This window comes from Topomyia yanbarensis, chromosome 1, assembly GCF_030247195.1.
Source record: "Topomyia yanbarensis strain Yona2022 chromosome 1, ASM3024719v1, whole genome shotgun sequence".
NCBI lineage: Eukaryota > Metazoa > Arthropoda > Insecta > Diptera > Culicidae > Topomyia > Topomyia yanbarensis.
Genome location: NC_080670.1, coordinates 7,200,439 through 7,344,617, shown reverse-complemented (window position 1 = coordinate 7,344,617; position 144,179 = coordinate 7,200,439). Strand labels below are relative to the sequence as shown.

General features: G+C 39.1%; 3 protein-coding genes and 1 pseudogene across 3 annotated transcripts in view; 1 reads left to right on the top strand and 3 right to left on the bottom strand.

Annotated features, from left to right (window-relative positions):
- Positions 1-7,675: 7,675 nt before the first annotated feature.
- On the bottom strand, positions 7,676-14,359 carry LOC131693423 (uncharacterized). The gene is made up of 2 exons (XM_058981226.1): positions 14,180-14,359; positions 7,676-14,121 (listed from the first exon to the last, which is right to left on the bottom strand). Exon 2 carries the CDS (start codon positions 14,045-14,047, stop codon positions 7,676-7,678), a length of 6,372 nt encoding a protein of 2,123 aa, XP_058837209.1. The 5' UTR covers positions 14,048-14,121; positions 14,180-14,359.
- Positions 14,360-41,601: 27,242 nt separating this feature from the next.
- On the bottom strand, positions 41,602-140,202 carry LOC131676754 (uncharacterized). Its single transcript, XM_058956045.1, has 7 exons — positions 139,709-140,202; positions 120,688-122,201; positions 81,457-81,556; positions 73,452-73,631; positions 43,610-43,872; positions 43,446-43,538; positions 41,602-42,501 (listed from the first exon to the last, which is right to left on the bottom strand). Exons 2-7 carry the CDS (start codon positions 121,369-121,371, stop codon positions 42,394-42,396), a joined length of 1,428 nt encoding a protein of 475 aa, XP_058812028.1. The 5' UTR covers positions 121,372-122,201; positions 139,709-140,202; the 3' UTR covers positions 41,602-42,393.
- On the bottom strand, positions 135,241-135,373 carry LOC131678107 (U4 spliceosomal RNA; annotated as a pseudogene).
- A 3,780-nt stretch (positions 140,203-143,982) lies between the features above and the next one.
- LOC131693418 (uncharacterized) overlaps positions 143,983-144,179 on the top strand; it is a 1,458-nt gene continuing 1,261 nt past the window's right edge. The window contains exon 1 of the mRNA XM_058981213.1: positions 143,983-144,179. This exon is cut by the window's right edge and continues 991 nt beyond it. Within this exon, the coding sequence (XP_058837196.1) occupies positions 143,983-144,179 (197 nt within the window).

The window sequence follows — 144,179 nt, the reverse complement described above, 5'->3', positions numbered from 1 at the left end:
AATGTTTCCAAGTATATACTTTTTTGTGTACGTAACATTGGCATGAATTATTTATGATTTTTAAACGAGATTACAGTAAAAAACCGATTTAATCTACCTATCAGTGAGATGAGACATTTCTTACACATATCACTGTTGTATTATTCATTAGCTTGCCGATCACACGCTAAATTTACAAGCAACTAGATGTGAGATGTGCACGAATAACGCTTCGAATTAACTGAATAAATTAAAGAAAAATAATAAAACAAAACAAAATTTAAAATAAAAAAGTTATTCATAAAATGGATAGAATGATTAACATAAGTCAAAAGAATAAAATAAATAAATAAAATTAGCTCAAATTAAAATAAGACGATATTAAAACGTAATGAAATTAAGAGAGTAAATTAAATTGTTTCAGGATAACAAGCTATCATACAATAGCATAAAGGACTGGCTAAACCGAATTGATAAAATTAAGAAACCGATTTAATCCACCTTGCAGTGAGATGAGACATTTTTCACACATTTCACTATTGGATTAGTTTGCAGAACTCACGAGAAGTAGGCACCCAACTAGAGGTGGGATGAAAACAGTTTCTAGTCTTGCACGAATAAAATCTCGAATAAACTGAATAAATTATAGAAATCAACAAAACGAACGAAATAAAAAAGTAAAGCAAAAAATGAAATAATAGGTTTTTAAATTCATGAAATGAGTAGAAAAATTAATGTAAACCAAAATTATAATATACACGAATCAAATTAGATTAGGTTATTAAATAAAAATTAAGATTATATTTAGAAATAGTTATAAGATTAATAGAATAAATTGACTCATACTAACAAATTGAATGAAATAAAACGAATAACTGAACATGAAATGCATAAAATTAAAGATATGAATCAAATGAATCAAATGAAACAAATGATTCAAATGATTCAAATGAATCAAATGAATCAAACGAATCAAATGAATCAAATGAATTAAATGAATCAAATGAAACATATGAATCATATGAATCATATGAATCAAATGAATCACACGAATCAAATAAATCAAATGAATCAAGTGAATCAAATGAATCAAATGAATTAAATGAATCAAATGAATTAAATGAATCAAATGACTCAAATGAATCAAATGAATTAAATGAATCGCATGAATCACAAGAATCAAATGAATCAAATTAATCAAATGAATTAAATTGATTTAATTCATCCAATGAATACAATGAATCAAATTAATGAAATGGATCAAATGAATAAAAAGAATGGATGAACAAAATGAATAAAGTAAAAAATAAATGAAATGCATAAATAAAACAAACGAATCAAATAAACAAAATGAGCTGAAGTGATAAAATGAATAAAAAGAAAAAAATTGGCAGAATTAAATGCATTGATTAAAATGAAAAATTGAACAATGGTAAAAGGTTATAAATTAATATAAAGAAATAAATTGAATCAAATAAATTATTTTGATGAAATGATTGAAACTGAAAAAGTAGTCAGATTATTAAAATGAAGAAACTGAACAAAATGAATAAACTGGAAAAAATGAATAAAATGCATACAATGAAAACAATGAATAAAATAAGTTAAATGAATGATATGAGTAAAATGCACAAAATGAATAAACTGATCAGAGTGAATCCAAAGAATGAAACGAATAAAATAAGTAAAATGAACGCAGATGAACAAAACGAATAAAAAGATGCGGAATGAAATAATTAAGTAAAATGAAACGGTCATATATTTGAAGCTAAAAACATTTTTGAATTAAGAAAATGAATAAACCGGATTGTACGAATTTGAGAACCATTGCATCAAAAAGTTTTAAAATGTTGTGAAAATCCCATCTTCTGAGAAAAGGCTAACAAATATGCAATGGACTTTCTAGGGCTTCCATCATTTTTGGTTTTATTCTTTTTGTTTTCATGCTTCTTTACTTGACGGCGTCGTTTTAAGATTATCTGGTGTTTCTACTTTATTGTTGGACCTTAATTATTTATCAGGAACCTGGAACGTTCAATTTGCTTTGGAATTCGAAGTTTACTTTTTGGTCACATATTCCCGAAAAAAAGATTTATGTACAGAATAGAATTTACTGGTCCAGTATTTTAACACGCAATTGAATATAGTAAAGTAAGACAAGGTCACATGTGCTTTCAAGCCCCTTGAACAGAGAACGACAGGGAGAATGCGATTCGTGAATGAGACAGGTAGATATTTCAAAATTTTTATTTGCATTGAAGTAAATAGTGTGAAATGTCTAGGCTATGTCGATAGCATAAAAGCCGTGCATTCAGTTGATTGCAATGCAGTCTCTTTCCATTCATCCTTATAGCTTTCATATTGTTTCGTTCGGAATTCTCGTGCAGAAAATATGGATAAATAAGTCCTATACAGACCAATATTGTGAAAAAGAAATGGTTCAAACTACTCAGTATATCCAGATATGGACGACGATAAGTTAGAAGACACATTGCAGTTGCATCCCCCATCGAGAGTAGGTACTTTGGGAGACTTCTTTTCCTGGATCTGATTTGTGGATATTTTTGGTCTTTGATCCATTTTTTTTCATGAAAGTTCGTACCAATACAACGAATGTGCAGCTGATATAACTCATGGTTCATTCGCCTGCGCAACGTTCCCTCTTCCATCTGCACGCCACCATAGATAGTACGCAACACCTTTCGTTCGAAAACTCCAAGGGCGCGTTGGTCCTCCACGAGCATAGTCCAGGTCTCGTGGCCGTAGAGGACCACCGATCTATATTGTTATGATATATTGATTCTTACATTCTTATTATAAATAATGTATGTAGTAATTTTTGCGCCATAACCAGTATAACCTAAATCTTGCAAAAGAGCAAAATTTTCGCTAGATTTTTGGGCTTCAAACATACAGTTGCTTTCGGTGACGCCACAAGTATAATCATATTAGAAATCTTTTATCTCACTACTAGGTGAATTACTTGTTGATCTGATGATGACCTCATGATTGAACGCAATGCCTAATCCAAGGAATAATTACTAGAACTCACTGTTTCTTTATCAACACATTATTTTGTCTTTGAAGTGAACTTATATATTGATTTTTGAGAAATAGTTCATTTATTATAAAGGTAATTCACACAATGTTCTCAACATCGAATTCCTTGAATCACGTAGATGTGTTTTCATACCCCGATATTCAAAATCGGTTTAGTTTTGCCCCTAAAACACCAGTGAAGCAATACTCTGCATGAAACAATCTCATTTTTAATTAGTGAAAATTGGTAAGCGAGGACTAAAAATACAAAATGTCTAATATCTCCGCCGCTCGTACACGGATTTAGACAGTCTATAGCTTGTTAGAAAGGTATTTTTACAAGCTTTCTATTAATGTGGAACATTATTGTATTGTTCGAAAGTTATTTGCAAAAAACCTGCTGCGCTTTGACAAAATCGCCCATATCTCAGAAAGTAAACAACATATCGAAAATCAAAAATAATAGTGTCAAATGGCAACGTTAGGCCTTTCATTTGAAACTAATTTCATTAAGATCGGTTCAGTCATTGCTGAGATAATTACATGACATTTTGTACATACATACATACACACATACACACACACATACATACAGACATTGTCTCAATTTGTCGAGCTGAGTCGATTGGTATATGAGACTCGGCCCTCCGGGCCTCGGAAAAAGTTGTCAAAGTTTGAGCGAATCCTGTACATTTCTTTTGCAAGAAATGTAAAAACCGTTTTAATCAACGTAGTGGCTCAGTTGTGCCTTTCTCATTTATCCAAACTACGATTCCACTACGAACTTGAGATGCTATGTGTCGACGCTGAAACAGTTGAAACCAGCGGCGGCTCTCGGAGGAGAGTTCGGGGGGTTTGGACCCCACCCAAAATTTTCGACTTGTTAAGAAATTTTAAATTAGTTTCTCAACTCAAAATCATTTCCAACCAAATTTTTCACTGGTTTTTCAGATCCACTAAGAACATTTATTCTGCAGAAACTAGAAAATTGTATTCGGGTAGGAGGGTACATGATGAGGGAAGGGTGGTGAGTGATGTAGGGGGTAGCCCTCACCGTATTCCCCTAACTACGCCCCTGCTAAAATATAGAAAACCTATGCAAGTTAAAAAAAATTACCCTCCGGATCGAGATTAAGTTGACGATGTTCAGAGTGATTCCATAACCTTTCTATAGGAGAAAAGCAAAAATGTGAATTTGCTGTGTGTCCGAACTCTTCAACCCGTAACTCCGGAACCGGAAGTCGGAATTTAATGAAATTCAATAGCAGCCTATGGGAACGTTGTACCTTTCATTTGAGGTTAAGTTTGATGAAATCGTTTCAGCCATCTCCGAGTAAGCGATGTGCGTTTGTTGGTCACATACATACATACAAATGCACACACACACATAGGCTCACACACAGACATTTGCCGAATTCGACGAACTAAGTCGAATGGTATATGACAGACGGCTCTCCGGACTGGGATTAAGTTGACGATGTTCAGAGTGATTGCATAACCTTTCTATAGGAGAAAGAAAAAAAAAACAAATTTCACTTTTTTCTTTAACGTCAAAAGAATTGGTTTATCTCATCAAAATTTATTGAAATTAGGTACAAGTCATAGTAAATCTATATATATATATATAAAAGTCAAAGTTTGTATGTATATGATTTATAGACTCCCAAACGGCTTAACCGATTTCCGTAAAAATTTGCACACAATAGGTATTTGGTATGGGGCGTGTTTGCGTGCTATTAGTTGGAGATTATCTGCCCGCCAGATGGCGCTTTGGAACAAATTGTATTTTCCTCCTATTTCGCAGAGTGTCGCAGCAACGTGCGATGGGTATTAGCTAGTTTTGTATATTTTAATAAATTATATTCATTTTTCGTTTCAGTTAACTACAGGAGGTTCTGCACTTGACAAAGTAAGACGATGCTTCCCGCGCAGAGGCCGATGAGATCCGCCATTTTGAATTTTCGTAAAAACATTATCATTTTCTAATTATCGATAAATACCGAATGAAAGATCAAAAGAAGTTTGTATGTCTTTTGGTTTTTCCGCAAAAAATTCTCAAACATTGCTTGATTTTCCGCCGAATCCAGGAGAAATAAAACGCAACGTGAAACATCCAACACACCGAACCTGAAGCACCTCTAGACACAGAAAAAAAATCGATCGATCTAGTAGCTGTTGATATAGTTAATTCGGTTGCTGTCTGACGACGGTGATGACGATACTGATTCGATTGGAATGCAAAATTGTAAACATTGCGTCAAGTACAAGTTAAATCGATCCTATCTTTACGATGACGTTCTGCCACCATACGATTGACGTAAGTTGTATTTGAATTTTGTATTTGAATTGTATTTGAATTGTAAAGGATGGTCATGCATGCGTAAAACTATTGACTAATCTACGTGGAGTTGTGTTAGTGCGAGATTGAGGTTAAATCGGGTAGTTTTTTTTGCCAAATGAGGTTAAATCAGATGGCGAATTGAAAACATAGCGTTATATGTATGTTGTCTATACACATTGCAACTGTGTTGGTGTCCTAGACGTCAAATAAGTCAATTCTCTGTGTGTGTGAAAGAGTGTGCGTGGTAATAAACAACGTCATTTCCAATAGAGCACTCTAGTTAGAGCGTGTCCACGTGGAAGAAGAAAACGTATGACGTTTCCAAACTGAGTATAAAATTTGACGCATTCACAATAAAAATACGTCAAACTTCATGCTCGTTTGGATACGTCATACTTTTTTCGATGACGTTATCATTGCCCGTTATTTGCTGTTTGCGTTCACCACACAACTAGAAATTTCCACGCTTGTTAAGACCTTGTTCTAGGACGGATTTTGACTGGGATGCTTTTACCCCTGTCAGGTTACCGAGTTAAGAGGGAAAGGATACGATAATGAATCGCTGCGTCACATCATTCGCCAGTTATGGGTGTAATTTCGCACCATGATCAGGAAGCGTTTTGGGGCGAATCGAAACTGACAGAACTCCTGTTGCAGGATGAAGATTTTGCGATAGATGATTTCGATTTTTAATGAATATATTTCATTTAACCCCACGGTCATTCGGGTTCACAACGACGCTATAGTGTAAATTGGTATTTAATTTCTATCGAAGCGAAGGTTTATATGCCCTAAATTAATTATCAATACTCATTAGTGTTTTTGCCTTTCTCATATAAAGAAAGGCTATGCAATCACTCCAAAAATCGATTTTCCAACCGAGGCCCGGAGGGCCGAGTGTCATATCCCACTCGATTCAGTTCGTTGAGATCGCAAAATGTCTGTGTGTGTATGTACGTGTGTATGTATGTGTGTGTCAAATAATGTCACTCAATTTTGAACGGTATAAGACGCTATTTAATTTTTAGTTGATCGGACTTTCGGTTCCGGATTTGCAGGCTGAAGAGTGCGGACACACTGCAAATTCCCATATAAACTGGTAACCCTATGATGTCCGAATGATGTAATACATATTCAAATACGTTCAACAGTACTTGATTTTGCGGATCTAGATCACTGATGGACAATCAAACTAGCTTTGACCACATTGGTCACCTATGACGCATCTCGATGCCCCCGGGGAACTCGTTAAGTTCTCGATCTAATGTCACACCTATTTTCCAGCAAACTCTTAATCGATTTTTACAAATTTAATTTAAGTGAAAGATATAATACTCCCAATGACTGCTATTGAATTTCATTCAGTTCTGACTTTTGGTTCCGGAGTTACAGGTTGGTTACTGTGGTCACATAGTAATTTCTCATATGAACCGGTACAATCGTAATACCTCAAAGGTTTAAATTCTATTCAAATGAACATCAAATTACTTCGATTCGCAGGCCTAGATCACTGATGGCGAATCAAAGATAATTGGAATATATTGTCCACTATCGATAATTCCGGACGTCCCAGGTTCCGGGTATATTTCAGATCTATAGCCACTTCGGTGATGACAGAACCAATTTTCACTAACCTACTCCCAAATGGATGGTATTATATGAAGTTCGGTATCGAACCCTCCATCTACTCCTCCACCTCCTACCTCTCAACCCCCCTTCCCCTTCTCTCATCCCCCCCCACACAGACCAACCTCCCTCCTGCATTCCCTTCATCCACCCCGTATACTAAAATAAGTTTGATGATTCCCGACGCATCCTCTCCCTTCCACTAATTATATCCCTTCCCTTCTCCACCATGAAGTTAACGTGAAGACAAAATTGAACTCACGCTGATTAAGCTTATTGTTGGGTGGATTGAATAAACGGCTTTTCAGCATGAATCAGCTAAAAGATCGGTCAATTATTGTATCTCGTTAATTCCCAATAATTACGGCTAGATTACAGGGCAATACGCAAGTCACGTATCACCTAACCTCAATCGTGCACAATTCGAACGGTTGAGTGCGTTTCTTGGCCTTCCGGCACGGAAATAAATGTTTGCTTATATCTTCACGAATTCAACGTTCTATTTACTTAAACTTCCAACAATTTCTATCTATTCTTTTTTCTTATATCTTTCTCTCATCTCTACGTGACGTCTATGTTTTTCTATCCTACCATTTCAAACGATCCTTTTTTTTCCTTTTTCTATCCTTCCATTTCAAACGGTCCTTCTTCCCTTTTCCTATCCTTCCATTTCAAATGGTCCTCACTACATCAAAATTGTCCACCGACAGGTGGTCCACCGTGGAGTTGGAAGGGGTCAGCGGGACATACCGTAACACTCCCCGACCCGTAAGGCTGGTTAGCTATCTCCGGTTCAGCTTTACCTTCTGCTGTTCCCGGCTGAAGCCCCACCTTTTCTATGTCGATCCGCGCCAGCTTTGCTACAGGTCGATGCACCATTCCGTCGGGAGTCTGCACCACGGCATCGCGAACTCGCCCATCTCGGCCCACCACGACCTTGGCTACACGTCCTCGAATCCATTCGTTGCGTATCTTCTCCTCCACGATGATCACCGAATCTCCTACCTCGATCGGTTTTGTCTCCTCAAACCACTTGGTACGACGTGCGATGGTAGGAAGATATTCCCGCACCCACCGGCGCCAAAACTGATCTACCATTGTACGGCATAGATTCCAGTCGCTCCTGCAGGCTTGTCTTGGATCCGTAAGCGTCTTCGGAGTCTGCGTTACGCCGCTCGAGCTCATTAGAAGAAAGTGGTTCGGTGTTAGAGCCTCCTGTTGCGCCGTCTCCAGAGGAATATATGTTAGCGGTCTCGAATTGACCACACTCTCAGCTTCCACTAGCAACGTTGCCAGCGTTTCTTCGTTCGGCGTTCGAGAAGACTCCATTGCAGCAAGAGCGGTTTTCACCGACCGCACTAGACGCTCCCAGGCGCCACCCATGTGAGGTGATCCAGGTGGGTTAAACACCCATTTCGTGTTCGCGTTGGTGAACGTTTCGGCAAGCTGGCGCTCGATTTTGCCCATCTCCTGCTTAAGTTCGTTGCTCGATCCCACGAAATTTGTGCCCCTGTCGCTGCGGATCTCCACAGGTGCTCCTCTGCGTCCGATGAAACGCCTGATCGCCATCTTGCAAGATTCCGTTGAAAGTGTGTGAGCGACTTCGAGATGGATTGCTCGTGTGGTCATACACGTGAACAGAGCTACCCATCGTTTTGCAATACTTCGGTTCACCCGCACGCCGATCGGCCCGAAATAGTCGACGCCTACGTAGGAAAATGGACGTACGTACGCCTGCAACCTGGCCGCCGGGAGTGGAGCCATTCGGGGTGTCGCCAGACTTGGCTTCTTGACTTTACACAAGGCGCACTCTTTAGCCACCTTACGCACGAACGGGCGCAGTTGCGATATGTGGAAACGCTGTCTCACTTCGTTCACGACAGTCTCGCCATTGGCGTGAAGAAATCGTTGGTGGTACCATTCAACCAGCAGTCTAGTCACTGGATGGGCTTTCGGCAATATTACTGGAAACTTAGTGTCAAACGCGGCGACGGTCGCAGCAGATATCCTTCCATCAGAACGAATAACACCTGCTTCGTCCAAGTACGGAGACAGTTTGTATATTTTGCTGGTTTTCTCTAGCCGCGCCTGTTGTCCTGGCTGCTTGTCCCGCATTACTGACAAAGTCGCCACCTCGTCCGGATACTGCTCACACTGCACCCAACGAAAGATTGTGGTTTCGGCTGTTGCTAATTCCTCTTGAGTGAGTGGTCCGTCCAGTCGAGTCTCTCGTTTTACCGTTCGCCGTAGATTTTGTACGTAGCGATGAACATGTGCTACCGATCGATACAAATGCGTCAGTTTCGAGAATCGCTCCCACCTCACAAGTTGTGGCGGTACGATAACCTCCTTGTGCACCAAACACGACCTCAGCTCTTCGTCGGTCGTCGCGCCGACTGAATCTGCATCTACGGTCCATTGATCTTCTGGCAAATATAAATCGTTGTCACCACGGAACCAACGGCCGCCTGAGGACAAACACGGCCCTTTTCCCCACTTTGTCGCATCGTCGGCGACGTTCTTTCTCGATGATATCCAACGCCATTGCTTCGCCTCCGACTTGGACAAAATCTCACCTACTCGGCAAGCTACGAACTGGCGATATCTTCGATGATCTGAATTTATCCAAGCCAGCACCGTCTTAGAGTCACACCATAACACTGTCTTCTCGACTACGAGCGAGTGCCCAGTGAGGATGGTCTTCATCAAGCGAACTCCGATTACCGCTGCCATCAACTCCAACCGTGGGATGGAGTGTGCCTTCAGTGGAGCCACCTTGGATTTCCCACCGACTAACGCAACAGAAATCCCACCCGGAAATACCGCCCGAAAGTAAGCGACACACGCATAAGCTTCTTCGCTAGCATCCACGTAGATATGCAGTTGCAGCGACAAGATATCTTTCACCGAACGTTGCGGAAAGTAGCAACGCGGAATGCTAATCTGGTCCAGATGTTTGAACAAACTCGTCCACCGCATCCACTTCCCAAGTAACTCCTCCGGAATTAGTTGATCCCATGTCGTTTTCGCCCTCCACAGCTCCTGGATTAGTACCTTGCCGTGTATGAGGAAAAAACACAACAATCCTGCCGGATCGAATGGGCTCATCACTACTCGCAGTGCCTGGCGCTTAGTTGGATGCTCCGCACCCACCGCTAGCGTCGTTGTAAACGTGAAGACATCGTCGACCGGCTTCCAGTACATCCCGAGCACGCGTTCGGTTGAACTGTTCTTGTCCAGCTGGAGACACTTTTCTGTGACTGGGTCTCTCTCCCCGACCCGTGCGAGAACCTCGGTGGAATTTGAAAGCCAGTTCCGCAGATGAAATTCGCCGAGAGAGTGGACCAGTTTGACTTCATGTGCCAGCTTCACCGCTTCGTCAACGTCGTCAGCGCTGTCCAAGTAGTCATCCACGTAGTGCTTCCGGATAATTGCGTCGGCTGCAACTGGATACTGTCTTGAATGCTCCTTAGCGTTCAAATTCTTCACGAATTGTGCCGAACACGGTGAACACGTTGCACCAAACGTTGCGACGTCCATCAAATACACATCGGGGGCTTGTGTAGGATCATCTCGCCAAAGCAGTCGTTGCGCATGTCGATCTTCTCGTCGAATCCAAATCTGGTGAAACATCTCCTTCAGATCCGCGCACAGAGCGACCCGTTTCTCCCGGAAACCGTATAGAACATTGAGCAACGTATTTAGCAGATCCGGCCCTTTCAACAGCATCGTGTTGAGTGCGACTCCATCCACTTTGGCCGCTGCATCGCAGAAGATACGAACCTTGGACGGCTTCTTGGGATTGATGACCACTCCTAAAGGTAAGTACCACGTACGCCGTGGATCTGAATCATCGAGCTCCTTCCGGGTCGCTTTGTGTATGTACCCTTTCGCTTGATACTCAGAAAGCTGTCTCCTCACACTTTCGCCGATGAGTAAATCCCTCTGCATACGCCTTTCCAAACACTGCAGTCGTCGAACCGCCATCTGGTAGCTGTCCGGGAACTCGAAGCTATCGTACTTCCAGAGAAGCCCAGTTTCGAATCGCTGTCCGACCCGCTTAGTAGTTTCCATCAGGATCCGATTTGCTCGTTGAGTTTCCGCGGACTCAGGATGGGCGACTTCCATTATACCCAGACTCTCGACTGAGAAAAACTTCTCCACGAGCTCATGTAGGGTCTGCTCGGCCTCCTGGCACTCGCATATGTGGAAACTATGAACGATATCCCCTGACTTGTCCTGGTTGGATCCGTAGACCGTCCATCCCAAACGTGATTTTGCTGCTATCGGCTCTCCCGGTCGGCCATCTCGTAGCTTGAGTGTCGATGTAACGTGAGCGTTGTCGTTTCCGATGAGGATGCGCGGTACCGCTTGATCGTAATCATCGATCGGTAGGCCCTTTAGGTACGGAAAGGTTTCTGCGAGTTCCGCGTACCGCAAGGATTGTCGTGGTAAGTCCAGCTTGCTTACGGTGCGCACGTCCGACAAAGAATGTTTGGATGCCCCTGACCGTCCTGCTATTTCCAATGCGACCCGTTGAGAATTAGCTTCTGACCTCTTCACGTTCGCCGTCCACTGCAAGCACAATGGTTGCGGATCTCCTACAACCCCAAGGTCCTTTACCAACTCTTCGTCAATCAGCGTTCTCTCCGAGCCGTCGTCCAAGAAAGCATACACGGACACAGATCGATTGTTCCCATACAAAGTCACTGGAATAATACGAAAAAGCGTAGTCTTTCCAGCGGAATGATGGTTGGTGACAGCTTTGGAACTACTTGGCTTAGCTTCATTCGATACTTGCCTGGACCCATTCTTCGCCGAATTTCCGTCGTTCCCAAACTTCTTACAGCCATTTCCTGGCGTCTTTCCGTTTTCCCTGGCCTGCTGGGCTTCATTTGTGTCCCGTTTGGAGTGCAGCAAAGGGTGGTGACGCCGTTGACACCCGTCGATATCGCATTGCTTGCGATTCTTGCAGGGGCGCCTTCCGTGTGCTCCAAGACAGAGCCGACACAAGCCGAGTTTCTGTATTGTCTCCCAGCGTTCATCGACCGTTTTCTTGTCGAACTCTGAGCAGTCTTTTACCCGATGCCCCGGGTTTTTGCAAATGAAACACGCTGGGCTTGATGGGCGCATCGTAACGCCAGATGCTTCTTTGTTCGTCGCCATCAAAGAAGAATCCTCCATTGAGTGAGTTCCGCAGAAGTTTTTGTCCTTTCCGTTCTTCTCCTTCACTATTCGCGGCTGCTGTACAGGTTGCGGCCTAGGATCGTAGTTCACGGTCACGTCGGATGCCGCTCGCACGAGCGTCTGCATATACTGCGAGAAAGAACGCAGGTTCACTTCCCCGCAGCGCTGCTTGTATAGCGACCAGTCCAGTTTCATATGTGCTGGAAGCTTCTCTACCAACTCGAACAGTAGCATCGGATTGTTGAGATGCGCTTCATGCCTCCCGGCTTCCAGATGATCACAAAAATTCTGCACCGCCATACCGAAACCGATTAGCGTATCTAGTCTTTCCTGTTTTGGCGCAGGTACCCCTCGGATCCTCTGCAACAACGCATGGATCAACAATTCCGGTCTACCATAAAGTGTCTCCAGCGTAGCTAAAACATTTGGGACGCTCGCCGGTAGCAACAGTCGACTCCGCACCGATTCAAGTGCGTGCCCCTTCAAACACCGTTGCAACCTCGCCAAATTTTCCTCGTTCGAAAACCCGCACGTCTGAGTAGAGTTAACGTACGAGCTAATGAATAGCGGCCAGTCCTCCGGATTACCAGAAAAGATTGGCAACTCCTTGTTCATCACGTGTCTTGCCGCCAATTGTCGTGGTGTCGGTCCCCAATACGCCTGCTCGTCATGCAACGGAGGTTGCTGCGCACCAGCCTGGAACTCCGCAAACCGTGGTTGCTCCTGCGGTCCCAATTGGATTCCTGGTGGCACCGTCTGCCTTCTCGAAAACCTTTGCTCAGTGGGGATCACAGACGGTAACGGTTGGCCGGCGTACGACTGGGAATACTCTCCTCCCAGTAATTCTTCCACTGTCACTGGACCTCTAATCGGGCCTGCACTATCTCTATTCACTGCGGTCGATTGCGCGGCGATTGCAAAATTCGGATTACCAACTCGCGGAATGATAAACGAATTGCCTGCTGGAGGAGGCTGGGTGAGAGGAAAGGGATAGTTTTGGAAAGCATGCTGCTTGGGGATTACATTTGCGATGCCTTTGCTAAGCCTGGCGAGCGCGGAGGTAACCGAGAAAATGTTAGCCTGACCTCTACCAACTATTGGCGCTGTTGTGCTTTCGGCTCGACCGATAATACCCCCTAACGTTGGCTCAAACCCTGACTGCCCTAACGAAATACCTGCCAACGCTGCTTCTAGAATACCCTCGTTAATGCTAGTTGGTTGCTGCATGCCGTCCTGCCTAGCTTGTATTCCAGTTGCGGTCGTCGCGTTACTCGTACCAATAGCTGGAGCCTTCTCCGTCGGGACAACCAACGTCGAATGGGCGGCCTTCCACTGCTGTACCTTGCTGAAGGAACTCTGCACTGAGGCGACACTCCGGTTGTCTTCATCGCCTTCCCCACCTAGGTCAATCACCTCTCTCAAACGGAATGACTCGTTCATTACCGCCTGCTCTAGCTGCAATTGCCTCCGCTCAAACTCTGCTTCCTTTTTCTGCTTCTCTTGCTCCATCTTCCGCTCGTGCTCCCGGCGCTCCAACTCTATACGCTTCATCGCCAAAGCCTTCTGGGCCTCAAGTCTCTCGAGCTGTAGGCGAGCCCTTATTGCTCCAGCACTACAGGTTGAAGTGCTCGTTCCTGCTTTGCTGTTAGCCTTGCTTCCGGGTGCATCAATCACCGGAATCTGTGCCGACGGTCTCTGACAGTTTGGGCATGTAAACGGTCGGTCTGTCGCATCAATGCTGTCGTTCACACCCACACAGGAAAAATGCCACCACGAATCACAGTGACAACAGCTTACCATCCGATCCGTGTCAGGTTCATTACACTGGTTACAGTGTGTTTCCACGGTGGGGGCACTTCCTGTACAATTCGGCATTGCTTCGTGGTTATCTTGGACGATCTTTTAGATTGTTGGGTGGATTGAATAAACGGCTTTTCAGCATGAATCAGCTAAAAGATCGGTCAATTATTGTATCTCGTTAATTCCCAATAATTACGGCTAGATTACAGGGCAATACGCAAGTCACGTATCACCTAACCTCAATCGTGCACAATTCGAACGGTTGAGTGCGTTTCTTGGCCTTCCGGCACGGAAATAAATGTTTGCTTATATCTTCACGAATTCAACGTTCTATTTACTTAAACTTCCAACAATTTCTATCTATTCTTTATTCTTATATCTTTCTCTCATCTCTACGTGACGTCTATGTTTTTCTATCCTACCATTTCAAACGATCCTTTTTTTTTCCTTTTTCTATCCTTCCATTTCAAACGGTCCTTCTTCCCTTTTCCTATCCTTCCATTTCAAATGGTCCTCACTACATCAAAATTGTCCACCGACAGGTGGTCCACCGTGGAGTTGGAAGGGGTCAGCGGGACATACCGTAACACTTATATATAAATATTATAGTTTTGTTTCAAGTATGTCAGTGTCAGTGTCGACATGTTGCTTCTCAGGTTCGTGACAGTCGTGCACTTATATATGCTTATCAAGTGTGAAGAATGTAATAGACATTTCCACAATGTTACACAGCAAAAAAAAAATCATGAGTGTGAGATGTTCGGCTTTTCCTAGGTCATTCAGTCTGAGTTTTACATCTAAAGAGTCACAATATAAAATTTTACATTTCATAGCATGTAAAATCCTATTATCGGACAGAAAAATACGTCGCTGCGTTGTTTACGTCAAATGTTATTTTCATTTTTTCTAAGAATGTATATTGAACGTAATGAGGCATTAAATCATAGTTTAGATAAATGAGAAAGGCATAATTGCACCACTAGGTGTGTGTGTGTGTGTGTGTTAACCATCCTATCTCCCACTAGCTGGTAGTGATTTACAGAAAAAAGATGTTTGCATGTATTTAAACATTCATGCCAATAACTTGGTTCACGGATTTAGGAAGGTGTTAGCTCAATTGACTTTCCGACTTACCATTTTTGCAGTTTCCTACCTTCATTTCTATCTCCCATTTATGTCTCCTTTGACTCTCATCCACATTTTTTTGAATTCCTGCTTATTTAAGAAAGAAAAGGAGAAATACTAAAAAGAACCGATAGACTCCGTGTTTTCCTCAGCGCTTTCGTTTCTCTTAGTCTGGTGTCACTGCCTGTTGGACTTGTGTAAGTTGTTCCATTGGAGATCTTCAAGGGGCTGTAATTGGAGGAAGATCCGACCTCTATTCAGAAGTATCAGTTTTTCACATTAATAGATTATATGTGTGCACTACAAAGCAATCCCGTGTATAATGCAACCATTTTTGAACATTTATATGTACATACAGGGTGTTTGGTTCATGGTTAAGAATCTCTCGGGGGGTGATAGACTGCCATATTTGGAGAAAAAATTGTTCTACATTTACCATCAAATCTCAACCGTTACAGAGTTGTTGAACTTTTTGTGTAAAAAACTTATTTGTCTTAAAATACCTGTAACTTTAAAAGTATACTTTGTATTTTAAATGTTTTAGTTCCATTCGAAAGGTGAGAAAATTTCGCATTGAGTGATGCCCTCACATGTTTCAGCTAATGAGTTTAAGTAGCCTTTTCAAAGTAATTTATTGAAAATTAAACAATTTTGAACGATTTTTCGTTCATTTCTTGAATATCCTAATAGTTAACCTCATCATTTTAATAATTCAGATTGTTAGTCTTGATGAGCTGCTTAATTCGTTCTTTGACATGATACACTTTGTAAGTAGGGGTTTGCCCACTACTCGGGTTCTTGTTTGCCCGGCGAACCCTTCTTTTCAGGGCGGCCTAGGTGCCTCTACAAAATTTCGGATTTTCGTAACAACAAAAAAACAAAAGTAAACAAACAAAATAAATTACTAAATTTACCGACTTTATTGCCCTCAAACTCTCCACTTCACTGCTGCTGCTGGTGGTTCACTGAGGCGGGCGGAAAGGCGGGCGGTTTCCTCCGACCGGCCGGGACAACAACGGCCGCGTTCTCCTTTGGTCGTTGGCTGCTCCGGCAGCGGTCCTTGGCGTTTAGCTAGGGAGGTGAGCTTGGCTCCTTTGTTGGAACCTCCCTAGCGACGTTGGCGACGAATCGCCGGATCGTCTACTCGCCGTAAACGATCCCGGAAGTTACCGCAGTAAACTTCCCAGGGGGAACCTTTGTCCGCCCTGCTTCGTTCTCCTTGGCTATTAGCTATAGAGGAGAGCTAGGCTCGTTCGACTTATCCTCTATAGCGAGAACGGTCGGTGCTAGGTTCCTTGGTTTTTAGCCGGGGACGCGAGAATGCTCTTTTACGGTTACCTGTCCCACTTCGGCGAACCAACACCACTTTTATATGTGCCCGAACCACGGGCCGGCACTCTTCGACGGATTAAACTGGCCGTCACACGCGCGCACTTCACTTTGCTGGCAATAGTGGCGGAAAACTGTCCCGAAAAAATAGCACTGTTTACGGACGTCTGTAATACGCCGTGGTTCGTCACTTTCTCCCCATCTCGATGGCCGACTTTTTCACTCCACCGAACAACCACCAAAAAACACACCGCCGCATAGCTGTCATTGCCATGGTACAGCATAGTTAGCAATCACTTTTACAGCGAGAGGAGAGCGGAGACCTACCTAAACCCTATGTTACTAATTCACAAACGTAAAACAAAAATTATCTAACCTATCTGTACGAATAAAACCGTTCACAAACGCGAAAATGAACAAAAATTTACAACTAAATGTGAACGGTACCGAACAGCGGTGAGCATAATTTTACGTAAACAATACACTCTACGGAGTGTATACGCAAAAAAAAGGGTATATTTCCACCCAGTGCAAAATTGTTACCCTGGCGGGTTACAACTTACCTTTTCTTATTTTCATGAGTTTGGGTTATTCAACTTGGATATTTTTATCTCATTTTCACTAGTACCAGCTCTAATTGAAAAAGTATGGCACTTATTGTACTTTTTTGCTTTTTATTCGAAAGCCAGGAAAATTTTACAGAGAAAAATGTAGTAATACCTTTCAGTTAGTATTCTTTTAAAAGTAAATTAGTTTAAAGTTAGTGCAATTATTAGCATTTTCGTTAATTTTCTTAAAATAGTAAATAATAAACATCACCATTATTATCATGGAAATAATGCATCTCAGCAAGTTCTACAGTTCTTTCTTTGACTCCATTCAATTATCTCTTTTGGTTTCGACGCAAAATCGTTTTTATCACATCGTTTCATATGCAAAAATAACGATTTCGAACCCACTACATTTGTGGCGAGGTCATGCTGTGTTAACTATTAAATAGCAGCAAAATGAAAAGAGATATAGACAAAGTGTCAAATAAAAAGTTGTAGAGAACATTAAAGGGGCATCAAATGAATAATAGTAACGATAAATTTTGTTGATTAATAATTAGAATAATTAAAAAACTCTCCAAAAAACACAAATTTTGAGTTATTTCGTTAGTAAAAAATCATTTAGTACACTTAACAAAAAGATATTTGTACATACATAATAGGACATTTTCTCAGATTTCCAATGAAATCTTGTAAATAACGATATAAAGCATATTTTTTAGATTTGTGTCTTTTAAGCACTTGCAAGTCGGTTACAGGAAAAGTATAGTAATGAAATTACAAAGAAATGAGAAGAGATAGAAATATGACGTCCAAGAACAAATTATGGATCGTCCTAAAACCCAACTTTTGGATAATGGATATTGCTATAATCATACTTTATTATTTCGAGAAAATAAGCAAAAACCTCCTCAAAAACACTAACTTTTAACTACTTTACAGCTAAAAGGTAATTAAAACTAATTACTTAAAAGATATGAGAACACCATTCAATAGGAAATTTTCTCACCTTTCGAATGGAACTGAAATATTTAAAAGACAAGGTATACTTTTAAAGTTAGAGGTATGTTAAGACAAATTAGTTTTTTACACAAAAAGTTCAATAACTCTGTAACGGTTGAGATTTGATGGTATGTGTAGAACAATTTTTTTCTCCAAATATGGCAGTCACCCCCCGAGAGATTCTTAACCATGAACCAAACACCCTGTATACACACATATACACATAGACACACCAAAAAATAATGAAATTCAAACGACATGTAATTCAATACGAATGTGAACATAGAAAGCTTGAATCAAAAATTTGATTGACAATTAAGTTGAATTCGATGCACTCAATGGGAGCATCAAAAAGCATATGATTTTACACTTTCGTTCGTATAATATTACATATCATTTATTTTACAACAATATTGTATTAAAAATACATTAAAGTGCATTGGCATCCCGTTTAATGCAACTGTAATCTTCAATCAACGTGTAAAACTATAATGAAATTCGTCGAAGAAAGCACGACAATTTATGTGTATTTGTGGTGGAATGCAATTTTACATTTATATTCACGCTCCAACAATGTGCATAAAAATAAATTCAAAATTTTTCCATTTTTTTTTCTGCATATATACATATATATATATATATATATATATATATATATATATATATATACACACATATGTATACATAAAAAATATACACATACATTCATTCACACATACACATACAAAAACCTACATACATCATTCATATACGCATTGTAATACATGTATACATACATTAGAGTGGCTCGCGGTTTTATGTGAAAACTTTAAAATGATTTAGACTAGCGAGCACAGCACTTTTTGAGTTCCTTTTGTGGTCCCAAATGCCAGTGCAAAATCTGGTAGCGATTGGTTGCTTCCCGGGTTTGCGCATTGCGTTCAAAGTTTGTATAGGATTTTATATGGAGAAATTAATTATTTTGCATTTACGTTAATAAAGATCGCTATTTCACTGAATATGAAAAACCAGCTTTATAAAACTATAGTTCAAACCTTGGTTAACAACTTTGTCGAAGACCGTAACTAGCTACGAGTTTTCAAAAAATAGTTATAACGATTTTAAAACTTATGGTTCAATCCAAATGCAGAAATTTATTATTTCTTCCAACACTGCCGGTGCAGCACCGACATCGACAGTTATGAATGAAATGTTCAGAATGAATTAATGAATATCGTAGACGTAGTCAGAAAATGAAAAGAAGAAGGGAGGGGGGGCATGTGTGCTCCCCAGTCCCTGTTTAGATTGTTTTGTATAAGACAAAGAATCATTACGTCCTTGTAAATGTCAACCACTGAGCTTTCTTAATATTTTGATAGACCCAAATATGAATCATACTACAATCTTTGTTGTGGGAAATAGCATTTACAATATTTAGAATTTACACCGTCTTCGACAAAGTCGTTAACCAAGGTTTGAATTATCGTTTTATAAAGCTGGTTTTTCATATCGAGTGAAATAGCGATCTTTATTAACGTAAATGCAAAATAATTGATTTCCCCATATAAAATCCCATACAAACTTTGAACGCAATGCGCAAACCCGGGAAGCAACCGACCGCTCCCAAACTTTGCACAGGCATTTGGGACCACAAAAGGAACTCAAAAAGTGCTGTGCTGAAAAATGTCATTTTCGAGCCACTCTAACATACATACACACATATACACAATTACATACATACAGTGCTGTGCAATCTCACGATGGTCTTTGAATTGTGACGGTAAATAGGAAGTGACCGTATCACCACAAAATGACCGTTATTTCATTCCCATTTTCCTCGGATACTGTTTCAGTTAACTATCTCTCACAGAAGCCGTACGAGAGAGAACGCATTGAAATGATAGACAGATTGAGTACCATTTATTTTGTATTGGTATGATAAACTAAATATTATCAGTGTATTGTATTCAGGCAGCATGCGGTGCTTTGTTGAGTTTTTCTCCACCTTTCAGTTTCTTTCATGCATAGCTATTTGTGTAAAACCGCCTGTTTGTTAATTCTAGCTCGTTGTTTGTAATAAGATGACCGTCATAACCGTATTTATATTGTTAATAAAAAGACGGTCAATTTTCTCTTCCTCTCAATAATGATTCAAATGAGTGAGAGATTCAGAAGAGAACCGTTTGACTGCTGTCAATTCATTGGCATGAGAACCGTAACTCAAGAAGCATCGCTTACTGCTTTAACTGCTAACCGTTTCATTCTCTTTTGTCTAGCAGGTTTGCCATCAGTACCGTGATGGAGCTCAGCACTGCATACATATACTCGAGTTGAAGGAGGACCCCAAGATTAACAGCTCAACTATACAAGAGATTATTACCACATCACTGGGTGAAAGGGCAGAAGTTAAAGCCTTAAGCCCGTAGACAGTGATTATGTGTAGAGACCAGGATGATATCAGGACTGTGAACGAGCTGAAAGGTGCACTGAAGCTGCTTTTTAACCTGGGCGAGTTGCAAATGACGATCCGGTTAACTAAGGAGACACGGTACCGTATCGAAATGGTAGGGTATAAACAATAGAGTTCTATGCAAATCATTTCACACACACTAATTGGAGGTTTGTTTTCCTCCAGGTGTCATATATAAAACTGTCAGCCAATTTAAACGTTTAGAATAGCTCTCGTAAAGTATTTATAATGGTGTTGAAATGCTCTATTTCGCCGTAAAACTTATTCGGGGGATGAACAATTCCGGTTGGTTATATGCCAACATGAAAATAATCCGACCGAAAAGTAATTTTCGATTTGTTGTCCTCCATCTATGACAGGTGGAGGAAAACAACCGTTGAACACACTAATACAGTTACAGATTGTCAAGTACTCTATACAATCCTATCAAGCAGCAAGTGTCACCCCGGCCAAGCAAGGGTCCAAAAAGCACCGCTATGTAACCTATCATCTACCACCTCATACACGAAATCAACCGACAAATGAGTACCGCAAAATATAGCCAACTGCGAGTGTGTTGATAAATGATCAACGAAAAGAAAAATTAAAGGGTTGTGTACAGGACACGACCACGGTGACATTAAAAATATAGCTTTTTTATTTATCACACATATCGACACACGTTCTTGTTCACTCGCCTGTTTTCATATGTTACAATTTGCTATATACCCTCCCCATTAAAACATAATTTATTGAAGGTCTTTTAACGGTACTCTATTAATTAATCAAGTATCTCACTAGGTGATTGGCATTATTTGGCTGATCCATCTAGTAAAAATAGGCTGGTCTGTCCAGAAAATATATTCAAAAGAAAAGTTCCATATTGAGAGCTGTGATGAGGAAACCCACGCCCTCCAGCGGAAATATACAGATTCTCCATAAAATATGAAATTTCATTTTCCATTTAAATTTTCAATAATGTACTAATGAACTTAAGTAAACAATCTTAAGTGTAAGTATTTCTTGATCGATTAGTGGTGGAAAAATGAAATTATTTGATAAATTACATTGTTATGCAACGTTCGCACTACCAGTTAAAACGGGTTTTTATGCTATCTTGGTGACATTTTTCTTGTTGCTAATTATTAAAACGTGTTATAACTCTGTAGTGTAAACGTTGTATTATTAAACCAATTCTGCAGCGTTTTATGTTATATAGGTGTTTTATGTGGTAATAGGACTGACATAATTATATCTTCAGTACAGCGGTTTGTTTCATAATTTAAAGCAGATTTATTTTAAAATTTAAATTAGTATACCCAACCGTATTTGTTGTATACCTTAAAACGCAATTAGAACTGTGTTTTAAATACATAGGGTAGGACAGATATTCTGACTGGTTAAACTGGGAAAACAATTTTAAGTCCAGTAACGCTTAAGACATGGCTTGAATTTGAATCGAAAAAGAACACCCGCTTCAACTGCTGCTGGGACGGTAAGTTCTGTTTTAAAATTTTCCGTTGTGTGCAGTACGAAACAAAAGTGTTTGAAATTAGAAAACAAAAAGTTCTGCTGGGAATGTGATTGTTTCCGATGCAATTACATTCAGATTTTTCACGCAGGGGATACAGGCCGTGTAAATGAAAACCGCGTAAATTTAAAAAAAACGCGTTAATGAAAACCGCGTAAATTTCAAAATCCGCGTAAAAAACCTGAGTGTACTCTCCTATATAAAATAATACGCTGCTGAACAGTGCAATAACTACAGAAGCACGTTGTCAGATGCCTTACTGATAAAAAACATATAACCGAAATATGAAACATGAAAACCAATTGGCTCTTTACCCTACGCAGCTACAAAGCGCCGTAAACATGGATTAACAAGTTACAACGCACACGCATGCATAAAAATAAATATATTTTTTTTCAAACACAACACTCCTAAGCAGCACACACCGTATTGAATTAAATCCAAACCACCCCGCCCACCCACTTTGCAAATCATTCTGTGACACCGTGCTGGTACCCGAAAAATCCGCACACGTCCACCGCTGCCGAAAACGCATAGCGTCTACCGCTTATTGTAGTGCCCAGACGCTGCAGCCATGATCTTACCCGTTCGACATAAGAATAAAAACTAATTCAAACGGGTACGCGTCACCTCTATTTATAAACTAACCGTATATGGTTTAGTCACTTAGGTGCGAGTGTGTGCAAATGCCAACGTTACCGAAAATCGATAGCGCTTATTGCATCGCCCGGAGACGACGTTGCTCGTGTGGGATAAGAGCAAAAACTGATATAAACGGACATGCGTTGCTTCTATTTATGACTTTTTGTGTTTCATTGAGCAACTAAGCTGCCCTCTTTTGACGGCTGTGTCTGAGAAATCTGCCTCACGAATGGTATTTTTCCCGTTTTTTGTGAACTTTTTAATTTTACCAATTTCCAAAAGTCTACTTTTATTGGGGAGATATTAAATTATTACCAATATTTAAGTTAGGTGTTTCTGAATCGGTTGGTGTATGAATGATTAAAATCCATCTAGTAATATCGGAGTTATAAGCGTGCAAACCTTACATAGTTTCGTTACATGGGAGATAGTTTAGATTTTAGAATGACACCTAGCCCCAGATAGTGGAGTAAGACATTTTTAATGTCAAAAGAAAAAAAAACTTCATATGCATCCCTTCGTTCTGTCACGCGCACAGACAATGCTTGTCAGACTCCAGTCAGCAATCAGCATTCCATGCCGAATGATTCGAAACGCACACATATACGAGCGAACCTGCACGGGAGAGTGAAAGAGACTCGCTCCCCAAGGCCGTCCGAGCACACATTCGACCCACACCAGTATTTGTGGGACATTGTCGATGGTTCTACATGCACGATTGAACGATATAACACATCATTTTCAAACACCAAACGTCGATGAGTAACAGTAAAATCCAACGGCAAGTGTGCCGATGATCGCCAAACACACAATCAACAAGAGTCCATCCATGCTCCCCACCCCCTTTAGCCACCACGGCTCAATCATCAAGCATTCAATCAAACATTCGCAACATGCACACACTGCCGAACAGCCAGCGGAAAAGAAAGTAAAAGAGAACCAGTCAACAAGTTGGGACCGAGGGTCTGCCCCAAAGGGAAAAAGAGCGTGTCCGGATAAGAATAAGAAGAGTGGCAGATTTGACAAACGCAAAACAGATTCAAGATAATCTGCATAAGGTGCATGCATGTGTGTACAATAATATTTTTGGTGGCAAACGCTTTGAGAGGCTGAAAGCACTAGTTTCTATATTCAAAACATTGTTTTAATTAATTTCGTTTTTATTAACCTCTTTATTCGGAAGTGAATCAGTATTTACGCAATGTCGATCTTGCCAATCGTAAAACCAAAACTTTCGCTTTACGTATGTCTATACCTTATCTGGTACCATCTTGGGTTTTCACGTCATTTGCAGTTTGACAAGACCAAAATTTGACAAGACCATAATGTGATGTTGGAACGGTCTATCCCTGAGAATGATCATAGGAAGGGCAATCCCTCGGTTGGGTCACGAAAGGGCTGGGTCTGGGAGGGAGAAACAGACTCAATAAATGTGAATGTCATAGCCAGCCAGAACGAAACTGTCACTCCGAGCCACAAAAAAGTGTTCATCGAGGAAATGAGAGTATTGTTATCATATGCTTGCTTGAAAATGTTTCCGAACGATGAATTTCCTTGATTTTTTGTCTAGATTGGGTGTAGCAGTAAATATTATTAAAGTTTTTTTGTGATTTTAATGCCTTTTTGAAATTAGCCAGATAGATTTTTCGGTAATCCGTGCTGCCACAATCAAATAAATTGTATTTCTATGTATTCAATGATGAATAAGAATTTAGATGCGTTCAAAAGTTTCGAGCATCGTTTTAAGACAATATTGCGATCTTGCTATAATGTAAAATAAACGCTAATTTTATATAAAAATTTCAAATAATATTTACATTTTAAGCTCAATGAACTACGCCTAAAATATATTTTATGCTTGTTATAAAACCAGTTATGGAAATGTGACGACGCTGTAAATGTTCTCTACTCCAAGAAATGGGAATATGGAATCAAAAAATATGCTGTGACGTGCACGTTTTTTTGGTAATTCAAAAATACTTTTTGGTTTAAAATAATTTATATCATCTTTCTATTTAAAACATGTCATAAAAGCTATTTTCATATCTATAGTAAAGACAAGTAATAATGGTGTAAATCGTGCGAAGAAAGTTTTAAAAATTTGTGACTGATTTAACAATTTCAGAATGAGTGAGTGAAAATCATCAACGGCTTAGATGCATGCTAATAAATATAAACAAAGTTTCGAAAAAAATTGGCAAGTTACTTCGACGTGAAGTTTGACATCGACATAATATTTTTAATGTTCGGGTGCTCATGCAGCTTAATCTGATGATCAGAATCATGAAAAAATTCCATTTCTATCTATTAGTTAAAATCTTACACTTCGAAAGTTATTTGCAAAATAACCTTGGCTAAATTTGACAGTTCGACGGTTAAAATTGTTTGATGATGTAAAAAGAAAGGTGGAAACAGTTTTCTGTACTTTATTTAGGATGGCAATATTTTTCAGTAGTAAATAAAGGGGAAATATAAAAACGAAAACATATTATATCAAACGTTTTTTCGTTTATTTCATTATATGGATATTTACGTTCCAAGGCTGCAGCCGTACCTATATATATATATATCTACCTATCAAATACCTATGCATTGGTCAACATTTCACAAATCAGATAAACATGCCTCTACCGGCGAGTTTCCTTATTCAAGGATTCTGTTAGTTAAATTTTTATAAAATTAAATTCTATTTTTCAGATTGAATTTAATGTTGTATCGGTTTTTAATATTCAGTTTAAGCAATTTTTTAGGAAACCGTGGTAGAATGAAGGAGAAGAACGGCACAAAAATCCTATTTTAAAAGTATAAGATTAGACACATCGTTCCGAAATTTGTCCCATTTCACTCGAGTACTGGAAGCAAACTGTCGTCTGACTTTATCTTCAAATCAATGTAAAGCACCCGGGAAAAAAACTTTCACTGATTTTATACTGTCCCAAGATCCTTTCCATCACACGATTGAAGTCATGTGCCGGTAACACGCTTGCATCAATGACACGCAAAAAGAAATTTGCTCATTTATGCGTCGCCCACCTTGATTGATTTTGGCTGTCGAAAGTTTTCTTGCTTCTTGACAAGTGCTATTATTTACACTTCGTGCGTAGTGTCTGTTTCTCCCTCCCAGGGCTGGGTGTGTGTGTGCCACCACACGACACGGAAGGACTGGATGACTCGAAAATGGGCGCTGCACACTGTCGCTGGTGTCACACACACTCGCATGCGCCACGTACATAAAAAACAACACGATACACACATTACTCCTAGCACTCACATTGATTGAGCCTTCTGTTGAAGTAACTCGCACTGATACGGTGCCGATATTGTTGATATGAGATGTATGTTAATATGAGAAATAAACGTGTACTTATCATTTTGCTGGTACTTAATGGAGCCAATTATCGCCGTTGATAAGGCCGAGAGACATCGGGTGTAAACACACAGCCTCATGTACGCCTATATATTTCGGATTTAGGAACACAAACCAAAATTTTCTAATAGGCGCCCCCACACAAATTTGCTGACGATACTATTTTGTCACTGTACACTTTCGACATTTCGGAAAATAATGGTTTTATGCCCCACACTGGAGTATTTCAATCAAACTCCAGTTTCAACATTCGCAGGGGTCTCCCTCCCACACAATAAAACACCACTTCGCGTTCGAAAGCCACGTTAACACTCGAAAAAACGGTTCAATTAACGAATACAAAAAACAAGCCAACTATCGCGCCGCCGTGCTGCCGGCCTCCCCCGGTACCATTCATAAATTACGTAACGCAAAAATTGCCCAAAATTGAGTCTCCCTTCCCCATGTAACAAATTTATCTATCCTCTCCTCACCTATTACATAACAAATTCTCTACTTTTTTTCTTCAGTAAAAACATGTTACGTAAGGTTCTAGTTTACTCCTCGTCCCCCATATGTCATAACATGACCATTTCTCGTATCACCTCCGCTAAAAGCATTACGTAATTTATTAATGGTCCCTTAGGTACCGATTTTTTTCAAATCAATCAAAGTTGAAGCAAACCCTTGAACAGACACTGCCCATAATCGCAAGTCAGTCCCATGCTCTTTGGAATTCTCTATCTACATGGGACTGACTTACGATTTTAGGCAAAACACTGCCTATAATCTCAAGTCAGTCTCATGTACATAGGGAATCGCATAGAACATGGGACTGACTTGCGATTATGGGCAGTACAGTCCCTTGGTAAAATTTTAGCCTTTAAAGTGTAGTACAAAAAAAGAGATATACTGAGTACACCCTAGTTTGATTGAGTACTAGCACCGACTATACTGCCCTTGCTCGCAAATCAGTCCCATAATGATAAAAAATCCCATAGAAAACGGGCCAAATATGCGATCATGGGCAGTATACCGGTGTAGTGCACTGGGAAAAACGAAAATACCATATGATTGCGCATTAAGACGCATGTGGTAGGAAGCACAAAAGAAAGACCGCTCGTTAAGGCTCAAGTTACCTTTTTTAAGCATGTGTTAGAATTGAACGCTTGGAAAAAATTTGTGGAAAAAATCGGAAGATACTGTGTGCCATGGTGTAATTATGTTTAATTACCACTTCATCATTCTTATCTTATATGTCTAACCTTTGTTGTGACAAAGCAGATTAGATCGAAACTATTTACGACTCAAATGACCTTTCAGTCTGTGGTTTGTTATAAAATTGTATTAAGAATACTGAAGATTTAATTTTTATGAAACTGATGTTAGAGTATAGATAGGCATCCCGACTAACGATACCCACATACCTGCTGCTTATAGCTGGCGCCACGATTCTGTAACAGCATCGGAATTGCTGCGGCCAATCCGATAGGAATACCTTGCAACAGGTATAGGAAAAACAGAATCGCTACGTTGCTCCAATCCCCTCGCAGGTCGCTGGATTCATGTTTGTCCTCATCATGGTCACCGGTGATGGCAAACACAGGCGTCAACAGCTGGACTTGATCCGGACGTTGGTCTTGTCTTTTGCGTACGCTCATCGCTCGCCGGATGAGATAAAACAATATTGCACGGTGATCACTCCGTCGGTTCAACTAACGCCAAATCTTTCACAAAAAAAAACGCGATTTTATGTATAAGTATGTCGTTTTACAGCTACATGCGAAAGTACACGTCACTTCCTATAAAAAGGGAATAATTAAAAAAAAACACTTGCTGGAATGTTTAACTACCCGTCGGTTGTTTTACAGCGTTATTTAAAATAAAGAAACTATTCTATCTTATATATATATATATATATATATATATATATATATATATATATATATATATATATATATATATATATATATATATATATATATATATATATATATATATATATATATATATATATATATATATATATATATATATATATATATATATATATATATATATATATATATATATATATATATATATATATATATATACAGGGTGTTTGGTTCATGGTTAAGAATCTCTCGGGGGATGATAGACTGCCATATTTGGAGAAAAAAATTGTTCTACACATATCATCAAATCTCAACCGTTACAGAGTTATTGAACTTTTTGTGTAAAAACTTATTTGTCTTAAAGTACCTCTAACTTTAAAAGTATACTTTGTATTTTAAATGTTTTAGTTCCATTCGAAAGGTGAGAAAATTTCGCATTGAGTGATGCCCTTACATGTTTCAGCTAATGAGTTTAAGTAGCCTTTTCAAAGTAATTTATTGAAAATTAAACAATTTTGAACGATTTTTCGTTCATTTCTTGAAAATCCTAATAGTTAACCTCATCATTTTAATAATTCAGATTGTTAGTCTTGATGAGCTGCTTAATTCGTTCTTTGACATGATACACTTACCTTTTCTTATTTTCATGAGTTTGGGTTATTCAACTTTGATATTTTTATCTCATTTTCACTAGTACCAGCTCTAATTGAAAAATTATGGCACTTATTGTACTGTTTTTCTTTTTATTCGAAAGCCAGGAAAATTTCACAGTGAAAAATGTAGTAATACCTTTCAGTTAAGTGAATTTAGTATTCTTTTAAAAGTAAATTAGTTTAAAGTTAGTTCTATTATTAGCATTTTCGTTAATTTTCTTAAAATAGTAAATAATAAACATCACCATTATTATCATGGAAATGCATGCATCTCAGCAAGTTCTACAGTTCTTTCTTTGACTCCATTCAATTATCTCTTTTGGTTTCGACGCAAAATCGTTTTTATCACATCGTTTCATATGCAAAAATAACGATTTCGAACCCACTACATTTGTGGCGAGCTCATGCTGTGTTAACTATTAAATAGCAGCAAAATGAAAAGAGATATAGACAAAGTGTCAAATAAAAAGTTATAGAGAATATTAAGGGGCATCAAATGAACAATAGTGACGATAAATTTAGTTGATTAATAATTAGAATAATAACAAAAATCACAAAAAAACGCAAATTTTGAGTTATTTTACTAGTAAAAAGTCATGTAGTACACTTAACTAAAAGATATCTGTACATACATCGAAAGGAAATTTTCTGAGCTTTCCAATGAAGTCCTGATAATAGCGATATAATGCATATTTTTTAAATTAGAGTCTTTTAAGCACTTGCAAGTCGGTTACAGGAAAAGTTTAGAAGTCAAATTACAAGGAAACGAGAAGAGATAGGAATATTATGTTTAAGAACAAATTATGAATCGTCCTCAAACCCAACTTTTGGATAATAGATATTGCTATAATCATAATTCATTATTTTGAGAAAATTAACAAAAACCTCATAAAAAACACTAACTTTTAACTACTTTACAACTAAAAGGTAATTAAAACTAATTATCTGAAAGATATGAGAACATTATTCAATAGAAAATTTTCTCACCTTTCCAATGGCAGTAAAAGATTTAGAATACGAGGTATACTTTTTGAGTTAGAGGTGTTTTAAGATAAACAAGTTTTTTACACAAAAAGTTCAATAACTCTGTAACGGTTGAGATTTGATGGTATGTGTAGAACAATTTTTTTCTCCAAATATGGCAATCTATCACCCCCGAGAGATTCTTACTCATGAACCAAACACCCTGTATATATATATATATATATATATATATATATATATATATATATATATATATATATATATATATATATATATATATATATATATATATATATATATATATATATATATATATATATATATATATATATATATATACAGGGTGTTTGGTTCATGGTTAAGAATCTCTCGGGGGGTGATAGACTGCCATATTTGGAGAAAAAAATTGTTCTACACATACCATCAAATCTCAACCGTTACAGAGTTATTGAACTTTTTGTGTAAAAACTTATTTGTCTTAAAATACCTCTAACTTTAAAAGTATACTTTGTATTTAAAATATTTTAGTTCCATTCGAAAGGTGAGAAAATTTCGCATTGAGTGATGCCCTTACAAGTTTCAGCTAATGAGTTTAAGTAGCCTTTTCAAAGTAATTTATTGAAAATTAAACAATTTTGAACGATTTTTCGTTCATTTCTTGAAAATCCTTATAGTTAACCTCGTCATTTTAATAATTCAGATTGTTAGTCTTGATGAGCTGCTTAATTCGTTCTTTGACATGATACACTTACCTTTTCTTATTTTCATGATTTTGGGTTATTCAACTTTGATATTTTTATCTCATTTTCACTAGTACCAGCTCTAATTGAAAAATTATGGCACTTATTGCACTGTTTTTCTTTTTATTCGAAAGCCAGGAAAATTTTACAGTGAAAAATGTAGTAATACCTTTCAGTTAGTATTCTTTTAAAAGTAAATTAGTTTAAAGTTAGTTCTATTATTAGCATTTTCGTTAATTTTCTTAAAATAGTAAATAATAAACATCACCATTATTATCATGGAAATAATGCATCTCAGCAAGTTCTACAGTTCTTTCTTTGACTCCATTCAATTATCTCTTTTGGTTTCGACGCAAAATCGTTTTTATCACATCGTTTCATATGGAAAAATAACGATTTCGAACCCACTACATTCGTGGCGAGCTCATGCTGTGTTAATTATTAAATAGCAGCAAAATGAAAAGAGATATAGACAAAGTGTCAAATAAAAACTTATAGAGAACATTAAGAGGCATCAAATGAACAATAGTAACGATAAATTTTGTTGATTAATAATTAGAATAATTAAAAAACTCTCCAAAAACACAAATTTTGAGTTATTTCGTTAGTAAAAAATCATTTAGTACACTTAACTAGAAGATATTTGTACATACACTGATAGGACATTTTCTCAGCTTTCCAATGAAATCTTGTAAATAACGATATAAAGCATATTTTTTAGATTAGAGTCTTTTAAGCACTTGCAAGTCGGTTACAGGAAAAGTATAGTAATGAAATTACAAAGAAATGAAAAGAGATAGAAATATGACGTCCAAGAACAAATTATGAATCGTCCTAAAACCCAACTTTTGGATAATGGATATTGCTATAATCATACTTCATTATTTCGAGAAAATTAGCAAAAACCTCCTCAAAATCACTAGCTTTTAACTACTTTACAGCTAAAAGGTAATTAAAACTAATTACTTAAAAGATATGAGAACACCATTCAATAGGAAATTTTCTCACCTTTCGAATGGAACTGAAATATTTAAAATACAAAGTATACTTTTAAAGTTAGATGTATTTTAAGACAAATATTTTTTTTACACAAAAAGTTCAATAACTCTGTAACGGTTGAGATTTAATGGTATGTATAGAACAATTTTTTTCTTCAAATATGGCCCCCCGAGAGATTCTTAACCATGAACCAAACACCCTGTATATATATATATATATATATATATATATATATATATATATATATATATATATATATATATATATATATATATATATATATATATATATATATATATATATATATATATATATATATATATATATATATATATATATATATATATATATATATATATATATATATATATATATATATATATATATATATATATATATATATATATATATATATATATATATATATATATATATATATATATATATATATATATATATATATATATATATATATATATATATATATATATATATGAAACCAACAGCCAGAAATTCCTGGCCGGACAGGCATAATTGCACCACTAGGTGGATTACAACAGGTTTTTAAATTAATAGAGCGGGAAATCATGGGCCCTATTCTCACAGTCACGTCACTTAGTAACTAGAATAAAATTTCCTTCTAGTCACTAGGTGACGGGACTGTGCAAATAAGGCCCCATTATTATATTTTTAAATATTCAACAATGCTGCTAAAAAAAAGCACACACATTACATAACTCCACGGGTACACTTTTAGATTTTCCGAAATAAATGAAAAAGACGCCTACGAACGATTGAGCAATAAATTGTTCCATTCGGTTCAACTCACAGCAGACTACTGCTGATTTTTTCCCTAATAATGCTCAGTATCGAATTTCACCGCCTATTGTGATGTGATTTCAAATGATAGAGATAAACCTCTTAACTTCTGTAAGCTTCCACAGCGAAAACGAAAAAAATCTCCAAGCAAATTTTAGTACTGCTATATGGTTCCAGATTTAAATCTCATTATTTATTTATTTATGTACTTCGTACATTTTAGCTTACTACAGCGACAATTGCGGGGGCTGCGCTACATTAATGAAATGAAAGACGGAACTTTTTACCCCACCCTCCTAACATAAACTCCTTCCCGTGGCAAACGTGGAGATGCGGAAGTATATGCGTTTGTCACACTAACATTCCTTTCCTTCCCCGATGACGTGGCTACTCCTAGGTTCCATTCGTTTAGTTTCTGTACAATTTTGCTTATTCTGATGAATCACGGAGTAGCAACTACGAATTGTACGGTCATTATGCTCGTGCGAATTAAAATTTGTTTTGAACTCTCCCTGACGTCAGTAAATGTGTGGTGGAAAAGTTCATTTTCCGACGATCATATTATTATTACAAATGAGATTTAAAACTCACTTTTTGTGGCAACCGGTAATGCAACACCCATTCGATGCACGCATTTGGTCTTTCTCCAAATTAAAACTTTCAAGCTTAAACGTTGTTCAACTAATCACTCATCCCCTTCCTATTTACATAGTTTGTTGAGTGGTTTTCCGAGAGCGGTGGAACTTAGCTGAAGGAAAAAGCGAAAACAAATGGCTCGGTAGTTGTCCGCGTTTCATTAGAAGTACATTAGTCTACGTGACTGGCTCTTAATTGGCGCTTCCGAGGGTTGTGAGCTTTAAACTCTCGCTTATAGGTATGTTGTTAAGATTAATAGCTGTGGCTATCGGTCCGGTACTTGAACAGAACACCCACCGCACATTTCCGTGGTATTGTAAATGAGTTTGCAAAAAAAAAAAAACGATTTAGCGAAAGGACATTAACATAAAGAATTTAACCATTTACAAAGTAGGTTCTCCGCCGCCATTTTGCTATGTCAAAGTTGTCACATTTAATGGCTTTTTCAATAGACGACCTTACGTTAACCCTTCGGAAGACGTTTTAATACCTACATTTAGGAGACTGTCTTATGGTTAAGGTAGAGAAAAAGTTCTTTCATTAAGACCCTTTGAGTTAGATTATGTAAACTACAGCAATTTGTTCAACACGAGGCTGAAAAAATATCACCAATGCCGTAATTTTTTTGTGATCAATATTTCCTCTCGCAACCGTAGGGATGCACCAACGCAGCAACCCGATAGGAATAACCAAGAACAAAACCTCATTCTCTGAAGATGCACGTAACCAAGCAACTAACAAACCAACCAACCAGCAACCTTGCCCCAGACCTGCCCGATGAGTTATGATGTTGGTTCCGGCCAAAGGTGCCACCCAGTTGTATACATTCAGGCTCATAACCACAACATGGCAAAGCAATAATCACATTCCGACCGGTTTCGAGAGCTGCAAATGCTATACCTGTACCATCCTATAGTGTGTAGACACCGCCTGCTGTGGTTGCTTTCAAGGAAACAAGACGAGTTCAGTCAGCCGTGCTAAAGTGGATTAAAGACGAAACATATGTGAGTGTGTTTGTGGTCCAGTCAGGCCAACCGTACCTACCTGTCAGATCAACCACACGCACAGGCCCTACCGTCGGCCACAAGAGATGGGCATCGCAGATCAGACTGAATTCAAGCCATCGCGGCAAGACGTTCTAAACTCACTGAAGCGGGAACTTAATCGGCCACCGAACCGGATGGCATTTACCAACGTCATTTGCACTTCAAGGGGCGTTACCGGATCCGATGAATGGACAAGATTAAGAGCCCCTGGTAGCTGGCAGAAGCGTTGAACTTACGGAGTTTATCACAAACCACCACCACCGTGGTTGCCATTCTGAAGCAAAGTTTCACTACTTATCGGCTACAATGCGACTTCCGGTGGCGAGATGTTTAGAAGAGCATATATTTTACCGACGAAATAAAAGCGGTCCACAATAATGGCATACATCTAGGGAATTGTCGTTGGATGTGCGATTACCTGTGCCTGCATGCATATGCGTGTGTGTGGTGAGAGAATGTGCTAAGAGTTTGGCGCAAATTGGAGGAAAACTCAAAGAACGATAGAATTTTTCAGCGGTTTAGCTTCAGGCGCAGAGCTTAAATGGAATTGGTCTTCGAAATGGCGGATAATAAACATAATCGAAATCAAAAGAGCAAGCTTATTTGGAACCGTAATTTGGACAGGAAGAATATTCAGTTGCGGACAGGAACCATGCCGCTACAGTGCCAATGACTGGAAAAATCCAGAGATGTGCTTAATTACAATAAAAATACAAAGAAACAAACGGAATTTATTTAGAGTATTTCGACAAAAAATTGTTTATCCTTAAAAAGGCAACGGGTCTCAGAGGCCCGGCTAATTTCCCGAGTTTTAATGAACTTTTAATTAGAAATAGAAATGTTCCAGCATTTTCAGACTTTTAATTCTCTAATAGAAAAAACGATGAAAAAATTGTCATTGGGGCAATTTTAATTTTAAGGGGTTAAAAAATACAATGAAAATTTCAATATCTTGTGAGTGATGTAATCAGAAAATAAGACGATTTCGAAAAATTGACAGCCATAAAAATACAGTGTATTTTCGAAAAAATGTCAGCGATAAAAAATACAGTTTCAACAATACACTCTGAACTACTTCTATCCAAATTTTCAAGAGAAAATATCCAATGGGTCATTTTCTACAGCGTTTTATCCGTGATGCAATTTGATGTTAGCGTTTTTCTCGAAACCACGATTTTTAAATTGGCGAACACGATAATTAAAAACTAATCAGCCAATAAACTCGATTTTTTTATGAGAATTCATAATATTTGTAGCCTGTCGATGAACCACAGAAAACTGAATAATTTTTTTTCTCCCTATTATTTTTAAGAAAAGGGAGCGAGTTTTACAGTAAAATTTGAGATATTTCGGAATTCATGAAGCCCTATTCCGAAGCTTGAACTTTTTTTTCTATTTTGTTGGTTCATCGAGCAACTACAAGCTTTTCAAATCTGATCGAATTTCATGTGTCAAACCATTTTATCTAGAGTTATCGTGTTCGCCGCGGCGCTCCTTGACGTGGAAATAAGGTAGGAGGTATAACAAAACAAACGTCATTGAAGAACAACGAGAGAAGCAACGGTTCTAGATTGCTCCTTTGAGGCACTCCCGACAAGTTAATGAAACTGTATGACTCGTTATTTCCTAATTTTACAGACAGAGAACGGACCTACGAGATATGTTTTAAGCCACCCTATAAAATTTTCCGAAGCGCCAACCGCTTCGTCTTTGCCAGTAGAAGAGAATGATCTACACGATCGAACGCAGCCTTGAGATCCGTGTATACAGTATCGACCTGAGATCCAACTTCAATATTTTTAATACAGAGCGAAGTGAATTGGGCTAGATTAGTAGTTGTCGATCTACCTGGAAAAAAGGCATGTTGGTCCTTCGATATATATGATCTGGTCTCACGAAACAGCACGTTTCCTACTAATATTTCAAATAACTTTGAGCCAGCGCAGAGTGAAGTTATGTCACTATAGTTCGCAACATTTTGCTTATCACCTTTTTTTAAAAACGGGTAACATAACTGATTTTTTCCAACATACGGGGAACGTTGATTGTGACAGCGATTGGTTAAAAATTAGTCTTAAAGGCGTACACAATGCGCTTGCGCATCTTTTCAGTATGATGGAAGGAATACCATCTGATCCTGCCGATGTTGAAGACTTTAGCTTTCTCATAGAAGTTAGAATATCTTCGTCAGTAAATTGAATAATACCTAAATTAATTACATCATGAGGGACATCCTAAAGACTATGGTCCATCTGATTGGAGTTGGCCGAGACTTTTTTAAACACGCTTGAGAAATGCTGCGCGAATAGGTCACAGATGCCGCTTGGGGTGCTTGATGTTTCATTTGCAAGGAACATACTGGAAGGAAGCCCATTTTCTTTACGTTTCCCGTTAACGAAATGCCAAAACTGCTTGGGATTTTGTTTCAGGTTTGATTGGGTTTGTGCGACGTGTCTTGAATAGAGAAAGCGATTATATATCTTGTAGCTGTTGCTGGCTTCAATAAACGCTCTTTTGTAATGGGGTTTCGTCGGCTGCTGTAATGCCGAAGTGCAGCTGCTCGCAGTCTTTCCAGTTTACGTAATTTACGATGGGACCATGCTGGTTTTGGTCGGGGACGTGGTGCGGGAACATGTAGTTTGAAAAGCTGTTTTAGGACCAGTGAAAGTTTTTCTACGGCAACATCTACATCGATCGCGGAATTCAGCAAAGTCTCCCAATCAATTGCCTGCAGTGAGGTTTGGAGCCTATTGAAATCAGTTTTCGAAAAATTGAACTCCCTGACATCTAGCATTTCGTCATAAACAACTAACTGGGGACAGATCTGCGTTACTAGAAGAGGAGGATGGTGTGCGTCACAAGCAACTAACGGCTCAAGGGCTTCTGAAACGGTACAGTTAATAGAAGCTTCTTCATTTAAAAAAAGGAAAAGGATGTCCAGGGTTCGATTTCGTCTGTTATTTACTGTACACATTTGCAGCATGTTCAATATAGACATTCCGTCCAGTAAGGCAATACTCGCTTTAGAGAAGGTTGATTCAGAAGGGTCTGGGAAGGCATAACCGGAGGAGGTACTTTTCCATAGAAGTCCAGGTTGATTATAATCACCAAATAGTAGATGAGCCGTGTTGGGTTGAATGGAAGTGGCGATGTCAAGTGCTGAGTCTATGTGCTTCTGAATAATATCTACATCACATGCGGAGTCGGCGGGAATATACACTACATCAACACAAATATTAGTATCGCGACCGCGAATATCTACCCATAGTTGTTCGAGATCGGCTCTAGCAGTTTTAGAGCCGGTTGGACACTGCTATAAGCACACCGCCACCGCGTTTTTTCCCTGTACCGTCTGGATCGCGATCGTTACGGTAAGCCATGTACTTTGAGCTGAATAACTAAGTCAATTTTGGTGCGTAGTCCTCTCACGTTCTGATAGTAGATATTAAGATGTTCCTGCAAGTAATGTCCTGACGGTAGAGCGGTAGAAAAATGAGCGACGATGGCGTCCACCTGTAATAGGGGTGGGTTTTCAGCGGGGGCTGCATCTGTATGTCCTACTTCGGAAGAACATATACATTCATTGCATTTACCTGACTGGGAATGGTCGCTACCATAACATAAAAGTTCTGTGGAGAGCAAAGCGTCGTTGATGGAATCTGGCTGATTGCACCCGTCGGCATGCTGCAATTGAGGATCTAGTTTAAGGTGCGCAGTATCTTGAGTAGCTTCGGGAGGACATATACCCTCCTTAGCTTTACCTGGCCGGAAAAGGCCGCTGCCATCACATGATGCTACTCACATACATTTTTTTAAATTGCTGCAGCTTTTAACCCAAGGTAAACTACGCCAACGTCCCGTAACAGGTACTGCTAAGTACCAACACATATGGCGTGAAGGAGTACTTCGCCAGCTGCACTAATGGGGTGTTAGCGGAAACCTTGGCTGCTTCCTCAAGCAGTACCTCAGTGGCCGAAGTTTCAGGGTGGGCATTGGAGGTAAGCAGTCGAACCTGTTTCGGGAAGCTAACGGGGTCCCCCAAGGGTCAGCCTTGGCAGTCACATTATTCATGGTCAGCATGAATTCCCTTTTTGTTACGCATCCGAAAGGTATTTACGTGTTTGTCTACGCCGACGATATAAGACTTGTAGCTATCGGAAAAACAATTGGTCGCACAAAACTGAAGCTACAAGCAGCCGTGAATGCTGTCACACTTCCTGGAAGCGTAATTCCTTTCCGGAAGGAGCCTAAAATTCTTGGTGTGGCTATTGACCGGATGATGACTTTTCTCCCGCACTTCCGACAGTTGAAAAAGGACCGCGAAAGTAGAAAACGGCCTATTCGCCCCATCAGCTCGCGTCACCCGAAGTGGAATAGGCGAACTGCACTCATTATCAGTCAGGCCCTCATCCATAGTCGCCTGTTCTACGGCCTCGAGATAACCAGTCACAATTGGGAGGGTTTAGTAGATATCTTATCACCGTTGTATCACGGAGCAATCAAACTGGCTTCGAATCTACTCCATTGAATCAGAGCTAGATTCCTCCAAATGGTTGAACGCAAATACCCTAATCATGTGCACATTTACACTGACGATTCGAAAGCGATGGCGTGGGGGCGGGTGTGATCGGAATTGGAGAGGGCCTCGTCCGTCGTCTACCCTCTGTTTGTTCAGTTTTCTCCGCAGAAGCAGCCGCCATCGCCATTGCTATCACCAAGAAACCTGAAGATACTCCGGCTGTGATTTTTTCCGATTTCCTCTCGGTCATCAAAGCACTGGAATCGGGGAAGTCCAAGCACACCTACGTCCAAGCTATCGAGCAATCCTGCGGTAACGAGGAGGCTGACCGGTAGAGCCCCTACTCTTAAACTGCCGGGAACTCGAAGACCTGCGGTGACTCCATAGCCTGCCCTCCTCGATTCGGGACACACTATCGAACAACTCAGCACAGCACAGCACTACTCGCATTCTTAAAGGATGCCAATATTTTTGAAGCCATCTAAGGCGAACCGCGAGCGTACTGGCCTCAAACACCCCACCTACCACCACCACATAGCGGGCCGCCCGCCTGACTCCGAACAGGCGCTGGGAAGGCTCTCCCGTGGCCCTATATCAGCCACAACATGCTAGGCCATCTACCACCATCAATTATCAGGTCCTCCGCCGCACCCGGACCGGGTGCTGGGGAGGTTGTTACGCGCCCTACCAGCGTATTGTCGCCACCGAGCGCAATATATAATCGAAGAACTCAATGACTTAGTAAAATGCAATGTAACGACTCCTTTTTTTCCAGGCGAATGACCCTTAGTGGTTAAAGCCTTAATAGATATAATAATAATAATAATAACTACACATAGAAAACGAGCTTTGAGTTCTATACCATCTCATTTAGATTTTTTATGAGCAATCGATCACAATCTCAATCGTGTAAGGAGATGGAAATGTTAGCTCTTAAGTGCAAAATAACGGAGCTATCTTCATGAGATCTTAGTGCTTCTTGGTTTCGCGGATGACATCAACATCATCGATCGCAGAGCAGTGGAAGAGGCTTTCGCGTCTTTTATAAAAGAAGTTATGAGAATCGGATTGAACTCTAATAAGACAAAACAATTCAAGCTTGTTGATAATTGGCCAATCCGAACGGTGCTGGCTTCAAGGTGGAAATGGATGAGATAAAGGGTATGAGGTAATCGACAAGTCTATATATCTTGGAACAAAATATAAAGGCGTAGGTAGCTGAAGATCCGTACCCTGCACACATGTACAAAACTTACTCTATACAAGTAGCTGATCTACCCTGTTGCTCTGATTGGTCGTTACGTTCTGAAGTAAAGATACACATTAAATATTTTGTTTATTTTTTTTTGTTCGTAACATGATAAATATTTTTTTTTTGAAAATTGAAATGAATAAGGCCATTCTTTCAATGTAACCTCGTTGACAGCTATCCAAGTCAAGTAAGACCGATAGTTTCGAACAAGGACGTGTTTACATTTCCGTATAAAATCAAAAACGTAAAAACGTTCTGAAGTTTAAGGGATTGGACCATTTACGCAAAAAAGAAGAATTTTTCCATCATTAAATGCCTCTATGCACGATGTCCGACGGCACAAATATTAGTATTCTTTCCCATAAACATTGTAAATTTCACGAACCACTTCCCAACCACCCTGCGCGGGTGCGATAAATGAGAGCCCGGAACAACTTTTCGTCCGACCAAAAGCAACCGGCTGCAAGTACTCGTGTATCGTTCCCATATCGGTCCCCAATCCACCTCCCTCCTAAAGTTATGTGATTTGTGGAACACCTCCGGCGCTTTGCTTTACACTGCTATTTATCTGACAGTTTGCTTCTATGTGCTCCACCATCGCGTCGTCGTCGTCCTCGTCGTTGTCACCGCGCTCAAAAAGGCATTCGATCGAAGTCAGCTCCCGGCGGAATTAGCACAACACGCGGAACAGAAGGAGACGGTGCAAAAACCGGGTCGCTAACTGTACTTTTGGGAGTTCTTTGCATTTCTTCCTCACGAACATTATTATCAGCAGCACTGCAGGAAGTAAGAAGTTTATGAAAGAAATTTGAGTAAGAAAAGCACACGGAAGCTGTTTGCTGCTGCAATGAAAACTTTTCTTTCGGTTAAAATTCGACGAGGACAAAACCTATACCGACACTATCAATGCATGAGAAACAAAGTAGCCTTTGGTTCGTCACATCGACCAACGTCATCCAGTCAAAACAGAAAATGGAATAGCATTAGAAAGAAATAAATTAATTACAGGTCCGTTGCAGCGCAGAATTTCGAACGACGCAATGAGAGCTACAAATCTGAGGACAACTAATTGTCATCGGGAGCTTTCCAGTTGGACCAGTGCACACTAAGTACAGTAATTATGAGCATCACACGCAAGCACTGGGGACCGGTACCATTTTGATTCTGGACCTGGCTCCTGAAAAGAGCTGGAATGAATTGGCATACCGTCCTAATCCCATAATTTACGAACGTCGTCGCAGTGCCGTTCTCTGTTAGCTTCAAACCAAACGACCCAGAGGTGTCGGTATAGCAAAATGGGAACGTATAGCTTTTCCGTCTGAAATGTTACCACCTTACAGCCGGTTCGGTCCAGCTCCGAACAGGACGGTCACGCATGCAAGCAAGTATGTCCGTCTATTTTCACATCGAACTTTTCGATGCCTGCCGGTGCAGAAAGGAGCAACTTTTATCATTCCATTCCAGTCAGACGGACATAATTTAATTTCTGATGCTGGAGAACTGGACCCGGATTTCCACGTCCAGTGCAACAGAGAACGGGGACCAGCTGTTTCGGACTGCTGTGTTCGGAAGAATGAAATTGTCGCAAATTTTCTGCCAATTTTGAAACACCCGGAGGATGGAAGCGGAGGAAGCTGAAGTGCCAATAACAAATTGAACCATGGGAGTAGTATGGTGACCGGTTGTGCCTTACGTTGCTGCTGCTGCTAGGCGCCCACGGGGAAACCCATTGATCTCTATTATTAACAATTTCGTTTTTGAACATACTGTCCGGTTCGGGTGCGACTGCGTTGCCTTTTTGAATGGGGAGGGTGGCCTAAAGCAATAATATTGTCATGGTGACGTGTGTGTGTGTGTGTGGCTGGTTTGCTGTGTTTGTGGCGGCTGTGCTACCAGTGAGTACTGCCGCAAACGTATTTTTATACGATCAAATGTAGAAATACGGCGTGGACGCAAACGGTACCAAGCTACTTCCATGTTTAGAATCAATTTTGATTGATTCACGAATGTGTTCTGAACTAATTTTCCGCCAAATCTCGAGGTGATAAGCTAATATTCATTATGCATGGGGAATATGCAACGATATTTCATAACTGGCAGCACTGTTTCTTTCATCTGTCCTATAACGAAGATTACCGATTATTTTGCCCTTCTAATGGAACGGTTCCAAGTACCCCGGAGAGCAGTGTTTTGTCCGAGAGTTGTAATGGGAAATGTTGTACATGGAGCTCGCTTCCCCAGAGCAGATCTGTTGGAAGCGACGACGATGGCAGGTTGCCATCAGTGCCCGGAATGAGGTTAGGCGAATAAATTACCCATCAGAATGCAACTCTATGTGAAGAGCAGACCCTTTTGCTCATGATTTGAAGAGGGCATTCATTCCCTACGTGTAATTGGAATTGGATTTTCTTTCAATGGGATAAATTTTCCGCTATATTTTCAGACAGCTTCCGTCTTTCCGACTATTGCAGGGTTGGCAAGACGCTCGAATGCTTTAGCGATATATTACAAACTTTTTCTTACAGGTTTAAGTTGTTCAAATACTTTTTGTTCTTATCGTACAACAACCATTAAAGCACTGTATAATTTATTGTAGTTTTCGAGCAAAAATATTCCTGAAATAAAGCGGAAGACTATGTTTTTCTTAAACTAAACTTTCTAGCCATGATCAGATACAAAGATAAACAAATAAAAGAGAATTTCGATTCAAAACGCTGTGATGTTTGAATAATTTCAACGTTGTTACTATCAACTAACTTCCTCTCAAATATATTACAAACTGCTCAAACATTCTCTACACTAAACATTAGAACTATTCTCGATAAAACACAAAAAAACAGTCTCGTAATCGATTCGCGTTTTTCATCTTGCCTTGAGGAGTTGGAGCATTCGAATCGCGTCCACATACACACACACACTTCCACATTTCCACCGTTCAACATTCAACAGGTCATGCAGAGCATCCGCTTCCAGAGCGGTCGTTTCCGGTCGAATTCTCGTGCCTGCAGCGCATCCCAGATGGCGGTATCGAACACCTCCTTGATCCGTTCCTGTGGGACGAGAAGAAAATATTGTTGAGTCATTAGGTCGATTCGTTTTTTTTGTGGTTCGTTCTTGGGCTTGAAAAACCTCCAACAAGTCATTGACATTTTTATTTGGAGCGGTCGCCGCAAAAAAAAAATCGACACGACATAACCTCCAAATCGTGACTAACGCCATTTACGCGTTATGGTAGTTTTTTTTTGTTTCGCCTGCTTTGATTGAGGTCGTGGCAAGAAATAAGACGTGATTTGCGGGTTTGTGAGACTGTTCGTTGCCTACCCACCCCTACACCATCGGCGTCTGCCTTGCGTTCACTTCGGATCGGAAGAACGCCATAAAATCATGGTCTCGGTTTTTTTTGACCGGCAAACAAGGCCAACCAATGGCTGGAAGAGTTCAAGTTCAATGATTTCAGGCCGACCGGTGGAAGTGAGAAAAAAAATTTAAGTTACTAATTGTTTACAGTAAAAATATCACCAAATTGGCGATCGGTATTTGATCAAACGATTAGCACAGTGAACCAAAAATAAATGATTCATGGCGTCTCGGGCTGCTTGACTATGACACCAGAAAATTACGCCAACTTATTAGTATTTGGCAACAAAAAGTAGATGTCTTGGGCGGTGTAACCAGCAAAACCACTAATCTTGCCGATGATGGCTGCTGCCGCGGTTGAGTGGCAGGATCGAAGCAGTCGGGTAGAAAACAAACTTTTCATGTCATTGAAAAAAATGACAACTGTCATAACGGTTGATGAAGTTTCGTTTATACATGTGCGTTGTGACATTCTTAACCCATTGTTCAATGCCCAGTTAACGTTTAAGGTTTCCAAAATCAGTATTGGTAAGTTAACCAGAATAATAACCGATTTTGAACTTACATTCTTCGGTGTTTTGGGGGTTATGCCGGAAAAGATTTTAGCTAATTTTTTGGACAACAAAACATTACTTACTTTTTTGTGCGAAGAGGTCTCAATATATTTCGCTCCAATTTTCCGGGCAAAGTCCCATGCCGCCGAAACCGGAACGGGTTTCTCTCCTTGAGCCTAAAACATAACAAAATGAAAAGCATTAATCATCCAACAAACTAATTAATCGATCGTTTCTCCTCCTCTACCTGCAGTCTGAGTATCGTGCTTCGGTCGTTGCGCAGATCGGACTGAGTTCCGACCAGTACCAGTGAGCAGCCCCGTAGCCGGGCCACTTCCGGTTCCCACTTGGTTGCGACCGAGCGGAACGAACCGGGCTGAACGACCGAAAAGCAGAGCAGGAACACATCGGAACAGGGATAGCACAGCTGCCGGAGCGGATCCAGGGCATCCTGGCCAGCGGTGTCGCACAGCGTCACACAGATCGGCCGGCCATCGACGCTGACGTCCACTGTGGAGTTGGAGCAAAAAAAGAAAGGGAGAAAAAGGTAAATAGTTGTTGATTTCGGTCGGAGTTAAACAAATGTTTGGAAGAAAATGAATGGGGACAAAGGGATACAGTAAGGCATCAATTCTGTCAGTATTCAATCATGTAAACTTTTTAATATAACAAACTATAAATATTCGCAACCACTTCGTCCATATTGACGATCAAATCGCTTAGTAGTTGCTGATCAAGTCGTGGGTCTTCTAGCAACGATGGGACTTCACGACGAGACAGTAAATGTCACGCACTAAAACACTGCTTCAGGCCACTTGCAGTGGACCGACTTTCCCGATCGCGTGGGAATGAGCGTTTGTTTGTTCGCATTTTTGTGTCTGCGAAATTTTGGGCGCAGTTGTGCTTGGATAATCGCGATTGCATGGTCACCTTTGTGTACATTCGCTAAGGTCTCGAGCGTTTGCATGTTAACGTGTTCAATCGCATGGGCGTTTGTATGTCGCGTGTGCTAGCGTGTATGTAACTTCGAGTGCACGAATTCGATTTTATAACCGTTTTTCATTTGCATATACGCCTGGATTTTTGAATATTCGCGTGGACTGTGAATCTGATACTTAATTTTCAGTGAACGGTTTAGAAGAGAGAGTTCCTCATTAGTATAGTTGATCAGTGTTATTTTTTCTTTTAGATTATGTCAACTGAAGGTCTGTACCTAGGCTGCTAGAGACCATGTTTATAAGTGCTAAAATAGTCACTTAATCACCGGAGTGTTTTCATGTTGCGAGGATGATTGCGAAGCTATCGAGCGATTGTATGGTAACGTGTTTGATCGCGCGAGCGTTTATATGTTATGTGTGCTAGTGTGCTCGGAAAAAATCCGTTCATAAATTCATGAACAAAAAATCACGATTTGGTGAACTTTTTGTTTTCAATCAAGTAGTTTGAGCCAAAAATATACATGAAATATACATAGCGTTGCATGCCATTTTTTGGTTGGGTTACTGTAGTTATTCCCGGGACATGTTTAGTTTTTGTTATGATTCTTTTTCATAATTTGGGGATACACTAGTTTGTAAAAAGTTTATCAATTAAAAGAACCGACAATGTTCATGATTTCAGCTTTGCTGAGACGCTCGTACTTTCTAATCAAGTTACTGTGATATTTTATTAATGAATATTCTATCGAATTTCTCCAGCGTGATTCATGTTCATGATTGCAGGGCTTAGTCACGATTTTCACAATTTGAATATAAATTCATATATATTCATAGGGTAAGGTGGGGCAAATCCGACCGTTGGGTAAACCCGACCCCCCCCCCCTCTGTTACCGAAAATCAGAAGCACTACGCGAACTAATGTTAATGTTGTCGTGTAAAGCTTCGAAAATAATCATAATGGTGGTATGACAACATTTCATTAGTCTACATTGAGATGCTCAAACGACAAAAAGTGTGTTTTTACAACTTTTGATTTGACTTTTGTGCATCATTGACTACAGGATATTTCTGATTGTTAATGTGATTGCATAATAAATGTAAGTGAATTTAAATTCTTTGCTTAAAGTCCTACAAAGTGCATAGAAGAATTTAATTCAACCTTTTTCATATTTTTTTTAATTGCATCGTAATGAAAAATGACGCGGTGGGGCAAATCCGACCACTAAATATTGGGGTAAATCCGACCGCTTTTTTGCTAAGAAAATTTTTATTTTTCAAATTGAAACATATTTTTATTGTTATTATTTATTATTTTTATGCAAAATGGCTCATAATTACAAACGAAAGACACAAAAACGTGATGATTATAGTATTGCTCCGATACAAATGGGAATGTCATAATGTGCTACTGCTCGTGATTTTAGCATTCCAAGATTGACATTGAACTCCATTTTCTGCATGTTACAATTCAATAACACAACATTCATTGATTTATCATTGAAAAACCATAAAATTTGGAAAATATCTGCACTAAATCAACCAAAAATATAGGGGATCGGGTTTACCCCACCATTTTTGAAAACAGCAAAAATTAACATTTTTGTAAAACGCTTATATCACAAGATATTCCCAAGAACCAAATAATATTCTATATACAGAAAGTTGCCCAGGAGTCTAACCTTTAATTTGGTATATAAAACGATTTGATCCGATGTAAAATGAGCATTTTACAGCCAAAACCATTTACTAGGTCGGATTTGCCCCACCTTACCCTATTTATAGTAATAAGTAGAGTTATTTGCGTTCATGATTGCTAGATCTTAGTTACGATTTTTGATATTTTAGTCACGAGTAGTGTGATTTATGTTCATGATTTCAGGATCTTAGTCACGATTTTCGTAAATTATTAGCACATTATCGTGATATTTTATTCTTAAGCTCAATTTCGAATTTGTCACGTGGAGTAATGTTACTCTTGTTCATGTTTAAATTTGTGGATCTATAATATATATTTGGTGCCCAGCGCAGTTTTCGTTTTCTGTCCGGACATCACATTGAACCTTACCAAATGAATAACAATGATCGAGGTCCTAATAATTTTAATATATCTGCCACCTATTACCAGTCGCTAGAAGCTATGATATTTTATGAAAAAATTAAAATATTGCGAAATAGTTCACGTGAAAAATTCATGACCATGTCTAGAGTTGCATGAAATTGAACATGATTGTGGATATGTTCTAAAAATCACAAACACTCAGGATAGATCGTGAGTCTCGCACTAGGAATCATGAACCAGTTCACGAATCTATGAATAATTGTTTATGATTTTGTGAACTATTTCACGGGCACACATAATCATGCGTGACTATTATACTAGGAATCATGAATCGGTTCACGTTCCCATGTATTTCGTTAGGAATCATGCATCAGTTCACGTATACATGAATAGTATTTTTCGATTTTGTGAACTATTTCATGAGTACGAATGGTCAGTCGTGACTATAATACTAGGAATCATGAATTAATTCACAAGTATATGAACATTAATTTACGATCTTGTGAACTATTTCACGAACACGAACAGTGAGTCATGACTAATTTGTGAGAATTCATGAATCAGATCACGTATACATGAATAATATTTTATAATTTTGTGAACTATTTCACGAGCACGGTTATTGGACTAATATATTGGGAATCATGAACTAGTTCACGATGATTGCAAGGATTCATGAATAATATTGCGAGTTTCGTTAAATAGTTCATGAGAAAATATGTTTTGATTTTGTGAATAACAACCACGAAAAGCAGATTATTTAATTTTTTTGTATTCATGAATCAGTTTACGTCGTATCGTCGGACTCTGAATAGTGTTCCTACATCCATGAATAAAATCAGGAGTTAACCTTTGGTTTTATGAATAATGTTCATGAAGCTGTGAACTAATTCTTGTACAGAAAATCGAGTTCATAAAAGCGTTATATAGGCGTTACTGCAGGGAATTCGAATTTCCTGATGTGAAAACGATTTTGGGAACAATTTTTTAAGTTGAATTTTGAGTCTACTGCTGAGATGTTAGCATTGAAGGGTACTAGGACCATGAGTGGGGGCTTCCGGATATGACCGATTCATAATCGCACTTGAGACCGCGTTTCTAAATTGTAGATGTTAAAACGTTTGTTTGCCAGATAGCGGGCTTAGTCCTACATTATCGCGCAGGACTCGAGCGTTTGTATGTTAACGGATTGAGTCACGTGGGCTTGTGTGACGCGTGTATGCGACCGAGGCTTTTCTATATATACGAGATCGCGGGTTTTGGTGTGCGCAGATGATCGCGATCACATGATCGCATGCGTGACCAGATTTGTATTATCGTTATGGAACGAGCGTTTCTATGTCAACGTGTTTGATCCTGTGGACGTTTTTATGTTGAGTATGCTAGTGTGCCTATAACTTGTAATTCGTTTATATAACGTTGTATTCATTTGCATATTTGTGTAGGCCTTTGAATGTTCGCTCGGGTCGTCATACTGATGTTTAATTTTGAGTGTACGGTTCGTATGAAGGAATACAGAGCTCCCCCATCTCACTGAAATCTTCAACTATGGCGTCCTGAAACCAGTCCAGTGAATAATATTGACTAGATAACAGGTGTCAGGGCGCCATAGTTGGAGACTCATTGCATGAGTTCCGTATTTCACTGTGGGAGCTGTATTATGGTGAAGGGCACGACTGTTTCGTTTGGATTTTTACATGAATCCGAACATTAATGAGTTTTCCATTATCAAAACGTATTTCAAATATAAGAAAAATAATAAAATTCCTCGAATAGTGGTCAAAGGATAAAAACACTGTAATGTTTGTTCAAATTCTTAAAAGCTTTGTCGAAACTATTCAAGAGCAATTTCTAAAAAAATACTTGCAACCTTAAATTGATTACAAAGTGAAATAAAACATACTGTTTTGATCATGTAATAAAATTTCCAAGACCGAGCTCACTATCCAAAAAACCAGATCACAGCAACTTAGAAACATACCCCCTTGCGGTTCCGATTCTCGTCAATTTTCCGCACAACCTCTCAAACTCAGACCCCAGGAGCCACACTGTCTGGTGAACCGCACAACCAACAACAGCAAATTTGCCGGATTTCTTCAACCCCTTAGGTTCGGTGTCAAATCACGCAACAAGAACCCGTTTCTGAGACTTTATTGAACCGAAACGTTTGCAACCGATTGGCGGCAATATTTATGAGTTCACGCTGCACAATACAGCAAACCGTAAACCGCCGGCCGTTTGTGTGGGTGTGGGTGTGGCCCAGAGCTAAAACGTGAGAGTTATAACTTGTTTAGAGATACGGCTGCACCAGCTGATATCTTAATTATGGAAATTTTCCAAGCTATTATCGCCTGACTGGAACCGGTCTGGCCTTGCCCTGAGTGAGTGTCGTTCCGCTGCTATGCATATGCTAGTATCTCTGCCGAACGGCACCGTCCCCCGGGAGGACGAAGTTAGGAGGTAACGTGCACCGGTTCAATCGGTATCCAATCCACACCAAACAACCGCAACCATCCAAGCAGGCTAACCTAGCAACAAAACGACGGACGATTGGGAAAATCGTTTTTAATGGTAATCATATGCTTGCTTCGATGACCTTTTCCGATGGTCGTGGTGTGATCATCATCATCTCGATTAGGTCCAAGAGTTGCCCTCTGCATCCAACGAGCGACTCTTTCGTCGCACGTTTGATCCCCCTTTTGCTCATGCATATGCATGGCTTTAATGAAGTTCATCGATTTGAACAAAGACCGCCCCGTCCTCGGGGCACTTGTCTAATCGTGCACTTGGATTGGGGTGCAAGAGTCAATTAATTTCGATGGACACTATCTGGATGAAGTCAGGGATGAGAGGATGTGTTCCAGGGCTGGCGAGAAGATGCGAGTAATTATCGTCTGAACTGTTATGTTGACATAAAGAGCTTTGTATAGAGAACAAGGGTGCTTTTTTGAGACTGCGACAAATGAATCGAAGAAAGAGAAAGCTTTCCAACGCGAGTATCATCTTCGCTAGGTAGCTAAATCTTTGTTCAAGCGTTTTAAAATGAGCTGTCATCTTCATTTGTTATGCAAACTTTCTCCCGACAGCCAGCTGTCCAAAGAATCTCTATTGAATCGTTCCAACCGATATCTACCAGAATGTAGCGTTCGAAATTAGACTTACTCGATTGCCCTCGATAATCAAATCAATTCAGACCGATGCCAATTCCGTCCAATTAGTGGATGAACTCGTTGCAAAAGTCATGCTACCATAGCAACCGCCACCGTGCCGACAGCCAGCGGTTGCTTTGGTTTCGCTCGACAGCCGAAAGGAGTTGCAAAATTGACCAAATCAGTCCCCCTTCATTTCTAGGACAGGGGGCAGTGTTTGGTCCAATGCGAGCTAGTGCTTGCATTTCCAAACGATTTCGCTTTTGGCAACGAAATTGTTAACCCGAAACTGGAGGGCCTACCACACTTATGCAAATTATTGGACAAGTAATTATAGATGCATTCGACATCGATTTGATGCACGTGTACAAATTGGTTAATTGAGCAGCCCGTGAATTTTTTGTAAGGGGTCGGGGGACAGCTATTGATTGATTTCCCCACGGAGTAGTCAAGTACCCCTCGTTCAGCCCGATTGGTAGTCTATCGGTTTAACGCACCAATCCAAGGTCTGTCGAAACGAGGTCAAACCAATATAACCGAGTGTTCATATTGTAGCTCGCTCTGATCATGGCGGACAGGAAATACATATCGACAGAGCCGCGTGGTAGTTTCTCGTTGTTTTCGGTTCTCCTCCACACATTCGATTCAGCTGCTGCCGGCCATATGTGTGTAATGTAGTGTGAGCAAATATAAAAAAGCACAACATGATCATATTTTGCGTCCGTATAGGTACCCCCTCTATCCCCTCGTTGATCCGAATCCCAATCCGAATCGGAAGCTTTACACGAATGTGCCGTTTTTTTTCGTTTCGTTCTCCATCGAACATCATTTTATTACAACCAGTTTGTTAATTTGCTTCCTCCGCTCGCGGTACCCCCATTGTTGATTCCAGTTTTTTTTCGGTTGTCGTAACTTATGAAAATATTTAAAAAGCGTATTTATTGAGGTAGAAATATGGATTGTTACTGTGTTGTTTGTCGTGTTACGATCGATTTTTCGGTTGGGTCACGGATTGACAGTAGCCAATTTGACCAAGAACGGAAATTCGAAATTCAGGTCACCATAATATGAAAAGGCGGTAAATTAGTTATGGAATTCTCGATGGGTTTCAACTTATTTATATCAGAATTGGATACTAACTTTGAGCCGGACTAAGCTAGCGTCGGGAGCACGATCAGTGCTCCTGAGCAAACACCTATTCGAGCGTGATGTCCCGCAAGATAAGGCCCATCACGTGCTATTTGGACCGATTGTATCTCGCATATGATCGAGAAAATTTCTGCTTGGAGTACAGTACAGTATCCACCTAGCGAGTGAAACTGTTCCAATCTTGTTTCACGACAGTAGATACCAGCACGTCCTTCCATCAGAGAGCCCGTTGCGTTTGTTGTTGTCTCTCCGTATAGCTAAAGGCCACTCCTCTCGAAAAGGAATCTTCACATGTTATATCCTACATGTGAGTGGGTATCCGGCCATTAAGTCGAATGGACATTAGGCCGAAGGTCACTAGACCAAAGGACATTCGTCCGAATGGACATTAGCCCGAATGGACGTTAGCCTGAATGGACTTTAGCCCGAATGGACGTTAGTCCGAATGGACATTAGCCCGAATGGATGTTAGCCCGAATGGGCGTTAGCCCGAATGGACGTTAGCCCGAATGGACGTTAGCCCGAATGGACGTTAGCCCGAATGGACGTTAGCCCGAATGGACGTTGGCCCGAATGGACGTTAGCCCGAATGGACGTTAGCCCGAATAGGCGTTAGCCTGAATGGACGTTAGCCCGAATGGACGTTAGTCCGAATGGACGTTAGTCCGAATGGACGTTAGCCCGAATGGACGTTAGCCCGAATGGACGTTAGCCCGAATGGACGTTAGCCCGAATGGACGTTAGCCCGAATGGACGTTAGCCCGAATGGACATTAGCCCGAATGGACATTAGCCCGAATGGACGTTAGCCCGAATGGACGTTAGCCCGAATGGACGTTAGCCCGAATGGACGTTAGCCCGAATGGACGTTAGCCCGAATGGACGTTAGCCCGAATGGACGTTAGCCCGAATGGACGTTAGCCCGAATGGACGTTAGCCCGAATGGACGTTAGCCCGAATGGACGTTAGCCCGAATGGACGTTAGCCCGAATGGACGTTAGCCTGAATGGACGTTAGCCCGAATGGACGTTAGCCTGAATGGACGTTAGCCCGAATGGACGTTAGTCCGAATGGACGTTAGTCCGAATGGACGTTAGCCCGAATGGACGTTAGCCCGAATGGACGTTAGCCCGAATGGACGTTAGCCCGAATGGACGTTAGCCCGAATGGACGTTAGCCCGAATGGTCGTTAGCCCGAATGGACGTTGGCCCGAATGGATGTTAGCCCGAATGGACGTTAGCCTGAATGGACGTTAGCCCGAATGGACGTTAGCCCGAATAGACGTTGGCCCGAATGGACGTTAGCTCGAATGGACGTTAGCCCGAATGGACGTTAGCTCGAATGGACGTTAGCCCCAATGGACGTTAGCCCGAATGGACGTTAGCCCGAATGGATATTAGACCGAATGGTCATTCATCTGAGAGCAATCTCAGGTTGGAAATCTATGCTAATTGAGTTTCCTCAGCAGTCCGTTGCTAACCAGGATCCATAGCAAAGCAGACAATTTTTTTCTATGTTTTATGAGTGGCGCAGAAGTAAATAACTTCAGAATACCAAATGCAGGTATATTGTACTCAATACTTGAACACCACAATAAGGCATTGAGGAGCCTTGCATACTACGAAAAACTAATTGATAATGAAACGAGTTATTATAATACCTGAATAATAACAAAACCTTTTCAACCTTCCAATAACAAAATTCACTGTATGAAGGTATTCAATAAGGTATTGATTTCGTATTTGCAAAAATCACTGAATTACATAATACTAAAATAAAGTATTATACCTCATTGAGAAATTAAGCAGGTAATGAAGAATGTTTCTTCGTGTGCCTAATACCTCAATGACGTATTAATAATCAATTAATACCAGATTTTGGGATGATACCAGAAAATAGTATGCTTAGGTTTTTGGCAAGTTATTTTCTCCTGGTCGGGTATACAACGATCATAAAAACTCATTTGTTACAAGGGAGAACGCCATCCCAAGGACAGCTGCAAATACTCAACTTCCTGATCTCTGCGTGTCTCAGTGACTAACCTCCTCCGTGCTAGAATCCGCTCCAATAAACAGTAAAAGTGAAAAAAGAAAGTCCCAGAGTCCTCACCGACAAACCATACAGACGCTTTGATGTGCGAAAACATTTTTTTCTATGTTTTATGAGTGGCTATATACAACGATCATATAACCTCAATTGTTACTACGGAGAACGCCATCCCAAGGACAGCTGCAAATACTCAACTTCCGAGTCTGAGTAACAAGCAAAGAATGCGATTACTAAGCATTGCGTTTATCCAACCCGAGTTACACCGCACGACCGCTTCCAGAACTGTCAGTAGCTCCAGCTAGCACCGAAATTAGATAAATATGCACGAGCCTGCTGCAAGATTCAAACATTTATGGATGAAGCTAACAGAGTATAGCTGCTGGCTTTCTACTTTTCTTTGGCATTCTCTACATGATTATGGATGGAAGACACACACACTCTCCGACACGTCAGAGCACGGTTAAAATTGAAGTCATCTGGGTGGCGAAGATATCCGTTTTCTATGGTGGGATCAAGACAAAATGCTACATCTGGATTTTATATCGCCACAGGTTCGGCCGCAGATCAATGTGCCAATCATTGTGTGGAATATTTTCGATGAGGATTACATAAACCGCCTGCTTTATTCGTAGGAAAACGCTATGAGTTTGATAGAGCTGAATGACGGCAAATAAAAAAAAATCGCTAGCATGGCGCCAACCATAATCGCTATAGTGATAGGTTTATCCGTTTTTGATTAGATGGTGGAAGCGAGGACTGGAAAATTCTATACTCATTAACAGCAACTCAGAAAACATTTTCCATTTAAGGGAAAAACAGATAAGGATGTAAGACCCCCTCGCTTTGACACCAACCATTTCTCAGAAGACGACCAACACACAATCCGTTACTCCATTGGCTCCGATTGCTTTTCATCCAATGCTGCAAAATAACAACCACATAAAGACTGTGAATGAAAGCCTCCCTTTTGATCCAGTTTGTTGGGATCGTCTTTTGTCAGCTGTTGACGGCAGCTCTCTTACGGTCCTTTGCCCTTTAACGATTAGGAGGGCGAAAGAAAAACAACCAACAGGTTTGACCCGGATCTCTCTCAGCTCCAGGAAACCTGTTTTCCACGTACCGCCACTCCCGATTGGTCTTGAGAGTAGCGATTCGCTATATATTTCTTTTTCCAATTTTATTTATCAATACTGCGAACGTTTTGATTCGACTGCTTCGAGCTACCCGGTCAAACCATTCGGAATTTGATTCGGAATCCTGAATGGAGTCGGTATGGATTCCAAATCAAATGCAACAACCGATTCTGAGTCGGAATCGGTTGTTGCATTTGATTTTGAATCCATAATGACTTCATTCAGAAATCCGAACCGGTTCCGGAATGAGTTTAACTGGGTATGGACACAATGAAGTTTGAAAACCATGAAATGAGTCCAAGAACTAATGCCTATTGACTTACTCCTTGATCATTCTCTAAGTATTTCCAGTAAGGTTCAGCCGGAATATTGGCCGGTACTAGTTAGTATTCCGGCTCGAGTGACACAACCGATTCTAGTTAGAATCGGTTGTTTAACTAGAGCTGGAATGCTAACTAGAGCCAGCCAGAATTCTGGCTTATATTTCGGATGAACTCAGCTGGGGTTGTTGAGTGCAATTATATTGTAATCCATGAGACGTTACTGATCATCAGCTGATTATTTCCTGTTATTTCTATCACTGAGCCAAAAAATCACATACGTTTCATGTGAAAAAACACCTAAATTTTAAAAATGATTATGCACATCAGATTCATATGCATCAAATAAAACTTATACAATCACCGATGAATTTCAAATATAAAATGAATAACTTTCAATCGTGCCCCACATACATTTTATGTGACTATCACATACTCGTAGGGTTATGTGTAAAGCACATAACTATTACAGGAACATACGATGTGAAAAAATCAAACACATTCAACATGGCGTCAAGGAACAGCACGGCGGAGAATACATTGCTCCCCGACTTGTGATTTTACTAATTAAATGTGAAGACGTTAGAAATATATATCCGCTATCTCTGCTCCAGGTTGAAGATTCCAAGATGGTGTAGAATGTATTTCAAATCAATGATCAACACAGCCCAGTAAGTCCAGCCGAAAAATGCGCCAAAGTTCTGGATGGCTCTAGTTAGTGACCAGTTCCAGTGACACGATTGTTTTGTCACTGGAACCGGATATTAACTAGAGTCAGTTAGAATATCGGCTCAATAATCGGCTGGACTTTACAAGGATACTCCGCACCTTTATTCAACCAGGTTCATTACCTATCAAAGCATTTGAATGCTATTATATAGGCAACTAACAATCACATGAATATCAGATAAACCCTCTTCACGTAACACGATTGCTATTATACATTTAGTTAACGATCATCTGAATATCAGATAAAAGGTACATAGGTTTCAAATAGAAAATATATGGCATTCCGATAGAAAGTAACTGAACATCACGTAACATATATCTGTAGTCAATACTGGTTTTTATAAGACGGAAGAGAGAAAAGATTATGTGTGAAAATAATAACATTCATGTGAAAAGTATTATGGAAAATATTTACATGTTTTTGCATATAAAAGGTAAGTGATATTTTGGTTGAGTGTATGTTTATTTCTTGTGACGTTACGTCGATTCGATGTAACATCAAACGAATCGGACCAACGAACGATGTTCGTCGGGCGGGTTTTTTCTGTTCGCATGGAACAGAGCAAAACTACCCACTGAGACGTCCAAAAAATTGTTTCAAAATCGTTCAACACGGGTCCAACTATGGACGCTTGTTGAACGGTTATTTGGACGTTGTCTAAATTGGTCCAACGAACGTCCTTCATTGGACAATTTTGAAACCAACCGTTCTTAGAGGGTAATGTAGTTGGCAACAAACCACCGCTGAATTGTCAAACCAAAGTGAATTTCTCGAGCAAACCGAGTAGTAGGCTGGGGAAAAACCTAATAATTCGTGTTTACCATTTTCGCTAAGTCAACGATTTTGCTTCGTGGTTCATGGTTTCATTTGTGCGAAACAGCGATTCAAACAGTCGAAAGAATTTATAAGTGAGTTTAAAATCTGAATCTAGTCAATAAAATAGTGCATTAAGTTAATTTACTGTGTGAAAGAAGTGTTCAGAATTACCAGTGGAATATTGTTCGGGTTTTTAACAGTAACTGCAGAATGGAAACTAACTCTGAAGTACACTTTACTGAATTCGATTTGCGGAACATAGTTGGAAAATGATTGTTCTAACAGGTAAATTAAAATAAACAAAAACTTCGTTTACTATTACCGAATACTCGACAGAAGTTTCCAAAGTATCCGGAATTTGAATCAAATCGGTACCTTCTAACCGACTCCCAATCTATTTTCGGGAACCTGGTCAGCTGTTTCAATCTCTCCTCCAAGGACCGTTCGTTAGCAAGTTTCAAATCTTCAACTAACAATAGCGATGCGGAGGTTAAGTCATTATCGCGATCTTGGAATTCAAAAGACCCCTCTTTTTTATTTTATTCCTCCATCAGATTGTTTTAGATAATGGTTTGCTTTTGAACTTTTCTCAGACTTCCCACTCCGGCACCACCGCATCGCAGGTGTCTGTTATGGGTGATTTTCGCACGATGACGGTCGTTTTTGCGCTTTTTAAAAGCTCTTTGAATAGAAGACGGGGCCAGGGGTGGGACAGGATGGGATCCGCTGGAGGCATTGATTCGTTTTTCATTTTAACAAAGTTTTTCCTTTCAACAGATGTCTTTGTCTGCTGTTAAGGTTGCACAGAGAATGCGTAAAATTCGCAAACGAAAAAAGCAGTTTTTTTCCACACCGTATGTCAGATCTTCATAAAAATCAATCAGAAGGACAGTAACAACATTCTACATACGCTGATTGATTTTTATGAAGATCTGACATACGGTGTGGAAAAAAACTGCTTTTTTCGTTTGCGAATTTTACGCATTCTCTGTGCAACCTTAAGTTTTCCTCACCATTCCCCGGTTTTCATTGATAAAACTAGATTTCCAACTTTAACAATTTTCGGTTCGTAAAATCGCCGTTTGTGCGTACGGGGCTCTAAGCTAAAAGCAGTTTAGCTAGATGGGACGAAGGACATTAGATTCTATCAAGCTTTAGTGTACGATTCAACATTTCAACCACATGGAAAAAATATCCCTAAAAATGTGAATAAAGTGCCATGAATTGTGGAAAAGAAAACAGGACCATAAACTTGAACCATTTACTATGCCATTTTTCACCTAAGTAAAAACTGTTTTCCTCCACTAAGAAGAAAATGTTTTTTAAACCACAATGCGAATTATCGTTGAATTACCTCAGTCTCTCAACCGCCTCGGAGCTATTTGAGGTGGTGCTATTTTAGACTGTGAAAAACGTTTGATCAACACGGATTCATGCCAGAGAGTTTTAACAAATTTGTTGAGTCTCGTTTTCCATAAGGAAGTAATTTGGGACCTGTTGATGTTGCACAAAGTTTAAAGTCCATCAATGTCCAGTTGAAGCAGTTTACAATTCTCAAAGGATTTTATCAACCGATAGAATTTCAAATTATCAGCAAACATAAATTTTAGAGATTTCAAAACTGCGCCAAGATCGTTTATAGACAAAATAAAGAGCAATGGTCGAAGATGACTACCCTGTGGCACAGTAGAACATACATCAAATGGTGCAGAAAGTATTTTGCTTATATAGCCCTACGTCCTGTGATTAACGTATTCGTTAACATGTTTTTAATTCCCAGCCACGACATCATTTAAATTATATTCGTGCATTCGTGAAAAAGGTACCTAATATAATATAATAGTCACGATTGACCATTAGTGTTCGCGAAAGAGTTCGCGAAATCATAAAATATTATTCATGGATTCGTGAACTGGTTCATGATTCCTAGCCATAACTACATAACTACTTGTTCATGATTTCTAGCTACAATTGACCAGTCGTGCTCGTGAAATAGTCCACAAAATCAAAAAATATTAATGCATTCGTGAATTGGTTCATGCCACAGCTGACCATTCGTATTCGTAAAATAGTTCACGAAATCATTTATGATTCATATATTCGTCAACTGGCTCATGATTCCTAGCCACGACTAACCGTTCCTTCTCGTGAAATAGTATATGAAATCAAAACAAAAATATTCATGGATTCGTGAACTGGTTCATGGTTCCTAGTAAAATAGCTACGACTGACCATTCGTGCTCGTGAAATAGTTCACAACATTGTAAAATATTCATGGAATACTGAGCTGGTTTATAATTCCTGGCTGCGACTACAATTCGTGCTCGTGAAATAGTTCACGAAACCAGAATATTCATTGATTCGTGAACTGATTCATGATTTCTAGTGAAATAGCCACGACAACAATTCGTGCTCGTGAAATAGTTCACAAAATCGTAGAATATCATTCATGGATGCGTGAACTGGTTCATCACTCCTAGCTACTACCAACCATTCGTGCTCGTGAAATAGTTCCAGAAGTCGTATAATTTTCATGGATTTATGTGAGCCGGTTCCTGACTCCTAGCCACGACTGACCATTCGTGCACGTCAAATAGTTAACGAAGTCATAAAATAATATTCATGCATTCGTGAACCGGTTCATGATTCCTAACCACCACTGACCGTTCATGCTCGTAAAATAGTTCACGAGATCATGAAATATTCTTCATGGATTCGTGATTCCTAGTGCATGCTTCACGATCAATCTTGCATTCTTGGGATATTTAGAAGATATTCCTAATCATTTTTCATTCCGTGCAACTCTGCACATGGCGTCAACCATTTCATATTTGACATTTTTCATGAAAAAAAAAGTTCTACGATCTTTCAAAATTTCGTTCCTTATTGAAAAATATCGAATCGTTCCTTATTGAAAAATATTAAACGAAGACATGGTTGGTATGACTGGCAGATGGTTTTTGTTTAGGTAGAGCATTTAACCTGGATTTCGGGTTTGTTTCAGCAGGTTTTGCCGCAAGCAAGCTGAAGCAATTGGTAAATTTTGCTTTTGCTGGCTTTGTTGAGAAGATAATTTATAATAGCACTATACTGCCCATAACAGCATAAGAGTCCCATGTTGAAAAACAGCAAGCCGAGAAAAACGCTGTTCAAGATTGTCCCATCCATTGAGCCAAATGGATGGGACAACCATGTTTTGGTATTTTTTTTTTTTTATATTTTCTTAACAAACCCGATAATCTTATTTGTGCAGTGTGATTCAGTGGTGATACAGAATACAATCCAACGTATAACTCATTTTCGACAAAAATCCACATGGGATTCTTATGCGTTTATGGGCAGTATATCACTCGCTCGTAGGTTAAAATTCAGTGTTTCTCAACCTTCTTAGTATCACGGATCCCTTCGAAATCATCCTGGGTTGTTGCGGACCCCCACACCCACACAAAGTTACGGCGAACAGGAGGGTCTTGTGGATGTAGTTTGCTGCTGCGTGTTGAGAACCCTTTTCATCGCGCTAATTCACTAGCTGTTTTCATGTCTTCGAAGTTCTTATTTGTTTCTTGCTCTTACAGGTCGCTGTCGTAAATGCGTGTTGATTGGCATTTATTGTGCTGGTTGTTCGTTTGGAGAAACTAGACCAATCGTTATTATTTCGTTGTCGGTACAGGAAGCTAGTTTTGATATACAAAGCGCACCAGTTAGTTATTGGCTGATTGATTGTGTTTTATCAACATCTGTTGTAGACTGTTTTTGGTGTTGGTTGTAGCAGGTTGATTTTTCTTAGAGATTTCGAAGCATTGTTTTCCGCAATGGGCCGTCTGGTTACTGGGTGGGTGCACAGCGTTATTTGCCAGCTGCAACAACACGAACACCGTTGGGAATGACACTGAAATTTTTCCTCAGGAAACGGATTTACTTCTCCGTATTTTGACATAAACTTTTTAATGTGTTCCGGTCTAATGCGCGGCGCTAGGTCGTGTAGGCGCACCTCAATTTTATCTGCATCTGTATATTCAGGATCTTTTTATAACGTTGTTATATTCGATACCGTGTTGCATGTTGTTCCTCGCAATGAAATTAAACGTTATCTTTACACATTTTCTCATGTGGTGTAACTGTATATATGTCACTTCCTTGGGATTAAGATCCGTTTTCCCTTTTAGTAACAATTAAACAGTGCATGGCTGTAGGTCAAAGAGATTTTTTTTTGGTAAACCGAAATGATATTTTCCCGAATCCCGCTTTACAGGAGCTATTATTTTTTGGGGTTATTTATGCGATATGATACTGTTTGTAGAGATCGATTTAATTTGATATCAATATCAATATATCTGTTTCTTGCGAAAATTTTGAATTTTAACATACAACAAGAAAATACATCCATCTTCGCGGACCCCCATAAATCTTTTCACGGCCTCTAGGGGTCCGCGGACCCCAGGTTGAGAATCACTGGGTTAGATTATATAACATAAAACAAGGAATGTTTTGAAAGAAAGTATAAAAAACCAGTGTACCCTACAACAACAGTTCAATCGAAGAATATCTTAAAACGAAAAGTAAGTGTTCAGTTTTGGAGGATGAGTTCGCGTCTTGGAAAATCACCAATGAATTGTACGATTGTGAAACGGAAAAAAATCGTTGCCGCGACAAACTGCATAAATCAAATGATCCCGGAAGCCGAGCAAGCCATCGCAGGAGCATCGAGACTTACAGATATAGGTATGTTATTGAAAAGATCACGTGATTCTTTTTTAAATTTCAATTAATTTCTTAGAACTACTAACATTGTTTTATTTTTATTTTTTTAGAGTTCTTCGAATAGTTACATTTTCTCACCAAGGTGAATAATAAAAAAGAGCTTATTTTATATAATTTTTCTGATGATTAATCATTTTCAGAGTCGTTGGAAGCACCCAGTTCTGAATCGATTGTTACTACTTACAACGCATCTTTGTCGGACGGCAATGAAATTCTTACACAACTTAAGCATAAATATAAATAAACAAGAGAAAACAATGAGTAATACAATAATTTAATCACACTTCCCAAAAGTTGGTCTACCTATTGAATTATGCAGGAGTACAATGTTTTTCAATATTTGGACAACAAAGCAAAAGGATTTTGTATTTTTGGGTTTTTTGTAGTTAATCTTATGAAGAACTGTTATGCAAAGAATGGACCAAAAATATCATAATTCCACCTCTAGTACCACCGTACTAGATATTGATTGTTTTTGTTCCAACTGCGGTAATCCTTACTTCAACAGTCAGAAACTTCAAACTGATCGGTCAGTATTTCTATCTTCAACCGGTCGTTTGAAACAGATTCCCTATTCCAGAGAACACGACAACAAAAATGTTCGCACTGGCAATCCTCAAAAGCTTCAACTGAGCATTCATGCGAATAACCAAACACTCCTAGCTTGCCTTCCGGACGCCACCAACGCAGCACTTAGCTAACGAAAGCTTTTCCACACCGCGTCTTCCCGAAACGCACACAGAGAAAACTCAGGTTCCACTCAGGCGACAGCAGTTGGAGGGGATAAAACACCATTGTCGTCAGCGAACATCATTTTTCACTCGCTGTCTTCCGCTTGAATTCCACCACTACACTCGTGCCACCGGTAGACCCTGTGACAGGCTGAAATGTATTTCACACGACCGAATTGAGGATCCGAATCGGTTTGATGTGTCTATAAACTGACAGTTGCGTCTGTGTCAACTAGTGCTTTTCGGGGCTGTCTGTTTACACACTGCTGAGGTAGAAGGTGTGGGAAAACCGATTGCTTGAGGACTCCCATCCCGGGGTTTTCGATTGCCTACGGTCGGATGAAAATGATTCTAAAGTGGTTCCCTCGTCAACTATGTCGTGGGCAAATGTCATCCTTTACCATTAGAGTGATGGATTTTTGTTAGGGGTTTGGTTTGTGTTTTCGGAGAATGAGAATTAGATCTGGTATAGGCGAATGTTATGCGTGTGTGTCACAGCGCTGAGTAATACTTCACTTGTGAGACAGTTGCTCGAGGATTTCGTGATTCTAAAAATTACTATCGGCTCCGCATGGTAGCCACTTGACACCTCTGATGTGAAGGTTTGCGTTTTGTTAATGTTGATGTGAATGGTCCGTTAAATGTGCGATGACTGCTAGCTAGAAAAACGTCAATGTTTTGCAACAGTATTACAAACAGGGATTTGTTGAATAAAAAATCTCTTCCGAATCTTCTCTTCCCATAAAAGCATCGGAAAATTTACCGCTAGCGTCAGCCCGTCAGCATTTCCCAATTTGCACCAAATTCAATTAATTTTGCTCACCACACTTCAATCACCGATCACCGATAGGAGATCACAGAACCATAAAATCATCAATTCCGATTTGACAGGGTTTCAAACAAAAGCGATGCACAGCATGAAAAAAACCTACCCCCCGTCGGACTGACGTTCATCATAGGAAAAAAATCAGGGCATGCTATGCTCGTGAAAGGACCGCCCGAGCAGCTTACATTCATAATTATACACCCGTGGATAGGCGTTTTTTATGACAAAATGAACTTTGGTCTATACATACATATATGCAATTTCTAGGATCTAGGGTGGTATTGTGGGGGGAATACCACTTGAGAACTGGTTGTTGGTGTATGAATATTCAATGACAACAATGCTCCATGCACTCCATGAAAAAAGAGGTGATTGCTGAACACACTCACATAGACACCAGTGCACCCGTACAAGTGTCACTTGATGGCAGTTGAATGAATATTTATCGCCATGTTTACGTTCAACGATCGCCTACTAGCAGCGGTGGCGATACTGGCAACAGCAGCGGTGACACTTGCCAAACAGTTTGCCACCGCCGCCACCGCCCCGCGCCATCACCATCATCACCAATCGAGACAGCATGGCGCGCCGCAAACCAGGCAACGACCTTCCACAACAAATGCCTCCTGGGCGCGCATGGCCTGCTACGTAGAACTTTCAGTTGCTGCTGCTGCTACTGCTGTTGGTTGGATGGGGGAACGGTTATGAACGGGTGGCTTGTGTTTATGGCGAAAAAAGTTAATCATTAAAAATATGCAGCAATGGTGGTTGTTGAATCGCGACTGTTTTTGCGCCAGCTCAACGGTGGCCGTGTGGGAGCTGCAAAGCCCCATCGTCAACAGAAGTGCTTTGAAAATAGCGAAAAACTGTTGTAGAATCGAGAAAGAAAAAAAAACTCACGGCTTGAGTAATAAAATTTATGATCAGCCTCCTGGTTCAGACGGTATTGTTTGTTGTTGTTGAGTGAACATAAACATACGGCTACAAAAGGGCGCATGTGTTATTTGACAATTAGTTGAAAGGATAACCGTTTGAACTATTCCAATCCAGTCGATTTTTTTTCAGAGTACAAATTTGACCCGCCAACCTTATCGATTCAGACGATATGCGATTCAAATTACACCAGGTGTCACATTGGGTTATGATCATTTTGTGTCCATTTATTTTATTTTGGCGTAAGTCAATGTCTTTTTCTCGTTTCTTAAGAGTGTTCAAATTATTAATTCTTAGCAATCCTCGAAATTTTTTGAGCCTATTTGAACCCTCAAAACCTCCGTTAAACACAAAAACTAATTATAAGCTACGGCGAAATCAAAAACGACTGACGTTTAAATGAGTTGTGCCACTCATAATCATAATAGATTCGAGTATTATTATTATTTCAATATTCTTGTGGTTTATGCCGTGTGTAGAGAATTTGTTTGCCTTCAGAGCCACGAGAAGAAAAATCCGAAAAATAACGATACATCAAACGAAAAACGGTCAAAAATGACAACGAAAAATTATTTCCAAATTGTGTCCGTATCGTGTGAATCGAATGGATGTAGATCATTCAGTTGTTGAGTGGCAATGTTCGTGGTATTCGGCCGAAAGCCGTTAGGTCGAATGTTACTAGACCGAAGATCATTCGACCGAATGGACATTAGATGCAATGGAAATTAGGCCAAATAGGCGCCAGTCCGAATTGACATTAGGCCAAATGGGTACTAAACCGAAGGTCAAGAAGCCAATCTTTTGACAGAGAGTGAGATGAAACCGAAGCTTATCCTAAGAATATTTTTTCTGTTCTTTCGAATTTATGCTGCGCGTGTTGTTTTCATAGCAATACATATATTATCTAAATTGCGACGCAAAGCCGCTGAAGGTCCACCGAGCGACGTAGCCTCCAACCTACCGTCTGAAGCGGTGGCCCCTCGCAACTCCACTCGTTTGCTCGGGTTACTCAAATATAGTTTAAGTCGGTCTAATGATCAATTCGGTCTAATGATCAATTCGGTCTAATGACCAATTCGGTCTAATGACCAAGTCGGTCTAATGACAAATTCGGTAAATTCGGTGTAATGACCAATTCGGTGTAATAACCAATTCGGTCTACTGACCAATTCGGTCTACTGACCAATTCGGTCTACTGACCAATTCGGTCTACTGACCAATTCGGTCTACTGACCAATTCGGTCTACTGACCAATTCGGTCTGCTGACCAATTCGGTCTACTGACCAATTCGGTCTACTGACCAATTCGGTCTACTGACCAATTCGGTCTACTGACCAATTCGGTCTACTGACCAATTCGGTCTACTGACCAATTCAGTCTACTGACCAATTCGGTCTACTGACCAATTCGGTCTACTGACCAATTCGGTCTACTGACCAATTCGGTCTACTGACCAATTCGGTCTACTGACCAATTCAGTCTACTGACCAATTCGGTCTACTGACCAATTCGGTCTACTGACCAATTCGGTCTACTGACCAATTCGGTGTACTGACCAATTCGGTCTGCTGACCAATTCGGTCTACTGACCAATTCGGTCTACTGACCAATTCGGTCTACTGACCAATTCGGTCTACTGACCAATTCGGTCTACTGACCAATTCGGTCTACTGACCAATTCGGTCTACTGACCAATTCGGTCTACTGACCAATTCGGTCTACTGACCAATTCGGTCTACTGACCAATTCGGTCTACTGACCAATTCGGTCTACTGACCAATTCGGTCTACTGACCAATTCGGTCTACTGACCAATTCGGTCTACTGACCAATTCGGTCTACTGACCAATTCGGTCTACTGACCAATTTGGTGTACTGACCAATTCGGTGTACTGACCAATTCGGTGTACTGACCAATTCGGTGTACTGACCAATTCGGTGTACTGACCAATTCGGTGTACTGACCAATTCGGTGTACTGACCAATTCAGTGTACTGACCAATTCGGTGTACTGACCAATTCGGTGTACTGACCAATTCGGTGTACTGACCAATTCGGTGTACTGACCAATTCGGTGTACTGACCAATTCGGTGTACTGACCAATTCGGTGTACTGACCAATTCGGTGTACTGACCAATTCGGTGTACTGACCAATTCGGTGTACTGACCAATTCGGTGTACTGACCAATTCGGTGTACTGACCAATTCGGTGTACTGACCAATTCGGTGTACTGACCAATTCGGTGTACTGACCAATTCGGTGTACTGACCAATTCGGTGTACTGACCAATTCGGTGTACTGACCAATTCGGTGTACTGACCAATTCGGTGTACTGACCAATTCGGTGTACTGACCAATTCGGTGTACTGACCAATTCGGTGTACTGACCAATTCGGTGTACTGACCAATTCGGTGTACTGACCAATTCGGTGTACTGACCAATTCGGTGTACTGACCAATTCGGTGTACTGACCAATTCGGTGTACTGACCAATTCGGTGTACTGACCAATTCGGTGTACTGACCAATTCGGTGTACTGACCAATTCGGTGTACTGACCAATTCGGTGTACTGACCAATTCGGTGTACTGACCAATTCGGTGTACTGACCAATTCGGTGTACTGACCAATTCGGTGTACTGACCAATTCGGTGTACTGACCAATTCGGTGTACTGACCAATTCGGTGTACTGACCAATTCGGTGTACTGACCAATTCGGTGTACTGACCAATTCGGTCTACTGACCAATTCGGTCTACTGACCAATTCGGTCTACTGACCAATTCGGTCTACTGACCAATTCGGTCTACTGACCAATTCGGTCTACTGACCAATTCGGTCTACTGACCAATTCGGTCTACTGACCAATTCGGTCTACTGACCAATTCGGTCTACTGACCAATTCGGTCTACTGACCAATTCGGTCTACTGACCAATTCGGTCTACTGACCAATTCGGTCTACTGACCAATTCGGTCTACTGACCAATTCGGTCTACTGACCAATTCGGTCTACTGACCAATTCGGTCTACTGACCAATTCGGTCTACTGACCAATTCGGTCTACTGACCAATTCGGTCTACTGACCAATTCGGTCTACTGACCAATTCGGTCTACTGACCAATTCGGTCTACTGACCAATTCGGTCTACTGACCAATTCGGTCTACTGACCAATTCGGTCTACTGACCAATTCGGTCTACTGACCAATTCGGTCTACTGACCAATTCGGTCTACTAAACAATACGGTCTACTGACCAATTCGGTCTATTGACCAATTCGGTCTACTGACCAATTCGGTCTACTGACCAATTCGGTCTACTGACCAATTCGGTCTACTGACCAATTCGGTCTACTGACCAATTCGGTCTACTGACCAATTCGGTCTACTGACCAATTCGGTCTACTGACCAATTCGGTCTACTGACCAAATCGGTCTACTGACAAATTCGGTCTACTGACAAATTCGGTCCAATGACAAATTCGGTCTAATGACAAATTCGGTCTAATGACAAATTCGGTCTAATGACCAATTCGGTCTAATGACAAATTCGGTCTAATGACCAATTCGGTTTAATGACCAATTCGGTGTAATGACCAATTCGGTGTAATGACTAATTCGGTGTAATGACTAATTCGGTCTACTAACCAATTCGGTCTGCTGACTAATTCGGTCTACTGACCAATTCGGTCTACTGACCAATTCGGTCTACTGACCAATTCGGTCTACTGACCAATTCGGTCTACTGACCAATTCGGTCTACTGACCAATTCGGTCTACTGACCAATTCGGTCTACTGACCAATTCGGTCTACTGACCAATTCGGTCTACTGACCAATTCGGTCTACTGACCAATTCGGTCTACTGACCAATTCGGTCTACTGACCAATTCGGTCTACTGACTAATTCGGTCTGCTGACCAATTCGGTCTAGTGACTCTGCATCACGTTGACTTTTACGACACAAGAGTATTTGAAAAAAAATTAAAGCCTTCAATAGTTACTTAGAGAAATATGTGGACAACTACTGTGCTGTTACCAGCTGTTTCAATCTCTCCGACCGAGGCGTCGCAAGCAATCTTGGAGTGTCATCTTACTTACATCTTGGCTTACAAGAAGGTGGTGACTCCAAACGATAAGCGAAAGAAGTCGGCCAAAGAACGATCGCGGAAGCTGTACTGGAAGATGTTGACGAAGTTTGATTCGCAAAGAAATATCTCGTATGGCAAGCCATCTGTACCTGTGGCTTAAAGAGCGACATTTACATCGCAGCCGGCACCATCAACCGGGAAATTTATGTGCAGGAGTGCCTTTGCCTTTCCTCAGGCAACATAATTGCTCCGTTCTATTTTGGCCGGATTTGGCATCTTACCAATACGGGAAAAAGGCCATGAACTCTCCCAACACGTCAGAGCCGTCCGCCCAATAGACAAAGTGGGTTATCGTAAAGCGGAACCTCAAGAAGAAGCGAAAGTCAAATGTCATCGCGATGCAGTTGAGGAAAGTAACCAAGGAGGCTGTGCAAAACTTGATGGAAGGAGGCAAACGAAAGGCCAGGCAACTCGCATTCGCTAAAAAGCAAGCTTAAGTGAATATATTTTCTTTGTTTTGTATGAATTGAACTTACAAAAGAAATGATGTGATTTTTTAATAGAAAGTTTCACAACTCCTAAACTTCATTGAAGCTAAAACCAAACAATGCTAACCGAAATTTTGGTTACTTGGGAAGGGATCCCTGTTCTTATCGCGGATTGGAAGATAAACTTCTATTTAAACTATTTTTAATTACGAAGAGTATTATTCAACATCCACATCCCATTGTCTATTCCGAGCGAAAGAGGCTGCATGAAGGTAAAGGTACTAGGAACAACCCATTCCCAACGAAGAACAGCTTCTTGTTTTTCTTACCACTTTTGGAATGTAAATACTAAAATATTAAGAGTACTTGTACAACGCATACATAACTACATACCCGGTACTGAAACTTAATTTGCATCGCACCAAGTTCATTCAGACTCACAGCAGTAAAATTGGTGAAGATTTATGACTGCATATTTTACACGGGACTCTCTCTCTCTCTCTATCATTCACCCCGCACATACTTTATCTTTCTTCTTTTTTCGCAAACACGAACATTACAACGATGTGACGATGTGAGTTCCGTTAGGTAGGGTCAGGGGTGCCGACCGGCTTTGCAACTGACGACGAGATTGAATTGAAAGAGAAGCGAGTGAAAATGTGATTATGTTAATAAATTTAATTTGCAGCTAGTAGTGTTGCTATCACGAACAAGAGTCCTAGGTCTTAAAATGAATATGTCGGAGTTTTTTTTTACTCTAGCGTTCGTTCTCCTTCGGCCGGATGCAAATCTGATAGTTCGTCGCTGTTGTACTATCTTATGACAAACACCATTTTGGGGTAAACTGAGTTAGATATGCCACATTACTTGTTTGAAAAATGTCTACAAAGTGGCGTTTTCAGAATTTTTAAATTCTACTTGGTTACTTAGATATAGCTAGAAAGATGATGAGAAATTGTGAGTTTTTTGCTTCAAATCACTATATCTAGGGATTGGCTTAAGTTATATTGAAGTTTTAGACGGTTTTATTTGTGAAAATGTCTGAGGAACACAATGGCATAAACATTTTCGAAAGAAAATTATATGAGTTGTGAGAAAAACACAGTTTTAGTTTTGAACTGGAAATAAAATATTTTTGGCAACACTGTAATTAAGAATAACCATTTTTTCTAGATTCCCTGACTCATTTCCGTTAAAATGCATTTCACCGAATTTTTATAGACCATATGAACCCAAAGATATGAATAAAAGTTAAAAAGTGATGATTTTTTTTTTATGGAAAATTTTCCATGCACGATTATGACACGTCATACAAATTTTGTCATCAATGCACGCCTATGACACGTGTGAGTGCGAATTTTGTTTACATTCATAGTAAAAACTCGCAACATAGTCAACCGATCTTCGTAATATTTGAGAGATTAATGCAGAATAGATAGAAGCATCAATTGTTTTCTTTGGATTGTTTATACCATTTATAAGTTTCAAGATATTCAATCTCAAACTTTAAAAAGTTTTTCTCGAAATGTGCAAAATGGCGCTTGTCATAAGATAGCATAATAGCGACGAGTTAGGATTGCATGAAACGATGAGTGATGTGTTGTAACAGTGTGTTTAAAATTGTATCGATAGGATGGTGGAAAATATTATTTTGACAATGAAAGTACATTTGTTTCTTGCACAGTAATTTGCACAGCGTATAACAAACAACGAATTTTCCTGCAACAAACATTTAATGAACACTTCTATAGGCTACGAAGAACAGTTCATGTGGTAAAGAAGGAAAGATACAATTAGACATAAAATGCAAAATGTACTCTTTAATTGAATGTATAGTGAATTATTGTCCATTTATGTATGGCGATGTTTGTCGGAGCTGTATTACGGTGTTTGTACTTCCTTTTGGGTTTTAAACTGGACCTTCTATTTGAATAAGTTTCAAAAACAATTTTTAGCATACATATATGAAAAATTCAGTAACGGTAGAATCATTATACTATTACATTTTATCACAATTAGAATCACGGTCCGCTGCAATTGGCCTTAAGTAGTGTTTTAGTGGGTGACATTTCCCGTATCGTCTGCCATTATAGTGGGTGATTCTGACGGGGTCATTCGATCGTACCGCGTTCGCAACGTTTTGCGTAGGTATTGTTGAAGTCGATTCAACGAGTTCATCTTAGGCTTATGAGAGCATTTAAGGATTACTTGTGAGAAACCCCAGTAGCAATTGAGGTTTTATGGCGCTCTTGGAGACTTTCTTAAAACTTAGAATGCACTTGTACTGTGCTAAAAAACCCAAAATTGTTACTTGAGATATGATTCATTTGTAAACTTAGATTTTTGGAAATATCCGACGAAATAACAGATAGAAATATAAAAATGAATTGTGTAATGTAACATCTTGGGAGCAAACATCATATGAAATTGTTCAGGATTCCACTTTTGGAGTCGAGAGATCTGGCAAACCAAATAAATTTAAAATCATTGACAATTTTCATGTCAGAAAAAGTAAAATGGTCTCAGAAACCCATAAATATACCAAAATATGCGTTTTATATGGGATTTTCTGAACCATCGATGGTGATGGTTTTTTTATGGGTTGAACCCATTTCAAACACCTCCGAAACACTATGCAGTGGGGACTAACTTGGCTATGAGCATGGGGAAATTATGGGCTTTTCGTTTGCTCGAATCTGCAGAATATGGAAAACACTGCTCTATTTTACCTTGTAGAAAGATATAAAAGAAATGTATAGAAAGAACAACTCATGTTAAAAAGAAGGAAAATATTCACAAAATGTTTGGAGCAATAACAACAGATATAATAAGCAGTTTTCAATTTAAGACAAATCACATTCTTTACTAACTAGGTCGCATCTATGTAATTTTCTACTACAGTTATTTAGTGAAATCAAATTTTTGTAAGTGCTGGTTTTGCCCAAATAACTCTTGGACCAAAACCAATCGGCCGAATGACATTCGAGAAAATGACCTTCGGTCAAACGATCATTTAACCAAACGGTTGTCCTAGCTTCGGCTAGACATCTACTAGAATTGGACCGATACTGCGAAAGGATGCTACGCAAAATTGTGGGTCGTCAAACGATGAGATAAAGTGATTCTTTAATGTCTACTATCTCGTGGCTCAAAGTCTATTGATGAGTTTTCTACAGATAATGCGAACTGATCTAATTGTGAAAATACTACCATACCGTTACAATCCAACTTTTAACTGATTAGTATCGACGATAACGGGTTGACAGGTACGTAAGATTTCAAGATAATTCCCACAATTGTTAACAATCCCGTGCATTGGGTCATCAATTCCTTGTATTTCCCATCGATGGCCGTTATTATCGCTCATATTCGGGTATTCTACAAGCAATCATAGTTATTAAATTTGGTGACCTAACAAATATACGCAATCTCGAATCAATTAAACTGAAATGTTACCACTCTCGATGGCCAGCTATCCGGAGTTCAAGGTGAGTCTGGCGAAATTTTGTCAAGATATTCGAATATCCAAAGCCTAAATATGTTAAATAGAACTGAATATATTTATTTCGATCATATATCTTTATTGTATACGATCAGTAAATTGTTCAGACATCTGTAAATACATAAATTCAAAACACAAAATTATATTCTTAGACGCATTGCTTGCTCGAAGTAAATCCTAACTAGTTAAGGGAGTGTCAATGAGCCGGGGTCTTCCGTTAAGTAAGTACCGCATCATTACTTCCTTTCTAATATCCCAAGTTACGGAAAAGATGGTCTGGTTGTTCTCAGGTCAAGTTCTCGCTTGGACTTGGACAATTGTTAATCGCATTGTTTCTCAAGTGGTCTGTGTGGGAATGAGAGTTACCAGTCTGCAATCTAAAACGTTGCGCAACGCAAACGGTATTAGACGAAACGACATTCGGCCAAACGGCATTCGATCACACGGTATTCGGCCCTACGGCATTCGGCCAAACGGTTTTCGGCCAAATGGCATTCGAACAAACTGCATTCGACCAAACGGCATTCGCCCAAGCGGCATTCGGTCAAACGGCATTCGTCCGAAAGGAATTCGTCCAAATGGCATTTGTCCATACAACATTCGTCCAAACGGCATTCGTCCAAACGGCATTCGTCCAAGCGGTATTCGGTCAAACGGCATTCGTCCGAAAGGAATTCGTCCAAACGGCATTTGTCCATACAACATTCGTCCAAACGGCATTCGTCCAAGCGGCATTCGATCAAACGGCATTCGAACACACGACATTTGTTCGAGCGGCATTCGGACACAAGGCAGGCCGAAACGTTCAAGCAACATTCGTCCGAACAGTATTCGCCCAAAAGGCATTCGGCCAATCGGCATTCGGTCAAAGGGCATTCGACCAAACGACATTCGTTCGAGCGGCATTTGGCCAAACTGCAGGCCGAAACGTCCAAGCAACATTCGTCCGAACAATATGCGGCCAAAAAGCATTGGACCAATCGGCATTCGGTCATATGACCGAACATCTACTGCGATATTTCATACGCTCTTTCTGTACGCCAGTTTTAAATATATTTTTTACGTCCGCACATCTACTGCGTACGGTGACTATAGTGCCTAACCTAACCTAACCAACGTTAATCTGTTTGTATTTCTCACAATCAATAGAGCAAAGGCCTTGATTCGAGCGAATTTTTTGCCGAAAAAATTGAGTGGTTTCAAAGGACCAAATATTTCCGTTTCCAGCTTTCGCTTTAATTCGAATTCAGCTAATCGACAAAAGTATCACTTTCTGACTCATTAGGCAAAAGATTCACCACCACATCGGAACGGCACGATGGGGCAATAAAGAACCATTTCATAGGAACCACCACCAGCACAGAACCGAGAATTCCGCAGATGATAGTCACCGTAATTTATTTCACCAAGGAATGTCCAATGGCAGGGACCCGTTCGATGTTGGCCGACCGCAGTCAGGAATAACGATAAACCACCTCCTCCTAGATCCGACAGAGCGGCCTCCGTCCTCGCACTCCGCAACGTTATTAGTCTTTGAAGTAACGTCCTCGTCGTGCTTGGAATAAAACTCGGCATGGAATGATTGTGAGATGAGATCGAAAATCTAACGAAGAAGTTTTCAACGAATCCTCCGGACACTCGCTTCTGTCACATTTACAATAGTGAATGTATACGACGGAGTAGGGGGAAAGGCGAAATTGGACGGTAGCTTTCACTATCGCAACAGGGAAATCTAAACGGCATCCGAGTGTGCCATGAGTTTTTCATAGACGGATAAACATTCCTTTCAGTCAGCGCTTCAGCTGAGCTATAGGGATTGATAGTCATTGCGAATGTTCACAGCGAATAGTGGGAAAAAATATGTAAACATGTTTTAAATCTATTTTTCGTTTTAACTGTTGTGGTGAAAAGATACGAAAAATTTGCATTGATCAAGACAGGTGCATTTCTTGCAGTGCTAGAAGATGCTCAATTTGTACCTTCCGATGTTTCATACAAATCTCCTAAAATTTGTACAAAAGTCCAACTGCGCGGAAAAGCTCGACAAAAACAGTCGAAATTGGTAGGTGTTATCAGTTTTCAATAATATTTCAAAATAACGAAGATATATCAAAATTTCATTTTTCACCATTAACTTAAGCTTTCCCTGGCAGCACTGCTCCATAGGAATTCATTCACACAAATGGCAATAAGCTCAGTTCTACAAATAATAATTGCAACTGTTGGTGCTCAAATGAAAGGTATTAATCACAGTTACTAGTCTTACTTATTTTTGTGAGATAATCTTGCCTAAATCAGAAGTTTTAAATATTTAAAAACGTTGTTGTTTATAAACAACATGGGCATGAATGGATTAAATTTAGCATACTTTACATCCCCCTGTGCAAAGCAAAATCATTCGAGAACCAAACTTACCATTGTACTTGTCGAAGGCTGTCGGGACGTACTCCGGGATGAATCGGTCTTGGATGTACGATACTATCAGGTTCGTTTTTCCCACAGCTCCGTCACCGACCAGAACGCACTTCACGTTCGGAGGTTCTTTGGTGGACCGCGGAGGTTCCTTCTGTTTCTCCGATTTTTTCGTCTTCTTGTCTGTAATATGAGAACAGATGGTGTAGATGTTAGTTGAATTTACTTTTTTTTGCTTTATTTTGAATTAAATTTCAAGTTAAACAATCCGTTGCCGAAATTTAATAATTTTTGACATTCGTGCAAGTAAAATTCAGCCTTCCAAATAAATTGAAATATGGAAAGTAAACAAGTGAACCCATGCGACTACCTTGTGATGTAAGATTCCATTAAGGTCATTTGATGATGCACGATATTTAATTATTCGCAATTATTCGATTGAAAGAAATCAGTCACAAAAGTCATTAATATACAGTACCAATAAAAGCAGACCGAAGTGACGTCCCTGTGTAATGCTATCAGATACAAACTTTTAAAATTTAGTTTTCATAATGTTCGGTAAGCTGAGACTACCAAACCCGTTGTAAAACCTTCTACTGCAATTGATTCATTCGTTGAAAGTTTCCATTCTACGACAGACAAATTGGCTGCCACGACCAACCAACATCGAGCGACGTTCAAAACTGGTTTACTAGTTGCGCAGCATGCGTAAACTGGTCAACTGTTTCTGGTGTAGTTTAGTCTTTCCAGCGATGTGAGTAAGCAACAGCTTCCAACGAATAATCAGATTGTCATTTTTCCACTAATCTTGAGTTCGCCCTCTAGGGATTTACCGACCGAGTCCGAGTCAGTTCCGGAATAACTTTCACTTCCCAGTACGATTACTATCACAGCCTGAGAATCGCTTCCCCACGTTAAACGAACCTTATCGAAACCATTGCGATTTTTTTACGCGCCCAAACTTCAACAGCAAAAATGGTCGACCGTGTTCCGGTAGAAAGACCAAAGACCGAAAAAGCGATAAATATTCGATTTTGCTACCCTTGCCCGTTCCACGTGATACGATTTGCAACAATAAGAGTGCAACCCGGCACAACACAAATCTTGATTTATATGCCTGTAATTTATCCTTTCGGCCTGTCTCTTGGTGTATATGGTCTGTGTGGTGACGAGGGGTCCCTACGACAACGACTGCACTGTTCGGTTGCGGCGGCCAGTACGGTAACGCGGGTTAAGCCAATCTGCCGAACGAATCGAGCCTAGTGAGTCCGAGTGACTTTGAGTTATTAGACCGACTTTGACTTTTTAGCCACCGTAGCAGCCACCAGCGCCGCCATCGCCACCGTCAACCGCTAGCGGCGATTGGTCGGGCTTCGCCACCGCAACCGAATCAAAGAGGGCGACGACCATCGGCATGCAGAGTGCTAGTCCAAGTTGGCGTGTTAAATGGCCATTTATCGCCGAGTCAGGTCGGTCGGCTAGACATGCGGTTGCAATGAGTTAGAGTCTTGGGGACATGAGAGAAGAGGGATAGATAGCGAAACGAACGGCAGATGGATATGGGACGACCCAATTGCATCGAATTAGATAGAAGGTGTTTTTTTAGATGGGGCAAATGATTTTATATTTATAGTCATTATCTAATTCATAAACAATGAACCTGATGAAACGCTGCCGACTTTTTCTAAGCACGCAACAACTCATTTCACAATAATGTTCGCCCCTAAATCACTCCTCTCTAAAACACTACAAACTCTAACCAACCAATTAAAATTCCAAAACAGTTGCCTCCAAAAACTGATAAAAAAGTCACCACCAGAGTTTCAGTGTCATTCATAACATTGCCGTTCGGTGTCACACGACCATAAAAAGGCATTTTACTTTTGATTCATTTTATGGAAATTTCTATGCGCTTTTTCTTTTATGCGATCCGAAACAAAGCAGCCCGGAACGATAATCTAACTTTTCTCATCTTTTTCTCATCTCCGAATGGACAACCCGAGACAGCTGGTGATCTCTTGGCGGACGACAGTGTTTTCTATGCCGTTGAGAATTAACTGCCTCGTTGTAGTTTTTCTTTTTCGGTCGTTTTGAGACAACTTAATGGTGGCCTTTTTTTCTTGGAACTGGAATCTAAAACTCAAAACGATCAAGATACGATTTGGGATGCGGTAACCAAGAAACAGACAAAGACAGACGGCATAGCCTGCTACGTTTCGGAAAGATTTTTTTTTTCTCGCAAGGATAATCAGGTCAATTTTTAAATTATATTGCCGCACCCAAATCAACACCGGAAGCAGGGGCAGAACACTTCCGCTCGGACACCGGAAGTTCGACAGCGCCGAATTCAATGGGCTGATTGCTTTAAGGATTACTTTTTCGTTTAGTGTCGAAAAAAACCTTAACACAGACAACGGTCGAGTTTTTTTTTTTCTAAAGAAAGAGGGGACCTAAATATGGGCACGGTGTAAAGAGGACGAAAAGAGGTGAGATCATGAGAACGCTTCTGAAAGGTAGATCTCACGTTTGTGGCTGTGTGTGAACGTGTTTAGCTTTACGGGTGACTCAATGTAAAAAGATTTGCCTGTTTGTTTCGGTTTCGCTTCTTTTTTTTGCCCGAAAGCTGTCTCCCGCTGACGATGAATCACCGTGGGTAATGGGATTTTGAGAATGTGAAATTTTCTAAACTTTGTAGAATAGAATGGAATCTTGCACTATTCAGGTACATATAGGGAATTACTGAAATCAGCCAGTGATGATAGGGTCGTAGATCGAAGAAGGGATGCCTAACCGCTTCCAATTTCTACACTTTTAATAATTTCTTTGATTCCTAAGATCATTAAGACGTTTATGAAAGGCTTTATCGTCCACTGAAGGGTGCTTCTAATGTTGTGGCATTTCCTTGAACTTTTCAGAACTTTCTTGATCTTTATAGGAACCCTTTAAAATTCTCGAACCTCCGTAAATTAATTCTTACGATACAGTGGATATACGTCCATTTCATGCATTTTAGTCGTGGCACACAATCGAACGTTTCACCATATTACTGCTATAAAATTGATACTCGCCCCATTGCTAGGTCTGCCGTTTCGAAATGGGTCATTGAGTTGATCTAACACCTACTATATCTCGAGACTAAGTTGATCAGACCTTATCTAGATAACATTTTTCTATAATACCACTACCGGACTAAGGGTTTTCCTTGTTGTGTTTTATATTTTTTTTATGAGTTCTTTTTCTTCTAATTTTTACGCTCAGCTTCTTGTTTGACGTTTACGCTGTTTTTTTGCTATTTTGTTTTATTTCTTTCTTTTCTTTCCTTTTTTGTTTGATATTTTCGATTCCGGTTCTGATTTGTTGTTCTTCGTTTTGTGTTTTTTTAACTTATTGATGGATACTTGGTTTTAGTATATGTGTAGATTGGTTTTTCTTTTTTTTGTTTTATGCTTTTTTTTGTAACATGTTTAGTGTTTTTGTTTCCTGTTGTTTATTTTGCGTTTATTGCATTGTTTTATTTTAGTTTTTGTTTCGCATCGTTTGTTTTTTTTACGCGTTTTGTTTATTTTTTAATTCTTGTTTTGTTTACCATGTTATTTTTTTAAATTGTTGTCTTTATATTTTTTGTTCGGTAGTTTTTTTTCTGTTTTTCATTTTTGTTCATCGCTTTTTAAGTTTTGTTTTGCTATTTTTTTCTGTTCTGCGCTTTTTGTTTTTTTTTTTTGCTTGTTTTGAGTATTGTTTATTCATTCTCGATTTTTGCTTTTAATCTTTGTATTTTTTATGTTTTATTGTGTTTTGTGTACATAATTTTTTTGTTTTTTGCTTTTTGTTTGCTTGACTTTTGTATTTTTTATTCCTTCTTTTGTCTTATTTTTTTTGCTTGCGCTGCTTCCTGATTTTTTTTTCTTTTGGGGTTTCTTTGACAGATTAAATTTTTGTTGGCCTGCCTATTTTTTTTTATTCTTTGAGATTGTTTTTCGGTTCGTGGTCTGTTTCTGTTGTAAAATTTTTGGTTTTCTGTTTTATTAGTTTCGTTTTAATATTCTATTTGCTCTTCCTGGTTCCCGTTTTATTGGGTCTCAGATTTTTTGCGCAGGTTTTCGTTTTTTCTTTCTGTTTATTTGACTGATTTCAGTAATTGTAACTTTGCTCATCGGCTTCAGATTTTGCCTTTTTTTGATTTGGACCACCAAATTTTTTAGTGCGTTATTTTGGTTGCTTTAGCTAATTTCATTATTTTTTTCAATTTTGTACTATTCTAGATATTAGGTGCATTCTATTTTCCATTTTCATTAATTGTATTGCATTGTATTTTTGTGGTCATTTGTTTTCGTTAATTCTACAATTTATTTATTTAATTCTGTCATGCTTTAGATTTTTAATTCTTAATATTTTTAATTCATTAATTCTTGAGTTCTTTAATTTTTTAGGTCGTAATTTTTAAAAAAAAATAGTTCTTTAACCCTTGAATTATTTAATTTTTAAATTCTTTGATTCTTTGAGTTTTTGATTATTTTATTCCATGTTCTTATTTTTCTATTTTTTAATTTTTTGTTTTATTTCTTATTTGTAATCCGTTTTTTTGCTTTTGTTTCATTTGATTTTGTTCTCTTTGTATTTTGTTTTGCTTGTTAGGGTTTTATTTTTTAGTTCATTGTGCTTTAATTTTTAATTTTTATTTTACTTTTTTTGTTAAACATTTTTCGATTTTTTTTTTGTTTTTTTCCACGTTTTGCGTTTATTTGTTTTCTTCGTATTTTGTGTATTTCTGGTTTTTCTTGTTTCAATTTTGGTTTCCCTGAATGTTTTTTTTTTTGCTTCTCGATTCTTGTTTTTTTGTTTTGTTTTTAGTATTTTTGTTATTTGCATTTCGCTTTGTTTTGTTTTGTTTATTAATTGATATTTGCTATTGGTTCTTCGTTTCTAATTGCTTTTTTATTTTGATTATAGAGGTTTTAGGGTCATTTGCCTTTTTTCGGGATTGAAAAATCTCTTTAGAAAAATCTTCAATAATGCGTGCGGACTAGGGAATCGAACGCATCTGCGTACAAGGCAATCGGATTAACAACTACGCTATGTCCGCCCTATTGTTGTGGTTTTTTGTTTCGTTATGTTTTGTTTTTTCTGCGTTTCATTTTTTTCTTTTTTGCTCGTTTTTTATGTTGTTTATTGGTTTTTGTTTTTAGTTTTTTAACATATAGTTTTTTTAGTTTTTAGCCTAGTTTCTAGGATTTAGTTTTCAGGTCCTAGTTTTTCACTTTTATTTTGTAGGTTATAGTTTTCAGTTTTTAGTTTTTAGTTCTTGTTTTAAGTTTTTTTAGTCTTTAGTTTTAAGTTTTCAGTTCTTAGTTTTTAATTTTTAGTTTTCAGATTTTACTTTTAAGTTGTTTTGTTGATGTTTTTTTAGCGTTTCATTTTTTGATTTTTGTGTTTGTTGTATTTTAATTTCTGTTTCTTGTTGTTTCGTATTCATATTTGTTTATTTTTGCTTTGTATTTTGTTTATTGCTTAATTCTTTCGCTTTTTGTTTATTGGTTTTCTGTTTTTTTGTTTCCTTGTTTATAGTTTCTTGTTTTTATTTTTCTTTTTGTTCTTTTGTTGGATGTCTTCTGTTTTTGTTTTCTTGTATGTCTTGATTTTCGCGTATTGTTTGTTAGATTTCTTCTTTTGTATTGTTATTTGACTATCGGTTTTTAGCATTAATTGTTTGTGTGTTTAGGTGTTGTTTTTTATTTGTATTTGTTTTCTGTTCATTGTTCTTTTATTGCTTTTTGTTAGCAGTTTCGTTTTTTTTTGTTCATTTTTTGTTATTGTTTATTATTTTATGTTGCTATTTTGTTATTTTTGTTTGGTTTTGCGTATTCTTTTTTGTTTTGTCTTTTTTATTTCCATGTTTTTTTTGTATTTTGATTACCGTTTTTTGTTCCTTAATCTTCGTTTTTTGTCTTCAATTTTTTTGTTTTTCGAAATTTATTTAGTTTTGTTTAGTTTTTGGGTTTTGTGTTTTGAATTCTGTGCCTTTTCATTCGCGTTTTTCGTTTTTTTTTAATTAATGTTTTTTTAGTTTCATCCTTTTGTTTTAATTTTTTGTTCCATATTTTTAGATTCTATTTTTGTTTTAAGGTTTTGTTTCTTTATTTTTGCTTTTTGTTTTTATTTTCCTTCCTGTGTTTTTTTGTTTATTGGTTAATGGTTTTATTTCCTCGTTTTGTATTTTTTGTTCTTATTTTATTTAGAATTTATTTTTTCATTTCGTTCGTCGTTTTTTGTTTCGTTTTCTTAATTTGTTTTTTAATGTTTTCTGTTCAGTTGGTTTTGGTTTTTTGTTACTTTTCTGGTATATTTGTTCCTCCTCTTTCGATTGTGTAATTTGTTTTTGAATTTGTTGTTTCCTGGAATTTTCTTTCTATTTTTTGTATATTGCTTCCTTGTTGTTTTTTTATTTAGTGTTCATTATGTTTTTTGCTTGTTTTTTCTTTCTTTTCTGGTCTTTATTCTCTGTCCTTTGTTCTTCGTATTTCATGTTACAATTCTTTTTTTACGTGTTTTTTTGTTTTGTTTATTTTTTGTCCTCAGTCTTTTTTGATATTCGTTTTATTTGTTTTTTTTTCGTTCGTTTATCTTTTTGGTTTTCATTTTTTTGTTTTGTTTTTTGTTCAATATTTTAATTTTCTTTCATTTTTTTGGTCCATGATTTTCTTTATTTTATTTTTGTTTTTTGCTTTGTGTTTCCCGTTCCTTGTTTCCTATTTTTTTATTTTTTTCCTTATTTTTTCAGTTTTTTGTTCTTATGTTTTTGCTCTTTGCTCTTGTCTTTCGCTTTTAAGTTTTTGTTTTTTGTTCGTTCTTTGTTTTGTTTTTTTTCCTGCTATTTCCTGATTTTATTTTCTGTTTATTGTTGTTATTCTTTGTCTGCAGTCTTTTGTTTTTTTATATTTGCTTCGTTCGTTTTTTTTGTTTTGTAGTTTTTTGTTCAATATTTTATTTTTTTGTTCGTTATTGTGTTTGTTTATTTGCTTCTGTGTTTTATTTTCCCCGTTTTGTTTCTTTTGGTCCTTGTTTTTGTTTTATTCTTTGTGGTTTGTTCTTGTTTTTCGTTTTTGGATTTCTATTTTTTTTGCTTCTTTCTTTTTTGTTTCCTGGTTTTTATTTTCTGTTTATTGTTCTTCGCTTTTCGATTTTCTTTTTCAATTTTTTGGTTTTAGTTTCCTGTTTTTTTGTTCCTTATGTTTTAATCTGATTTTTATTTTTTTTTAAATTTTTAATGCTTGCGTTTTGTATTTTTTTTTGTAATTTGACTTTTGTTTTGTTTTTTGGTTATTGATACTTTATTTCTTTTTTTCTGATCTTTTATTTTCGTTGGTTTTTGTTTTTTGGGCCCTATTTCTTATTTTTAATTTTTTGTTCCTATTTTGATTTAAATTTTTATTCATTGCTTCATTTTCTTGGTTTTAAATATATTTTGGTTGCTGCTTTTTGTTTTTAATATTTCGGTAATTTGTTTATTCTTTCTGCTTTTTGGTTTTCATGTTCTGTTTTTTTGCTTATTGCGTTTTTGTTTTTGACTTTATGTTTTGTATTTTATTTTCTGTTCACTTGAACTTTCTTGATTTCTATGTTTTGCTCTATTATCTGTTCTAAATTCTTTGTTCATTATTATTTATTCAATATTCTTCTGACTCAGTCTTGTGCCTTTTCCCTACGCTTTTGTTTTTCAATCTTTTGGTGGTTTATGTTTTTGGTTTTTGTCTTTTGTAGAATTTTTCTTTTTGCTTTTTTTTGCTCTTTAATTTTTTTGGTTTGGTTTTTTATATTTTTATGGCATGGCTTTCCAATTTTTTTTTGCTCCTAGTGCTTGTTCCTAGCTTGTGGTTTTATAGTTCCTTTTCACATTTCAGCTATCAATGCAGTAGTGACATTTTCCTGCCGCAAAAGTTGAATTCTTTTCCAAAGTCTCCCTGAATCATAAAACGTTGCTATTACGCGCAGTGCTACCACCCCGACTCACCTTTTTTGGTGGTTCGTTTCGAATGTTTCTTCTCCTTCACCAGTGCTCGCCTTTCCTTCTCACTGGACGACGTAGTTCTAGAGCTAATATCACTGTTGTTCTGTAAGAAGAAAATTAAAAGAAAAACAGTCAATTCAACAGATGCAACCGAAAGGGAGTCTGGGTACAGATGGTGCTCGCAAATAAAAAAGGGAAGTTGTTAGTGAAATTAGCGCCACGGTTCTGGTTCTGAGGTCGAGGGACGAACATATGAAAACACTTCCTTCTGGGTTCGTTTCTCTCCGTCTCGTACATATATCAGAACCGTAGTGGAATTCGGAAGCCCCGGGTCGTTTCAAAAGTGCTAGAGCAGGAAGTGGTATGTAGACAACCGGCGACCTAATGATGGTGATGATGATGATGATGATGGTGCTACTACCATGCCGGTTGCCTGCCTGCAGGCTAAAGTAGTACGACATACCGCGCACAGATAGAAATGCGGTACACTGGCTGGCACAAGCGGATGGGAAATAATTTGAATTAATGTGCGGAATGAAAAGCGTTCTCCTGTTTGTGAGTATTTGCCGGGTGTGTGTGTGTTTGTACATGGCGAAAGTAAAGGATGGGATATGGTTTGCAACAGCTTTGAAGCTTTTGTAGGCGGCAGCATTATAATTTTCCCGGTCGTTTCTACGTGGGTAGCCAACGGTTCGCTGTGTAGTGAGCCGCGAAACATAAAATCGTCAGCTCTGCGCTTCCAATGCACAAAGTGGACGTAAATTCATTGAACCAAAGCTTCTCTCCTTCCCCAAATAACCTAATGGGATGATAAAATTATAGCATTGATGTTTTGTTTAGGTCGGTTTGCATGCGTTCACTACAGTAAGCTGGTCGTAAAAAAATATTCGAATGGCTTTTAAAGCTCTGATTATTCTTATAGTCAAACGAAATGATTCAATAATGATAACAAAAACAATCGTCAGCTATACCGAATCGGTTTGTCCGCACTACCGGGGTCCTAACGCTTTACACAATTACGTGTTCCGACACGCTGCACAGCAAAACGCAATAAACGTCAGGATCCAAAGCAATCCACCGCACCAATAAGTGAAAGAGCCTCATTAGCATTACGCTACTGAGCACTTCAAACAGCCGGGAAAAATGGCGCTCTTTTCTTCCTGCTTTTCCGCGTCCATTTGGCTCCGCTCGCCGCAACCCTTTCTCTGTGGCCTCAGCGTAACCTATCGTTGGCAGTGTACTTTTTTGCTCAGTGATCAAACCCAGGCGAATGGAGTAGGAAACTCATTTACATAAACACAAATTGAAGTTAATTGCGAAAAAAAGGCAAATGTAATGTACCATAATGAGCGAAATGTACCTGTGCGCACCGACATTTTGTTGGGCTATGGACGGACGGCTCTCTAATGACGCTACTGCGCCCCTCCACCAAACCCGTGCGATAAGTTGGCAAACATTAGCTGCCTGCCTATGACTGGTGGTAGCGCGAGACCACCCACAGATTTGACAGGTTCTCTGTCGATCGGTACTACCGGATATGCGTGGGAAATACGCATTATAAAACCGTACGGAGTCAGTCGATAGCAGCAAATGACGAAACAACGATTCAATTAAAATGTCACACGCGGGAACCAGCTAGTGATGGTAATTTCGGCACTCATCGTGACCGAAATGTGCGACTAAACTTCCACTCGATTGGATCGATCCGAAGGTTTCAACCTCTCCATGATAAATTAGGAAGAAAAACGTCGTTCACTCTGCGGGAAACTGCCTATCAGACAATCGAACATATTTTTGCTGCCAAATGAACCACACACTACTGGAGAGTAGAGGTGTGCGCCGATGCATTTTTAATCGGCGGCGGCGTAAGCGACATATTTGGCCGGCGTTGGCGGCGTCACGCCGTTGGACCCTATCGGCGGCGGCGCGCCGGCGTGTGTCGGCGTAACAAATATTGACACCTATGTAACTAAAAAAAAATCTTAGCAGTACAATTCCTTTCCCAAATTTTCGGGTTCTATTGTATGAGGCACATACAAACAGACGTTACATACAGCTTGAAGAAAATTCTAAAAAAATCATCGCCCACAATGTACTAGCGACATTGCACAAAATGTAATTCTCGGAACCACATCAATTTTTTTTAACTGATGCTCTAATAGTGTCCTCCCTGCTTGCGAAATGCAAGATAATAAATGAAAGGTGGAACCACAGAGAACAGACATCCATGATCGAACAAAAATATTTAAAAAACGTGTGTTAACATTTGAATTAATATACTAAAAACACTAGCGCCGCCACACCAACCTATCCCAACTATCCGTCAAATCGATTCCGGAACCGGTTCGAAATCCTGGATGGATTCTGCATGGAATCTAGCTCAAAGAAAACAACCGATTCCGACTCTATCGGTTGACGCATTTGAGATGGAATTCATGCTGGAAGTCCGAATCGGTTCCGGACTAGTTTGACTGGGTAGAGGAATAACCGCTGTCAATTCTGTCGCACTCAGCCACAAAAAAAAACATGATGACAGTAGCGCACCTGGTTTAGATATCCAAACTACCTTCGAAACCGTTAGAGATTTTACACAAGTTGAATGCTGAAGATGGACGTCTGTTCTCTGTGGTGGAACTATTTTTACAGTAGTAAAATTTGAAGAACGAAATAGAAAAATTGTCGATGTCGCATACTACGACTTCGCATGAAATAATGATTGCAATTGACAAATTTGAAGAATGCAGAGTAACGACTGTATTTCAATGACCCATAATAATTATTTATTGTTCTATATTTGGGAAATTAAGCAACGGTAAAACAGTTTTTGTTTTGTTTGAGGAAATTAATTCTTGTTGTCGTTTCATTGTTTTTTGTTTCAATTGAGTCTTCTTTACCGTCGCTCCCGCAGATACCAGGTACCCTAACAGGAGGCGTTATTAATGGCATTACTGCGCAGAAATATCACTTTTAATTATCGTGTAAGGACACCTTTCAAGGTAGACACATCCCAGTTAAGCTCAGCCGGAAATGAACAGGAATCCTGGCTGGTTCCAGTTCGTATTCCTGCTACAGTGACACATCCGATTCTAGTTAGAATCGGTTGTGCCACTGGATCCCGTGTACGAACTGGAACAAGCCAAATTTCCAGTTCAATTTCGGCTGAACTTTGCTGGGATTACTTCATTTTACAGGCTGGCGTTTACTTTTACTTCTTGTAAGTACCAAATGTCCGCGATGATAAGGCATATTCGATTCCATGGCACTACATTTTCTTTCAACGTAAGATTTGCTTATATCTTGAATGCAAAGTATGCTCGATGTGCTGGAATCATACAGATCTGCACCCTGACGAAACCTAAATATACAGTTTTTATTATTATCATTCATAATAATTCCACGACTTGATGTTTCAGCTCCTGTTGGGTTGAAGCTGATCATTAAACAAGTCTGATTAAAAATGGTCTGAGCGTATCTCTAGTTTTCGTTGCACCTGCACACCGCCAATTTCTCCAGCAGTTCCGGGGATCTTCAAATTCTAATCCATTGCATACATCTATTCAGATTCGATACACCGAATCAATTAATTTACTAACATCCTGTTATGTGCTTACTCACAGATCGGCATCGTGTTGTAACTTAAGAAATGGTTGTGAACCACTCCCGCCTTGCTCACTTCGACAAGAATGAGTTTCACATTTTCAGCCCATTTTTTTTGTTTGCATGAGATTAAAAAGACGGTAACGTTTTCGGATAGGTGCAGAAACTAAGTAACGCATTTAGCTCTGTGTCAAAACCTTTTCACTAACGCCACGTTCGCTGATATTGCGCATTTTTGTAATTTAAATCGACCGTTTTACCTACGAGTGATGAAAATTCATCTCGTGTTACGTCCTCTTTGTCTGTGATACCGGGCTGATGCAACTGTCACTGAAAATCTTTCTTGAGTGGGGCTAGATGACACGATTAATAATTTATGCGACCAGAAATCTTACCCTCTGCATCGCCACATCAGTGCACCAACGTCGCTAAAAGTCAAGATCACTCTGCCCAACTATTCTTCAAGAAAAAAATTTCAAAATAGGTCACGATTCAATCAATGATAAATAAACCTCGAAAATAATTTTAATATTTTTATGATTCTAGTTCATAACTTGATGATACATTGATTTATATTAGCTTTATTGACTGAAAAAGTAAAGAATTGAATGATTGTGCAACGATTTTCGTAAATTCTCGTCGTGTTATCGTGATATTTTAGTCTTGAGCTTACCGTCGGATTTTTTTACACAGAGTCACGTGTCTTATAGTTTTCTTAATTATTTCACGGACATGAATTGTGGCTAGGTAATGTATTTTTGGTGCTTAGCGCAGTTTCATTTAATTTCGAAAATTACACTGAATCTTAACAAAAGAATAACAGGGTTACAGGCAGGGATGCCATTATGCCAGATTTATCTGGCACAGCCATAGGTTTTGGCAGCTTCTAGACAAAAAACAAATTTCTCATTCTGTCAGATTTTTAAGTTTTGGAAGCGGCTACATACACATTTTGAAAATTTGGGTAAACATGTCCCAAATTTTACAAAAATCGATTGATGCACATTCTACGAAAACTAAAATATATGCCAAATTTCGATGACTATGAGGTCGCTGTCAAGTGCCAGATTTTGCCAGATATTTTTAATTGAACTGCCAGATTTTCTTTGAAAAATAGTGGCAACCCTGGTTATAGGTCCTAGTAGTTTCCTTGTAATACTCGCGCCTATGAGACTGGTTGCTAGCAGTTGTACACAATAGCTCACATAGAAATTTCAAAACCAAAGAGTAAAACGAATAATCCATGAATAATAGTCTGAATTCTTTGTAATTGTTTACGTAAGTATATTAAGATTATGTGAAAGATTTATTACTTTATGAACTATATCATGAACAGTTTCACGAGCTCGACTGGTGAATCGTGTCTAACATATAAGGAGTCAACTATATCTTGAAAGTGGATGTGTTTTTTTTTAATTTGTGGACCATTTCACGAATGGTGAATTGTAACTTATATGCTCGCAATCATAACCAGTTGACAAAGCAAGAATGGATCCATGAATTATATTCCGAGTGTCGTGTAATGATTTTCGAGAAAATATCAAGACTTTGTTAACTTAGTGATCTAATTCACAACCACTAATACCAAATAAAGATCAATATGTGATAAATCATGAATCAGTTAACGTCGTATATTCGGACCATAGACAATGTTCATAGATTTGTGGATAAAATTATGAGCTAATGATTTTCGAGTTCGCGAATTGTCGGCGTGAGAAAAAAGCGTCGGCGGCGCGCCGCCGGTCTACCTTTCGGCGTCGGCGTTTGTTGAAATTTACCGGCGGCGGCGGCGTGGCGCGGCGGCGCACAGTCGATCACTCACTCGCTGGAGTAACGCTGCTGAATAGTGAACCGATCGCAGCAGGCGATGCAGCGGTTATTGGTGGGTCGACGAAGGTCACCCGTCGTTGGCTTCAACCAAAAAGGATGGGTTGAATACCACTCACTCTACCTATTGTGAAGTGTATCAACATTATTACAAACCCCATAAAAATTTGGATATATGTTTGAAATCGTTTTTTTTTTGCTCATTTAGGTAAGGTTTACTACTAAACATACCATCTTCCATTCTAGCCTAAATGCTCCGCTTATTTCGATGGCCAGTCCACACCCTGTGTTGTCATAAACCAGCCAACCTACAACAACAGCCAACTTTAATCAGATTTATAAGAATTATTTTGCAAAGAACCAACCGACGAACGAACGGATCCGCCGTTCCGTTTTCTCTTTTCTGTGGTATTAAATTACCGCAGTGTTTGTACTTGTTTCGTTCCAGGGTCCCTCATCCCTAGGAAAGTGGACATAAATTTTCCAGCCAGCAGTAACAAACAACAAATCCAAAAGAAGTGGTTTATTGCGAACCTGTTTTCAACTCGAAGAAAGCTTCTCCCTACTGTACCTATACATATACTAGCAGGCCGGCGTGCAATCTATTCTGCAGGAGATAGCGGTGTTTTTCCCACTAAGTTGGATTTAATTAGGAAATATCTTCTTCCATTTATTTTTTGCGGGTCGACTTTCCTTCAGCGCTGAGTGGCATCAAGTCATCTTTCCCGCGATTTTCTCGGTCGGTTTACGATAATATCTGTACTTTGATGTACTTTTAAGTTGTATTTTTGTTTTGCAAAACATGTCAACAGCAAAGTAACCGGAACACTCCACCTGCTTGGGTTTGTTGGTCGCTCCCGGTTCAACATTTCAATCACAGCAAGCTGTCCAAAAAATATCAGTGGTCCGTCAACATGAACACAACATTGCTCGCTCGCTCTGGTTTGTTCTTGAAAGCTTGCGGGCGAAAATAGAAATACAAAATCAAACAACCATAACCTCAATCGAATAAACCACCACCGGGCCGTGCTGTGGAAATCATTCTCGCCATCAACAGAAAAGCAGATCACTCGGCGGAATCGCCTTCAACAGTGGTTTTCAATGAAGCGATGAAATCCGGCCAGCCGGAAAGTATACACTTACAATACATACATACATACCTACAACGGCAATGGTTGTGGAAACACAGCGAGATTGCGATGCGATGCAATTTCAATTTCCCGACCACGGCTCTCCTCAGTCACAACACACAAGTGCACACGATTGTTGGCCTTGTTCGTTTCTCGATCAGCTTTGCTTTGCTATCTTAGGCAAACTCATAAACGACACAAACATAGCGGGGGTGACGCGGCGGCAGCGCCGCGCAGCGGTGGAGGAGAACTAACGGCTTTCACTGTATGTACCTAACCAACTGCCGCCCGTCCCCTGTCGTAATGGAGCGAAGCGCAGAATACTAGATTTTGCATTATCTAAAAAGCTTGGGGGCCTTGACTGGTAAACGTCACAGTTCTGGTGCTATCGTTGAAGCTGGCAGCTGTGCACTTTTCAAGGTTACTATGATTAGAAAAAGTGCGTCGGGACTAGATGCTCGCTGGGGTAAAGGTCATGCATGTGTGATAAAAAAAGAATAACGGAAACTAGGCAGAAGTCGTTGTCGTCACAAGGCTCAAAACCACGTGATTTGGTTCGTTGGCGCCTTTGGTCTTATCTTTGGCTTACTTTTGTTTTGTTTACAATGAAGTAATATCGATTAGGTAGGTTAAATTTGGCGAAACTCGATGACAGATAATTTAATAGACACGTTAAAGATGTTTGAAAGGTACAGGGTCCGGCAATTGAACTGCTACAAATTTTCGATCGATTACGATGTCATACATAAAAGACAATCGGGCCACCCTTCGTCGTTTTGTTTACTTCGTTTATTAGAAGCAGATTCACATGTTTTGTTTTTGAAAACCATTTAATCTCTGGAAAGCGTTGCGCGGTGAGCAATATGGGTATTTTTGAAATGGGTTTGATAAGTAGATGATGAAAATAGTTGTTTTACACCATTCAGTTCATCAATATTCTCAATAGCCTCGGAATGTACCGCTAGGTCTTTGTCATTCTGACATGGGTCATTGGAAAATCGGTGAAGCTAACACCTACTACATCTCGAGATTAAGATGTTTGCATGGGGTGATTGAATTTTATACAGCAAACTTTTTCTGATAATACCACTGGAGGCCAGTGGGATTTAGAAGCTCATGTTAAAATCTCTTTGAAGTTCTCTAGCAGACCAAGTCGAATACGAGTAAATCCTTTCATGAGCATATTTTTTTTTTAATCTGAAAGATACAAAAATTTCGATTTTTACGCTGGAATACCCCTTTAGGAGTATTTTATACTAAATAATCAGAAAGGGTTATGAGACTGTGTCTTGGGACCAAAGTTGAATATTTTAACAGTTTCGATTTATTAAAAAGAAAGAAAAAGATATGTCCCGATTTTGTCAATGTCCCCATTTTGTCAGCCTAAAATACACCAAAGGGCTAATAAAAACGTTTCGTCACTGTACTCGATAACTCTAGCAATATAGGTATTTTTGGAATGCGCTTGACAAGTAGATGATAAAAATAGATATTTGAAACCTTTTCGAAGCCTAAAATGGCGAATTTCGGTTGAGCAATTCTTCTGAATACCCTAAAAATATGGGTATTTTGGGAACGGACTTGACAGGTAGATGATGAAAATGGATATTTGACACCATTTAGATATCCACGATGGCGACTTTTGATGAGAAATATTCTTGAAAACACCAACCATGTGTATTTTTGAAATGGACGTAACGAGTCGGTGACGGAAATTGATCACTTGGAAGACCAAGATTAATTTTCTATAACTATATCATCACTAATAACTATATCTACTCTATAATTGTCCATTTTGTATAAAATGGCTTCATGCATCGATGTCCGTTATCTACTCGTCAACCTTATTCCCCAAATATCCATATTGTTGAGGTTATGGAGAATTTATCCAAACCGAAAGTCCCCATCTTGGATTTCAAAACGGCTTCAAACATCAATTTCCATCATCTACTCGCCAACTCCATTCCTGGAATATCCATATTGTTGAGGTTATAGAGAATTTATGTTAATCAGAAATCGCTATCTTGAGTTTCAAAATGGCTTCAGACAACGATTTCCATCATCTACTGGTCAACCCAATTCCGCAAATGCTTATATTGTTGAGGTTATGGAGAATTTATCTAATCCGGAAGTCGCCATCATGGATTTTAAAATGGCATCAGGCCTCGATTTCGGCTATCATCTACTCGTCAACCGAAAATAACCATATTGTTGAGGTTTCAGAAAATTTATCTAAACCGGAAGTCGCCATGTCAAATTTTAAAATGACAGACATTTGCTGTCATCTACTCGTCAATCCCATACCGAAAATAACCACTTGTCGACTCTCATGGTAAAGAGGGACAAGTCTGTCTTCACCAGGAGGCGGCATGTAGTGGACTTGAGTGCTTCGTACTTATGCTGCCTAAGCACGACCCCCATCAGCAGAAGACAAAAGTTAAGCCCGTAAGGTATTAAGCCTATTCCAACGACCCTGTCACTTCTAGTTTTCCGATCTGTATAGTTCACATCCTTGAGTACTATGGCTCTAAATTTTCATAACTTTCTCTATCCAGAAATCTCTAGCTAATTGAATGTCGTTAAAATGTAAAAAATAAAATGTGACAACATATAGTCGAAATACAAAAGGCATAATGGTAAGGTTATAGAGGATTTATTTAATCTGAAAGTCGTCATCTTGGATATCAAAATGGCTTCAAACATCGATTTACGTCATCTACTCGTCAACCCCATTCCGAATATAACCATAATTGTGAGGTTATAGAAAATTCACCTAAGCCGAAAGTCGCCTTCTGGGATTTTAAAATGGCTTCGGACACCTTTTATTAGTAACAGTTAGCTAAGAATAAGTTAGACTTCATACTGTACTGTACGTACTCCAATTTTTTTACGAACTTGGCTGGTAAAAAAGAGTTTGTTATTTCGAATTTAGTAAACAAGTCACGTGAATCGAATATTACGTAAAAAATAACTAATAAATAAAAAGTTGCACATCCCAAGCCCGAGACGACAGATCTAGCACTGCTAGATCCCCATCATCGTACGGAAAAACGGTTGTTTTTAGAGACGCCCAACCATTAAACAGTCCTTTTCAGGGCCACCCAAACATTCAAGAAGGAATTAACGTAAATGACTCGGGATAAGCCAAAGCGAATCAAGCGCCATTTTGAGATACTTGTCCAACATATGCTATCGCATCCAATGTAGCACTGGAAACATCCAAATAAATTTATTTTTGTGAGCCCAAATAGTAATAGAAAGCAGATAACTGACTCTTAAATTTCTATGTTAATGGTTAGTTATTAAAAAATAAACTTTGGCGTTGATAGTATGATAAAGAATATCGGCGCACAGTTCGCTTTGGCTTAGCGCAGACCAAACAGAAACTATAAGACACTTTGGAAACCCAGTGTTGGGACAGTTTACCGCTCCAACAGATGTATGCTACGAAAAGTCGTCGAAAAGCCGGCTTGTAGTTTTGTATGCAGGTAATCGCTAAGGAAGAGCCAAAACCAACCATTCTCGCTGTGGAGAATCAGTCAAACGAGCCAAGCCTCATTCAAACAAAACTGACGAGAAAGGAGAACGAAACAGTGCTAAAATTAATTTAACATGTTCCATCTAAAAAAACAACCTGGCCTACCTTTCTTGCTAATCGCTATGAAACGCTACCGAGACAGCCAACGTTATAGCAAGAAATCGCGACCGTTGTTAACCCGATAAGTCGGAAGCGTATCTCCGCCTTGCCATCATCAAATAAGTGAAACGACGAGAGTCAGCAAGTGGTAGCGCTAGCGGCACTTTGGCCGCCCTATAATGAAGGGTCACCATAATTTGGATAGCCACCAGAAATTGGCCGCCCTGTAACAAAGGGTCACCAGAACTTGGATAGCGGCGAAGCACGACTGGAGATCAAATTCGCAATATAAAGTGTTTCCGTTCAGTTCTCCAACTTTACGATCTAGCTTATAGAACAAGCAAGTCAATACGTATAATTATGAATGCGATATAGCGACAGCCGGCACTGAATGTGTAACAATTTTCTTTTCCGTAGGATTGTGTAACCTACACAGTCGGAAGATGATACAAAAATCTATCAAAACTATATCTCGTGTTGATACTTGTTGAATTACACCACAGTTTGAAACGAAAATTGCATTTTCGTATTTGATTCTAATTCGAAGTCATCAAACAATATTTCGTAACGAATATCCGAACGCCTCGATGATGGAGTGGTGGGTATAGGGCCAAGTTTATCATGGCGTTGCTGAAAAGCTACTGAATCTATATTTCAACTTTATTTATTTTTATTCATGTTTATTTGCGGTCCGTGCTTATCACCGACGCCAGAGAGGAAACTCCACTTAAATATCGACCCGTGGACAGGGGTTTTTTTTTGTTCGGGATTTCTTTTATTCAGTTCGTTTGCATAAGCTTAATGGAGCTAATTGCTTTATTTTATGTTTTGAATTTCTTAAAACTAGAGGATTACAGTTTGAATTTTTGTTTGTATATTCAAGCTAAGCGGAAGAATTTTGCAGCTAGGAATACAGTTCGATAATAAAAATTCCATAATTCGAGGAAATAATTGAATTGTATTAAAAGTAGGGGTTATTTTTAGGACTACTAGTGCAGTTTCACATTATTTATCAAGAACCATTATTGAATTAAAAAAAACTACAGAATGGTTTCTCTGCATAGGAGACCTATTATGGATGGGAAATACATCAATCACAACGGGGATTACAACTTTTACAGAGGGCAAACATTTCAACATTGATCGGAGTGGCATCAACCGAATCAGGAACAGAGGAGCGAGGACGAATATCGATGACAGGGAAAAGGAGAATAAAACGACATCAATTACAGCCTTCAACATCACGAACTCAGAAACCGAACGGTTCTCCTCGGGTGCCCAGGGAAATAATTTAAAAGGGACCAGTCGAATATTTGTTCAGTGTTAACACAAATTAATGCTTGAGGAGTCGAATATGCAGGTGAAATACGCATTGTTTGGTTTGAGAGGGATGAGGATTAGGAGTGGCAGTGATTTTTGCTGTGTTGGATCACATTTATACGTTTATATGTGAAACACATATATTTTTTCATACGTTTTATATAAAAAATCCTAAATTTTTTCGAAGCTATCAAAAAATTTGGAGACTTGGTGGAGCTAGAGATTATTATACAAGGATTCAAACGAAAAGTTTTTGGATTCCTAAAAAATGTTTTTAAAAATATTATGTTATAAAAATGCTCATATTTAAATTTTTCTTTAAAAAATAACATTTTTCAATTCACTACTTTATCGATATAAAATTTTATTTTGCGACTTTTTATAGTGTACTTGAACTCTACAAAGTTTCAAAATTTTCCAATCCGAAAGTTATGAATTTTCATACCAAACGTATGAAAAATACGTTCAAATTCTCTGAAATGGGGCCCATTTTTTGATGCCGTTATCCAGTTTTAATTCCAACATCGCGAAAATAACTGACACCAATAATGAGGATTGATGTGTTGTTTGAAAAATTGTAAATTTTCAGCCAAAGGTTGATCGACAGGTATTGGAATATTTATGGTGTTGGTTCTGTGGCCTTCGACTGGCATAGCCTTTTCGCACTAGTTAGGAAGCTTTCATGGCTGACTGGTAGAGTAAACAAGATCAATTATCATCGAGAAGACAAGTCCATGCCGTATCGTGCGAATTGTAGACTCCCTTGATGTCGGGAAGAGTTCCGCAATATTCTCAAAGTTTTCGGTACCCAACCCATTCCCAACCAGTGCTGCATTAAGTTGAATCTCTGGTTGAAGAGTCATAACAGATTTTTGGTGCTTGTTCTCAAATTCCTAAGACCGGAAGCTGTTTGACTTTGTGTCAAAGTTTTCTAATTTTAAGCCTGCACTAGGAGTCTCTTCTGTCTATAGTTTCTAGGGCCAGTAAAACAGTTCCCCATTGGATATCTTCATGAGCCAAGAGAACATAATGATTTGTCGTGGCAAGCGTTTTTCAGTACTCCTACAATTGCTTTAGATGCTTCGGGTACTGTTGGTATAGGGAGCATGGTAATAGATCATGATCATGACTCTTTCCACAATAGGCGCACTTTTCAGCACTCTCAACGTAAGAGTCATTCTCATGATTTTCTGTGCAATTGTCACCACATCGAGCTATATTCAACAATGACCCATTCGCATGTATTCAGTTTAATGCTGCAATGCATGACACGCGCTTTCGGAATTAACGAGTAGATGCCAAATATCGATGTGTCAGTTCATTTTAAAATTCAAGATGGCGACTTTCGGTATAGTGGAATTCTCTAAAACTCCTGGAGAGAGAGGTGGAGGGGCTGGTCAAAATACCAAATAGGTATTTTTGGAACGGGCTTAGCGATAGATGCCAAATATCGATGATTGAGGCCACTTTGAAATTCAAGATGGCGACTTTCGGTTTAGTGGAATTAGCTAAAACATGAGCATAGATGAAAACCATAGAAAGTGACTAAAATGCTACTGCTGGTTGTGACATTAAGTGAGTAACGATTTATTGACTTGTGTATGATTTCATAGTAATTGACATCCCATTAAAAGAAAATTTCTTTTACGTTTCTTCATATCAGTAGAGTTAGAAACATTGGTGGGTAAATGAACTCGCATCTCAGTCAAACCAGCTGTTTTAGCCATTTCACGTTTTTCATGGTTTTTCGGATTACCAGTGTTCTAGTTCGGATAAAAAATGTTAAAATGATACGAAAACAAAAACTGTCTTCTCGGTTCATTAATTCAAATTGTGTACAATTTAAAAGCTTGTCATTTAAATTACTAGCTTTGTTCTGGCAAATATCTAGCATTGATCTCGTGCCCTTACGGGTCATGAGCGTGAACAACCTCAGTGCTGGCGGTGGGTGTTGATTTTGAGGAACCTGACGCAGCTTTTGCCATTGTCAATATTATCTGAACAGCTGCCACAAATTTAGCAATTGGTGGATAGTGTAAAGAATAATTTTTGTAGTGGTACTATCGCATCTTGTTTTGTACTGCAGGGTCTGGTAATAGAAAAAAGGTTGGTTTCCTCGGGTTCTCACCACAAAAAAGCTCCATTTGAAATACCAGGAAGAAGTTTCTAGATGTGCTCTTTGCAATGCATTCCACTTCCATCAAATATAACATGAATCTTTTAATGGCCACGGTGCAGTAAGTATTGTTAGATCTTGAAACCGAACATTCATTTTCGCATCGTCATGATAATTACTATCTTCATGTTCCCCACGACAAGATTGAAAATATCAGTTTTTTTTTTGTTCTGACAAGGCATACAATATAAAAGTAACAGTTTTATTTACTATTGAATAATGTGGCTAACCGCCGTTTCAAGGAGCCGAAACAGCAACCCGCTTCGCTGTGGAAGATCAGTTGAACGTGCCAAGGCCGAACGAGCCTCCTCCACAGCTAATGGTCGCCAAATCATAATCTGAAATGTTAGGATCAGCCTTGATTTTTCGAATGACTTTCAGCCGTCGTTGACGAAACACGGTCTCGACTCCGACGCTTGGAAGCAGTTGTGAAGGTTGCCTTAAACTTTTTCGTCACGTGAGCAACTGTACTGTGAACACATTTCTAAACGATCCGACTTTGTTGACGTCGTCTTAGTCGGGCGACCGACTCCATTTTCGACTCTGCATAGATGAAAGAAGAATAAAAAGGGACACGATTCTCGTTCCAAGTAGGTATGCATTCTTAACGACTTAAAAATCATGCGCTTTTTTGCGGTAAATTTTACATAAGGCAATGATTTTTGTTGTCCTCACACTAAAAACCGGACCACCGCATGCAATTATACCGTTGGCTCATTTTTTTCATTTTACGCCTTTCAACCATAGCCATTTGTATTTGAACCTTTTTCCCCGCCCCGCTTCACAGTGACCATGCCTACTTTGATGGCAGTACGTCATGCGTGTGTGACTTCACCTGACTGGCGATGATGGTGGTGTTGGATTGTGATAAATCACGACTGTAATTACTTCGGCAATTAGGTTACAGCCACCTGTCACCGGTTGAGGTTGGCAATTCGGATTCAATGCGGCGAAAACTTGTGTTTGATTACGATTTGCGTTATTATTTACCATAAATTTCTCGTTAATTAGCGTGCGATGATAAGCGTGACAATCGGTCAATATGCAGACAGCCGCAAAGCGCCACTGGATCCGGTCATAATTCGTTTTAATTCGACTCCGATTCGCTTAATTCGGGGCCAATTGTGGATCGCAGTTCCGATTTCGATACGAGCGCTTCATCAATTTGATTGATAGGACACAATCGAAAATAAACTGAAGTCGGTGCTCGTTGAGTTTTATTTTGTTTTCAGAGAAGCGCCCAGCATTTATTTTGCATTCAATTGGCGCCGTTGTGCAACTTTGTACTGCTGTCTCTCTCTATCTGCCCGTTGACATTCACTGGTGGCGAGGTAGGAAACTGCAGCTTTCACTTTCCAACAACGTGGGTATCATTTATTTGATTCGACTCTGAACTCCAATTCAGTTGCTAGTTGCTCCCATTGAGTTCGAGCTCATTATTCGTGAGTGCCATGTTCGTCTACAATCAACGTTAATTATCGCCAATTTTGGTGAGGTTCACAAGCCGCAAAGGAAAGGGCTGTGCCTCCGCCTGTCCCCCAGCCAAAGCCAGAAGACAGGTGCCCCGAGGATTGCAGTTGCAACAACGTAACAAGATGTAAATACTTTCCATAATAAGGCTATTGTTCCACGGCGTAGCATAGTTACTTCTCGCTTGGCATGTGGTTTGCGGAGGTGTCAGTTTCTGCTGCTGGTATTTCTTGCGAAAACCACTGTTGGAAAGAGGGTGTGAATTGATTAACCGTGTAACAAACCCAATTAAGTGACTTTTTGTCCTCCCGGCATCATCCCGGTAGAGATGGTCAGATTGTGAACATGTCACTTGTTTGATTAACTTTAGATTGTCATTGACGAAAAAGATGAAAAAAAATGATCCGAGGTGGCTTCCTGGTAGTAACTTTAAACCTGTTCAAAAAAAAAAATCAAAGCCTAGACCATCTCTAAAACCATCCACCAAGATACGAGAAAGTGACTCTATTAAATCAGTGGATACCAAGTTTCAGCACGTTCCTTCTTGCAGTGTGAGACATTTTTTCGCCAACCGAGTCTGCCTTAGGGGGCTGCATGCAACCCAGCCAGCCACCGACAGATGAAGAGGCTTTTCCCCGATGTTTGACACTTGACAACGACAACCGACAACGGCGACGGTGGATGATGCCGGTGGCTGCGAAAAGCTGGTCGTCGACGACGTCGTTGTCATCGTCGTCGTTGGGATTTGCATATCGCAAACGCCAAACTCAAGCAACTGTTCCAAGTGTCCCTCAGGGAGAGTAGTCTGCCCTGCCGCTTGTCGTCAACGGCCGGTGCCGGTGCGGTCGGAAAACTATAACTGCTATGAAAAGTCACGTTTCCCGGGGTGGGGTGATGATATCGGTCCTGTACAGCCGGCGAGGAATGCAATGGGAATAATATGGGGAAGAGTTCCATTGTGTTTTACTTTTTTTTTGTCGTGAATAACTAGTGCTGTGTCTGACTGATGAATGGGCGAGTTTGAAGTGTTCGTGGTTTCTGAACTAAAGTCATATCTTCTTAGACACAGTTACACTTCTAGTTTTTTTATTCGAAGTTAAGGTTTATCCTTTCCACGTTGCCTTGAGTGTAGCTGATAGTAAGGCGAGGACATTCTGTAACTTGGGATTGTAAAATTTCACAGGGAAGCATTCTTTGACCGTTGCTCAAAACCTTTTCATCAACGATTTTATTCATGTTTACAGCTGTGTGCTGATGTGATATTTAAGAAACGCAAAATTGTATAATATTGCAGAGGATTTCAGAAAGTTTACTGGATTTTTTTTAAATCTCAGGGCAGCTCAAAAAATTTGAAATTGTTCGAATATAACTAGAAAAATAGTTTCGGAAGATTTCATAAAACGTCATCAAAGACTCCGATTTCCCAGTTCAAATCTCGCATATCCAACTCGTTCGGACCATATATGATTTTTTCAGATCTAGGATAATCTAGCATTACAAAGATTTCTCAGCTACTCAGAATTGTGATATTCTGTCTAAAGCAAGCAAACAACAAGTCTTAAAAAGGTCTACCGCGTCTACATGCCCGTGCACAAGGTTGAGATCGACGGTGTAGTCATCAATTCGATGTTGCCATGTGCTGATCTACTGAAGCAGGAACTGTGTTAACTGCGGAAAACCGTGTAAAAAGCCGTAATTCGTGTTCATATATTTGTTTAACAAATTGACGAATTTACTAAAATCATCATAGCAAATCCAACGGCCGCTGATCAAAATTTTGCAAAGGTTTCACAGGAATCGGATGAATTGCAGTAATTTAAAACAGACAAATTCCAAAATAAATTTTCCCAGCAAAAAAGAAGTCAGAGCGATATGTTCTCTTCCACATTTATTGCTTCTAACTAGTTTGGTGGGTGTCATCAATGCAATCAGTTTGCGATATTTCTAAATAATTGTTCTCACTGGTCTGACAATATTGCTGAATATATTGTGTGAAAGTACACAGAAGTCTTGAAGGTAGAAAAAATAATCATCCTAATGATCGCTAACAATCCTTCCTGGCTGGATTGTGTGATGATTGTTTTTATTTGACTGATACCGCACGGAAGGTCAAAATACCCGCAATCAGAAGAAGCATGATGAAGAAAAGCAATATTTTCTATTTTGCAAATACAGTTCCGATTTTATCAGCTTTTTGACCCGATGTTGTCAGCCTCCTATGAAAATTTATAGTTGGTAGTTTGGTGGGCTCTAGCAGACGAGCCAAGCTAAATTCGAGTAAATCCTTTTTGCAAATTTAATCTAAATAAATATCTAGGAACTAAGGAAAAATATTTTAAGAACTTCGGTTTATAAAAAAATAGAATGGAAAATATATGTTCCGATTTTTCCATCGTCCTCGTTTAATCAGCCTAAAATTCACCAAGGGGCTGGTAAAAACGGGGTTTTATTGTATTTCAAACATGTTTTCATCATTGTTAGCATTTTGAAAACAGCAGGTTATTTTCGACAGACATATATGCGAATTGGAATGATTGGAGACCTCATACAATGCGAAACCGCATATATCATTCGCATATTCCCTGTATTCGAAGGCTTTTTTCCAGATCAAGCAGAAGTAGCTTTCGGGTAAATTCACAATATATCACATTGCATAAAATGACGCGAAGTGATGTGCAATAAGGTGAAGAGAAGCGACACGAAATAACTTGAGTTGAGATGATTCGAAGTGAAGTGAAATGGTGCAAAGTGAAAGAATGTTACGTGGAATGAAAAGAAGCGCAATGAATTGATACGAAATGACGTGAAGTGATTTGAAGCAAAGTAATATGAAGTGGGGTGATGTGAAGTGACAATAAATTGAGATAAAGTGAAGTGATATACAGGAAAGTGACGCGAAGTTACGTGAAATGAAGTGATGTGAAATGTATTGATGTGAAGTGGCGTGAAATAAAGTGACATAATGACATGACATGATGTGACGTGACGTGACATGACACGACGTGACATGACATGACGTGACGTGACGTGACGTGACGTGACATGGCGTGACGTGACATGACGTGACGTGACATGACGTGCACTTTAGAATTAAAATTTACATGAGTTTTAGATATGCGTGTGGCATCACCAGACGTGACTACAATTTCGTGCTAAAAGCTTGCTTGAACATGTTTAGACTGGTTCTTGTACTTAACGGGTTACATACCTTTTTCCGCGAAAAATGTTAAAGTTTGAATTTACGTAAAGGCATAAAGCAATGATTTCATTACATCAAACTTATAGTGTTTTGGTAAACATTTTTCAGTGAAATAAACAAGCATAGGTTTACGGTGATCACGATTGAAGACCAATAGATCACCTAAAATCCCAAAACTCAAAAAAATCTATTAGTTCTTGAGTATTCCTTGTGCCTTAACGATTAGTTGTGTTATATAATTTTTTTCTGCATTCGGGAACGTTTTTCCTAAAAAATCGCTGCATTAAGCACTAAAAATTGCATTAAAAAATTATCATCCACGAAATAAAAATTTATGTATAAAAAAGGAATCGTTAAGGTACGAGAAAAATTAATTACGATCGATTGAAAAAAAATTCTCGGATCTGTAAAAAAGTTTGGGAAAACATTCTCAAAGAGCTGTACTTTCAGATAAAGTAATAACAAAAACTCGATTTTTTGAAAAATAAAAAGGTATGCAACCCCTTAAGTAATAGAGCAAGTCGCTTAACTATCATATCGTAACCATAAAAATACCGAGAAAAAATGCTTTTTGCCTTTCTCCTATAGAAAGGTTATGCAATCACTCTGAATATTAACAACAAAATCCCGGCCCGGAGGGGCGTCTGTCATATACCATTCGACTCAGTTCGTCGAATTCGGCAAATGTCTGTGCGTGTGTGCGTATGTGTGTGTGTGCGTGTGTATGTATGTATGTGACCAAAAATAAGCACATCGGTCACTCAGGAATGGCTGAACCGATTTTTTCAAACTTAGTCTCAAAAGAAAGGTACAACGTTCCCATAGGCTCGTCGCTGTTGTGCTATCTTATGACAAGCGCCATTTAGCACATTTCGAGAAAAACGATTTTTAAAGTTTGATTGAATATCTCGAAACTTAGAAATTAGATAAACAATTCAAAGAAGACAATTGATGCTCCTATCTAATCTGTATTAATCTCTCAAATATTACGAATATCGGTTGACTATGTTGCCAGCTTTTACTAAAAATGTAAACAAAAGTCACACTCACACGTGTCATAGTCGTGTATTAAGGGCAAAATTTGTATGGCGTGTCATAATCGCGCATGGAAAATTTTCCATAGAAAAAAATCATCAATTATTTACTTTTATTCATATCTTTGGTTTCATTTGGTCTATAAACAATCGGTGAGATGCATTTTGAAGGAAATGTCAGGGAATCTATAAAAAAATAATTATTTTTGGTTACAGTGTTGCCAAATATACTAAATTTTCAATTTAAAGCTTAAATTGCAGTTTTATCACAATTCGTGTATTTTTATTTTGAAAATTTTCTCCACACAGCCATTTGAAGCAAAAAATTAAAAATTTCTCAGCACTTTTCTATCTATATCTCAGTAACCAAGAAGAATGTCAAAATTCTAAAAACGCCATGTTGTAGAGATTTTTTGGAACTCAGTTTACCCTAAAATTGCGTGTGTCATAAGATAGCACAACAGCGACGGGCTGCTATTGAATTTCATTAAATTCCGACTTCCGGTTACGGAGTTACGGGTTGCGAACACACAGCAAATTCACATTTTTGCCTTTCTCCTATAGAAAGGTTATGCAATCACTCTCAACATCGTCAACTTAATCCTAAAACTTTTTGACTTGTATTCGTTTTCTGTATTTTACGGCGAGGGGTGCCCCCTCTCCCCCACATCACTCACCACCTTTTCCTAAATCGCCCCTCCCTTATCATGTGTACCCGAATAAAATTTTCTAGTTCCTCCAGAATAAATTTCCCTAGTGGGTCTGAAAAACCAGTGAAAAATTTGGTTTGAAATGATTTTGAGTTGAGAAACTAATTTAAATTTTTAAACAAGTTGAACATTTTTGGTGGGGTCCAACCTCCCGAACCCTCCTCCTGGATCCGCCGCTGATGTCAAGTGTTTTAGCGTCGACACATAGCAACTCAAGTTCGAAGCTGTCGATTAATTGTACGTATGTGTAAATCGCACTGAATATGTAATAGACATTTCACCCATTCCAGCCATGGAATCATAGTTTGGATAAATGAGAAAGGCACAATTGCACCACCAGGTGGATTAAAACGGGTTTTTCGTATATCTCTGCGGGGAATGGGTTAATAATAATCAGTTCCAAAGGGTCCACAATGTGGTACCAGTACAATACTGCGAAGTTTTAATTCCATCAATGACGACTTAGCACGCGTTGTTAGGAGCATGATACATTGGACATCAGCCTGCTAGTAAAGACTGATCCAAATGTAAGCGCGTCTACTTCTATCTACTAACCAATTCTTAAACGATTATAGATTATCAGACTGAGTGATTTACGAGGCCATCGTCTTACCCTCTGATACGCTAGCCTTAAATATAGTTTCATTTAAACTTGAATGTCACGCAAAAGAGCCGATTTGCGGGGTATTACAGAACCGTTAACAGTTTCCTAGTGCCAGAGCAAGAAAATGGAAGTTGAACTTTTTCTCCGCATCTACAAATCGCCTGCCAGATCAGAAAATTTATAGCAAATTTTGACATTATATTTGTTCGAACATTCTCATTATGTTTACTTATTTTGACATAGCATCTTCTACGCCCTGTAAACGTGTAGTTACCATGAGATTGTCATTTGGTTAGCTTCTGAAAACTTTTTTTTGAATATCCATTGTTGTAACTAGAGTAAATAACACAGAGCGTTTCTACTTGCTTTATGAATCGTATGTGTACAAATAAGCGAAATTCAAATGCAGCAGGTAGTCCCTATTCCTGAAGAGGGGAATTTGTTGATAGTCAAAAAACTTAGGCTTCCGGTTAAATTTGTCCAGTTCCATCGTATACGGAATGTAGCACTTATCACCTCCCATTTAACAAAATTAAGCTTGTAGATGGAAACATTCCTTGTTGACTACTTCTAAAATATTAACATATTAACGGAGCTCCTAGACTGTGTAGATAAAAAGAATAGACTATCGAATTTTAGGTGTTAAAACTCACTAGGAGGAATTGTTCCAACACCAGGTTAAAGCCCTTAATGTGCTTAAAATCATTAACCGTTGTGTATCCGACGCGGTACCCGGGTACCTTTTTAGGTTTCAATTAATAAAATTCCCATGTTTTATCCATAGCTGGAAATCGAAACTTTGCGACATCTTAGAACTTCACTAAGTCAAGCTTTTGGGTTAATAATATTGTTGATATAGTAAGGGAGGGAGTTAGGAGGGGCTCCTGAATTTTTTTACTACGTAACAGGCCGACGTGGGTACCCGGGTACCCACAAAACTGAAATACCAATAACTAAGGTAATTTCCAACCTATTTTGATGCTTTTGGGTGTTTTGGATTCAGGAACTCATCCGCTTTTGGACGTGGTAAAAATGAATCGGGTTACTTCATTCGGTTTCCGGGAATCCGGATTTCCGGAAGCAGGTTCCAGTACTGGGATACTATTTGTGAACTTCAATGGAATACTGGCAATATGGGTATCAAAATTCTTGGAATTGTATCAGTAGGCTGTATCTCGTGGTTTTGGAACCATTTGGTGATTTGACCCCGGAACGGACATTCCGGAGCAGGTTCCCGTGGGGCCGTGAGTGGCCATTCCATTCCAATTCCATTTTTTAAATTGCCATAGGGTCCCGTAACAATAAATAACAGACTTCCGAGACAATTTGAAGAGTTTTGATACTAATATTGCTAGAACATTATTAAAATTTACAAATCATACCCTAGTACTGGAACATTACCCCGGAAAATCCGGATTACCAAGAACCAAATCCATTCATCAGGTTCAACTTTACAGAATCAAAAAGTGGACGAGTTTCTGAATCCAAAACATCTAAAAGTGTCCAAATCGGTTAAAGGAAGCCATAGTTATGAGCATTTCAAATTGTGGGTACCCGGGTACCCACGTTGGCCTGTTAAAGGTGTTTTTTTTTGTTGGGCACATAACTGTTAAAGACCTGACAAAAAGGTATTCAGCCGTAACCGAAATCACATATGTTTACGTTGTTGGTCAGACCTGAAACAAGTAAACGCGGTTATCAGCGATCAGCTCCCCACGTTAGAGGAGCGCTTATATGTACCTGCACGAGACGTGGAGATTAACGGTGTGGTCACCGAAGTGAGTGTGAAGCCAGTTAAGATACTTGATTGCGACCAACTAAAATAGTCATTCCATGGAATTTATCTTTGCAGGCGGAGAGGGTCTTCCAGTCTGTTGCCATCCGGTCATGTTCGTGACACATAAATGATATTAGTCAAAATTGTTTCAATTACTGCCAAATTTCCTTGTAAATTGCTTCTAAAATATTAACGGAGATCGTAGACTGTATATTGCAATGTCAATCAGAAGGAATCACCAATCGATGTTCAAATTGATAAGACACATTTTAACATGGTACATGCACAGAACCAAAAATAAACAACCCAACGAAAGATCTATTCCGAATGGTTGGCCTCAGCAGCAACACCCTGCGAGAGGTGAAATCACCACCAATACTTTCCAGCACAGCTCCATTAAACCGATGCGCTCTCGTGAACTTACACTCAACTCTCGTCCATTAAAAATAGCAAAGCCGTTGGTAATAAAAGTAAAGAAAAAAAACACGGGTAACCTTCCCAGAGGGCTCAAAACTGTGACTGGCAGGAAAGGTAGACAGGAAAAGGTTATAATACCTGCCGACACACCGGTATGGGACTAGCTCCCAAGACAGCGAGCTGAGGAAGGAAATAGAAATCTACAAGACAGCATACCGAAAGACTGGAAAAGGTAAGCCGCCGGCATTGGAAACGCACACATACTTATACACACATACACGTACATACATTTCTGAAAAGTGTGAGCTACACTTCCCCGGAGGCGCTTCGTTGCAATCTATTGTTTGGGTGTTGTACCCTTTTCCAAGGTCACACCACATGGTCGACTGCTTTCCCGCTCGGGTCTTCTTCCCTCGAGATGGAACTTAACCTCCATCTGGAAGCTTCAACAATTTGGAATTAAATGGTACAGAAGTATTACAATAACTACTCTAAGTTTCATTCGTCGACATAAGGGTTGATAATTGCGATTTCACTGCACGGTCTTCCCTGTTTGCAGCATTCAACCGGAACTCTACTAAGGCAAGCCCACTCAACAGTGATAATGCGATTACAATTCACCATAAGTTCAACCAGCAGCATCATAGCACCACCCGGACTGCGAGTGAACATTTCCTTGTTCAAGCGAGTCTCAAATTAAAAAAAAAACAGTTGAGCGAAGAAAACCGGTTGACCGGCGGCAAGCAAGCAAAAGCCGTAATAACGTTGCAGTAAATAAGTCAGTGAGTGAGTAAGCTGATACTGAAACGCAAACAACAACCAGCCCAACGTTGGGAAGTCCCGTGCTTTTTCTCGCAGTCCAGATAGTTCAAACCAGACCAGCTGCTTCAGTACTGGTCGGAAAATCTGTGACAGGACCAGAGCTGGTATTTTTCCCGTTGTTCTTTTGCGTAAAGAATGTTGAAATGAAAATTCCTGAAAGTCGATAATCACATCAAATCGCGACCATTTCATGCATTATAAACATCAAAATTACACGAATCAAATAGATGGATCTTCTTTGTCCAAGGCGCTTCCACTGGGATGCACAGAAAAAATGTTTCAAAATCGTCCAACACGGGTCCAATAATGGACGGTTGTTGAATGATTTGTTGGATGTCGTCCAACGTTGGTCCAACGAACGTCGCTCATGGCTGACCTTTTCTCAGGAGGTTTATTATTGTTGTATGTCATTTGATTTTGAAAGAAACATTTCACTCAACATAATTACCACCTTCCACAAACTTTCATCAAAATCATCAGCGCTGGAATACCCAGAACACGTCACTACACTGCCGTGGCCAAAACTAATAACAAAAAAAAAACGCGGAAAAAATACTTCAACGCGATTTTCCCAAACAAAATACGGCAACTGAAAATATATTTTCGTACACATGATATCGTAGCTAACTGCGATTGATCTGCTTTTGTTTCCTCGTTTGTCAAGGCACAGGATTGGTATTTTGATTGTTTGAAGATTGTTTATATTTCCAAAATGAAGTCAAGTGACTTTTCATTATTGCACATTTGCGTGATGAATTGAATGGTGTAGTTAGTTTTGAATTAGGTGCATACAAAACGAAGGAAAGTTGAAGTTTAGAGACACGGTATCTTCGACCTGGTACCCAGTACAACAAAAATCAATCAACACAAGCGTTGCATAATTGAATAAATTCGTTTTCGCGTGTCATCGATATACACGTGTAATCAGCGGATAACTTCAATCGTGAGATATTCGTGTTCTGGAAAAATTGTAAGTGAAAATGAAGTCTATGTTTATGAAATACTTCAACCGAAACAGCGAAAAGCTCCCTGTAGAAAGTTCCTTTCGATTTCCTTGCGATAATTGAATACTTTACGGTGACGTCACAAATGAACTCGAGTGTTCATTTTGACAGTTCGCTTGTACTGCTTACATGGACTTAGAAAATATCTTTGAAATTTCCTTCGAACGAACCTAGTCGTCCACAAAATTTTCTAAGTCCATGTAAACAGTACTAGTGAACTGTCAAGAAAAGTGAGGTTAAATGTGTCAGTAAAGAACCTAATACCACAAAATGTCAACACACTTTGTGGTATTAGGTTTTTGAACAAGCCTTTGGCTTCGATAGAACAAAGTTCATTCGTGAATTATGAGGAGCAGTAAAAGCATGCAGAAGTTTTGCTGACTTAACAGGGCAGTTTTAGTCAAAAAACGCTTTTAATCCACCTAACAGTGTGATGAGACATTTCTTATAACTTTCATCACTCTCTTCGGATATTATATCGTTTGAGAACATTTAGAACTTGATGCTTTGCGATGTTTTTGAATACACATACTACATGGGATAGTGGCAGGACTCAGAGAATCGCTCAAATCAGCATAGGACAACATCAGTGCTAGAAATCTCAAACCAAATCAATGGGAAAGCGAAAAAATGACCCATAAAATAGACATACAAACGAATTATTGTTACTGCTCTGTTAATAAAATATCTAAATTGTGGTGGGAAAACTGAATTTTCCTAAAGGGGTTATATATTGTACTGAGCCAAAAAAATCGAAATTTTTTTTGAATCGATTTGAAGCTTATACTTTACTCAAATTTCCAACGCGACTGAGAACTAAGAAATCAACGCTTTTTCTTGAAAAGGGCGATACTAGCAGTAATACCATTCAAAGAAAATCAACAGTGAATATTTCCAGACTTGGTTTTATTTCCTATTTAAGAACTATTGTGTTTTTTGCATCCTAGATTGCATGATTCAGTGATCGAAACCCAAAACTTCATAAAGTATTTGAAATTATTAAATTAAAATTTATTTTTGCTATATAAATCGACAAAATGATAGTATCGCCCCTTTGGCCCACCTATCAACATTGAAGTATCGCCCTTACGTTTTTTACAATAACTACCGTCTTACACCACCGATTTCGTCCGGGTTTTTTCAATAGCGATCATTGTTACTATTTACAGCTGGTATCAGCTTGATAATCCTAAAACAATACGAAGAAAAAAAAACAGTTTCGCCCTGTTTGTTTGCATGGAGCGTGGAGGGTAAAACTTTAAATAAACAAACAAAAATACAGTTTCGCCCGTTGTATTTTTTGCTGTAGTTTAAGAAAGCAATATCGTAGAATCCAAATTTTTAGGTTAATTTGTTGAGTTTCAAAACCCTCATTCGCATGTATGAAAAAGCCTTATGTTTACATTTGTACGTATCGCCCTTTTCACATAAAAGCGTTGAAATGAAATTGCAGCTCCTGATATCACGCTAACTCTGAAGTGCATGCGTGCATAGTTCCAAATTTTACTTCGACATCGACTTTTTCTAAAGGTGACTTCCCAGTAGTATCCTTGATTTGAATTATTATCGCTAATCCTAATGCCAAAGAACAAATGAAAACCTCTCGAAAACGAATTGTTTGGGAAAATCATTACTGAATTTTTCATTTTCACGAATCTTTTCGATAACCTTCCGTCACTTGCGTTAATGCACTGGGTGCACAGTGCTCTGAAAATCTAGCGAAATCGTCTTAGGGCACCAACGGGTCTAATTCAAAGCTATCTGCGCGGCGAGTTAAATCTGTAAAGAATACTAAAAATTAATTTCTATTCCATAATTTTCAGTTCAGCAATTCGAGAGATCGTGCTCACCGCAAGCCATGAAAAATAGACTACGTTGTGAAGCGATGGTCACTATTTATTAAAAAATCACGGTTAAATAAAAAATTAAACTATTAAAAAAAATTCAAATAGTTTATAATTTTCACAAACTTATTAGGAAAAATAAGCTTTCGTAATATTGTGTAGGAAAAAGCTGAAAATTTCAGTATTTTCTCTATCTGCAACATATAAACCCTTAAGTATACCAATTAATTGGAATAGGTTCGAGAAATTTTGGAAGAAGTCTATAAAATAACCCCTTGAAAACTACCTAAAAATTGTTGTAGTTCGATGCAATAAAAAAATCTCCAAAAATGAAATGTACCTATTAATGTGAAACACAGTGAATTATACATACAATAAAGACCCAATTTTATCAGTCTCATGGCGTATTTTAGGCTGACAAAATGGGGACATTGACTAAATCGGGCAATTTTTTTTTTCTTTTTAATAAACTGAAGCTGTTAAAATATTCTTCCTGTCCCTTGATGTAGTCTGATAGCTATTTCTGATTATGATGAACTTTTTATATTTGCATATTTCCATCTTCATGATAAGGAAAACAAGAAAGGATTTACTCGAATTCAGTCTTGTTTGTCTGCCCATCAAACATATGTTCATATTTGGCTGATAAAATCGGGGTTTCAATGTATTATAATAGATATTCAGCATTGGAAAAAGTTTCTTGTGAACGAGTGTAGAACGACTTTGTTTCTACTTACTTGAAATCAGCGGCGTAGCCAGAAATTCGGTTTGGTGGGGGTTTGGTGAAAATCGATCTTACTGTCCAAACGGTATAATTCCGAAATCGTAATTTTTGAAGTTTTAAAATTATGCAGAATTCTTTTTTCAGAAATTAGTAACAGAGTTCGTGTCTTTAGCGAATTTGTTGAGACTTTATTGTAGTCATGAATATTAACCTGAGAAAATTCACCATAAATACTTCTTGGACGATATACCGTCAAAATTATTTTATCAAATGATGCGTTCAATGTTCAATACAATGGTGGAAATGAATATTACATGTTCAGTACGATTTGCACATACATACAATGGATCGACAGCCACGATCTTGAAATACTATGTGATACTGAAACATCACTTGAAACCAGCGGCGGATCATGGAAAAAGATCCGGGAGGTCCAGGTCCTGCCGAAAATTTTGAACTTGTTAAGAAATTTTAAACTAGTTTTAATTTTAAAGTAGCAACCCCTCACTGCATACTCCCTCCGGGCCGGTATGATTGTCGATTTTTAGAGTGATTGCATAACCTTTCTATATGAGAAAGGCAGAAATGTACCAAAGTCCAAAGAAGTCAATTTTTGTCAAACATCTTAATGTTTCATGCATTTTAAAGTCATTTGGCATCAAAAATACAAATTTGATTTTGAAAATTTTTCATTTCAGTTTATATGGGAATTTGCTGTGTGATTGCACTCTTCAACTCGTAACTCCGGAACCGGAAGTCCAATCAATAAAAAATTCAATAGCAGCCGATGGGAAGGTCGTACCTTTCATTTATGACTAGCTTTGTGCAAATCGGTCTAGCTATCTCTGAGAAACAGAGGTCACATTTTTTTTCCACATACACATACATACACACACAGATATTTCCCGATCTCGACGAACTCAGTCGATCATATGACACTCGGCTCTCCGGGTCAGGATTAGATTGACGAATTTTAGAGTGGATGAGGAAGGCAAAAACATTTTTAGCAAATGTTGAAAGTTATGCATTTTTTTGGTGAGCAGTTCTATGTTTCATAGACATTAAATCAATTTTAACTTCGCTTCCTATTAAATAAAGACCCTTATTACAGTACATTTCTACAAAAACGAGCTCAATTTGAAAATAAATCTGAGGATTATGATTGATTACAGAACGCTGGAATTTTCTATTGGAATGTTTTCAGGCAGGAATTTGATATTGATGCTATTAGACAACTGTGAAATCACGACCAATAGATCAGTTACATTTCATGACCCCATTCCGACAATTTATCAAAAGTCCTCATGACGTTTACAACAACAGGTTATCAATCTACGGATCAGATAGTTGTTATTGTAGTATTGAATTAAATCAGTCTGCATCAATAAATTTTCAACTTCAAACCAATAATATTTTTTTTGTGGTGGTGGGGGGGGGTTGTATGGTGTTAAACCCCAAAACCTTCTCTTGGCTACGCCGTTGCTTGGAGTTATTTATTTCGCTTTTCATTTTCCGATATGTTTCAGATCGATCCGATGGTTATAAGTTAGAAAAATTGCAGTCAGAAGGTTCGCACAAATGAACATTTTTGTACTGATAAGTTATCAAGTTCCTTCCAGACAACTTGGAAGTGTTCGGTGATTATTTCTAGCGGTTGTAGATAGTAAAATGAAATACAAAATTCGTTTTATCGAAATAATGTTTAGCTTATTTCAATGGATTATTACTATATTGAACAACATATAGGCGACAAAGAGTAATCAACAAACAACAAGCCATAACTTTTAAAGTATTCAAAATAGATATTTGAAATCTTCAGTAAAGTTATTCGCAAAAGTAAGAGCTACAAATTTGCTGAAGGCATCATTTCGATATAATCACTTCCAAGAAAATTTGTGAAAATATCTCACTCATAGGGGGATTAATCAGCAAAAGCATAATACCAAAAGAAAGGGCATATTACCTCCAGTAAATTCTCCGAAGATACTATTGACCTAAAATAAGCCGTTTTGGCATTAATAATTGATTACATGTTTTTGGTCATATTTCTGGCAATGGGAAATGATAAAAATCTTTCGTCCGCATTTAATGATAAATATCTCTTTTGATAATAGTCCGATTTCAACAATCCATAGCTTGTTCGAAAGGTATTCGTTAAAGCTGTCTAAAAACATATAAATTGTTAATCTGTATAGTCAATTTCGGCAGATAATTTAAAAAAACTGCAAAAAAACGCCATTTTTACGCATTCAAACATTCATATCTTGGAAACTAAACATCAGAATCAAAAACAAATTAATAGCGTTCATACTGTTTTTTAGTTCTTTCATTTAAAATTGGTTTGGTTAAGATCCGTTCAGCCATTGCTGAGAAACACGAATGAGAATTTGTCCGTTACATACACACACACACACACAGACACACACACACAGACATTGTCCCAAATCGTCGAGCTGAGTCGATTGGTATATAAGACTCGGCCCTCCGGGCCTCGGAAAAAATCTTGAAAGTTTGAGCGAATTCTATACATTTCTTTTATAAGAAATGTAAAACATTGAAAATGACGATCCTTTCGGCAAAGTCTGTATTATTTCTTCACCCAATAGACACAAAGGACGAAATACACCAATGAACAACTGAACAGAATAAACACATCAGTCGAATAGATTTAATTTCTATTCATTTTCATAGTGTGTATGGCATTTATAAAAAAATGCGAAAACTATCAAACGTACTTTCTAAAGTGACACAAAAAACCGAAATTTCCCACCTTATTCCGAGCAAAGCCATCAATATAAAGCACCAACAGGACTGGTTTTTCAAATGTTTATAAGTTCACTGAATATTTGTTATGTAACATCATCATTGCGGTGATTGAAGACGGAAGGAGCATTTTCTCGGAAGACTTTGTGAAATCAGTTGACGCTAGGTGTTTGCGGGCGACGAACGGAGCATTTTGTCGAGAAATTGTGCATGCAGATCGGTTAACTAAGTATACAATTTATTGGAGAACTGAGTCAAAAAAAAATTCGAACAGATTTTTTTTGAATATTTGTTCCTTCACAAAAAAAATAATAGTTCCGATGGTGGTAAACTTCAAAGACACCAAAAAATCCGATTCCCAAAAGACTGTTTGACTGTGAAATCAGTTGATATCAGTATATTCAGTAGACTTTATATCCAGACCAGACAATTTTTAGGAGCTGTGACCTGATTGATAGACCGTTGTCCACGGTGCATAATATTACAGTTGGATTACCAGTTCAAATGCCGCCAGGACATTATTTTTGCACAAACGATTAAAAGAGGACACTTTTATGATCTGTTGCTGGTAAATATTTTTAAACATTCCTCTTGCCATTTACTATTAGGTAATGTAGTTTGGTATCAGTAGCATCCAGCCATACATCGAGAAAAGATTAGTGATCAGTTTTACTCTACTATCGCCTCACTTCCTGTCGCTTCAGTTTTTCACTTAGCGCCCGGCTGTAGTACCGTTCATGGCGGAATTAGCCTGAAAAAGTCCAATCGACGGATATCACGAAAGTGCGCCCAAATATGCTCAGCATTGTGATCTCCTATCTAAAGAAAGCAAAAGGTATTTACTGGCGACAAGTATCTTATAAAGGGCTATCGTGTCTATATTCCCGCCTATAAAGTAGAGATCGACGGCGCAATCACAGACTAGTTTTAAATGCTATTTAAAACCAGTTGTTAACTAAATATACGACTACATTACTGCACTGAATGTCACAATTAATCCTGTTCAGACAGAATTAAACGGAACATATCTGTCTTAACAGGATTAATTACTTTTAAATAGATTTTTGAATACTGACTAAACCTCTGCAGACCTGGTGGGGTCGTATACGACCCCAAGTTCTATTGGCTGTAGGCTAGCGCATGTGTGGGGAGGTTGAACGAATTTTCGTTTTAGGTAACCTTGAAGGAGATAAATTTGAAGTATTGAAAATGAACTTGTAACAGGTTTTTTTCTCTATTTCACTAAAAAATAGCATTTCCATATTAATAAAGGGGATCTCATGCGTTTCCTCGCATTTAACTTGAAAAGCACTCCCATGCAGCTTGAATGCGGGACGGACGGCCTTCTGATTCGTACCAGTTCTGTCGGATTGTTACAAGTTAGTGCCTTTCCGAGTTCGCACCAATGATTTTATGCTTTTCTTGTTCGCGGCTCGACTCGATTGGATTTTTTTTTGTCTTCTTCATGTTCTAGTTATTTTCCGTCGGCCTATTTCCGCTACGAGGCTACACACCGACGCCAGACTCCACTATCTGGACTAGTTATCGACCCATCAACTAATGAACCGGGGATCAACGGCATTACTTCCCTTCCGAAGGAAGGCGTTACCACAGATTTTTTTCACCTCAGAAAAATCTCGACGACCATGGCTGGGTATATACCCAGACCGATTGGGGTGAGTGGCTGTCACGCTTCCCACTCAACCACCGGCGCCGTCATTTTTTCTTCTAGCAACTTTTACTCAGAAATTCGTTTGACAGTTGGTACTGTGCGTTTTTTTTCGCTTCAGGCGTTGCTTTAGTTGCAAATTTTTGACAGCCCGAGGGGTAGTACTCTAGTTACACTCTTATTTTATGTTCATACGATTTCGGTAACATACGCTCAACCTAATTTTGTTTTACATTTAGTTTATACCGTATCCGACTAAAATGTTGGTTTGATGCTACAGCTACAGATACATGAGAAATTCTTGCAAAATTTTCAATTTCAAAAAGTCGGTGAGACCACGAACGGTCGTGGAATCAGAATAGAAACTCAAACTTTCTTATATGACCTCAACTTCTGCGAGTACCGCATTATCCTTCTCCCTAAAACCGGCTAACCGAGCTAACGATGAACTACGCAATCTACCGACGTGATCGCTACTCTTCTACCACTGATTTGGGTCACGGAGGTGGTGTTCTTATTGCAGGTAAGATAATGTACTTTTGGTAGGTAATTACAAACTTTCACATCTCCGGTGGATTTTTATGACAATTTTAAGTGCTACCTACCGGATAATGCAATATCGGAACAACAGACGGCAATTACATAAACGCTAGTCGCTGGTGGTTTGTATCAAATGTACTCTCTTAGCCACGTAAATTAACGGACTCTCGATTTAGCCTTCGTCAACAACACGGACGTGTTCGGACTGATTGATCCTGTAACATCCATACTCAAGGTAGATCCTCACTATGAACCTTTCTAGGCAAAAGTTCACAGTCCGCAGCTGAATCGGTAGTATTTTCAAGCGTTCAATCGCGGGAAATGATTTTCCAAGTTTATAGAAGGAAGCTGCTATAGTTCCTATTCATAAGGCTGTAAACACCCATAATATTGAAAACTACGGATGATTCTAGCTACCGAGCTGTCTGGCTAAAGTAATAAAAAGTTTGTTTACAATGTCATGTGCGCTGCATCTGTTTGATGAAGCTCAGCACGTATTTGTAAAAAAACGCGCAGTCACAAGTTTTCTTGATCCAGAATATTGCTGTAATGAAACAGCAGCGACCAGAATTTCCTCCATGAACAACAAGATGGCTGCATTCTTATCTCTTCGAACGATTCATTTTTGTTCGAATTGGTATCAAACGTTCAAGCATGGAAGCCACCTAGGGCCACTTATCTTCCTCTTATTCATCAACGATCTCTTTACCTGTGTGAAGTTTTTGTGGCATGCAAATTAGCTTCGATAAATGGAAGGTGATTAGTTGTGGGGGGCTCTACAATTATAAGTCGTTGCGAATATGGCCTTCAGGCTTGTGTCATCGTTAGGGTGGATTGTATCCGTGACTTGAATGTGTTACATATCCTTTCTCTTGCTGGCCTGCAGCGATTTACAGAAAAAAGTTATTTTCATGTATTTATGCGCATACCTGCAAATAATTTGATTCACTGATTTTGGTAGGTGTTAGCTCGATTGACTTTCCGAGTACCCATTTCGTATACAGGACAAACCGTGTTCCGAGGTAATCGTTACATCAACCAACTTCGCCTTAGCGTAATGTGTGTATCAAATAGATTTTAGTTTCACAATAAGAACTTGGACTACTTGCAGGAACCGGCACGTGTCTAGTGCTTTAATTTGATTTTTACATATAAATGTTAAAACGTAATCGAAAAACCTATCAGTTTTGCAGTTGTAGTTTTGAGAAGGCATGTCTGCTACTTACGGAGGGAATTCAGTCATTTTGCGCATTTTTCTTGTTTAACTTAGAAAAGGATAAAATGAACCGCGGCATCGTTATCGCCGCCGTCTCCCTAAGACTCGTGTAAGCCAGTAGTGGCTTACGAGGTAAAATTTCACCGACTGAGGCTAGCAATCGAACCAAAAATAGGAGAGGCGTTACACACTATCTCCGGAACTTGACAATCCATCCTGACAGTGCTGTGACGTTTTGAAGTCGGCAGTTATCTGACGTGGAAAATAACGACGACGAAACTAGAGGGATTAGTGAGTTGCCAGAAAGGAATAACTCGGCACGGAAAATCAACCAGAAACAATGCATTTCATTGCGTGTATAGCACTTTAAACTGTGCATACTGAGACGAAAGTGCTTTTAACCTTTTTAACTCATAGTTTACTACATCTGAGCAGGTCACACATCTCGCAAAGCCAACCTAGGCTACCTACGTGGGTCAGGTAACAACATGTCAATTAAATTCAAATGTTATCTAATCTTAGCTGCGATTTGAACTTGACTTGGGCTTCGGAAGTTTAAATATTTTTAAGCTTTATTTTCTTGGTTAATTGAAAACATGAATTTTGTGAAATCATCTTCAAACGATTTTCTAAATCACACAAGTAATTTTTTTTAAATTCGCTATAAATTGCTCCAGTTATATACAAAATAATCTAAATCGAATGAGAATTTCCAAAAAAATTGAAAACATTTTTTTACCAAATTTGTATGGATCCATTTAAATCTGAAGCATCTGATGTTCACCCCGTAACCGACGGTAATCTTACATAAATGCCCTCAACAATCGCTGGATAAACTACACGGTTGAGGAAAAAAACTTACCATTGTCGATTACCACTCAAAACCGACACAGCAATCCGAAATTGCTCAAGAGTTATCGGGTGCGCTCTTGGCTCTAGGCAGCGTAAATTGAGCAACTCTGGCGGCATTCTATGAATCAAAACAGATAGCGAATGTGGATTTTTCTCACACCGCCCCCGGTCCTCCTAACCATCATCGCCGTAGGCGTTTTTTTTTCAACCGCGTCGTTTTGTTTCGCTTTCAAGAGGTCAAGTCCCACACACAGACACGCTGCTCTATCATAAATAAGCAGATCATTCAAGTAGGCATTTTAAAAAAAGAAAAGAAACGCGTTTCTGTTTGAGATTCTCAGCAAAGCGGCAATATTTTCGCTAGATTGAAATGAATCCGTATTGGGTAACTTTTATGTGAGATTTGCATCTATACTTGAAACTAGATCATTCATATCTAAATTTAATAAATTTACATGGCCATTGTTGGAATATAACACGTCTGAAACGGCTTACCTGGTTGCGGTTGCAACACCGTTCATCACACCTCAATCGATAGATTTTTTTTTCGCGCAACTCACTCACTGCCCCAGAGCTTCTAATTAGCTGTCAAAGCCACATTGAAACATCGTTGCCATTAGGTTTGTTCCAGTACACGGAAGTTACTCCCTGTTGCTCCGGAGCAAAAAATTCTTGCTCCTTTTTACTCCGGTTTGCTACCAAAAGAAGAAAAAGGGAAGAAGATAATACAGGAACGTTTTTCTCCGTTTGCTCCGGAGTACTTCCAGTTTCTCCTGGTACTGAAACAAACCTATTCATTACCTCGCATGCATGACTATAGCGAGAGAGAAGCTGGCCGTTGTCAACAGGGTGGCCAGATAGAATTCCTTTATATCGGTAGTGTCACTAAAAGTTTATCGGTAGGCCGGGTTGTTGTTCCAAAAACGTAGTATTGACATAAAATACTGACAACACAGATCTCTGACCAAATCCAACAAAAAATGAATGTTGAGTAGGATGTGTCCAAAATCCATAAAAATCGGTAGTTTTCGGTAGGACTAACGAAATATCGGTAGTTTTTCCTTGGTCGTCTGTGAATCGGTAGGGAAGACCAAAATCGGTAGGTCTGGCCACCCTGGTTGTCAACGCAACCGCAACCGGCGTGGATCACTCTACACAAGAAAATACCACCGGCCTACTATTATAGCGGCTGTTAGTGCGTCATCGGAGTCGTTGCTGTTGCTTCATAAAATTCGTTCGGCACTAATTTGCTCCATAGGTTCCAGGGTGACGCTAATTGACAACAAATTGAGGTATAAACGTGAAAAATTAGTAAAATTTGGGAAAAAGTTCAATGTTACCAGGTTTTACGATTGGCTCTGGTTTTTGTACCTTCGAACAATCCCCGATCAACCCTGCGCTGTTCTCTTTTTATGAGTTTTGCTAAGCTCTATGTCTGAGAGTATAGTTACTATATTAATAGTTAGGCGGAGACACTGAGCGGAGCCAATCGAACATGTCAAATACCGGAGCCAATCGAGCATGACGTCTTATCTTGTGTTATCACGTGTAGAGAAACGAAAAGAAACCAATTTTTTTCTGTAACAAGAACAGATATTCGCACAAGTATGAAATCATATCATCCGATCTTCGAATTGTTTTTTTCTATTCATGCATGTAAAGTTCTTACTTACGACGACAATGAAATTATTAAGCTAGAGCTTGAACATTTACATGGGATGCCAGTTTTCCGCCTAACTCTTAATATAGTAACTCTATCTGAGAGTAGTAAAAACCATATTGGCTACCCTGCCCGCGGAACAAAACAAACTCGCCCGTGTTTGCACAAAACCACCAACCGAGCACGTTAGGTAGGTTAGGTATAAGTTGTCTTGTGCTCGAACATGTCGATTTGATACGCTTCCTAGGCAATGCCATTTCAAGACAGGCCCACCGTTCGTCACTCGTTCACAGCCTACTAAGGCAGACACTCATCAATGTGTCATTTGTGTACGAGCAGCATACACATACAATAAATGGCACAATTTGAGTTAATTTTCCTTCGCTACTTTTTTGTATGAAGCCTGCGCCGCCTGCTACTTGCTCGTTTGACATTCTTTCTAATTTTTAATTTACATAACAAATTATGTTCTCTTCGTATTCGAAACGGGTCGGGGCATCCTGATCCGGTGCCGAAGAAGGGAACACTGATGTGGAGAAGGCCAACAATGCGATTTGAATGTAAAACTTTACGGTCTCCCCATGCCACTCCGGCCGCTTCCGCGGTGGCTTCATTTTTTGGGATCGGGTGGCGTTACGTCAAACATCAAGACCATCATCAGTATAATGCGGTTTATTTAAATTTGATTTGTGTTTCGTTCTTTGTCCTTGGTTGTTCGATGTTAGGTTGCCCACTGAAACGGTGAGCACAAGAAAAAAAAACCACGCATAGTTAGCCTGTATCTGTTTCGAGAGTAGACGTAAAAAGTCTAGACTTGGATTGTCCGCTGCTCGAATTGTCAGAGTCAGAGTTAAAAATAATCGAAGTTCTTTTTTGACGGCTGAAAATGACCCTGATGCGACTCGCGATGAATAGAAAAACCTGTTTTAATCCACCTAGCGGTGCAATTTTGCCTTTCTCATTTCTCTAAACTATGGCACGGAGGCTTTTTATGTTCAACATAATTGTGGAAATGTCCATTACATTCTTAGTACACTTTGCACTTATACACAATGGCATGCCAGCCACGAACTTGATGAGCTACGTGTCGACGGTGAAACAAAAAAATATCATACTCCATTAGCCTAATCAGCATTAGATCAATGTTATCTGCTTGCTAACTCATTTTGTCATGCGGGGATGTGTATGTGAGGAGGGCGAAAGTCCCATGAACGAACTACTCCCCATCTTAAATTGGTATGCTTTGTAATATAGTGGTGGTTTAAAGATGATGGGGTTGAAAGGGAGGGGTATGGGGTGGTGGTCTGAGGGGTGATTTAAGGAGATTTATAAAGGAGGGGAGTGAACAGTAGAGGGGGGGGGGGGTGTAACCCCTCTCCGTAAACCATCAACTACGCCCCTGTTAAAATCCAGAAACCTTATGCGAGTCGAAAAAAAAATTTGGTCGGGATTAGGTTGACGTTTTTCAGAGTGATTGCATAACCTTTCTATATGAGAAAGGCAAAAATGTGCAAAATCCAAAAAAGTGAATTGTCGTCAAATTTTTTTCGTGTTTGCATCAAATCTCGACGTTTTATGCACCTTGAATACATTTAGCATCAAAAATAAAAATTCTATTTTTAATTTTTTCTATAGGTTTTATGTGAAATTTCTGTGTGGCCGCACTCTGAAACCCGTAATTCCGGAACCAAAATTCCGATCGATCAAAAATTCAATAGCAGCCGATGGGAAGGTTGCACCTTTCATTTGAGACTAAGTTTGGGCAAATCGGTCCAGCCATCTCTGAGAAAAATGAGTGACATTATTTGACACATACGCACATACATACACACACACATACACACACACATGCACACACATACATACACACATACACACACATACAGACTTTTTCCGATCTCGACGAACTGAGTCGAATGGGATATGACACTCGGCCCTCCGGGCCGGGATTAGGTTGACGTTTTTCAGAGTGATTGCATAACCTTTCTATATGAGAAAGGCAAAAATATTCATTAAAATATCCATGTTATTCATTCAGTTGAATATCGTACAATATATTCATTTCACTAATTATATAGGACAATGTTTTCAAATGCCGATAAAGCATATGAAACAACAATCTCCATCGCTTACATTGTGTCAGGGCCTACTTTGATGCGTTTGATTCGTTGCTGCACGGCCGCTTCGTGTAATAATCGGAGACGAATGAAAATCTGCATAGATGAATGGGCGGTTTGTTCGTTTGACGTTTTCAGCTGCGTCATTGAATATTGAAAATGAATACGGCTGAATATGATCAATTTTCATTCAATGAATTTGAATATTTTTAACTCTGGTCAGAGTAACGAGCGATCCGTGAAAAATCACAATCTAGTTATTCTGTATCTACTACGGTGCGAGACTTTCCACAAAACACTACCGAATGGGGTGGGTGAGGTTCGGTTCTGCGTGGGCAAGGCCTGCTGCGTCGCATCGATGCGAGACCCCACTGTTCCCACGATTCGTACAACAATAAAACCTATCATTATTGTCATTGTTATCATTATCGCACTTTGGAAGCTGCTGTCATGGTAGACTTTGATATAGGTATAGCTTGTTATTGCCGTGCTTTGCTGATTGTGCTTGGGAATAATTTGAGGAGAAGACATTTAATTTATTGTAAAATCTTCAAAATGCCCTTAAACAAACGACCGACGATACTTACACATTCAAAGTCGATATTTTCGGATCCGCCTAACCCAAAAGCAGTAAAAAAATGTATATTCAGCTAGATACATTTTACGACTCCCTCTAGGCGAAGATACCCAACAAAGCCCCGCCAGGATGCCAGGAGGTCCTCCATAATAAAAGGTGACGGTGGCAGTAAAAATCCCAGCAAGCTCTGCTCTGTGAGAAAACATATGTTCTCCGGTTCCCAGTTTATGGCCTACTTTTTCGCTTTCAACCCCGATCCAAATCGATAAATTATCCTCTCTCTCTCCCCCGAAAATCCCTTCGGGAAGAAGGTTACTCTGCACCGAAAAGCACACCGGCAAACAAAGTAGTCGGTAGAGCCGAAGAAAAACAACTAAATCATCTCCGGTAATTGATTGCACGCTGCATCCCCTAGCAAGCCATCGTCGTATGATGTGAGAGTGGTGAGATACCTGCCCACGAGAACATCCATCTACCTGTGACCCCGAACCGAACGCATGCACCAAAACCATTTTCCAACTAAATGACTGAAAGATTAATGGGCCTACCTGGATGGATGAGTTAGGGCTGCCATTGCTGCTGATGTTGCTATTATTGCTATTGCCGCCGAGGACGGCATCCTTGCCTTTGCCGTATGCCGGCGTAAAAGCATTCGGATGATGAACGCCAAACACGAACGGTCCCTCGTGCTCGGGAGTATCCCCCCGGGGTGGTGGCGGTGGAGTTTGCACCGGGATAATCCGCTGCGGTGGAACCGGAGGCGAACTTGCATCAATCAGTCGCCGTCTCGGAACGGCAGGGGCTTGTTGGACATTCAACTGGTTATGATGGTAGACCAGTTCGTCGTAGTCATCCTCGTCATCGTCGTCGTCTTCGTGGTCACTGTTGTTACGATTGGTGCTGGCCGGAAGATATCTTGTTACAGCCGGTGCTACCGGTCGGTAGGGTGGTTCGTTTACGTCCGAAAACTGAAAGTCGATGTTGTTGAGGTGTGTTGGCGAGGGAGGACTACCGTACGGGTAGCCCTTGTTCGAGTTCAGATTCTCATACTGCCGAGTGATCAGGTTAAAGTCGTTGTAACCGCGTGTCGGCGGAGATTTTGCGTTGATTTGTTTACTGCTGAGTACTTGCGGTTGCGCCATGTTAGCGCGACGTTCCAGCAAGGGTCGCGTCGAACGATTGAATGGATGCTCGCGAGATTGCATCTTTGAGGGTAAAATCTGTGGCGGCATCTAGGGGAACGATCCCAACATGAATGAAAAAGTAAAAAACACACCGACCGCACGCTCCAATAGTTCACAAACTGTTGGTTAATTGAATTGATTTTTTTTCTCTCTCTTTGAATTAGCCACACACTACCGCTAGCAAAAAACCAATTCTATCGATGGTTTCGGTATTCATGCTGCGCTTCGCAGCACAATTTTACGTACAATAATTCCTACTGTCGAACGGTTCTCTGCACACGAACAATGGACACCGCACAGTCGCTACCACACTATACTGCCGTCAATAGCACCGTTATTTATTTTACAATTTATCGGCACTTTCCTTCCTTCCAACCAGTTGCTGCTATAAACTGAAAACCGCGATAGTTGATTTTCTTTCCACCCTCAATTCCCTTTACACAACAACAACAACAAAACAACACGCTGCTACAACAGCACCATCACTTGTGGTTTTCACACTTTCACAACGTCACTGCGTGCTTACCGTCAGCACCGGCTATATCAACACTCAAACCGAACCTATCTGGGTGCGCTTCAGGTGATTATTATTTATTGGTGCAGCTGAAATTACATCAGCTGATAACAATCTCGTTGCACCTCGATTTTTCGATCACTTATTGCTCTTCCGACTCTTTCTTCAAACATGAGCTGTTATCGGAAGATAACACATACACAAACACCCATTCACCACACACGCGCGCGGCTCTATTTCTTATCTCATCGGGTTTTTTGAGGTGCAACTTTTTACACAACCGTCGTCGTCGTCGTCGCTAGATTCTGATTTATATGACACACGGTTTGGCGGCGATGGTTTGCGAACTACTGTTTCGCATTATCTGAAAATGGAACCAGAAAAAAAAGAATATTAGTTAAGCGACTGTACAATTGGTGTTCCGCGGTGTGTACAGAGGCAGCTGTCGCCACCTGTTTCGGGCATTGCCGCCGGTTGCTAGACTACTGATAAGCATTACCAAATTAGACAGGAATCAGGACTATTCTTGCGATAGTGTGCGCTTCCCCCTTTCTCTAGCATGACATGCCTAATCAGACTTATTAGCAATGATCTAGAACGTGACTTTTCGGGCCTCATCGACATACGCTATAAAGTTTTTCGTTTATTCAGCATACCCACGTTTGACAAGGGATTCAGTAAAAGAGCTTTCGCTTATTATTAATTCAGCTGAAATCCATTTATTTGGTTCCAAGTTTTCTTTCGTGGTTCCTTTTGACGTAAGACTACGTCTTTGTCTTCGGTATGAGGGTGCACTTTGTAAATTCAACAAACATCTAGTTTAATCTGTCTCTGCTAAGTAGAGTATTCCGTAACAGATGGAAATGTTAATTCATGTTTCCTGTATTTAAATAAGGTGATAAGCGCAACGTAGAAATTACCGTGACGTAACATTATTGTGCACACGTTCTAAAAATGAGTGCATTGCCATGATCGAAGCATGTTACGGGTCAAGAACCATATTTCTGCATCGCAGTACTTTGCGTACATTGTACCAAGGCCTCCAAATAAACACAATGTATACCGATCACAAAACCACATTTGATCTAACTGGGTTTATCTATCTCTGGCTGGTTCAGCAACAAACCTTTAATATCACAGGGCAGTACTCTGGGTCGTTTGATATTCTCATTATTAGTCAATGACCGTAGTAAAATTACTGAAATGCAATATACTTCGCTTTCATCGTAGGAAACAGCCCATAGTCTACAACTACACCAACGGCCAACCGCTTGACAGACAAGTTGGAATAATATTTCGGATTGGAAGATATTTCAACGATTGTGGTACTTTTCGTGCGCTCTACTGTTTCTTGGTACGTTCTGTTATAGAGACAAACTATGCTGCAAGGGACCCTGGCTACTTATCCTGATTTATTTTATTACTTATCCTCACTAAGTTTATGAATCAGATGAAGATTTCAGCGCTCTCTTGAGGCTAGCAGTGATGAACTTTCGAATGATTTTCAAGAAAAGTGTACTCACTGGCTGACATTTGTGTAGTGGGCGAGTTCGTGTCACTTTTCAGTTTAGCAATAAATCTCGAGTCACGCAAGGAAGTAATGTGGGTACAGTACTGTTGATGCTGTTCTTCAAGATTGCAGAATTTCTATGTCGCGTTGGATGTATCTACGCTAATGGCTTGAATCTACATCTTTTGCTTCACTCTAGCGAAGGCAACCATCTCATAAAGGATCTTATATCGTAACTCTTTCCAAGGATGATATGGTTTATCCAACTATTCGCCACTCGCTGAATATGAACTGTACTAAGAAATGGGTTTCCAAATTTCGACAAGATATATTTTGTCAAAAAGCCGTATAATTTTAATAAACAGCTCATGATAAAAAGAAGGATAATAGGAAAATAATTTTAATTATTTTAACGCTATCTAAGTATTCGAATACCGTCTAAATTTATTGGTTTCATCAGACAACGAAGATACATCCAAATTTCATTTTTCACCGTTAACTAAAACTGTTCCTGGCAGCACTGTTCCAATGGAATCCAATTAAGTTAACTACAATATCGTCATTTATATGGATAATATTCATAACTGCTAGTGGTCAAATGCAAGGTATTATTTTGCCTAAACCAAAAGTGAAAAAACCGACTTAATCCACCTAACATTGAGATTTCTTGCAAATATCACTGTTTGATCATATATTAGTTTGCAGAACTCATGCGAATTTCGAGTCCAGCACGTTTTTCTCCAATAAACTGAATAAATTATGGAAAATTAATAAAGCAAATGAAATTTAAATATTAATGAAGCAAAAAAATGATGAAAAATCACCAAATAATAAATAAATTAAACTAGTTCAGCTCATTAAATGAAAAAATAGACAATATAAAAACAATAGCATAATAGAATAAATTACATTCATTCAAACTAACAAATTTGATCAAATGAATAAAATAAATGACTGAATAAAATCAATAAAATTAATAAAACGAAGAAACTGAATGGAATGTATGAACTGGAAAAAAACTAATAAAATGAATAAAATGGATTAAGCGGCTAAGATGGATAAAATGGTTAAAAGAATCGAGTGAATAAAGTGAATAAAATGGATAGAAGGGATAAAATGAATAAAATGGATAACATGAATAAATTGATTACAAGGAAAAAGGAATAAAATGTATAAAATAGATAAAATATATAAATTGGATAAAGTGAATAAAAATTATAAGATGGATCAATGGGATAGAATCAATAACATGGATAAAATGGATGAAATTGATAAAATAGTTAAAATGGATAAATTGAATAAAATTGATAAAATGAAAAAATAAAAAAATAATAAAACTAGAAGTGAGATGAATACAGTTTCGAGTTCTGCGCAAATGAAAACCGGAATAAACCGAACGAATTATAGACAATCATTTAAAGAAATGAAATTAAAAAATTTTGCTGCAAAAGATTGAAGAAAAGTTATCAAATATATAAAATGAGTGATTATTAATATAAATCAAATTAATGAAATGAATAAATCAAATTAGTTTAGCTCAATCGATGTAAAATTAGAGAAAATTTAAATTGTAAAATTAGAAAATATTTAAAAATAAATTAATAAAATAAATTTAATTGTTTCAAATTAAAAAAAATGCATTATTTGAATAAAACGAATGACTGAACAGAATTAATAAAATGAAGAAACTGAGGAAAATATATGAGCTGGATACAAATTATAAAATGAATAATATAAATAAAATGAGTAAAATGAATAAAAATGAATGAATGACAGGACCAAAGAAAATGAAAAAATATTAGAATGAATAAAATTAATACCATGAATAAAATGAACGAAATGAACAAATTAAACAACAAGAAATGAAAAGTCTGTTCCCAGCTCTCCCTATAGCCTGCGAATTGTTTCGTTCGGAACTCTCGTTCCAGCGATATGTTTTAATGACTCCTATACTAACCAATACCATGAAAAAGAAATGGTTCAACCCTGGGACGGGACATGCGAAGACGGTCTTCTTTTTCCCTCCCGATATTGATGTTATTTAGCAGGAAAAAATGCTTGCAAAATAAGGAAATGTCGATGATAGTGCTGTGCCGATACGGCATAGATTTCTGCCGATGAGGTACAGATTTGTGCTGAAAATAATAGAGCTCAAACATGACGTGATTTTTGTTATCGTTTATCAGAGCTGTGAAAAACAACATTAACCATAGTTGTTGAGCAGAATAATAAAATTGCACATACCGTCGTTGCATTTGGCATATTTGTTTCTATGCATGTACAATGTACATTGTACATGCATCTAAGCAACATGTGAAATATATTTTCTAAAAACACCTTGTATATAGCCAGGATATTACGAAACTACCCAGACACTGTCCACTTCAAGAAAATGAAATTCGTCAAGTAAGGTCCGTTTCGCAATGACAGGCCATTGCCGGTTCGCGGTGACATTTACTTTTTTTCACTTTGCACGTCCCGTCCCAGGTTCAACCTACCAGAGTAAGTATTCAAATTCTTGAAAATTGGCCATTGCAAGTACGTGGAATATCTCTTTTAAAATTTTTTATCTTCAAACATCAGTATTACCCAGTTGAGTCAAAACATTTTCTAAGATACCCAAGGATTTCCTTAATGATAGTATAAATAAACGAGCAGTGCATAATTGAACTGAATTGGAGCTGATGTAGTTTTAGATTTTTGGTCACATGTCTCCCCATAGTGCAACGTTTCTAAGAGATACCCCTTCATCTTCAGGGGAAGGCAGGGTTTGAACATAAATTAGCTATAGTTTTCGCAGAAGGGACCATTCATAAATTCGTAGCGCTTTTAGGGGGGGGGGGGGGGGAAGGGGTACGACAAATTGTGACCTGTTGTGACATATGGGGGAGGGGGAGTTAGCTAGATTAACGTTACGTAACATCTTACACAGTTGCGTTTCGGTTTCGCCTCATCAGAAATCGACACTAACTTTTTGTCGGAATAGATTAGCGCCGGCTTGACGCAAATCCCTTAAAACTAAAACACACTTTTCCTCCTTAGGGTGAAATATAGCATAGTTACGTAACATGTTTTTACTGAAGAAAAAAAAATTTCCCGGAATTTGCTACGTAATAAGGAAGGGAGGTATAGAGAAATTCGACAATTTTCGCGTTACGTAATTTATGAATGGTCCCTAATACAAATATTTTGCAAATTTTCTTAGGACTACTAATATTTTCTTCGCCAAGTAGGAGTAGATTCGTTACCGCGAGTACCTCTTCTCTAAACTAAAATGCAAAACCCATTTACAGGGAAACAGCAGACAAAAAATAGTTTTGTCCTGCTATACCTTGGACACTATCACATATTTTAGATTAGTAGATCTTATGTTACAACTTAGAAAAGGATAGTGGGGGATGGATTTTAACAAACTATAGCTTGTTGGAAAGATATTTTAAGCATATTTTCTACACGTAGCGTGATTCATGTGTTTTTTTCGAAAATAACATGCTTGAAAAATGTCGTGTTTTGATAAAATCATCCATATCTCAGAAAGTCATAACAGTTTTAGCCTTCGCCTTAAAAGGTTGTGTTTGCTGATTGGTTGTAGCAACCAAGGCTGTGCAAGCCGTGAATAGGCTAAAAGTTTGTGTACCGTGTCAGTATTTGATGCCGTGTTGGTGCGGAGACAGGCAGGATTGTTTGTTGCGAGAGCGGTCGTTTGGTGGTGGTACCACGCGATAAGCGAGTGTTGGTGCGAAGGCAACGAAGTCTCAGGTAAGCGGCGCCCCACCTTGGTGGTAGTAGTGGTTGCGCTGCATACAACCGGCGCTTGCGACGGAGTGAGACAGAGCTGCATCTGGTTGGTGAAGCGGCTCGCTTCATCATCATTCATTCATCCGTATTAGTGCAGATACGGGATTTTGAGTATTTGTGTACCTAGCCACGCTGCGTAGTAGGGGAATACCTCTGGACCCACAGGTAAGCGGCGGCCCCACCTTGGTGGTGGTAGTGGTTACGCTGCATACAGTCGGCGCTAAGTGAGACAGAGCTTCTTGTTGGTGAAGCGTCTCGTTTCATCATCACTTATTCATCTGTGCTAGTGCAGAAACGGGCTTTTGTGTATTTGTGTACCTAGCCACGCTGCATAGTAAGGAAATACCCCTGGACCCACAGGTAAACAGCGGCTCCATCTTGGTAGTGGTGGTTGCGCTGTGTTCAACCCGAGCGTGACAGAGGGAGACAGCGAGAATCTGCAACTCTTCGAAGGACAGGTAGATTTTAATATAATTTTGCTAGTGTTAGTATTTAATTTACTTACTGTGTATGGTAGGCGAGATGGAGGATAGTGAGATGGAATCCTCCATTTCACAAGAGCAAAACTCTTCTGATCCCCCTCCCTCAACTCCCCTTAGAATAAAATTATACCCCCAAGGGTCTTCTGGACCTTGGCAGGTTTTCTTCAGGCGGAAAGGAAAGCCATTAAACCTTGGGCAAATTGCACGGGATCTGACTTCACGATTTTCTGCTGTAACAGAGATCGTGAAAGTAAATAAAGATAAACTTCGAGTTAGCATTGATAACATTAGACAAGCTAACGAGATAGTAGCATGCGAACTCTTCACGCGTGAATATAAAGTTTATATACTTTCGCGCGATATAGAATGCGATGGAGTCATCTCCGAACCCAGCCTCACTGCCGAGGATATACTTAAGCATGGTGTTGGTTGTTTCAAGAACACCCTGCTTAATAAAGTAAAAATACTCGATGTTAAGCAATTGTACTCAGTATCAATTGAAGAAGAGAAAAAAGTTTACCGACCATCCTATTCATTTCGTGTAACTTTCGCTGGGTCTGCTTTGCCTAGCCATGTTCTCATTAATAAAATTCGTCTCCCCGTTCGCCTTTTCATCCCTCGTGTGATGAATTGCCTCAATTGTAAACAGCTTGGCCACACAGCCACTTACTGTTCCAATAAGGTACGGTGTGGCAAATGTGGGGGGCCTCATCAAGAGGATACATGCAATAAAAATTTAGAAAAATGTTTACATTGCGGAGAAACTTCACACGAGCTCCTTGCATGTCCCATATATAAAATGCGGGAGGAGAAAATTAAACGATCCTTGAAGGAGAGATCTAAGCGCTCTTATGCAGAAATACTGAAAAATGCTACTCCTGAACCCACGGTCCCAGAAAACAGATACGCTATTCTATTGCCGAAAGAGTCTGACTCTGACGAAGCGTCCGAAGGTACATCATTTGTTTTACCTAGAGGATCCAGGAAAAGAAAACAATCCTCTTTTCCCAAACTGCCAAGCAAGGGCCTTAAAATTTCTCCCCCAACAAATAAATTGCGGCCAAAGCTAAAGAATTCCGATGCAATACCGAAGCCAGTCCCTCCCGGTTTTGGTAATGTACAATCCAAACAGAACACCATTACTGGAAATAATAAAACTTCAACTTCCTCCGAGCCTCAACCGGGGATAGGTTTATTGAAATTTTCTGAAATTGTTGATTGGATTTTCAAAGCATTCAATATTTCTGAACCACTAAAAAGTATACTTTCAGCGTTCCTCCCAACAATTAGAACATTTTTAGAGCAGCTGATTGCTCAATGGCCCATCCTTGCAGCGATTATATCTTTCAATGGGTAATTCACCTCCTCCAATGAAAGATTCCATCACTGTTTTACAGTGGAATTGCAGAAGTATCATACCTAAAATTGACTCCTTAAAAATTTTGCTGCATAATTTGAAATGCGATGCTTTTGCTTTATGTGAAACATGGCTTACCTCAAACATTAATTTCAACTTGAATGATTTCAACATTATTCGCCTAGACCGAGACACCCCATATGGAGGAGTGCTTCTAGGAATTAAAAAGTGCTATCCTTTCTATAGAACTAACATCCCCTTGTTTGCGGGCATTGAGGCTGTAGCTGTCCAAACGAATATTAAAGGCAAAGACATGTCTATCGCTTCTATATATATACCTCCCAAAGCTCAAATTGGACAACGTCAGATTTTTGAGGTAGTGGAATCCATGGCTGCTCCGCGGCTGATACTGGGAGACTTCAACTCGCACGGAGTATTGTGGGGTTCCCTCTTCAATGATAATCGATCCTCTTTGATATACAATGTTTGTGACGAGCTCAATATGACAGTTTTAAATACAGGCGAAGCAACACGCATTCCCAGACCACCCGCACGACCAAGTGCATTAGATCTATCTCTATGCTCGACATCACTTCGGTTAGATTGCACGTGGAAGGTTGTACCTGATCCTCACGGTAGCGATCATTTGCCAGTCGTTATTTCAATTAACAGTGAATTAGGCCTCACGAATTCAATCAATGTACCTTATGACTTGACACGAAATATTGATTGGAAAAAATACCAATCTTTAATTTCCACTTCTCTTGTTTCGACGGAAGTGCTACCACCTACCGAAGAATATGAATTTCTAGCGGGTTTGATTATTGAAGCAGCAGAACAAACCCAAACGAAATGCAATCCTGGCATGATAATGAACTGCCGGCCTCCTAATCCCTGGTGGGACAAAGAGTGCTCGGATGCATATGAAGCTAAACAAGTTGCTTACAAAGAAATTATGAAACGGAAAGGGTGTACACGTGCAAACTTTGAAAATTATTCGATTTTACAAAACAAATTTGACAGTCTCCGTCGTGCCAAAAAGTCTAGTTATTGGAGACGTTTCGTAGATGGCTTGTCAAGAGAAACATCAATGAGTACTCTTTGGAACACAGCCAGAAGAATGAGGAATCGAAACGTAACTAATGAAAGCGAAGATTTTTCGAATCGCTGGATATTTAATTTTGCCAAGAAAGTTTGTCCAGATTCTGCTCCTGCGCAGAAAATCATTCGCGATGCTCCCACAAGTAACGATTCCATAGATTCGCCTTTGACAATGATGGAATTTTCAATTGCACTCCTCTCATGCAACAATAATGCTCCGGGTCCAGACAGAATTAAATTCAACTTGGTGAAAAATCTGCCTGACCTAGCAAAAAGACGCTTGTTGAATTTATTCAATAAGCTTCTTGAGCAGAACATAGTCCCGCACGACTGGAGACAAGTGAGAGTTATCGCCATTCCAAAACCGGGAAAACCAGCCTCTGACCATAACTCGTATCGACCGATTGCAATGCTATCCTGCATCAGGAAATTGTTGGAAAAAATTATCCTACGACGTCTCGACAATTGGGTTGAGGCGAACGGCTTGCTATCAGATACCCAGTTTGGTTTTCGGAGGGGAAAGGGAACGAATGATTGTCTGGCGCTACTTTCGTCAGAAATCCAACTAGCTTACGCAAAAAAAGAACAAATGGCGTCTGTGTTCTTAGACATAAAAGGAGCTTTCGACTCTGTTTCCATTGATGTTCTCTCAGAAAAACTACATCAATGTGGTCTTTCACCAATATTAAATAATTATTTATACAACTTATTGTCAGAAAAGCACATGCATTTTTCATATGGCGATTTGGCAACATTCAGAATAAGTTACATGGGTCTCCCACAAGGTTCTTGTTTAAGCCCCCTTCTCTACAATTTTTACGTGAATGACATTGATAATTGTATTGTCAGCCCATGCACTCTAAGGCAACTTGCAGATGATGGCGTGGTTTCTGTCACAGGACCAAAAGCCATAAATTTACAACAACCACTGCAAGATAGTTTGGATAATTTATCAAGTTGGGCTTTGAAGTTAGGCATCGATTTCTCTACGGAGAAAACAGAGTTGGTTGTTTTTTCAAGGAAGCGTGATCCAGCTCAGCTTCAGCTTCAGTTGGTTGGTAGAATGATAGCCCAAGTCATGACCTTTAAATATCTCGGAATTTGGTTCGATTCTAAAGGTACATGGGGAGGCCACATTAGGTATCTGATAAAGAAGTGCCAACAAAGGATAAATTTTCTCCGAACAATAACCGGATCTTGGTGGGGTGCTCATCCAAGTGACGTGATAAGATTGTATCAAACAACGATACTTTCAGTAATGGAATATGGGTGCTTCTGTTTCCGTTCAGCTGCAAACACTCACATTATTAAATTGGAACGAATACAGTATCGTTGTTTACGAATCGCCTTAGGTTCCATGCAATCGACACATACGATGAGTCTTGAAGTTCTAGCGGGAGTTCTTCCCTTAAAAGATCGATTCTGGGATCTCTCCTCTCGTTTACTTATACGATGTGAGGTTATGAATCCACTTGTAATTGAAAATTTCGAAAGACTTGTCGAGCTTCAATCCCAAACCAGATTCATGACAGTGTACTTCAATCACATGTCACAAGAAATAACGCCTTCTAGTTATGTTCTGACATGTGTTAATATATTAGATACTCCCGATTCCACTTTATTTTTCGACACGTCCATGCAAGAGGAAATTCGTGGAATCCCGGATCACCAGCGCTCTCTGGAGATCCCTAAAATATTCATAAGTAAATACCAACACATTGACTGCCATAAAATGTTCTACACTGATGGGTCACGAATCAATGAGGGCACTGGCTTCGGTATTTTCAACCATAACACCGCGATCTCTTTCAAGCTTGCAGAACCTGCCTCTGTTTACACAGCCGAACTAGCAGCAGTTCACCATAGTCTGGAAATCATTGATACTTTACTTCCGAGCCATTATTTCATCCTCACAGATAGCCTCAGCACAATTAAGGCACTACACTCATTAAAGCTTGATAATCACGCTCCGTTCTTTTTGAAGAAGATACGAGAATACTTAACCAAATTAACAAATAAATCTTATCAAATTACCTTAGTGTGGATTCCCGCTCATTGCTCCATACCGGGTAATGAGAGAGCGGATAATTTAGCCAAAATAGGGGCGCTGGACGGTGACATCTATGAAAGACCTATTGCCTTCAATGAATTTTATAGCGCTTCTCGTCAGAGGACGCTTACTAGTTGGCAAACATCATGGGACAATGGAGATCTGGGACGGTGGTTGCACTCAATTATCCCTAAAGTATCAACGAAGGCATGGTTCAAAGGGTTGGATGTAAGTCGAAACTTCATTCGTGTGATGTCTAGACTCATGTCCAACCATTATACGTTGAATGCGCATCTCCGCCGTATTGGGATCGCAGAAGATAATCAATGTGCTTGCGGAGAGGGTTACGAAGACATTGAACATGTTGTTTGGTCTTGCATTGAATATCGTGAAGCCAGATCCCAATTAATAGACTCCTTACGAGCCAGAAGAAAACCACCCTATGTACCTGTTCGTGATATCCTCGCTTTACGAGATCTTACATACATGAGCCATATTTATCATTTCCTGAAATCAATAAATATTCAAATATAATTATCCCCACAATGTTTCTAGTTTTTTCCCTTGCTACCCACAAACAATTTAGATTTCTTCGCAGTTAGTTAAGTTAGATAAAACGATATAAATAAAGAAAAAAAACAAAGATTACAGAAAAACTATCAATAGGTTTACAATGAAATTCAAGAAAATAGATTATAATTAAAAACATTCAAAATGATGATTATCCTCAGTGTTAGCATTAGAAAGTGATTTTTTTTATAACGTGATAGTCTTAAGAACCTTTGTAACATGTTATGTAAAAAAAAACCCCGGCGTAAAAAAGCTTTTGCAAATGCCGTGTCAAATAAACGTTTTATGAAAAAAAAAAAAAAATATCTCAGAAAGTAAACAACATAACCAAAATCAACAGTAATAGTGGCAAATGGTCACGTTAGGCCTTTTGTTTGAATCTAGTTCCGTTAAGATCGGTTCAGCCGTTATTAAGATAAATTCATGACATTAGTGTACATACATGTAGTGCATTGTAATCTATACGACCCGAGTGACACCTCCACAGAGTTAACGTTGTGTAGCAGGATGAACGCAATCTATATGCATAGTTGAAGTCGAATAAAGAATAAAACCCGTGTTTCAAAGGGTCTAGATGAAACTACTACACATTTCTAATCCCTTAAAAAATTCGATTCCAAGAAATTTAAACTTACCAGTTCAGGTAATTCCAATAATTTTAAAGTCATAAAAGTCAACTTCGTTGTTGTAAACTTATGCAAATTTTGCATGTCTCCACTTAGTCCACAATTAACATCAGACTAATGATTTTAACCCAGGTACACTGTGATTCGCACAAACTCGACCAAAACAAAATTCGTCGAATCGAGAAACTGGATCGACCGCCGCCTACTCAGGTAGTAGGGCGCAAATCGTAAACAAACGTTACACACAAGCTCGAGCTCGTCTAACTTAGAGTTGTTTACGCTCCCGCTAGCAAATATTTACATTGAAATCTCATTTTCGTTCCCTCCTTTCCAAAACGAAATCTTTGTCACCGTTGTGTTTGACACCCTAACCGAACATTGAACATCCCCTGTCCCGGTTAAACAGCGTAGAGACTAACTGCCTGATCCGTCACGAAAGTGTTATCTTCTCCGCCTGGAAGTCTTTGCTCGCAGGCAGCCAGCCAGCTGTTCCGTGTTTTGCGTCTGATAACAGGCCCCCCTTGATTTCCTGCGTGGCACGTTGCATACGAACGAGGGAAGCTATCATGAAATGTGGTGGATGCGCTGCATCGTCACCCTTTGTTGCTGGGTTGTACTTTTGTTTGACACCCAATTTGGGTCAACTGTCACTTCGGTGGTTTATCAATTTCGGAAGTCAATGTAAGATCAATTCTTCAAAAGTGCGAGAAATTATTGTAAATTTATTTCCCTCATAATTTTAAGTTTTTTGCGCTAAAATATTCTTTCATTATCTATACGATATTTTACCCCTGAATCGGTTTCGGTGCTTTAGGGGAAACTTGGCCATTGCGACCGCTCGATTCAGATTATCGTTAGTGACACAAAATCTATTGTTATTTCATAACATTATTTTTGTGCCATTTGGGGTAGTCGTCTGATAAAACTGAAACAAAAAAGATGGGAGGAACATTTTCTGGCGCCTATAGGCGTTTTTTGTAATTATTTTAATGTGGGGAAGGACCCATTAAGAGTCCGGTGTCGACCTGGATGGACAGTTGTGAATGCACTTTCTCATAATATGTATATGCGGGTAGCGTGGGAATCTTCCTCGTTGTAGTAGCTATCGCCGTGGTCCACTCTGCTTCAAAAGTCAACCATGCACGAAAACAAAAGGGGGCATAATGTATGGGATGGTTCCAACCACCACCACTGTTTTTGTTTTGTTTTAGCTTGTCTTGTTTTTTTCTACGTTTGAAGGCCGAGGAAAGTCAGCGGTCAACAACAACAACGACAACAGGCTTGTCTAGGTAGGCTATGGAACTGGAGGTGTTTACGTGGTCAGACCATGCGTGGCAAATTGTTAAAAATTAGAAATTCATGCACGAACAAGTCAAAGAGCGTGGGAAACGCGGTGCTTGGTTGAGGGGGAATAGGGGGCCAACATCCAAGTTCGGTGCGTCTTTCGGTACTCGATGACACTGATGGGGTTGAAAATAGTGGTATTTCGGGTCAGCATCATTGGTTTCTTTTTGACTTGGTTGTTGTTGCGTGTGTCTGTATATGCCATCAAGTCGGACAAGATTTGGTCAGATTCGGCAGGGCGTAGTGTCACGTAGGCAAGGTCAATTTTCTTTGAAATAGTTGGCTTTTGATGTTTGTTTTTCCACTCATCAGTAACTGACACCGACCTGCTGCCAGTTAGTCGCCACCACGTGGACACAAGCAATTTTCTTTTCTACTGCTGTATTGTTTTATTAATGACTGGTTTTGGCATGTAACATCATTTTTGCTTGGTCAGGAGGACACATTTTTTTCCGAAATCGACATTTATGCATTTTTAATGGTTCTACGTAATACACATGTATTGCCATTAAGAAAATTTGAATTTTCAACTGCCGTTCAAAAGAGGGTAACCGCATATTGTGCCTTATAGAAATAAGAATTTTCACGTTTGTTTTCCGAGGTTTTAAGAAAAAGTAGTTTTGGTATTAGTTTTCAACTAGCAATAATCGCACCTCGGTTGTACCTCATTGGTTACGATATCGCCACTGCGCAAAGCTGAAAAAAAGTAGTCTATCGATTTGTTATGTTGTAGCTTACATATCGGTGAACTCGATATAATACTCTTTTAGTTGGATTGCATTGTACGTTGACGTTTCGGCCCAAACAATTTTTCCTGAGGGTGACTGCCGCTCACTTATTGGCTATGTATGGCTATTTTCTATCTACTATATATTTCTTGTACATTGTGTTCGGAAAATTAAAAATACGTGGAATTAATTATTATTAATTTCGTTATAGAGTTTTGGTGTCTTCGGAAAAGTTATTGTATGGCATCTAGTGCTTTATTTGACCATTTCATATTAGTTTGGAATTCAGTCGCTAGGGCGGCGCAGTTAAGAACTTTATAAAAAAGCTAAATAGAAATGTTGTGTCTTCGAGAAAGTTGTAGTTCCTGTCATTTCAAATACATTAGATGCAAACTTTGTAGATCCTGTGTTTCGGGATACAGCATGTTTTAGTTAAAAAATTATCTTACAGATTGTTTTAAAAAATACGCCATATTTCAAAACATGTGGGACCTACAAAGTTAGTATCTTCAGAAGATATACTCATAGTTACCTCACATACAACTCTGTCGTAGACACCATCTTTCTATCTCGTTCCATTAAGAGGTTGATAACAGTTCCCCCTGGCGATTAAATTCCAAACTAATATAAAATGATCAAATAAAGCGCATACAATAACTTTACCAAAGACACTATAACACTAAAACGATAATAGGTTACCCTCTTTTGGACACTAGGTACCCCCGGGATCCCCCCCCCCCTGAATTACGAAAATGCTCGTGAATTAAAAGTAGTACATGTAACGATCTTATTTTTTGCTCACCAGAGTTCGATTCCCACCCACGGGTTAGAGATTTTTCTGAAGAGATTTTTGTAACCCGACAAAGTGGCGAATGATCCTATGGTTAAAACCTCTATAATTAAAAAAAATCTTATTGTTTCTAGACATGAGTCAATGAACTACTAATATAAATGTGTATTTTTACAATAAAAACACTGCTAATTTCGAAAAGCAAATTTTTTTCTATTTCCTGTAAAATATGCAAAATGTGGGTTAGCCTCTTTTGGACGTCAGCCATTCATTTGAAAAGGTTGTATTAATATTCGTTTCGACAAGCTATAAAAGTTTTAAGATTACACCATTGATGGACAAAAATTATTTGAAAAAATACAACGAAAAAATGATTTTTTCAGGGATGCCACACAACATTCGAATAGCTGTAAAATTAAAACTATCAGGTTACAAATATGAAGTTTTCAGCAAATTTGTACTACAATTTCGTTGAACACTTGATTTTATTTCATAATTTTCAGATCATACAAATCATTAGGGCTACTCTATTGCCACCCATCTCAAAAGATGGGACACAATTGACAGATTATTTGTCCGAAAGGAAAAAGCTCTAGAACAAGTAGTTTGTAATCCCAAACGCTAGATTCGGATCACTTAGCTGACAGGAGCAGGGGATCTTTCAAGCTAGCCAACCCCGTGCTTCCGAAGATCCCTGCAAGAAAAAACTCCAATCGCTGACCACACCATCGATCTCAACTTTGCGAGCGGGTATGCAGACGCGGTACTCAGTGAGTGTATGAAAATGTATGATTTTCGATGACGAATCTTGTTCGATATCATTGCATTGAATAACTCATGTAAAATTTCGGAGATGTGGTCTCTGTTAGAGAAAATGTTTGGAGGAACTTCTTTCCAGGTGTCCGTGTGGTGAGAATGTGTTCGAGGAAACCTGTTTCCTTTTGCCTACAAGGAAAGATCCGTAAACTTTTTGAGCGGAATATCGAAGCCTTCACATTAGTTGGATGGTTTCATATGCCCTTCTGAGCAAATTCTCATGGGTTCAACCATAAACCCCGTAAAAATACCATAAATATGATCCGCGCCAGATTTCGCGACTATCTAAACCTCCGAAAGGTCCGGAAAGCCCATAAATACATCAGAATATGGTTTTTATATGTGATCTTCCGGACCATGGTGATAGTATTGTCAAGGATTGAACCCATTTCAAACACTATCACAGCACCTTGCAGTGGGATTGAGTATGAACCATGAGCATAGGGCTATTATGGGCTTTTCGTTTGCTCAGATTATTGGACAGAAAGGGCCACACCCTTGAGTGTAATAACTATCGTGGCATAACGATCCTCAATTGCGTCTATTGGGTACTCTCCCTTGCTCTGTTTAGCAGACTGCACCCGTTACACAGTGTTTCCAAATTGGAAAACACGTGATCAAAATTTGTTTGTTTATGAAAAAATAGACATTAGTTTGGTTATATACTAAATCATCTTCATTTTAATAAAAATAAGCTTTTATTTTAGTTGCTGATGAGACTATATGTCTATTTGTAAATTTTAATGCACATTTCTGAAATCACTTTTTTCTGATTAACTTTTTTTGTAAATTTCTAGAATTTAATATGTCTGGAATAAGAAAATACAATGGTTATCGAAGCTCTTACTTCTGAAAAGGCAACATTTTGACATAACTTTTTCCGAAAATTTCCACAGACAAAACCAAATACATTTGACTAGGGAACCATTTATAAATTACGTTACATTGAAGACCCGTTTTTATCAGCCCCTTGGTGAATTTTAGGCTGAATTAACAGGGACATTGATAAAATCGGGACATATATTTTTCTTTCTTTTTAAGAAACCGAAGCTCTTAAAACATTCTTCTTTAGCCCCTAGATATAACTTCATAACCTTTCCTGATTATTTAGTTTAAACTTTCCTTAAGGGGATCATACAGCGCAAAATTTAAAAAAATTTTTTTTCATTTTTCGGATCTCTAAAATAAGAAAAATATGCTCAAGAAAGGATTTACTCGAATTCAACTTTGTTCGTCTGTTGGTGCCCATCAAACTACCAACTATCAATTTTAATATGAAGCTGATAAAATCGGGTTAAAAGCTGATAAAATTGGGGGTAGATAAAATCGGGTGCTAATAAAATCGGGTCTTCACTGTAGTCACAAAATAATATTTGTTTTTTTCTACGCTAAAACATGTTAGGTAGCCCCCTAGCATACTCCCCCTCCCCCATATGTCACAACATGTCACATTTTGATATACTACTCCCCCCTCCCCTCCCTTAAAAGCGTTACATAATTTATTAAGGGTCTCTAGGGAGTTAATAAATCAATAAAAGTACTATGGTGGTAATCAGACTTTCTGTGCTTGCAGAAGTTCACTCGGGACCAGTATTTTACTTGTGTAACGTCTATCTGGCAGCCAAGTCGGTCTGCCATGATACTGATGAGATGATGTCAAAACGCATATTTCTCGACATTTCAATAAAAGTTGTCCATTCATTCATTTATTAATGATCCCAGATTCAATATTATAAGTAAGTCCTGGGGTTTGCGTCTCTTCAGAACAATGGCACTTTACTACACCAGGCAGATGCTCGTCCAAACACTACTTTTGAACACACCAAACGACTCCAATCTTATGATGTCCTGTAAAGTCTATTTGCGGGTAACATACATATTGAAATTGAAACTCGTTTTTAGCAAGTCCAAATAGCCTAGTGCATTAGTCAAATGCCACGTTTCTGAAGAGACAAAGTCGAAACGCAAACCACTGGACTTATGTAATTAGGTCGTTTTTTTCGATTATAGAGGTTATTCCCTCTTCGGGTTGGAAAAATCTCTTATGAAAAATTTCTAACCCTATGTGTGGGGTCGGGACTCGAACCCATGTGCGCTGCGTACAAGGCAATCGATTTACCCACTATGCTACGCCCACCCCCATTAGGTCTAGCGATCTTTACGCACAACGTGGTTTTAAACCATTTTTCTCCCTAGGGAGATGTGTTGAATATTATAAGTCCTAGTCCTAATCCACAGCCCATGACGAGTTTCGCTGAAGCAACTCAAACAAGCTTCAAACTTGCATATTTTGTCATCCCCTCCATGAACAACGATAGTTTGACATCTTACTCATCACGGCTGAAGCTAGTGTCGCAAACCATGAAAAACGTGAAAATAGCCTTGTCCAGCGACAAACAGAAATGTCAAGTCACGTGCAGTCGAACAACCATGAAACCGTTAACCTGCTACCGACCGGTAGTTCCGCTAATTGCAGCACTGCACCGCATGTCAGTCAGCAGACAAAGAGTCATTATCACGTTCGTAATTCGCTCCGGCTAGCCAGCAACCCGAGACCCCTTATGTCTTTCTTAAGGTGACAGCTACACTCTTCCGGAACATTCCCCTGCTCGCGTCCAACGTGGTACACATCACAGAATGCAAGCATCGGTCCTATTTTATCATGTTACAGAGGCAATTAACACTAAAAATCACATCACCTTAGTCAGCCAGCTCGTTTTCAACCAGCAACCGAATCCAGATCCGTTATGGCCTCCTAACTCGACCTCGAAGAAACTTGCACCCGCCGGGCCTCGCCGAAGGCAGAAAATGAGCCAAAGTTTTGTTCCTCGTGTCCCCTCTCACATCACAACACAAACACTAACACTGGCGTTAGAGGAAGCTGACAGTCCCTTTCTCGCTCTTGCCCGCAACTTTGGTTGCTCCGTCCAGCTGATCAGTTTCTCGAATCTAGCACAAGTAACGCGACCTGGGCTTTAAGCACTGCGAACCGAAGGAATTCGGACCAATAACATATAACACACCGAAATGCTTTAAATCACCACCACATCAGCGATCAACGCCACGAAACAAATATAGCTAGACTAATCGAGAGAAGAAACAAAAACCTAAAACGAAATTAAGGTAACAAAGAAACCAAAAAAAAACTTAAACGCGCAAAGAATCTGAACACGCAAAGTTTACGCGACGGCTATCGAACTGCAACTGACTGAGCGCACGGTGAACGAATCGAATCGAAGCAACCTGGTTTGATCGTGGTGCGCGACCTGTTGCTACTACACTAACACCGCCAAAAAGAAGTAGCCACCACAGGTGAGTAAGTGAAACGCGCAACAAAAAGAGCTTTGAGCGCCGTTGCTCAAAATTCTTCCCAGTGTGTGTGAGCGTGCGTGCAAGTCTGACTCAGTGCGAAACGAAAGAAAAAAGGTACCGATCTTCTTACCTGTGTACGGGTCGGATCGGTTTGGTTTGGTTTCATCATCGGAGGAGAAGCCCATTCGGGCTGCGCAGTGGCTTTTTTCGTTCACTGTTTGTGTAGTTGTTTGTCTGCCTAAGAAGCAAGCAGCCGAAAAGAAGGCAAACACAGTACAGCGGAGACTGAGACGAGATAGGAGAATTGCGCGAAAGATTATGAAAGAGAATGGGTGAAGCTAAAGGTGAATTGACTCACACAGTGAGCGAACAGATGGATCGGCCAGAGAGTCGCGACGACGGGACGGTATCCGTTTATCCATTGATGCTGGATCTAACGGACGGATGGGGGAACAGATCAATAGACAGAGTACTCTCTTCATCGTAGCCTCGAAGAAGTATATTTAAAAAAGTATTTATTAAAATTATAATTAGTTTGCTTGTCTATGTACTTTGCGAGAGCTTAAGTGCTCTTGTTTGGTGATATAAAGCAAGGATAGGAAACTTCGTTAACGGTGCGAAGGCTTGAATTGAGAAGGTGCAGAAAAAGGGACTAATCTCGCTGAAGGTGGATTGAAAAGATAAGAACAAAATGAGCAAGACTTTACAAACTACATATACATACTTCGAACTAAAGTCTGGTTGATTTAAAATCCGGAAACATACTTTATTTTATTGCAACTCCTCTAATGGCCGCTTTGACAGTGGAAATTTTATCTGTCCACGGCACAAAGTTCAAATTGGTTTTTGCTGATGAATTTGCATGAAAACTGATGATCTGGCACGGCATTTGTAGCTGTATACTATTAATTTTTTTTCTGTATTTAAATATTTTATGGTAGAAGTAACTTACCTCTAAATTTTCTACCAAGGTCGCGGTGATACGACACCACTCGAAACGACGAGGAACGCCAAACGGTTTTTAACCGATCAAATCTAGCCACAGAATGCCCGCGCATAAGTGTAATGGAATAACATGAATTGCAACTTTTTAATCCCGCCGAGAACTGTTTTTTCGGCCCCGCGTTCTTTGTTTGTCCATTCGGGTTTTTAGGGGGATCAGAAACCAAATCATAACAACAACAAAAAACCAGAGACGATGGGGTAATTTGGAATAATTTGGATAAAAGCTGATTTCCAGCAGACGGGTTTTTTCCTACTTTGTTTTTTTCTACTTTCCTCAGCCTTCAATGGAGCACGTGGTTTGTTGGCGGTAGTGCGGGAGGATCGTGACCGATTGCGTGATTCGTGAAGGGGAGTTGAAAGGATAGGTGGATAAGGTTTTATTTGGATGCTCGGCCATCGGTCTGCTTGGATGAAAGTTCGTTGACCATTGATGTTGCGTTGTCTTGGAGGCTATGGTTGGTGAGATATTTAAGAGAATTTGAAAATAAAGACTCCAGCGGAACTATATTTCTTCATGGTGAAGAAAAATGTAGGTTCAAACTATTTTTCTCCATTAAGGAGAAAATTGTTTAAAACAATCTTTGCGCGTGAAGAGCACAAAACTTATAACTAAATTAGTTATCAAATTTGCGTTTCGACTTCGTCTCATCAGAATCCGACACTAACTTAGTGCATGTTGCTATGATTGCCAAACAAAGTTTTGAATTCAATAATCATCATCTCCGACGTATTGGGCTCGCGACTGGTGGTATCTGTGCTCGTGGTGACGCTTATCACGATATCGAACATATTATCTGGGTATGCGCCGAGTATTGTTCTGCCAAATCTTAAATATTGGATTCCCTTTGGGTCCGAGGAGGATCAACCAATGTCCCAGTCTGGGATGCACTGGCAAGTCGCACCTCGTATACACCTCCTTAAAAACAAACAGTATACAGATTTATTCACCCCTTTTATTTTTCTTATTCTCAAAAGTACCTCTTTCGCTTGTACAGTACTCGAACGATGGTTTAGTGTGACTTGAAGCTGAGACGAAACGTCTCTGTCAACTAAGTCAACAAACACGGGCCTACAGCACACACATCACACGCGCAACTCGGTGTGTTGCCGATCCGCAACTAAGCCGTGCTCGTCTGGAGGAACCCCTGCCAGTTCGATATTGCCTGATGAAGGCTGCCCGAGTCTTTAATCGATGCCGTTGATCTCTCGTTTGCCTGAAAATAAAAAAATAAAATAATAACATAAAAAAATTAAAATAATAACATAAAAAAAATTAAATTTTATGTTATTATTAAAATTAAAATAAATACAAAAAAATTAAATAATTAAAATAATAACATAAAAAATTATAAAACAATTGTGGTAAAAATTATTGTATTTTGTCATGAAATGAGATATGTCAAATAAAGACTGTTAACATATATCTTTATTTTGAATTTATATTTTATTTTCACGTTTCCTGAGTTGAAAAAAAAACATTGTTGTAATCATGAAAATCAGCTTTATCGATGTATGTAATAAAAAAAATCATTTAATTACCCAATTTTTAATTCATTTACAATGCGCGACAATTGCAAAACGAAAAAATTTAAACCAAAACGTCAAACGCACAGCATGCTGTGATCAGCACATTAACACTCCTCCAACCATATCAGTCGTACACAAACAACCATGCCTCAAAAAATGTCGGAACGGTATTTTCGAATCGCTATATCGTGCAGCCGCTTGAACAATTTTGGAACTTTTTTTTAACTCTCTAGATTACAGCAGAGTGATTAGAATTTAGATTCGGCTAAAACTGAGCTTGCCACGACTATAAAAAGGAGGAGTATAGGACCATAACAAATGAATTTAACACGGCTTACGTAACGTTATTAAAATCGATGAAATAATCAAACGATTTACTTCAAACATGTTTAAGATATTACGTCGATATTGTCACGTCTAGTGCTTTTTTCATCACGTCATATCTAACAATAAGAGACTCTCTTTGTTTACTCTTTCTCTTTTGATGTTTACGCCTTTTCACTAGTAAAGGGGAAAATGTTAAAGCGATTAAGTTTCTAACAGAAGAGAAAGTAAAAAATGAGTCGCTTATTGTTGGATATGACGTTTTGAGAAAAAGCTTACGACTCTAAAATCAATGAATAATCAGTGCGTCAAGGTGATAATTAGCAAAAATTGGTTGAAGTTGGTAAAATGCTGTAGACCGCAGACAACAAACCTAATCTTAATTTCTTCATGGCAGTCATGATTCTAGACAAGCCTTTGTCCAGGGGCCAACAGCTTAATATCTGCAAAAAATCTTCTGATTAGTTTACGGTGACGATTTCGATGACGCTCACTCGACAAATGTTTATACTCTCAGTAACTAGCCTGTTCTACGTAAGCTGTGCTGTCAGAGGGCCAACATGGCCTACTTCTGTGATAGTCACAAATTGATGTAAATCATTTAATTTTAAGCAACAAAAAGAAAACGCGGGTAAAGCTGTTCATCAACAACACAGGTAATCAAGCTGTATTACCGCCAGCAATAGGTAGCTTGTCACCCCGCATGGGTAAACTAAACCTGAACCCGACCGGCTGCTATAACTACCATCTACAGCGGAAACTACATCAGTAGTACATCTAAATCCTGTGACAATCGACACGCAGCATGGATCAACTCCACATCAACGATTTACCGACAGAGCTGCTCTGTCAGGTGTTCGACCAACTTGATCAAGCCCAGCAAAGTATCGTGATGCGAGCCTGCGTCCGCTGGTACGAGATTCTGTCCAGCGATTGGTACATCCGGCGACGTCGACTTTGCCTGTGTGCCGACAACATGTGCCAGGACGGGGACAGTCTGGT

Excerpts from the sequence above, each read along its gene's own strand:
- LOC131693423 (XM_058981226.1), bottom strand. The coding sequence starts at position 14,047 with ATGCCGAATTGTACAGGAAGTGCCCCCACCGTGGAAACACACTGTAAC.
- LOC131676754 (XM_058956045.1), bottom strand. The coding sequence starts at position 121,371 with ATGCCGCCACAGATTTTACCCTCAAAGATGCAATCTCGCGAGCATCCA. Across the intron at positions 81,557-120,687 it reads GCCCTAACTCATCCATCCAG|AACAACAGTGATATTAGCTC; the intron begins GTAGGCCCATTA and ends TTCTTCTTACAG. Across the intron at positions 43,539-43,609 it reads GCACGATACTCAGACTGCAG|GCTCAAGGAGAGAAACCCGT; the intron begins GTAGAGGAGGAG and ends GTTATGTTTTAG.